The 137,048-nt window shown below is 46.0% G+C and overlaps 4 protein-coding genes and 1 pseudogene across 5 annotated transcripts; all 5 read right to left on the bottom strand.

Moving 5' to 3' along the window:
• Positions 1-16,482: 16,482 nt before the first annotated feature.
• MSH2 (mutS homolog 2) lies at positions 16,483-81,614 on the bottom strand. Its single transcript, XM_040993692.1, has 16 exons — positions 81,331-81,614; positions 74,243-74,397; positions 72,844-73,122; positions 71,776-71,922; positions 69,539-69,688; positions 66,666-66,799; positions 60,181-60,380; positions 48,879-48,988; positions 33,934-34,057; positions 31,103-31,253; positions 28,181-28,278; positions 23,463-23,708; positions 21,976-22,180; positions 21,397-21,644; positions 19,432-19,607; positions 16,483-16,927 (listed from the first exon to the last, which is right to left on the bottom strand). The coding sequence occupies exons 1-16, from the start codon at positions 81,539-81,541 to the stop codon at positions 16,757-16,759; spliced, it is 2,805 nt and encodes a 934-aa protein (XP_040849626.1). The 5' UTR covers positions 81,542-81,614; the 3' UTR covers positions 16,483-16,756.
• Positions 81,615-90,603: 8,989 nt separating this feature from the next.
• On the bottom strand, positions 90,604-92,162 carry LOC121165396 (putative N-acetyltransferase 8B). The gene has a single exon (XM_040994123.1). The coding sequence runs from the start codon at positions 91,646-91,648 to the stop codon at positions 90,965-90,967; it is 684 nt and encodes a 227-aa protein (XP_040850057.1). The 5' UTR covers positions 91,649-92,162; the 3' UTR covers positions 90,604-90,964.
• A 5,282-nt stretch (positions 92,163-97,444) lies between these two features.
• LOC121165395 lies at positions 97,445-98,430 on the bottom strand (annotated as a pseudogene).
• A 7,282-nt stretch (positions 98,431-105,712) lies between these two features.
• On the bottom strand, positions 105,713-106,918 carry LOC121165394 (putative N-acetyltransferase 8B). Its single transcript, XM_040994122.1, has one exon. It carries the CDS (start codon positions 106,401-106,403, stop codon positions 105,720-105,722), a length of 684 nt encoding a protein of 227 aa, XP_040850056.1. The 5' UTR covers positions 106,404-106,918; the 3' UTR covers positions 105,713-105,719.
• Positions 106,919-128,101: 21,183 nt separating this feature from the next.
• Positions 128,102-135,417, bottom strand: TPRKB (TP53RK binding protein). Of its 2 annotated transcripts, XM_040994120.1 has the most exons (5): positions 135,364-135,417; positions 130,691-130,863; positions 129,493-129,615; positions 129,136-129,312; positions 128,102-128,339 (listed from the first exon to the last, which is right to left on the bottom strand). In XM_040994120.1, the coding sequence occupies exons 2-5, from the start codon at positions 130,829-130,831 to the stop codon at positions 128,253-128,255; spliced, it is 528 nt and encodes a 175-aa protein (XP_040850054.1). In that variant the 5' UTR covers positions 130,832-130,863; positions 135,364-135,417; the 3' UTR covers positions 128,102-128,252. The 2 variants fall into 2 exon arrangements, with proteins under 2 accessions (XP_040850054.1, XP_040850055.1); XM_040994121.1 differs by lacking the exon at positions 135,364-135,417 and having other exon boundaries at positions 130,790-130,857.
• Positions 135,418-137,048: the final 1,631 nt, after the last annotated feature.

Below are 137,048 nucleotides of genomic sequence, written 5' to 3'. Positions count from 1 at the left end.
GAAAAATCTCACCAGATGGATAAGGCATCTTAAAAAAAAAAAGATCATGCTCAGCATGATAACCTAGTAGCTAATGTCCTCACCTTGCATATGCTCAGATCCTATATGGGCGCTGGTTCATATCTCAGCAGCCCTGCTTCCCATCTAGCTCCCTGCTTGTGGCCTGGGAAAGCAGCAGAGGACGGCCCAAAGCCTTGGCATCCTGCACTCAGGTGGGAGACCCAGAGGAAGCTCCAAGCTCCTGGCTTCAGATCGGTTCAGCTCCAGCCATCATGGCCACTTGGAGAATCAGCAGATGGAAGATCTTCCTCTCTCTCTGCTCCTCTCTGTATATCTGAATTTCTAATAAAAAACAAAAAGGATCAATTTATTTTTATTGGAAAGGCAAGTTTTACAGAGAGGAGACAGAAAAATCTTTCACCCACTGGTTCAGTCCCCAAATGGCTACAATAGCCATAGCTGAGCCAATCCAGAGCCAGGAACTTTCTCCAGGACTCCTACATGGGTGCAGAGTCCCAAGGTGGTAGGCTATCCTGCACTGCTTTCTCAGGCCACAGGCATGCTCCAACAGGATGTGGGGGGGGCCGGCGTGGTGGACTAATGGTTAAAGTCCTTGCCTTGCATGAGCCAGGATCCCATATGGGTGCCGGTTCATGTCCCAGTGGCTCTACTTCCCATGCAGCTCCCTGCTTGTGGCCTGGGAAAGCAGTTGAGGATGGCCCAAAACCTTGGGACCCTGAAACCACATGGGAAACCTGGAAGAAGTTCCTGGTTCCTGGCTTCAGATCAGAAGAGCACTTGCCATTGTGGTCACTTGGGGAGAGAACCAGCAGATGGAAGATCTTCTCCGTCTCGTCTTCTCTCTTTTATCTGAAGAAAGAAAGAAAGAGAGAAAGAAAGGAAGAAAGGAAGGAAAGAAAGAAAGAGAGAGGAAGAAAGAAAAAAGCAAAGAAAGAAAGGGAGAAAGAGAGAGAGAAAGAAAGAAAGAAAGGAGGGAGGGAGGAAGGAAGGAAGGAAAGAAAGAAAGAAAAGGAGGAAAAAAGAAAAAGAGAGAGAGAGAAGGAAAGGAAGAAAGGAAGGAAAGAAAGAGAGAGTGAAAGAAAGGAAGAAAGGAAGAAAAGAAGGAGAGAAAGAAAGAAAGAGAAAGAAGGGAAAGAGGGAAGAAGGAAGGAAAGAAAGAAAGAAAAAGAAAGAGAGAAAGAGGGAGAAAGAAAGGAGGGAGGGAGGGAGGAAGGAAAGAAGGAAGGAGAGAAAGAAAGAAAGAAAGAAAGAAAGAAAGAAAGAAAGAAAGAAAGAAAGAAAGAAAGAAAGAAAGAAAGAAAGAGGGAGGGAGGGAAGGAAGGAGGAGGGAAGGAAGGAAGGAAGGAAGGAAGGAAGGAAGGAAAGAAGACAGACAGACAGTCACAAAAAAATAGGATGTGGAGTGGGCCAAGCTGCAACTGGAACTGGAAAGGGGCGAACCAGGCAGGGGCAAGCAAACCATAACTCACAAGGAAGACCAGAAGATCAGGATGAGTACAGGGCATGCTGAGCTAGGCTCTTACACTGACTGGTCTGCATGAGCCAGGGATACAATGCCACAGCATCTAAGGCAAAGGCTGAGACAGGTGAGGGGCTAAGCCAACTGGGTCAGAGGAACCACTAGCAGGCATGTAATTTAGGGCTGGGAATAGACCTGGTTGGGGAGCTGTGAAAGTACACCCTTACTAGGTTTGGGTTCACCCTGGTTAGTGTGGGAGCTTGAGTGGGGGCTGCGTTCTTGTCTGGAAATGGCTGCAATCTCCCTTGGCACAAGTGCGAACTGGGGCTGGGTGCACCTAACCGGGCTAGACTCCAGCACCATCTGGTGCTCTGGAGAACCTGGATAGATGTAGGACGGGCTAGGCTAGGTCTCTGCCCCTACTGAGCCATGTGTGAACAGTGTATGGGTATGGATGAACCTTGGCTAGGCTGAAACATCTAACAGTAAGAACCGAAATGGACTGAAGGCCAGCAAGGAAAGACTGCTGTTCCTGCCAGGTCAGGAGGTGGACTAAGTAGGGCTGGCCCATGGACCTATCAGTATGTGCAAGATCTTGCATAGGGACAGGTTCTGATGGAGGAGCTTGGGAAACTCCTGTTGGGACACAGTACCTGCAGGTGAGCGCAAGAACCATGATAGGGAGCAACCCAGACCAGGCAAGGGAAAGATACCCACCAGCATACATTTGGCATAGGTCAGGGGCAGACCAGACTGAACCAGTTCACATCACCCACTGAAGAATCCAAGCACCAGAATAGAATGTGAGTCAGGCCAGGTTTGGTCGCAACACATACCAGTGCACATTACGGAATGCCAAGGTGAGGTGAGCTGTACCAGATGTGGGCGCAGCGCCCAAATAGCACACATGAGAACCAGGAAGGGAGGGGGCAAAGCCAGCAGAGGAAATGTGGGCTCACCCACTGAACAACCACTGGCACTGGAGAGCATGAGTTGGGATGGGGCAGACCAGACCAGGCAGGGCTACAACACCTGTGGGCCTCATGTGAGCTAGATCAGGGGAAAGCCAGGCTGGGCTGATTGTTCCTACTGGTGCAAGAGTCGGTGAGAGTTGGTTGGGCTTTGCCACAACATCAGCTGGCAGAGGCTGGCACTAGGAGCTAAATCTGTCAAGTCAAACTCCAGAACCACCTGCAGAGTGCATAATCAGGGAGTGGGAGTGGCCTAGGAGGGAAATAGTGGGCACCTCCCTCTTGGGTTACCACTCCCACTGGAGAGCATGAAAACCAGGACAGAGGCAGGGGTGGCTAGACAGAAAGGCACCTGCCAGTTGTGTGTGGACTGGATAGTAGGGCTGGTTGGGTTGAACTAGGCTTCAATCAGGTCTGGGATCACCTCAGATGAAGTTTCTTTGGAGATTCCTCCAACTGAACTGCTGATCTCAGAGCTCTAACCATGAAGAGACTATGTCAGTCAGTGGATTCTGAATAGATTTCATTGTACTTGGAACGGCGAGATTGGCAGCAATTCAGAACTACTGAGCTATCAAAACTGCTTGAGCAGGACCCTCAAAGCATGCCCCACATCAGGGACTTGGGATCAGGGGGAGACTAGATGGGGCTTCTCCCTTTGTTTCTCCCCTTACCCCAGATACAAAATAATAATAATAATAAAATAAAAAATAAAAGATATTAATGTGGAGACAATAATCTTACCCACTTTCCTGTAACCCCTGACCCTTTGTGCCCTAATAAACATTGTAAGATTATCAAAATAAAAATATATTTAAAAAAAGAAAGAAAGAAAATGGCTGTACCACTCAATGCACAACAGTTAGGCTAACCTGTGTGCTATCACCCCTTTAGTATCCTTCACAAAATGGATCTGCCTACTACTTGCATTAAGTGTTAACAGAATTCCAGGAAACACAACAATCACAGCAGTGTGACCAGTGGTGACGGGTTGAGGCCAAACACCAAGGAAACACAGCAGTTACTCGAGGACAAGCAAACTGTACATTGGCAGAAATGTTTTTTTCTTTCCAAATTTAATGATTTAAGGGAGTTTCTAATCTCTTTACCTCCCTGATGAACCAAAGGCAGTAACAGTGTGGTCTCCTACTCACCAAGTATAGAAATAAGATGAAGGGAGTCCAGTCAAGGCCGCCCACCATCCCACCATCCCCATATGGTCCCACGCTGCTGCCGAGTTTTCCACATGGCTGCATGTAAAATATGTGTGGGCACATCCGCCTGGACAAACCACACAAGAGAGGAAATACGCCACCTTGAGCTCAGTTTGACCAGGTTTCTAATGTCTTCCCACACCAGGACATACTGCTCTTCCTACTTCCTTCCACTGAGCACACAGGAGGCACTGCCTACTGCCAGCAATTATGACCAAGGTGACTGAGGGGAGATGAGTGGGAGATGGTCTTTTTGCAAGACAGAATCAAGATATGACATGGCGCAGTGGTCAGCAAGGTTTAATGGAGCAGGACATCTGTGGCAGAATGTGAAGGTGCCCAGTCACTGAGACTGGGGAAAGCAAGGCAGAGACGACACCTGGCATCCAGATGGGCAGTTAGGAGAGAGCTGAGAGCCAAGCACACCTCTGTACTCCCACTGCGGCTCATGAGGGAATGGGGTCCAGTCCTTCCCTTCTGCCTCTTTGCCAGGAGAAAGGGTTTGCTGACTGCAAATTAGGTTACTCCCTCACAATATTTCAGCACTCAGAGAATGACTCCTTAGCCCCCTTCTTTCCCCACTGCACTCCCCACCACCCCAGGGTAGAGGAACTGTCCCATGGGGTGTCTGCCTGGGGGAAGGTTCTGGGTGCCTGAAGTTATCAGGCTGGGTAGTAAGATTGGTGCTTTGTCTAGGGGATTCTCCTGGCAAGACGGGGGAAGGCTGGACCACCTGCTATCTGGACAGGCCTCCTTCTACAAGGTCTGTGGTCATCCTTGGGTCCCTCTCACAGGCTCTAACTTCCTACCCAACATCACAACATCCGGGAGTAACTCCCTCTGAGAGCTGAGCAAGGCAGCAGTCAGAAAGCAGAACCTCCACCTACAGGGAACGAGTCAGGGTGAGGGGACCACATCAGGCAGAAAGCTGATATTTTCATTTCAGCCCTAGTTTTAGTCTAAAAATAGATGTGTCATTCCGGGCATTTTTGTCAGGTTCCCCAGCCAGACCCTAATCTCCAAACACACCTTCTGAGGAAGCAGGAACAGAGAGGGTTCCTCTGCACACCAACTATCTCTACTCATTTGTCCTTCCCCCTAAGCCAATTAGCATTGTTTAATTGATTTCAGATGAGACTGCTTTTTCCTGACTAAATCTGCACAGCATTTTAATCAACAGAATGTAAGTAACAAGCTTCAAGAGCTATTCAATACTGAGTCAGCAGCTCGTACCATATGCTGAGGGTAAAAACATACTTCCCAAAAAAGCTAAATGCAGAAAGACCAAGGATAGAAGATGTATTTAATACTCAAGAAGTCTAACGGGATGTGATTAGTATATGGAACACCAAGGTTTTTAAGAAGTAAAGTTATTCTTTAAATATATCTTTCCTAGCCACCTGGCTAGCTCAGTCAGTGGAGACTCTGAAATGTCTCTCTATCCTAAAACATGTACATTTCGCTTCATTACAACTTTAACAACAGCATTTTAAGGTGGTAGTGGGGAGAATACAGTTCATTACAAAAGTAAAAATTCTTTTAAAAAAATGCAAATCCACATTCTTAGAAATATGGTTGTATGGTCAACATACTTTTATGGTAACAAGATGGTTAAGTTCTAAGTTGAATAATATTTATGCAGTCAGCTTTATTCTGATGGTCTGCAAGCTCCTATCTGAGCAGGGTCAGGGATTAAAAAGAAAAAAAGCAAGCCATATAATAATTCATGCTATCTGTCTTTGACAAATCACCTGCCATTCCAAAAAGCAGCCGCTAATTGAAGGCCTTGTGGATTCATTAGCATATTCATTTGGTAAGTCCAACCCAAGTCTGAAGCATCCTAAGGAGATCTGTTACGTGTTTTGTTCATTTTCAAAAACATCTAAGAATGAAACACAGTCTCTTTTAGGGAAATGAAAGCAGCCTGATTTATCAGAGCTTGATCAACTCAGAGTCAACACTGGCTCCTCCCATTTCTCGTAGCCTTAACAACTCAAACCATGAGCTGATTTCCATTTTAAATATGCTTCTGTGCAGCAATCTAAAAACACTCTTTCACAGCCAACCAAGGAATGAAGCATTTCACTAGAATTTAAAAGTTGTTTTTTGAGTTATGTAATTTTTTTTCCACTTATGAGCGATTAAATGACTCTGTAAACCAAGAGATTTCCACATTTAAACATGTCTTTTTAAGTGTGCCTCCTTCTTGAGTTTTTGATATCCAGAAAAGAAAAACTGATGCAAGTCACTCTACCCGCAATGATACTGAAACAGAACAGGAAAAATTCAGTATTTTAAAAGATTCCTGTTCTTAAGCTTCAATCTGTTCTCACACAAAATTTCAGGGCACCAAAGGGAGCTGCAGAACTTAACAACAATGACAAAGCAAGCACTTGCAAAACCACTTCTGGTCTGAGGCCAGAAGGTCCAATCCCCGCCCAAGCCCACATAGGCCCCTCCCTGTAAGTTCTGCAAGCCCCCCAAAAGCGACTCTCCTGACTTACACCATCAGCCCACGTTACCTTGCATAGCTGAGGTTCACGTTCCTCGCCGCTGAGGCTATCCCATGTCACGTAGCCATCACAGGAGCATGCATGTGTGCAGAGAACTGCTGGGTCGCTATGGCATCTTCAAGCTAGCCACCAGCAGTGACAGCCCACACCCCAAGGCCTCACCTGAAACGAATGTACACCTGGTGGGAAGGAGGGGTGGGAGAGGAGCAGCCTGGGGTAGTTTGGTTCATTGGTTTCCTCTGTGGTGATTTCAAACCTCTTCACGTTCGTGGCTCACTCAATTTCCTCTTGGACAAAGCTAGAATTTTTAAAAAGTTTTCCTGAGATATAATTTAAGATTTTTTTTTTTTCAATTGGAAAGTCAGATCCACAGAGAGAAGCAAATACAGAGAAGGAAACCCAGATGAATATTCCGGCCCCTGCAATTCCCCTGCCCCATCCCTTGCCACTGGGACCCCTGGGGGGATGCACCAGTGGATGCAAGCTCACACTCTCTCCTCTTTCTCTAAGTCGGCCTCTCAAGCAGATCAATCTTTCTAAAAAGTCCTTAGGGTCTTCCTGAACCCACGTGGGAGATCCAGATGAAGCTCCTGCCTCCTGCCTTTGCCCTGATTCAGCTCCAGTTGTTATGGCCATTTGGGGAGTGAACCAGTGGATGAAGACCTTCTCTCTCTTGTCTCTCAGTAACTTCACCTTACAAACAAAAATATTTTAAAATGTAGAGCTCTCCCAAATACCCACAGAAGTAAAGACTGAGTCACGCCAGCAACAAGACTCAGGAACTCAGTCTCTATATCTTCCCAACTCTGCAAGCCATCTTCAGCAGCCTCCAGGGAGGCTGGAATCAAGAGCAAAGCTACAACCCAAACTCTTGACCTTCAGTTTGTTTTTTTGCTCTGTAGATTTATTCTAAAGCTCCCTGGAGTTAAATTTTTACATATAATATGGCACTGAGGTTCAACTGCATTGTTCACTATGTGAATATTACACCATCCTGTGGGCACTTACTATTCTTTTTCCATCACATTCTGCAAAACTAGCCATTTTCTCATTTTTTTTCAATCTTCTTGAAAGCTAGAGAATCTTCCATTCACTGGTTCTCACCCCACATGCCTGCACAGCCAAGCTGGCCCAGGCCAAAGCCAGGAAGCACAAACTCCACCTGAGTCTCAGGCCCAAGCAGTGAGCTATTATTTGCTGCATTCACAAAAAGCTGTATTAGAAGCAGAGGAACTGGAATTCAGACCAGCATTCCAGATGTGGGCATCCTAAGCAGAGGCTTAAATTACTGCAGTACACCTGGTCCAGGCAGCCAACTCCTCCATCACTTTCTTGTGAAACGAGAGAAGCAGACTAAATCAGGATCTCCAGTGAAAGGTTAAAACCCACAAGGCAGGAGGCAGAGCAAGCTGGCGGACAAGCTACGATGTGCCAGCAAACACCTCCCCACAGAGCTACCAAGATTTACAGGTAGTCACACGCTAAGCCACCTACACAAAAGCTAAGGAAAATCGTCAGAACAACAGAGCCGGGTTTTAATGTTACAACAGAGACACACTGAAGTCAGAAGAAACTGTCATGTCACCTCCCCCAGCTCCAAGCAGCTTTCTCTACCCTCTCGCTGGTAACAGGCCTGCCACTGGAAAACACAGGGGCTCTGCCCAAAGGCTGGAGCCTGCAGGCAAAGGCTCATCTATACCGAGAGGCATGTAGGGGAGGGTCCACAGATGGGCAATGGTCTAAGGCGACAGGACAGTCACCCGCTGACTTCTGTACTTGGGCCACGCTCTTGACATCTAGCACTGGCTGGTTAACATCAGCGGCCGTGGCTATTACCCTTTGTGTCACATCAACTCCTTTAATTTGACTCCCCAAGCATTTCAATAAAAGATTGAGGCAGCAAGCCTTCTAGGTCAACCTCCTTCCTGAAATGGGCTTCCCTCTGGCTGTCCACTTTGGTATTCTTTATCTTGTGTCTGTCTCGATTGAGGCAGCAAGCCTTCTACGTCAACCTCCCTCCTGAAAGAAATGGGCTTCCCACTTTGGTATTCTTTATCTTGTGTCTGTCTCATTTCTTAGCTTGTCAATTGCACACTAGCTCCCTCTCCAAGCCTATTCATGCTGCTGCGGGCAGTAGTAACCATCAGTTCCTGCAGACAACAGAGCAAGACTCCATCCACTGGGGAGCAGGATAGGCGACAGTGCAGGCCTCTGCCTTGGAGCACAGCACAGTGCAACAGCATTGAAAAAAAGCACAAAGACTTCCAGCTGCAGGTCAGGGCTCACAGCCAGAGACGTGGCAGTCCATCCTGGTGCTGAAGCTGAGACTTGAAGCTGATCACAACTTGGGGCGCCCCCTAGTGTTACAAAGCAGAAAACCTGGAACATTTTCAAATCCTTCAAGGCACAAATGCCAACAAGCATCAAAAATTTATTTTGATTTATTTATTTTTTATTGGAAAGTCAAATTTTACAGAGGAGAGAGAGAATGAGTTTCGGTCTACTAGCTCACTCCCCAAGTGGCCACAATGAACAGAGCTGAGCTGACCCAAAGCCAGGACTTTGTCCAGCTTTGTCCAGGTCTCCCACACGGGTGGCAGGGTCCCAAGACTTTGGGCAATCCTCGATTGCTTTTCCAGGCCACAGAGAGCTGGAAGAGAAGTGGAGCAGCCAGGATACAAACCTGGCGCATGCAAGGCAAGGACTTCAGCCACTAGAACTTTAAGGGAATTACAACCTCAACTAAGGAACAGAACAACTCAATTGATCAGAGAGTAACTGATAAATACATTTTAAACGCAGAATTTAAACTGGCAGCGTTAAGAAAATCCAACAAGATCCCATAACATTATTCCAACAGAACAATTAACATAGAATTTTAAAAATATATCTTGAGCTAAAAAATATATTAATAAGAGAAAGCATCATTAGCAGAATAAATTTAACAAAATAATCTTTGGAGCTGGCACTGTGGCACAGCATGTAAAGCCACTGCCTGCAATCCCAGCACCCCAAATGGGCGAAGGTTTGAGTTCTTGATGTCCCTGCTAAAGGTCCTGAGAGAAGCAACAGAAGATGATCCAAATGTTTGGGTCTCTGCCACCAAGACAGGAGACTTTGATGAGGCTTCAGACTCCAGCCTGGCCCAGTCCTGGCCATTACAGCTATCTCAGGAGTGGACAAGTGAATGGCAGAACTCTCTTTCAAATAAATAAATCTTTAGAAGATACAACTAACAGGGCCCAGTGTGATAGCCTGGCAGATACAGTCCTTGCCTTGCATGCACCGGGATCCCATATTGGCTCAGTTCTAATCCCAGCTGCTCCACTTCCCAACCAGCTCCCTGCCTGTGGCCTGGGAAAGCAGTGGAGCATACCTTGGAACCTTGGAACCCTGACCCTGAGTGAAAGACCTGTAAGAAGCTCCTGGCTCCTGGTTTTGGATCAGCTCAGCTCCAGCAGTTGCAGGAACTTGGAGAGTGAATCAGCGGATCAGAGATTTTTCTCTCTGTATCTCCTTCTCTCTGTAATTTGCCTTTCCGATAAAAAATAAATCTTTATTAAAAAAAAAAGAAAAATATAATAAATGAGTTCAAAGACAGACTATTTGAAAATAAACAGGAAGAGGAAAGAAGTAAAAATGGAGAGAAGATGGCTTTTGGGAACTTTGGGACAAAATTAAATGAGCAAATACTTGAGTTATTAGGACTCAAGAGGGATTTGAGAAGGTTAAATGGGTAGATAGCATATTTAAAGACATAACAGAAAACTTCCCAAACTTAAAGACACAACCATCAAGATAGAGTAAGGTCACAGATCACCAGTTGAATCCCAGCCAAGTCTACGTGAAGATTTGTTATGAAGCGGGCCCAGCATGGTGGCCTAGCAGCTAAAGTCCTTGCCTTGAACGCGCCCAGGATCCCATATGGGCGCCAGTTCTAATCCCAGCAGCCCCGCTTTACTTCCAGCTCCCTGCTTGTGGCCTGGAAAGCAGTCGAGGACGGCCCAAAGCCTTGGGACCCTGCACCCACGTGGGATACCCGGAAGAAGTTCCTGGTTCCCAACTTCGGATCGGCATAGCACCGGCCGTTGCGCTCACTTGGGGAATGAATCACCGGACGGAAGACCCTCCTCTCTGTCTCTCCTCCTCTCTGTATATCTGACTTTCCAATAAAAAATAAATAAATCTTAAAAAAAAATTTTATTACGAAGCACTTTGCCTTTAAAGATAAAGACAGTATTCTCAAAGCATCAAGAAAAAAGAACAACAGTTTACAGGACTGCATGCTTCTCAACAGAGAGCTAACCACCCAGGACACAGTGTGATGGGACTTTATTGCTTAAGGAAAAAATGCTGACCAAGAATACCCTGCAATGCAATATGAGGAATATAGACACTATCAGTCCTGTGTTAAAAGACATGCTATAGGAAGCACTTCAAACAGAGAATGCAGGGTGGGTCTCAGGACGGGGCGTCTCAAGCCTGGGTCCTGGACAGCCGCCATGTGCACATGGTGAGCTGTTCCCCGGGCCTGCTGGGTTCTGGGGGCTGCTTCCTTCAGGGTGAGTAAACCGAGGGGGAAGGCCTCCGGGACTGGGCAGGTCTGGGACCCACCCGCCGCCTTCATGGGGCGGTGAATGGGATTTGGGAGGGGCGAGACCTTGGGCCTGGGTTATTTAAACCTCCAGCAGCCTCCCAGCAGCTGGTGGGTCTCAGGACAGGGCGTCTCATGCCTGGATCCCGGACAGCCGCGATGTGCACGTGGTGAGCTGTTCCCCGGGCCTGCTGGGTTCTGGGGGCTGCTTCCTTCAGGGTGAGTAAACCGAGGGGGAAGGCCTCCGGGACTGGGCAGGTCTGGGACCCACCCGCCGCCTTCATGGGGCGGTGAATGGGATTTGGGAGGGGCGAGACCTTGGGCCTGGGTTATTTAAACCTCCAGCAGCCTCCCAGCAGCTGGTGGGTCTCAGGACAGGGCGTCTCATGCCTGGATCCCGGACAGCCGCCATGTGCACGTGGTGAGCTGTTCCCCGGGTGGCCAGTGCGCCATTTGGTGCCAGGCTCTGCCTGCTGGCCACCCGGCTGGGGAGCTCTAGGGATTTGGTTCTTTGAGTCGCTGCTTAATTGGCTCCAGGTTGAACCCATTGTGCTACTTGGACCTGAAACAGGCAGTAACTCCTCCTTTGTAAAACTTGTAATCACTAATAATGCTGAGCACCAAATACCAGTCCATGCAGAAGCTGTGGCTTGGGGCTTGTCCTGCAAAAGTAGCTCCAACAGCTGGCTAATGTGTCAACTGGTGATGCAACAGAGTAGATCAGGCACGACTGAGCAAACCTTAGACCACAAGTAAAACTAGAAATCAGGAGGGAGCAGAGGTCATGCCGAGCTAGGCTCTTGTACCTACTGGTCTGCGGGAGCCAGGGACACTAAGCCACAGTGTCTAAGGCAGAGTTCGGGACGGGGAGGAGCTGTGCCAAGCTGAGTCAGAGCATCCACTGGCAGGCAAGTGATCTATGGCTGGGAATAGACCCAGTTGGGGAGCAAAGGAGACAATCTTAGCTGGGCTGAGGTTCCCACAAAGAGGCGCGTGGCCTGGAAGGGGGGCTGTGTTCTGATCTGGAAACAGTTGTAGTCTCCCTTGGCACAAGTGTGGACTGGGATTGAATGCACCGAACCGGGCCGGACCCCAACACCCCCTGGTGTCCTGGAGGACCAGGGCAGATGTGGGATGGACTAGGCAAGGTCTCAAACCCCTACTGAGCCATGTGTGAGCCATACGTGGGTTTGGACAAACCATGGCTGGGCTGGAACATCCAACAGCAAGAACCAGATTGGGTGGAAGGCCAGTCAGGAAAAGCCACAGTTCCTGCTATGACAGGAGGTGGACTGAGTAGGCTTGGCTCATGGACCCACTGGTAAGCATGAAACCTGGCATTGGGAGAGGTTCTGATGGAGGAGCCTGGGCAACTCCTCTGGCAGGACACAGACCCGGCAGGCAAGCGCAAGAAACATGATAGGAAACAGCCCAGAAAAGGCCATGGAAAGCTACCCACTGGCATACAATTGGCTGACGTGGGGGCAAGACCAGGCTGAATCTGTCCACGTCATCCACTGGCAAATCCAGGCACCAGTGTGGGTCAAAACAGGTTCAGTTGCAACAAAGACTAGTGCACGATATGGAATGCCGAGGTGAGGTTGCCTGTACTGGAAGGGACCGCAGCGCCCAACCAGCCTGAGAACAAGAAAGAAAGTGGGCAGAGACGGCAGGGGAATAAGGGAGGGTTCCTTTGCTAGACAGCTACTTCTGCAGGAGAGCATAGGCTGGGATGGGGGCAGACCAGACTAGGCAGAGCTACCACACCTGTGCGCCTCATGTGGACTAGATCAGGGAAAAGCCGAGCTGGGCGGATTATTCCTACTGGTACAAACAAAATTAAAGTGGGCGAGGGTTATCTGGGCTTAGACGCAGCATCAACTGGAATCTGGGAGTGGGAGAGGCCTGGGAGGGAAATAGTGGGCTCATCCCTCTTGGGCTACCACTTCCACAGGAGGACATAAAACTAAGACAGCGGCTGGGGTGGAATGGGGTGTGGGACAGACTGGATTACTGCTACACTTGCTGGCAAACCAGGGTAGGGGGCGGGCCTGGTTGGGGTTATTGTGGGTTGCTCCAACTAGGCTGCAGCTCCCACTGGTTTATGTAAGGGCCAAGTATGTGATGGGCAGAACCAGGCTGAACTGCAACACCCATTGGTTCCAGGGGAAGTCGGGGCTGGAAACAGAACCAACCCAGCAATTGCAACCACCAGCTGATTGGAGCGATGGATGGTGCCAGGCCCTTTACTTGTTAGCACATACAAGAAGTTTCTTTGGAGATCTTCCTAATCTAAATGCTGGACTCAGAACCCTAACGAAGAAAAGAGAGAAGACAGAACAGGTCAACCAACCATCTCAGCTATGATGGACTATGTCAATCAGTGGATTTTTCAAAGACCTCATAGTGCTTGGAGTGGCAAGATTGACAGCGATTCATAACTGTTGCAATATCAAAACCACTTGAGCAAGAACCTCAGAGCATGCCCTACATCCGGGACCTGGGGAGGGTGGGAAATTGGGTGGGCCTTCTCCCTTAATACCCCCCCTTTAAACATGAAGGTAACAATATGGGAAACATACTAGTATTATCCACTTTCCTGTAGCCCTTGAACCTTCTTACCCTAATTAACTATGTAAAGAATGTCAAAATAAATTTTATATAAAAAAAAAAAACAAACCAGAGAATGCAGAAAATGAAGAGCCCAGACAGGCACCCGTGTATCTCCCCTACAGGTACCCACAGCTAACTCATGTTTCACAAACTGCTAAGAATATGCACTGCAGAAAGAACAGTCCTTTCAATAAATGGTGTTCAGAAAACTGAAGAGCCACAAGCAGAAGGGTGAAAGGAGACCCTCATTTGTCAATCTCACACAAAACTAACTCATGACCTAAGCTGAAGTCTGAAACCAGGAAACTACGAAAAAACTAAGCCTCTGCCCGCAGTGCTGGCATCCCATATGGGCAATGGTTCAATTCCCAGCTGCTCTACTTCCTATCCAGCCCCCTGCTTATGGCCTGGGAAAGTAGAGGAGGATGGCCCAAGTCCTTGGAACCCTGCACCCATGTGGGAGATGTGGCTCCTGCATCCAGACTGGCTCACCTCTGGTTGTTGTGGCCCTTTGGGGAGTCAACTACACATGGAAGATTTCTGTTTCTCCCTCAATGAGTCTTTTTTTTTTCTTTTTTTATTGGAAAGGTGGATATACAGAGAGGAGGAGAGACAGAGAGGAAGATCTTCCATCCGATGATTCACTCCCCAAGTGAGCACAACGGCCAATCCGAAGCCACTTCCAGGTCTCCCATGCGGGTGCAGGGTGCCAAAGCTGTGGGCCATCCTCAACTGCCCTCCCGGGCCACAAGCAGGGAGCTGAATGGGAAGTGGGGCCGCCGGAATTAGAACCAGCGCCCACATGGGATCCTGGGCGTGCAAGGCGAGGACTTTAACCACTGCGCCATTGTGCCGGGCCCTATGAGTCTTTCATGTAAAATAAGTAAATCTTGGGCCCTGTGCAATAGCTTAGTGGCTAGGTCCTCACCTTGCAAGCATCTGAGATCCCCTATAGGTACCAGTTCTCATCCCAGTTGCTATATTTCCCATCCAGCTCCATGCTTGTGGTCTGAGAAAGCAGTAGAGGACGACCCAAAGATGTAGGACCCATGTGGAAGATTTGGAGGAGGCTCCTGGCTTCAGATTGGCTCAGCTCTGGTTGCTGTGGCCACTTGGGAAGTGAACCAATGGATGGAAGATCTTTTTCTCTGTATCTCCTTCTCCATATACTACCTTGTCAATAAAAAAATTAAATATCTTTAAATAAATCTTTTTTAAAAAAATAGGAAAACAAAGGGGAAATACTTTGGAATAGGGTAAGACAGGTATTGTGAGAACCCCCCCCCCCCGGCACAATTAACAAAAACTGATATATTTCATCAAACTAAATGCTTATACCCACACACACACACATACCCCAAAAGACTGAAAAGACTGCACAATGGGAGGAAATATTTGCTTACTACATACCTGGTAAAGTGCTAATAAAAGCCAGACAGTGTAACTCAATAGCATAGGAACAAGTGTAAATCTAAAATGGTCAACTTGTTTCAGTAGACATTTTCCAAAAACCATGCAAACAGCCAGCAGCATACATGTAAATACACTCAATAGCACTGTCAGATAAAAGCAAGCAAAATCCTTAAGGAGGTGCCACGTTACTCCAGCCTGAGGACTACCATCATGGTCAGAGTAAGAGGACACAATGGAGGCAGGCAAGAGCCACCACAAAGGCCAAGATGCGGAATGAGTATCCACTCAGCTGCCCCAGGATGCAAAGCAGAACAACTTGGTCAAGGGAAAGCACCGAGATGCTTTCTGCTGCAGCTGGCCAGAGGAGGGACTCAGAATGAGGCAACAGAAGCAGAGAAGGGGGAACCAAAGCAGCTTTGTGGCTTCCTGTCGAACCTCAGGCTCCCTGCCTGTGGGTCTGGGGCGAGTCCCACCACAAGCACACCCCGCTGCAGTGCTGACAAGCCCTGTGCCTCGCGTCAGCAACAGGGCCCTCAGCTCGCCTCCCCGCTCCCAGGCCACTCTCGGTGGGAAGGTGGTGACTTCTTCCTGGCTTTTTTTTCTTTTAGTGTATGTCTCAACATATTAAAAGTAGCTTCCCAACAACAAAAAATGGCTATTGTCAAAAATACAAAACATAGGAACAGCTATCCAGGGCAGCAAGAAGAGACATTTGTATGCCGTCAGTGGGAATCTAAATTAGTAGAGCCACTGGAAAACCAGTATGGAGTTTTAAAATTGGGTCTGGCACAATAGCTGAATTGATGGGTGCCTGTTCACATCCCAGCTGCTCCACTTTCCCACCAGCTCCATTTGTGCCCCGAGAAGGCAGTGGAGGATGGCTTTGGGATCCTGGACCCACAAAGGAGACCTGGAAAAATGCTCCTGGCGTTGGATTGGCTCAGCTCAAGCCATTGTGGCAATTTGGGAGTGAACCAGCAGATGGAAGATCTTTCTGTCCCTCTGCTCTGTAAATCCAATAAAAATAAAGAAATCTTTTTTTTTACAAGATTTTATTTATCTTTATTAGAAAGACAGATAATAGAGAGGAGAGAAAAATCTTTCGTTCACTGGTTCACACCCCAAGTAGCCATAATGGTAAGAGCTGAGCTGATCCAAAGCCAGGAGCCAGGAGCTTCTCCCAGGTCTCCAATGCAAGGACAGGGTCCCAAGGCTTCTGGGCCATCCTCAATTGCTTTCCTAGTACACAGGCAGGGAGCTGGATGGGAAATGGAGCAGCCAGGACATGAACTGGTGCCCATATGAGATCCTGGCATATTTAAGACAATGACTTTAGCCACTAGGCTACCACACCAGGCCCAAATAAATAGATTTAAAAAAAAAAAAAAGGCAAGGAGAGGGGTGAAGGAGGAACACGTAAAGAAAAACCATCTCAATCTCTAAGTCTCATTGTAGCCTAGAGTTAACAGAATGGAAGACAGGGTAGAGGAGCATATGAGCTACCTCCATGCCGCCAGCCCAGCTCCTGCCCACAGGTGGGCACTTGGCAATCACTGGGAAAAACCTCCATGGCGTCCTCAAGTCCCTCAGGCCGCAGGAGTACTTACCTCTGCAGGTCTCTGGATACTCGTTTCATCCATATCATGTGGGAATAAGTTATGAAAGAACTACAACATACCTCAAATTCCACAAACTACATGATTTTATTTATAAAATTCAGCACTTTTTTTTTTTACCACTGCTCATGTCCTTCTAAATAGTCCTCAGTTATAACTTTCATTTTTGAAAATAAACCTCTTTAAAAACAAACTCAGCCAAATGTTACTGAGTATTTTAAATTGAAATCTCATGAGAATCAGTAGTGAACACTATGGAAAGGGGGGTTAATATAAAACAATGCAAAAGTGTTACAGACAATAGCTTATCAATATTATCTTCACTCCACTGGTGGGAATTTCTCATGCGGTAACCTTTATTCGTGAAATGATTTCATTTACAAAACTATTGTTCTTTGCAATCACTTCAGCTTTTAGCTGTCTTAACTTTATTGTAATGTTTTCTTCTGACATTTCAGTAAAGGGCACTTGCTTCACCTTCAGTAGAAACTCCTGAATAATTTTTTCACCTTGCTGAAAAACAAGTAAACATTCCATTAGTCATTAAAATGTCTTTAAAAAGTCACATTAGACAGCAATGAATTGCTCCAATAAATCTCCAGCTCAACACATCCCGCAATACTTACAGATCAATTTCATTAGTGCAAGTGTACAGTGACTACAACATGGAGCAAAGCCCCTAGAACTTTCCTTTCAGAGAATAACAAAGGAACTGAAAATTTAGCAGTTCCCAAACCTTTTAATACCACAACCAACATATACAGCTAATCTGGGAGGAGAAGGGATGATTTGTGAGGATGAACTCACAGTTTATAAATATTTAAAGTTAAACAGCCTTTACAAGTTCATACACATACAAAAGGGTATGCTTCTGTTTTGTTCATTTCACTGCCCCGTCATGTGCTTCCAAAGCACACGGCTATCACTTACTATGCAATCTCTGGAGCATTCCCTTAAGCTCCATTCCTAATCCATAAAAAGGGAATATTACCAACCTCAAAGGCAGTTGTGAGACCTAAATAATTACTAGGTATAAACTGTTTAGCAGAGCCTGGCAAACAGTAAGCACCAAATATACATTCATCATTGCTCATGGGGAATAACTGAGAAGCCTGCTTTTCACACAGGGAACTAACTGGTTCAAAGTACCTTAAAGGGGAAAAGTAGATGTCCAATTGAGGAAACAACAAAATATGTTTCTATGACAGAGTCAAATACGCTTTTTTCCCTAAAGATAAACTTAGACTAATACCAATGTTACATTCTTACCTTTAAAACTTATCAGAATCGCATAATTATCAAGTCAGATTTTAGGAATTATGTCTGTTTCTAACTGGACACCAGGAATTACGTTTTAAAACAAACAAAAACAAGCAAAACAAAAACAAAGCAAAACAAACAACCTCTTTGGCTTAGGACCAGGTAGCCCTAAGTGGTAGCCTAGAAGCTAAAGTTCTCACCTTGCATGCACTGGGATCCCATATGGGGGCTGGTTCGTATCCCAGCTGCTCTACTTCCCAGCTACCGGCTTGTGGCCTGGGAAAGCAGCCTTGGGACTCTGCACCCATGTGGGAGACCTGGAAGAAGTTCCTGCCTTCAGATTGGCTCAGCTCTGGCCCTTGTGGCTACTTGAGGAGTGAACCAGCAGACAAAAATTTTCTCTCTCCTTCACTCTATAAATATGACTTTCCAATGAAAATAAATAAATCTTTAAAACAAAACAAACAAGAAAAACCCTGCTTAATCCACCATCAGAACTATGTTTTTCTTCCATTAAAAATGTTAACACAAAGACAGCTCTGTATTTAGGATGGTGACTTTCCATAGCCAGCCAAGTATTAATAAACAATGATATACTTCTTGTACAGGTGCAACAGATTAAGATCTGTGTACTTTTTTTTTAAAACTATTGTATCAGGTATCTATCCTTCAAGTAAGAACACAAGTTCATCATGTAAAAGTTTTATGTGACAAGTGAAAAGCTGGCACAATATATGCTACAACAAGAGTGATCAGACCAGGAAGTGAATTAGGTAATTTCATTTTCATTGTTAAATGAAACTGGTAAGATTTTAAAACAAAGCAAACTTGGCATGTATCTTATGTGACTATCCAAATTTGACGCATCAGAGAGGTCCATTTAAGAATCAAGTCTCCCGCAAGAACCAGGACATCCTGCCCGTTGGCTTCTTTTTCTTTTTTCTTTTTCTTTTTTTTTTTTTTTTAATTGGAAAGGCAGATTTATAGAAAGGAGGAGAGACAGAAAGGGAGATCTTCCATCTATGGGTCACTTCCCAAGTGGCTGCAACAGGTGGAGCTGCGCTGATCCAAAGGCAGGAACCAGGAGTTCTTCCGGGTCTCCCATGTGGGTACAGGGTCCCAAGGTTTTGGGCCATCCTCCACTGCTTTCCCAGGCCACAAGCAGGGAGCTGGGTGGGAAGCGGGACTATTGGGATTAGAGCTGGAGCCCAAATGGGATCCCGGGGCATACAAAGCGAGGGCTTTAGCCGCTAGGCCATCGCGCCAGGTCGCTGCCAGCTTCTTGAGTAAACGTCGACTGTAGATCACTATGGCTCCCACTATGGCTCCATAGTGATCACTATGGATCACTATGACACACTGATTTATTAAATTTATCTCAGTCTGATCATAAAAGGGTAAGGATTGTGAATTGGGCTTTTGAATTTATTTATTTGTCTTTACCCCATATAAACCAAACAATTTAACTGGACTTGATATAATCACCTATGAGGTCATCAAAGATGTTCTTTGGACATCTACAGCTCCCTTGAATGACCAATTTTACCCCTACATTAAATTCCCAGCTTTTACATTTATACTGATACTTAAAATTCTTCTTGATCAGTTACATGTAATAGACACAGATTCTTTGCCATGCCAAAAACTGTAAATGAAACCAATAAGCAACATCCAGAGGTAAATGCTACAGTCATCTAGGAGAAACAGAACATGACACCTGCTGTGAGCTCCTTTACAGAACCCAGGAATGAACAAACCTCTCTTTCCAGGCAGCACTTTTTGGCTGCCGGCTCCATTTCATCACACACTTGTGAGTCTCCAACATTCTGAAACTCCTCCAGTTCCTGGGCTTTTTGCTTCGCACACTCAATCACATGCCTAGGGAAATTGGCAAGCTCTGCAACGTGAATCCCAAAGCTTTGATCACAAACACCTGTCAGAAATTCAGGGGGATGAGGAGGGAACAGTGCAAAGAGTCAGCAATTTCTATAAATGGGATTTACCATGCTCACTCTATCATTAGGAAACTTAATTTGGAACTATTTCAAACACATGAGCTAAATGTTCCTGAATAATTTAGATAAGAAATTTTAATTGAACCTACAGTGAAAAGTGACTGGCGTGGCACACTGTACTCTACCAGATTTCTTTAATAGGAAGGTAAAAGTGCAGAGGAAAAGTTAGATAAACAACTTCAAAGGCCTAGAAAACAGCATCTTAATTTGAAGAAAAAGTAATGAACTGAACATCTCTGGTTTTCTCATTGCATGACACACTAAAATAATAACAACAACAAAAAGTATAAGTGTCACTACATACAGTAGTATTTAATTCAAAATACACTGATCTATTACTCGTGACTGGTCTGTCCTCTGGATCTGCCCACATCACTCTCTAGAGATGACACTTGGGAAAAGTTGCTGGATAAATACATTGAAGGATCTGAAACGCTTTTCATGGAAAAGCTCCTTAATCATGCTTGTGAAACCTCATTCTGAAATGACAACAGACTTTTGACACAAATCACTAGTAAATTATAGACAAGGCAGCTTTTCTTCATCCTACTTTCTGGAAATAAACTGGGTCAAGACGTTTTTCCCAGGAATTTAGTACATATGATGTGTGCCAAGTTTACTATACAAACTTTGGTTTCTGCTTCAATAATATCGTGGAGCAGCCATAAGGAGATGTGCACAGGAGTTCGACCTGGAGCCGAGAGTTACGCTGGCTGAATATCGTTATCAGGATGCCTGGGTTTGACTCCTAGTTTCACTGGCTTTCTGCTAATGCACAGCTGGTAGCCAGCAGGTGACGGCTACACTAGTTGGGTCCTTGGTACCCACGTGGAATACTAATGCGTTCCTAGCTCCTGGTTTTTGCCTAGCTGAGTCCCAAGTACTGAGGGCAGTTGCAGGGCTAACCAGAAGATGGAAGATCTATGTTTCCCTTGACCTCCCAAATATATAAATCCTTAAAAAAAAAACAAACATATATTCTGAAGCCATTTCAAGGGCACATATAACAAAACATGACTAAAAAGCAGAACAACTTTTGGCTAAATGCCAAGTCCACCTATCTTCTACAGCAATAATAATGCAAACTCAGAAACTCAGAAGGCTTTCCACTTAAACGATAAAGGATAAAAGATCCCAGGCTCTGGATCTGCATCGCAGTGTAGCGGATTAGCTGTTGCCTGGGAGGCTAGCATCTCACTAGGGCCAGTTCAGGTCCTGGCTGCTTTATTTCCAATTCAGATTGCTGCTAAGGTTCCTAGAAAAGAAAAAAATGGCCCAACTGACTGTGCCCTGCCGCATACACAGCAGAAGTGGATGGAGTCCAGGCTCCTCCCTGTAACCTGGCCCAGGCCATAACACAGTGGCCATTTGCAGAGTGACTCAGCAGATCAAGATCTCTGTTTCTGTCCCCCTCTATCACTCTGCCAAACAAAGAGAGGGAGAAAAAGAAAGAGGAAGAGGAGGAAAGGAAGGAAAACTTGATCTGGGATGAAGAGTGCAGATTACCACTGCCAGTCCTGCAAGACAGAGAAACACAGATAATGCAGCAGTCTTTCTGATCCCAGACTGCTAATAGGTAAATGTGCTCTCCAAAAGCATCAGTGATCATAGTGACGGACACACAGCAGAAACCAGACAATGACTCCAGGTACAGGACATTGTATTGTCATGTTGTATTCACAGTGTATCATTGTTGTACATACTCACCTTTCTTCACTTGATAAAGCATGGTTAAGGTGTCTTCAGAGGTCAGTGCTGTGACATGTAGATTGTTAACTGTTGGTATATGATTGGCCAAGGCGGTGAGTTCGTGAAAATGGGTTGCAAACATGCAAAAAGAGCCAATCTTGGTTGCAATGTAATCTGATATAGCCCATGCTAGCCCAAATCCATCATAGGTAGAAGTTCCTCTTCCCAATTCATCTATGATTATTAAAGAATCTTTAGTTGCAGATCTGAAAAACATAAATCACATGTAAGCTTTCGATGACATAAAATGTAATAATGCAAAAAACAAAATTAAATGATATGGTGGGAAAGAAATGTCACTGACATATCAAAAGTTATTATCTTAAGATACAAAACTCAAAAACACTTCTTCAATAACATCATTAATTACTCATTTTCCGTTTTGAGATTAATTACCCTTTTAAAGGTTTCAACAAAACAACTCTTAAACTGAGATAAACATATACACAGACGTCATAAATACACACATCTGCCAATGCACCTCTCACCAGATAGTGATACAGCTTGTGACCTCCGGACACTAGAACAAGCTCTTACCTGAGGATCGAAGCGGTTTCCAACATTTCAGCCATAAACGTGGACACTCCTTTCAGCTGACTGTCACCAGCCCCCACCCGAGCCAAGATGCAGTCCACAATGGACACCTCTGCTGACTCACATGGCACAAAACACCCAATTTGGGCCATAAGTACTATCACACCGGTTTGGCGAATATACGTTGATTTACCTCCCATATTGGGCCCTACAATACAAAGCCAAAAAGCAAAATTACTAATTTTGTTCTACTACTTACCACTACTCCTATATTGGGCATTATTGATTAACCACCTAGATCACACACTGATCTGACATGCAAGAAACCAAATACGTGGACAAATTGGCACCTATACTATCCTTAATACAATGTCAATACCAAGGTTCTTCATCAAAGGGAGCACAAAACCACAGTGACCTGTCAGCTGACCCTCATCTAGAACTATACATGTACCAATCACTGACAGAATAGCTATCAGGCTAACTAAATGACGTCCAGAAAAGCAGTAAGGGTCTGATGATTTACACTGTTAGTAAATGCATCATTATGGTCACATTACCTGTATTCCACAATACAGCCCTAAGATCTGGATGTTCTTCAGGAAAATGTGCCCTTTACTGGTTGAGTTTACAATGAATCAATCATTTAAAAACTCATTGGGGAAACAGAATGCAATTAGTGACCCTTTCCCAAAATACTACATTTCTAGTATCTGATTTCTAGAAGTTTCTAGAATCTAAGATCTCTCAAAGACACCTGAGTCACACTGCACTAGTCTATACATAGATGTTTTCTTCATTTCACACAGTTCTAATCTTAAAAAGAACTGTGGGGAGCCCAGTGCAGTGGCCCAGCGGCTAAGGTCCTCGCCCTGAATGCGCCGGATTCTGGTCCCAGTGACCCCACTTCCCATCCTGCTTCCTGCTTGTGGTCTGGGAGGGCAGTCAAGGATGGCCCAAAGCCTTGGGACCTGGCACTGCGGGCGAGCCCCGAAGAGCTCCTGGCTCCCAGCTTCGGATCGGTGCAGCACCAACTGTTACAGTCACTTAAGGGAGTGAATCATCGGACAGAAGATCTTCCTCTGTCTCTCCTCCTCTCTGTTTATCTGACTTCACAATAAAAATAAATAAATATTTAAAAAAAAAAACTGTGGGAAATATTGCTTAATGTAAGTTTTGAGAGGCAATACTCGCTTTTAAACACCCTGAATCCCTGGAAACAGTTTTACACGAGAGCCCCAAATAAAGCTTTTAGCACCCCTTCAGATTTCTCCCTCTAAAACAAATTAAATAAGTGTGAATATGCATAATTAACCAGAATGAATATGCATAACTAACCAGAACATTCCTCTTTTTAATGCCAAGGACAGAAATGTTTCTTATCAATTTTATATACTTTTACTCCAACACTAAAAAAAAAAAAAAAAATTAAGGGATACTATCCGTTACTTCTGTCACTGAAGCCCATACACTCTGTGTGTGTGTTTTACCAGTAATGATGTGGAACATCTGTTTATCTTTTTCAAAGTGTACATCATTAGGAATAAATGCAACTTCATCTTGAACTTCAACACACGCATGTCTGGATCCTTTCAATATAATTCTTCCTTGTCCTTTCTCCAGGATGACTGGTCGTACGTACGGAACAGGTGCTCCATTAGACACGTGAGCAAAGCTGACAACAGCATCAAGCTGAGCCAACACATCATTGAGGGTCTGCATGGGTTCTACGTAGCCTATAGAAGAGTAAAAAACAGCATGAACAGCAGTAACGGGTAAGAAAAAAAAACAGATAAGACTTGTAAAAATAAAGATTAAATTTAACTTCCTACTTTAAGAACATGTAACTCATTTCCTAGTTAAGAAAGTTTATAAAGGGGGACTGATGTCAAGGCACAGCATTTTAAGCCTCTAGCTGCAGCACTGGGAACACCAGTTTCAAGTCCTGGGTGCTCTACTCCTCATCCAGCTCCTTGCTTGTGGCCTGGGAAGAGCAGGGGATGATCCAAACCCCCAGGACCCTGCACCCACATGGGAGATCAAAAACCTCCTGGCTGCTGGATCTGGATCAGCTCAGCTCAGCTCCGGCCATTGCGGACATCTGAAGAGTGAACCAGCAGATGGAAGATTTCTCTGTCTCTGTTTCACTCTCTCTATAAATCTACCTTTCACATAAAAAAGTAAATTCAAAAAAGAAAGTATGATGCCTTCCCTATCCAAACCCAGTAAAACAAAAAAGGAAAACTATTTGTGAAGAAATTAGTCAAGATTTAAAATATTAACAAGAAAAAACTTTCAAAAAAATACTGATAAGCAAAAATTCTTTTACTGTTCTCAATAAGAGAAAAAAAATTAAGACAAGCAGGAGGAAGTACTGTCTGAAACACACTCCCAACTTTAAGAATGTAAAACCAGGGCCCGGTGCAATGGCGCAAGTGGTTAAAGGTCCTCGCCTTGCATGCCCAGGATCCCATATGGACGCCGGTTCTAATCCTGGCAGCCCCGCTTCCCTTCCAGCTCCCTGCCTGTGGCCTGGGAAAGCAGTCGAGGACGGCCCAAAGCTTTGGGAACCTGCACCCGCGTGGGAGACCCGGAAGAGGCTCCTGGCTTTGGATCGGCATAGTATCGACCCGTTGCGCTCACTTGGGGAGTGAATCATCGGACAGAAGATCTTCCTCTCTGTCTCTCCTCTCTGTACATCCGCCTTTCCAATAAAAAAATAATAAAAATAAATCTTTAAAAAAAAAAAAAAAAGAATGTAAAACCAGTGTGGCACCTCCCAATCAGCATTAAAACAAAATATAGCACCCCCATGTAGCAGGCAGTCATGTAACTGTCACGGACTTTGTATGTACAGAACGACAGTAGGACTATTACCAAGGCTTAATTGTTTTCATCATTACCATGTGCACAGATTTTCAGTATGAACTTAGACCCCCAGTTATCACCTAAAAACATTTTCGGGACTGGCGCCGTGGCCTAGCAGCTAAAGTCCTCGCCTTGAACAAGCCAGGATCCCACAAGGGTGCTAGTTCTAATCCCGGCAGCTTTCCCATCCAGCTCCCTGCTTGTGGCCTGGGAAAGCAGTCGAGGACGTCCCAATGCTTTGGGATCCTGCACCCGTGTGGGATACCCGGAAGAAGTTCCTGGATCCTGGCTTCGGATCGTTACAGCACCGGCCGTTGTGCTCACTTGGGGAGTGAATCATCGGATGGAAGATCTTCCTCTCTGTCACTCCTCCTCTCTTTATATCTGCCTTTCCAATTTAAAAAAAATCAATAAATCTTAAAAAAAAAAAAAACCATTTTCAAGATTCTGCAAGCATTTTGCTAGAGTATTAATACTAAAAGCTGTCACATCCATGAAAAATACCGCAAACACATGCCAGACAGAGCAAACTACAACGCCACAACTTCAGAGTAAATTCTGATTGCTCAGGGAAAGAGGAGCTGGTGAAGACGCCTGGCGTCACACACGCTACCACACGGTCATAGCTCACCCCCGTCCTCACCAGACATGCAGGAGGAAAGTGCTCACAATTTCAGGAAAACACAAGATCATGAGTTCAATCAAGTGGCAGAAAATTTGACTCATTTCTTATTCCTTCATTTCCACTAAAAGTGACAAATATTTTGACAGTAAAAATTAACTCATGAATGAAAAAATTAATTTAATTCTTTTAATAAAGGTTTTTTTTTTTTAAGGAGAGCTCACTACTGCCTTGTAGCAATAGGAACTTGTAAGAACTAAACATCAGTAGAAAACTTAACATAATTATATACTGAAAATCAAGATTTTTAAATTAATGAATTAATTAATATGAAAAAGCAGCATGGCACAGAGAGAAAAAGACAGAGAGGTATTCCACTCCACTGGTTTCATTCCTCAAATGGCCACAACAGCCAGAGCTGGAATAGGCTGAAACCAGGGAAGTCCATCCAGGTCTCTCTCTTGAGGTGGCTGGGAACTGGATCTAAAGTGGAGTAACCAAACAAATGGGATGCTGGCCTCACATGTTGTGGCTTAACTTGCAGTGCCACAATGCTAAGATCAAACTTCTTTTTTTTTTTAAAAAAAAAAAGATTTATTTTATTATTATTGGAAAGTCAGATATACAGAGAGGAGAGACAGAGAGGAAGATCTTCCATCCGATGATTTGCTCCCCAGGTGAGCGTAACGGCCGATGCTATGCCAAGGGAAGCGGGGCTGCTGGGATAGAACCAGCGCCCATATGGGATCCCGAGCATGCAAGGCGAGGACCTTAACCACTGCGCCATGGCACCGGGCCCTAAGATCAAACTTCTATGATTATTATTGAGAGAGCGTTGGTCCATCCACTACTTTACTCGACAGCCCGGCTGGTATAAGACAAAACCAGGAAACAGCTCCACGCAAGAGCTTTCCCATGTTGAAGGCAAGGGTCCAGACACATGGCCCACACTTCCCATTGCTTTTCCAAGGCTGAAGAGAAATAGTACAGCCATAATGCCAGCAGTGCAAGTGGCAGCTTTACCAGCTACACAAGACGGACCCCACACTTTCTAACATACAGACAAAAATATATTCAATTAAAAATAATATTGGGGTTAGTGCAATGATAACAGCACGTTAATCCTATGCCCTGTGGTGCCACCATCTCATTTGGGTTAACATCCTGGCTGCTCCATTTCCCACCCAGCTCCCTGTTTATGGGAAAGCAGTGAAGGATGGCCCAACATCTTGGAAACCTACACCTGTATGGGAGACCAGAGGAGGTTCCTGGCTCCTGGTTTTGGCTAGACTCAGCTCTGGCCATTGTGGTCATTTTGGGAGTGACTAGCAGACAGAAAATCTTTCTATCTTGTCTTCTGGGTGTAAATCTGCAGGAAGGAATGGAAAAAGAAGGAAGGAAGAGGGGGAAGGAAGGGGGAGGAGGAGGAGTAGAAGAGAAATAAAGACAATAAGAAAGAACTTGACAGAAGCGTTACTGTGTCCTTCCTTCTGTATCACATTAGAAAGCTCAGAAATGCCACTTGTTGAACAACTGGTGATGCTAACTTTGACAACCCGGCTAACGTGGCAGCACAGAGATTACAGCCAACATCCAGACGATAGTGAGCAGAACCTTCTGGTGTAACACATCTCCACCCGACCCAGTGCTGAACGTATGTCTGCTCCATTGAAGAGCCATGCCTAAGGACCAAGCTGTACTATCGTTCATTTGCAGAAAATTAACTCTGGAAGTAGACTTTTTTTTTTAATTACATTGCATTATGTGACACAGTTTCATAGGCTCTGGGATTCCCCCATTCCCTCTCTGTGCCCTCCCACCATGATAGATTCCTCCACCGTGTTGCAGTATTACAGTACAAATTCAGTCAAGATTCTTTCTTTGCAAACATATAGAAGCATAGACTTCAGCATCTTATTGTCCAGATAAATTCAACATGGCAGTAGCTTTTTAACAGACTCCAAAAATCTGCAAAATGGAACTTAGGACCCACAGAGGCTTGTCTCATGTTTATTTTCAGTTGTATTTATTCTCATAACCTAGAGCTTGAGCTTACAGACAACTCAACATACTGCTGGCCTGTAGTGGTGGTTTCTCTTCTCCTTGTTATAACTACATGCTTTATGTTTTCCCATGAACAAAAATCAAAATTAAAAATAGGGCCCAGCGCAGTGTCCTAGCAGCTGAAGTCCTCACCTTGCATGCACCAAGATCCCATAAGGGCGCTGGTTCATGTCCCAGTCGCCACGCTTCCCATCCAGCTCCCTGCTTAAGGCCTGGGAAGCAGTCTAGGACAGCCCAAAGCCTTGGGACCCTGCACCCGCGTGGGAGACCTGGAGGAAGTTTCTGGCTCCTGGCCTTGGATCGGCGCAGCACCAGCCTTAGCGCTCACTTGGGGAGTGAATCATCGGACAGAAGATCTTCCTCTCTGTCTCTCCTCCTCTCTGTATATCTGACTTTGCACTAAAAATAAATAAATGTTTAAAAAATTAAACATTAAAAAAGTTAAGGATATTGTCATTCCTCAGCTGGTGCTCAAAGTTTAGTTAATTTCCAGTTATCTTTCCCACTCTAAAATGTTTTGCTCTGCAAGTAGTAATTAGTTACAGTATGCCACAGCTTACCAAAACATACCAGAAAAGAAACACTCTTCCAACATCATGATACTAATTAATGACCAAAACTAAGATTATATTTAGAAATATCACTAAATTTTACCTGAAGAAATATTGACAATTTCTTTAACAATGGCGTCCTGGGCCTCCTCATACTCAGATTTATTTTTGGTATATTCTTCATTTAAAGAACTTAATTTACTGCAAGTCAAGGTAATATATTATTAAAAACATATAAAATGTAATAAAGCATATTTTCATTCTGAATCATCAAGGCAGCAACAAAATTAGGACACAGTCACAAACTGGGCAACTCATTAGGGGCGGAAGCAGCTATAGTTGAGTTTATTAATGTGTTTTTATGTTGTCAGGAATAGTATACCAACACAGTCAGTACTATAACAAGCAAATAAATCCCTTGATTTATTCTGATGTGAAATATTCTGATATAAATTCTGAAATTTAAAAATTCTGATATAAACTAATTAAAATACAATCCTTACTAAGGAAGGAGGCCTTCCTGCCTCTTAAATGTGTACACACACATTTTTCTCTTTATTGTGCACCTTTTGACATTCAAAGTTTTCAAAAATAAAATGTTTTGCAAATAAATTTAATAATTTGAAATTGGTATTGCTTAAAGCCAAAATCCTGAAAAAATATGAGAATAAAATGAGGAAAACAATATTCACTGGCATTAAAAGGAAATAAAATGAAGAACAAAAACGAAGGGCTGACATTGTGGTAGAATGGGTTAAGCGGCCACTTGGGATGCCAACACCTCACATTTGGAGCCTCAGCTGGGTCTTGGCTGCTCTGTTTATGGTCCAGCATCCTGCTAATATGCCTGGAAAAGCAGTGGAAGATAGCCCAAATACCCAAGCCCTGCTACCACGTGGAAGACACAGATGCAGTTCCAGGACCATGGCTTTTTATTGGCCCAGCCCCGGCCACCTTGGATGAAAAACCATCTCTGAAACAAGACTAGCTAAAGGACAGTACAAGGCGATTAAGAGAACAAAACGACTACTCTAAAACAAGCAAATAAAAAGAATTAAAGGTTAGAAAAGCAAAGGGTAAAAATATTATAAAAGCGAAAACCTAGCGTGAAGAGATAAGCTGCAAAATCTCAAAAGTGAAGACAATAATCGGTCAAACTAAGCACTTGAGCTTTCATTTCGGATAAGGACTACAGGCTTTTATTTATTTTTTTTAAGAATAGAGATTTTAAATATTTACTTATTTTTATTGGAAAGGCAGGTATACAGAGAGGAGGAGAGACAAGGAAGAAGATCTTTCAGCCACAACGGATGGAGCTGAGCCAATCCCAAGCCAGGATCCAGGAACTTCTTCCGGGTCTCCCACATGGGAGCAGGGTCCCAAGGCTTTGGGCTGTCCTCGACTGCTTTCCCAGGCCACAAGCAGGGAGCTGGATGGGAAGTGGAGCTGCCGGGATTAGAACCAGCGCCCATATAGGATCCTGGCGCGTTCAAGGCGAGGACTTTAGCTGCTAGGCCACACCGCTGGGCCTGACTAAAGCCTTTTAAGAAGAAAAATTAAATAGCACAGTCACAACCCTGTAAGCATCCAATTTATTGATAAAAATTAATGAAACCTTAAAAGTTCCACCTTGTCTAAGCAAAAATATAAACCTTTATTGAAGTAGAAAATACATAACATCCTGGTAAAACAGATTAGATTGGGCAACAAAAGATCTTTGAACTCAGTATAATTGTAGCCTTAACTTCTTTATCTACAACTATAAATGCATAAATAAATGATCTGTAAATTACAGAGAATATTTAGGAGATGGAGGTATATGGCTATAGATTCCAGAACACAGAAATAAAATGACAAATACCCTCCCCTCCTTAAATCATCGAAGTGTTTCTAAGCTGTTCTGCTTCCAATCCAGCTTCCTGCTAATGCACCTGGGAAAGCAGCAGAAGATGGCCCAGGTACTCAGGGCCCTGCCAACCATATGGAAAACCCAGATGGATTTATGGACGCCTGGCCGTGGCCTGCCCAAGACCAGTCATGGAGGAAGGCACTTAACCACCAAATGGAAGATATCTCCCTGCGTGTCATTCTGCCTTTCAAATCACTATTAATCTTTAAAATAACATTCCTTTTTCACTAATGAGTAATTTGCCTCAGAAACTTTCCTAGATCAGCAAGAGGTAAAAAATAAAACTAAGATTTTTCTCAACATACAGTCATAGCCCAAAAGTTCAGTAAATGGACTTGTTAAAGCCATTCATCCAGGCCCATCGCCATGGCCTAGCAGCTAAAGTCCACACCTTGAACGAACCGGGATCCCATATGGGCACCAGTTCTAATCCCGGCAGCTCCACTTCCCATCTAGCTCCCTGCTTGTGGCCTGGGAAAGTAGTTAAGATGGCCCAAAGCCTTGGGACCCTGCACCCGTGTGGAAGACCCGGAAGAGGTTCCTGGATCCTGGCTTCGGATCAGCATAGCATCGGCCGTTGTGCTCACTTGGGGAGTGAATCATCGGACGAAAGATCTTCCTGTCTGTCTCTGCTCCTCTCTGTATATCTGACTTTCCAATAAATAAATAAATCTTAAAAAAAAAACCATTCATCCAACTGAAACATCAGAACTTAATGTGACAAATACCATTTTCCTAGGAAAAATTAAGTGAAAAATACTAAAACAGAAACATGATGTTTATGTATATAATATAAAACAGAAAAATGAATAACTAGCTCTAACAGAAAAGGAAACATTATGAAATAATACAATCTACTCTGCATTTGCAAAAGAACAAGTAGAACGGAAGTGAAAGAGTAGTATTAAAAATAGATTGAAAATATCATTTCAGTTGGTGAGGAAGTGCTGGATTGTTTGTCAAATGGTACTGGGACACTTGACTAGTCTCTTGGAAGAAAATAAAACTCGACTTACCAATAAACAAGGTAAAGCTTTCTTATAATACAGCATTCACACTCACCAGAAAATCCATGGAATTATTGAAAACTTAAAATTAGTGTCTTGATTTACAAACCTGTTAGTAAATTTCACACCATTCTTCTGGATATCTACTGTACTGAAGTTTTTATTGTTACGAAGGACTTTCTCTTCCTTGCAGGTTACTCGAAAGTAATATCCAAACTGTGCACTAGAATCTAGTTTTATCTGTTTGCCAGGGTCCAAGCCTTCAGCATGGGAAGAAGGGAGAAGTTTGTCATAAATCTCTACAGCGACCATTCAAGTAAATGTTTACAATCACTAAACCTCAACAGTGCAATACATACTTCCATTCCATGATGTGTACTGGAAACAACTGGAAAAAAAATCCAATTCAATCAAACTTCACTCAGAAACTACATAATTTAAATCTATTAAATTCTTACACTCTTTGTAATATGAAAGCTGCTTTTTGAGTTAAAAGCAGCATATTTAATTCCAAAATGGAATTCAATTAATTTTAACTGTAGAAACAGATGTTAGTCATTAATTTGCTCTTGAGCATTCGACAAAACAGACCAAGAGCAGGCAGTAATTAATGTACACTGGGAAACATTTTAAATAGAATTCCTTCTCCATAATACCAAACCATGAATCAGGAATCCGTAAGTATTTGAATTTCCCAGTAAGTTTAAACAAATCACTAAAGGAGAATGTCACTGAGTCCTTAGAATTCTACCTAATCTGGCCGTGCAAGGAAGCTTAGTGGCTAATGTCCTTACCTTGCACATGCTGGGATCTCACTGGGCACCAGTTCATATCCCAGTGGCCCTACTTCCTACCCAGCTTCCTCCTTGTGGCCTGGGAAAGCAGGTGAGGATGACCCAAAGCCTTGGGACCCTGCACCATGGTGGAGACCCAGAAAAAACTCCTGGCTCCTGGATTTGAAAAGACTCAGCTCTAACCACTGCAACCACTTTGGAGAGAATCAATGAACAGAGCTTCCTCTCTGCTTTCTCTCCTCTCTATATATCTGACTTTCCAATAAAAATAAATAAATCTTAAAAAAAAATCCTTAAGAAGGGGCCAGAACCATACTATAATAAAGTTGAGCTTCTGCTGTGGAGTTGGCATCCCATATGAGTGCCAGCTCAACCAGATGGTTCAAGGCACAGGTACTCTACTTTCCACCTAGTTCCCTCCTAATGCGCCTGGGAAAATGGTGGCAGATGGCCCAAGTACTTGGTTGGGCCCCTGCACCTATGTGGCAGACTTGGAAGAAGCTCCAATCTCCTGGCTTAGGATTGGCCCAACTCCAGCCACTGTGTTAACTGAAGTGAACCAGCGGTCAGAAGACCTATTTTTCCTTCTCCCTCTATAAATCTGCCTGTCAAATAAAAATAAATATTTTCAAAAAATCGCTAAGAAAACACAACAATGATTCTAACTGAAGATACTTAAACTCTTGAGTGTCAAGATCCTCAGCTATGAAATGAGGAGAGCTGGTTTTTGTGATCATTTGTAGTGTAGTCTTTATCAGCACACTCCAAGAAAACTGCCAGGCTGCTGCTGTGAGCTCTGCTTGTGATGGCATATCCCATACTGGAGTGCCAGAGAGAGTGCTGGTGTAAGCTGGGGCTGCTCTGCTTCCAATCCAGCTTTCTGCCACACACACAAAGCAGACCAAGATGGAATTTCTGACTCTTGGCTTCAGTCTGGCACATATCTCGCTGTTGTAGTTTTTTTTGTTTTGTTTTGCTAATTTTTGTTGTTTTTAAAAAATTATTTATTTTCACTGGGAAGACAGATTTAAAGAGAGAAGGAGAGACACAGAGAGGTCTTCCATCCAATGGTACATTTCTGAAGCCGCAACAGTCGAAGCTGAGCCAATCTGACGTCAGGAGCTAGGAGCTTCTTCCAAGTCTTCCCCTTGAGTGCAGGTGCCAAGGTTTTGGGTCATCCTCCACTGCTTTCCCAGATTTAAGCTAGGAGCTAGATTATAAGTGAAGCAGCCAGGACATGGACTGGTGCCTATACTGAATGTCAGCACTGCAGGCAAAATACTAGCCCAATGAGTCATTGCTCCGGCTCCATGTTGCAGACCTTTTAGAAGTGAACTAGTAGATTCAGAATCTTTCTGTTTCATTTTCTGTCACGCTTTCAAATATGTGTCAAAAAATGAATAAATAAAATGATCTCCCACATTTTTGTTAATGTAGATGTGGGTATATATTCCTATGAAAAGAATATATAAAAATCATCAGATTCTCTGAAAGTTTAAACCTAACTGCCCCCAAAGGGTTTTTCTCATTCAAATATTTTAGGATTCATTGACTCATTCAAACAAGCCTAACTTGTATAACACATGAAGACATTTAATAACTGGAATCACCCTAATGAATTAATAATCTCACAGGGAAGACAGACATTACTTGTGTGACACAGCACAATGAAATGACTATGGTCCATAATAACCTATCACAACCTTTCTAAGAAAATAGAATAGAAGCTCCAAAGCTCAAACCATAAATGACAGAGGGAAGACGCTATTCATCCTGATTTGATCAATACACACTAAAATATCACGTTATATACTCCACAGATATGTAAAATTATTTTAAATTCAAACATGTCTCAATTAACATCTCAAAATGTAAGTAAATTTTAATCACAGAAAAAAAAGTTGATATTAATGACACCTTTGGAAAACCTAAAGGTAACTCAATGAAATATTCCTGGGAGAATCAGGAAATAGAGCTTATTTTAATCATGTCATGCAAAGACACACAGGCACACTTCTGTTGAGCAGAAATGTGTGATCATCTTGAAAGTGGGAAATTAGCAAAACAATCTCAAAACAGTGTGGATACTGCATAGATGCCCACCCCCCAAAAAAATCCACCCACCACCAAAAAGATCCATTTTTACCAAGATCTCTGGCTGCACTTATCAATGTTGATTGCATCTTCTTTTCCAAGTCATCCATTACTTCTCTTAACTCACTCAGATTCGGATCAAATGAAGGCTTCACAAGGAACTCATGGTTTTCCACCTGAAAGTAGAACAAAGATTGGCTGCACTGTGAAAACAATGAAGATGATAATCATGAGGCAAGTACTTTTTCCTGCTTTAAATTTGAGTAATATTTTAAGTTAAAATATTCTCTATCTTTTAGTCAAAAACTATTGAGAAGTTTCAATTCATTAAGAAACAGAGCTGTTGGGCCCGGCGCAGTGGCGCAAGTGGTTAAGGTCCTCGCCTTGCACGCCCAGGATCCCATATGGGCGCCGGTTCTATCCCAGCAGCCCCGCTTCCCTTCCAGCTTCCTGCCTGTGGCCCAGGAAAGCAGTCAAGGACGGCCCAAAGCTTTGGGAACCTGCACCCGCATGGGAGACCCGGAAGAGTCTCCTGGCTTCGGATTGGCATAGCATCGGCCGTTGCACTCGCTTGGGGAGTGAATCATCGGAGGGAAGACCCTCCTCTCTGTCTCTCCTCTCTTTGTATATCCTCCTTTCCAATAAAAAAAATAATAATAATAAAAATAAATCTTAAAAAAAAAAAAGAAACAGAGCTGTTAAACTGCCACATAGGTTACATGCATCCCATACTGCAGTGTCTGGGCTCAAACCCCAGCTGATTCTCCAACTCATGTTCCTGTTAATTAGCACCCTGGTGAGCAACACTGATAGGTCCCTGTCACCACGAGGGAATCCAAGATTTGTAATAAGAATTTAAAACTGTTTGTTTTTTCCATGGTGCTGTAATTTGTTGTTGTTGTTGTTGTTGTTGTTGTGGCTGTTCTAACTCAGACCAGTTATTGACCTTGTTTCATGGCTTCTCACTTATGGTAATGCATAGTGATAGAGATCTGGAATCTATCATATACAGACATGGGGGGTATAATGGAACATGCATCCCTGCATCCAAATGAAAGATGGATTCCAAATGAAAACTGTTGGACATGTGCAGACAATAGGATGCTGGACTGTCCCACACTGTCTGTACCAACAATGCCTGGGGTATACTTAAATAAAAGACTGATCGAATTATGATTCCTTATGAAGGACTACACTAATGTAACAAAATGGGAAAAATCTGACGAAGGGTGGGAGTTTGGGGGCAACCCCAGCCTATACAAAATTGTACCACATAATTCAAAATTCAAAATAAAAATATATTAAATATTTGTTAAAAACAGAATTTAAAACTGGGCCAGTGCAGTAACCTAGCAGCTAAAGTTCTCATGTTGCACACCCTGGGGTTCCTATATGTGTAAGTTTGTGTCCTGGCAGCCCCACTTCCCTGCTTGTGGCCTGGGAAAGCAGTTGAGGACAGCCCAAAGCCTTGGGACCCTGCATTAGTGTGAAGGACCCAGAAAAAGCTCCTAGTTTCAGATTGGCTCATTTATAGAGAGGAGAGACAGAGAGAGAGCTAAGTCTTCCATCCATTGGTACATTCCCCAAAATGGCTGCAAGAGACAAAGCTGAGCCAATCTGAAGTTAAGAGCCGTTGCAGCTGCTTGGGGAGTGAATCATCTGATGCAAGGTCTTCCTCTCTGTACATCTGATTTTCCATTAAAAAAAAACTACTTTAAAAACAAAAATTTAAAACTGAGGGCCACTATTATGGTATAGCAGGTAAAGTCTCCATCTGCGGTACAGGCTTCCCATGTACTGACTGGTTCAAGTCCCAGCTGCTTCACTTCTGATTTAGCTCCCTGCTAATAACTGGGAAGGAAGCAAAAGATGGTCCACGTACGTGGGTTCATGCACTCTCATGTGGGACTCAGAAAAAACTCTCGATTCCTAGCTTTAGGCTGGGCTAGTTCAGGCCATTTTTTCCCATTTGGAGAGTAAATTAGCAAATGGAACAAATAAATAAACCAACAGTTATTTCTTGAAACAAAACAAAACAAAACAAAACAACCCTCATTATTTAAATACACTATTCTTGGTAGGACTTTTGTATTTTTACTTAAAAGGTAGAGCTAGAGAGAGGGAAAGACAAACAGAGATTCTTCCATTTGTTTCACCAAATCATAATATAAGAGATCTCATTTTTACAATAGAAAAAAATGTATAAAATACTTAAACATAAAACCTTGGTAATAAATAACTCTTACAAAGCTAATTAATGCTGGAAGATTTAAAAGAACTAAAGACAGAAACTATACTTAATCTTAGCCAAAAGGACAAAAAGTCGTGAAAAGATAAAACAAAATCAGAGCTTAACAGCTGTTCATTCTTACTCACTATTCAATAAGAATCCTTTATTGAAACAAAACAAAATGACTAAACTTTGAAAAGAACATTTAAAAAAAGAAACGAAGCTTATCCTTATGAGGCATTAAAAAGGCAAATTATACATAAAAGCTTAATGTAAGAGTCAATTTTCTAATACAACATGACAAAAAACTCAACAAATGAGATTGAGATAAATTGCTTCTAATAACCTTTCATTTAATCATAGGACAACTTCACACACTAAAAGTGAACAATCAAGGAATAATTAAAAACAAATTATAGAAAAGTAGCAAAAAGAGAAGAAAATATTTATAGAAATAACTTTTCTCAATTTAAATCAAGAATCAACGATAAGATATTAAACTTCAAAAATCTTAAGTTTAATCTCCTGAAAGATAAGGCTTATAGAAACTCTTTTATAAAATATAAAAATACAAAGGTGAGCATTTTCCTTTGTGAAGGTTTCTGCTTTCATGGATAAGAAAACACCAGTCTTTAAAGGGACAAGCAAAAAACTTAACTCACAATGAGAAAATAAGTAGTCAAGCAACACACAGAAAAATGCTGTAATAATAAAAGGAATATTTAAGCAACCTTGAGATATTTTTCTAGAATACAAGCAGTGATCATACTACAGTTCTTCCTTTGTCACAAAAGAAACAGAAATAGGCCTGAGGGAATGGCTCAGTTGATTCCACATAGGCACCGATTCATGTCCTGGCTGCTCCATTTCCCATCCAGCTCCCTGCTTGTGGCCTGGAAAAGTAGTGGAGGATGGCCCAAAGCCTTGGGACCCTGCACCCAAAAGTTCTGATTCCTGGCTTCAGATCGGTTCAGCTCTGGCCATTGTGGCCCTTTGGGGAGAGAAACAACAGGTGTAAAGTCATTCTCTTGGACTCTCCTCTCTAAAATCTGACTTTCCAATAAAAATAAATAAATAAAAATTTTAAAAAAGGAAAGAAAGAGAGAAAAGAAAAAAAAAGAACAAGACAAAATAGACACAGAAGAAGGAAGGGAAGGAAGGCAGGAAAGAAAAACAAACAGAAATTACTACCAAACACTAGCAAGGGTTTAATGGCCTTAGCACACACACTGACTTCTGGTGAGAGTCTAAGTTGCCATAACTCTTATTAAAAGTAAGGACATTAGGCATCAAGATTCAGATATTTCATATATACTCTGTCATAGCATGTCTACTCCTAGAAATTCAATCTAAGTAAATAATGTGACAGAAAATAACAGTTGCACATTTGCAAATTTATCTGTTACAGTAAAACTTGAAAAACATATTTGCACAATGGTGTATCAGCAGAATAGAATATTTTAGAGTTTTTAAACAGACAACAAAGATTATCTCCAAACAAAGACCAAGGCTCATAATAAAGGCAGGAAAACAATAGTGTCACAATGGAATTGTTTTAACGCAGCTGAACAAGGTGGTGCCAGGTTTCTCTCCTCCCATCTTCCAGAAACCATCTGGTAAGTCAACAAGACCCTAAGAATTCTTACTTGTTATCCCAGCTCCTAAGAAGTAGAGGGAATCCTAACATTTCCCCTCCTTAGGTAGGAAAGACCTCTGACAGGGCTGTTGGGTAGATGCATGTAAAATCAGGGAGACATGAACAACTTGATTCTAACTGAAGAAAGTCTCTAAGAGTTGGGCATCCTTTAGCCACTCTATCACCATTCCCCAGACAACGTGGAACAACAATTACATCACCAGCAAGGTACTCCTATCTCGCTCTGAGGTACTCAAACAGGCACAACAAATGACTGTTCTCATTTTTCACCTACCTTGGCACTATAAACAGTCTTACACTAAGTTACTCAAATAGGGACAGAACAAAACCTGAAACTAATGAATGATGAAACCAAAAATGAGATGAAAAGAATGGGGAAGGGATATATAGCAAAAAAAAAACACATTGCTGAATTAAATTATATATATTTATACAGTAGCGAACCAATATAATGACAGTGGGCATAAAAGATACAGCAATGGGAAAAACCACAGGGTTTTCCTCCATTAGAAAATGGGGCTTTCTTTTGCTCCCTGGCTTGTGTCACTGTCCTCCCATTTAGTCTCTTAGGGCATACCACCTCCCTCTCCAATCCTGGGTTGGTTGTTGTACCCTACATCTCTTCCTTTGTGTCTCCTATGAAGTGGAAAGTCGTCCTAAGTTTTAAAGGGGACAAGAATGAGAAGATGTAATATCTTTCTCTTGCTCTCTGTCACTGCCTTTACAAAATAAAAAGTAATCTGAGGGCCTGGCGGCGTGGCCTAGCGGCTAAAGTCCTCGCCTTGAACACCCCCCGGGATCCCATATGGGTGCTGGTTCTAATCCCAGCAGCTCCACTTCCCATTCAGCTCCGTGCTTGTGGCCTGGGAAAGCAGTCGAGGACAGCCCAAAGCCTTGGGACCCTACACCCATGTGGGAGAACTGGAAGAAGTTCCTGGATCCTGGCTTCGGATCAGCATAGCATCGGCCGTTGCGGTCACCTGGGGAGTGAATCATCAGACAGAAGATCTTCCTCTCTGTCTCTCCTCCTCTCTGTATATCTGACTTTCCAATAAATAAGTAAATCTTTAAAAAAAAAAAAAGAAAGAAAAAAGATACTACTTTAAAATAGCAGATACTGGGTAGAGTTAAAAAGAAACCAGTAACTTTTTAAGGAGACTGATTTATTTACTTGGGAAAGTCAGAATTACAGAAACAAACATGAAAAAAAAGTTTTTTTAACTTTTAAAATCTTTACCTGTGTAATTTTTAAATTTCAAGCATTTATTAGAGAAAGAGAACAAGGAAGTGCACACTCTGTATAGATGCACTCCCCAGAGCCCCACAACGGCCAAGGCTGGGACTTGTTTTGTAGAACTGACTGGACATGTTAGCCTTTTACTACCATGGATCTCAGGGCTGTGCTCTTTGTGATTACGTCAGATGCTTCAATTCACGGAGTATCTTTTCAGCACTAACACATTGATTAATCATTTCATAAGTTTTCTTTTCATACAAATTATATATACATTTATATTTTGTAAATTATTTGGGAAATGATGCTGTGGCACAGCAAGAGGGTTAAGCGCACACCTGCAGCACCAGCATCCCATACGGCACTGGGTCAAGTATCAGCTGATCCACTTTCAATCTAGCTCCGTGTTAATGCACCTAGAAAATTGCTGGCAGATGGCCTGGGCACCTTTAAACTGAGCACCAAGGACAGAGAGCTTCCATGCACTGGTTCACTCCCCAAATCTCCGCAAGAGTATGAACCGGATCACATATGTCAAACCTGAATGATACAAAAATTTTATCAGGGCCTGGTGTAAATGGCTCAACTGGCTAATTCTCCCCTCACAAGCACTGAGATCCTATACAGTGGCCAGTTCATATCCCAGTTACTCCAATTTTTGCTTACAAGCTGGGGAAAGCAGTGGAGGATGGCCCTAGTCCTTGGGACTCTGAACTCATGTGGAAGACCTGGAAGAAACTCCTCATTCCTGGTTCCTGACTTCAGATCAACTCAGTTCTGGCAATTATGGCCAACTTGAGTGAACCAGCAGATAGATGTATTTTTTTTTTTTTAAAGATTTATTTTTATTATTTTTTATTGGAAAGGCGGATATACAGAGAGGAGAGACAGAGAGGAAGATCTTCCGTCCGATGATTCACTCCCCAAGTGAGCCGCAACGGGCCGATACTATGCCGATCCGAAGCCAGGAGCCTCCTCCGGGTCTCCCACGCGGGTGCAGGGTCCCAAAGCTTTGGGCCGTCCTCGACCGCTCTCCCAGGCCACAGGCAGGGAGCTGGAAGGGAAGCGGGGCTGCCGGGACTAGAACCGGCGCCCATATGGGATCCCGGGCGTGCAAGGCGAGGACCTAACCACTTGCGCCACCGCGCCGGGCCCCTAGATGTATTTTTTTTATTACTGATTGAAAAGGCAGATATACAAAGAGGAGAAAATACATAGAGAAAGATCCGACTGCTGATTCACCCAACAAATGGCTACAATAGTTGTAGCTAAGTCTTTCAGAAGCCAAGAGCTTCTTCAAGGTCTCCCACGTGGGTGCAGGGTCCCAAGACTTTGGGGCATCCTCAACTAGTTTCCCAGGCCACAAGCAGGGAGCTGGACAGGAAACAGAGCAGCCAAGATACAAATTGGCACCCATATGGGATCCCAGTACATGCAAGGTGAGGCCTTAGCCACTAACCTATGGTGCTGAGTTCAAGATGGAAGATCTTCTTGGTCTCTCCTTTTCTCTATGAATCTGCCTTTCCAGTCAAAATAAATGTTAAAATATATATATATATATATATATATATATATATATATATATATATATCTCTTTACAAACCATTCAAAACCAGGAGATATAAACCGTGTTGGAACACTAGGCCTCAATCCCCGCAGGCCTGATGGAACTGAGTGCAGATTACTAACTCAAAAACCAATGGCATGCTCAATGCTCTGGAAACCCCTGCACCTGGGGACAATGCGAACTGCCAACACAATGCACTGTAAACACCCTCAAACAGCCGTTCTGTACTTCCCTTAAAGACCTTATCAAGATCCCTGTGGCACTTCTCCAAACAAACTGGGTCCAAAGGGACTGACTCTGCCTGCTGCTCCAATGGAATCAAGCCTAACTTCAAACTCTCCTGTCCTCTTTCCAGGCAGCCTCCCCACCACTCTCTTTACTCCCTCCCCATTCTTTCTCCCTAAATAAAGGCTTCTTTAATTAGCTGCCTCCTCTCTTTGAACCCTAAAATCCTAACGTCTAACGTAATAACCTAGCAAAGAAGAGCAAGAACCCAAAAAAGAATGGTTAGATGTTACATTTTCACAGCAGAAAAATACTGTCATAAATTAGCATGCCATCCAAAGAAATTTCCATCTCTTCCCATTTCTTCTAACTTAGTTACTTAAAAAATAAAGTTATTATTTCTATTTTTATTTGGAAGGCACAGCAACAGAGATTGTCCATCTGCAAAGATCTAAAACAGTCAGAGCTAAGCCAGGAGCCAGAAACCCAATCCAGGTCTACCAAGTAGGTGGCGAGGACCCATCCACAGACACCACCCAACCCTGCCATCTCCCACAGTCCACTGGAAGAGAAATGGAACCCCATCGGACAGGCACAAAGGCTCAATGGATAATCCGATAGACAGACAGACAGACAGACAGACGCACCATATATGGGCACTGCTTTGTATCCCAGCTGCTCCACTTCCCATCCAGCTCTCTGCTTGTGGCCTGGGAAAGCACTGGAGGATGGTCCAAAGGCTTGGGACCCTGCACCAACGTGGGAGACCTGTGGGAAGTTACTGGTTCTTGGTTTCGACTGGCTTAGCCCCAGTCATTATGCTCATTTGAGGAGTGAATCAATGGATGGAATACCTTCTCTCTCTGTAAATCTGGTTCCAATAAAATTAGCAAATAATCATAATAAGTAGTAGTAGTAGTCGTGGTGGTGGTGGTAGGACTAGCACTTGATTATAGGCAATACTTTTTTTAAAGACTTTTTTTTTTTTAAGATTTATTTTTATTATTTTTTCATTGGAAAGGCAGATATACAGCAAGGAGGAGAGACAGAGAGGAAGATCTTCCGTCTGATGATTCACTCCCCAAGTGAACGCGACGGTCGATGCTATGCCGATCTGAAGCCAGGAGCCTCTTCAGGGTCTCCCACGCGGGTGCAGGGTCCCAAAGCTTTGGGCCGTCCTTGACTGCTTTCCCAGGCCACAAGCAGGGAGCTGGAAGGGAAGCGGGGTTGCCGGGATTAGAACCGGTGCCCAAATGGGATCCCGGGCGTGCAAGGCGAGGACCTTAACCACTTGCGCCACCGCGCCGGGCCCAAGACTTATTTTTTTTATTACACACTCAGATATACAGAGAGGAAGATCTTCCATCTGCTGATTCACTCCCGAAGTGACCACAATGGCCAGTGCTGTGCCGATCCGAAGCCAGGGACCAGGAACTTTCCTCCGGGTCTCCCATGCAGGTGCAGAATCCCAAGGCTTTGGGCTGTCCTCGACTACTTTCCCAGGCCACAAGCAGGGAGCTGGATGGGAAGTGGAGCTGCCAGGATTAGAACCAGCACCCATATGGGATCCCGGCGCGTTCAATGTGAGGACTTTAGCTGCTAGGCCACGGCGCCAGGCCCTATAGGCACTACTATTTAAGACAAGGGTGTCAGGCCTGGTGGGAAGTCCTCACCTTGAACACGCCCCGGGATCCCATATGGGCCCGGTTCTAATCCTGGCAGCTCCACTTCCCATCCAGCTCCCTGCTTGTGGCCTGGGAAAACAGTCTAGGACAGCCCAAAGCTTTGGGACCCTGCACCTGTGTGGGAGACCTGGAAGAAGTTCCTGGTTCCTGGCTTCGGATTGGCACAGCACTGGCCGTTGCGGTCACTTGGGGAGTGAATCATCAGACGAAAGATCTTCCTCTCTGTCTCCTACTCTGTATATCTGACTTTACAATAAAAATAAAAAAATAAAATAAAATGAAAACTAACTGCCAGTCTTGCAGCTAATCAAACTTCTACTTAACTAAATAAATAATGCTTACGAACTATAGGAACTGACTGCTGAGAGACAAGCTAAAATTACAAAAACCACAGGTACACCAAGAATAAGACCACTGAATGCCAAACAAAGCATACCATGGCCACTTGCAGGCTGACCACCAAAGCTGAGCAGGTGTAATGTGTTGCAGTCCTAGCTGCCTCATCACCCTCTAAAGTCCTCCCTAGTACCCCTTTCTCTTCTGAAAAGCCCTCTTGCTGCACCTAAAGATTTAAACTGGCAACACACACGTGATAGCTAGGCAGACATTAGCCTAAGTGGACAAGAGTGACCAAAGAAATGAGAGTACTTAAATAAAGAAAATTGGAGTTTTTGTGTAATAGAACGAGCAAATAAGCCCAGACAGCAGACCAGTCATTGTTCCTGTTCAGTAAGCTTATGGGGGAGGGGGTCCCCCAGCCTAAGGAAATCTTCCTTGCCCTGTCCCAAGGGGTCTCCTAGGTCTAGTACTGCTGTGCTGAGGTCCCAAGAGGAATTTCAGGAAGGGAGGAGGAATAGTGGTACTCATATTAATATCCATGAACACACCAGCCTGAATATGACTCTGGGTTCTCAGTTTTTTAATAAGATGCCTGTCTGGTCTGCCGTGTATACTCACTCCATTATAACTGAGTGCACACTGGGTTCTTATTCTTTTTCTGAACTTGAGGTGTTAGGCAGTTTGGACAGGGTCCCTGCAAGAGTGGAGAACAAAATGTCTTACTCCTGGGAGCTGCTGGGCAGCATGTGGCTTCATCTTGAAGGATGAGTGAGGAATTGAGTATCTATTACAGATAAGCTCAATAATGTGTCCCCGACCGGATACGCTTCCTGATTGCACTAATTTACCCTATCTTCGTAGGCTAACTGAAAGTGTAAACTTTCATGACCCCTTTCCACCCTGCCAAGTGCACACTATCAATTCTTGGAATCAGCCAATCAAAGAACAAGACCCTCTTTTTGGCATCAGTCTGTATGATAAAAGCGTTTCATGTGCAAATTCCTTGAGCACTTCTCTTAGTGCCTCCCTCTGGATCGCTGCATCAGGAGGCTCCCTACATTCTATAAAGCTTCATTGTCTGTTGTTCTTTGGTTTTGAAGAGTTAAAGGGTCTAAAAGGCAGTTGTTGAATCAGGGCCCTATTAGAATGAGACAGGGGGAATCACCTTAGAAGTGGAGAAGATATTAGCTTCCTCCCAGATACTGCCTCTTAGCCAGGCAACAGGGCTATACCCCAGTCCTCAGAGTTTCTGGTCTTATCATAAGAAAAGCAAGGAAATGGTGATGGCAGCCTTCTGAGTTTCTAGCTTAATCATAAGAACCTTTGGATGCCTAGAGAGGATAGCAATCGCAACACTCAGACAGGTTTTGTTTCTACCCTCTGACTAAGGGTTAGTTGTTACTCTATTGTTCTGTGGTGTGCTCAAAAAAGCCACTTTGGGCCCATCGTAGTAACCTAAAAGTTCTCACACTGCAGGCACCAGAATCCCACTGGAACCTGGTTCGAATCCTGGCTGCTCTGCTTCCCATCCAGCTCCCTGTTTGTGGCCTGGGAAAGCAGTCGAAGCCGGCCCAAAACCTTAGGACCCTGCACCCACATGGGAGACCTGGAAGAAGTTCCTGGCTCCTGGTTTCAGATCAGCTTAGCTCAGGCCGTTGTAGCCACATTGGGAGTGAACCAATGGATGGACGATGTTTCTCTCTTCTCTCCTTCTCTGTGAAAATCTGACTCTCCAATAAAAAAAAAAAAAATAAATCTAAAAAAAAAAAAAAAAAAGTGGCTTCCACTTCCCATCCAGCTACCTGCTTGTGGTTCGGGAAAGCAGTACAAGATGGCCCAAAGCCCTGGGATCCTGCACCCACATGGAAGTGAAACAAGCTCCTGGGTCCAGAACAGTTCAGATCCAGTCATTGTGCCCACTTGGGGAGTGACTGAGCAGATGTGGAATCTCTCTGTCTTTCCTTCTCTCTGTAAATCTCTTTCCAATTAACATAAATAAATGAATCTTTAAAAAAAAAAAAAAGCCCAGTATTTTGCACTACAAAGTTTTGACCATGATCCAGTGACTTTGCAGGCAGTCACAGGAACAATGCCCAGGAGAATCCTTTGCACCCAGTGTGAATGGGTTACTCTGGTAACCTAGAATAATGAGACCTTCTCAGCCTTCCTCCAAGGAGAAACCCTGGGGGAAATCTCTTCTGCCTGGTGTCAGAAAGGCTATGCAGTCTGATAATACTAAGTGGTAACATTTTGTGAGGAATTTGATCTGCTTCACACCAAGTAAGCTCTCTGTCTAGAAGATGAAGACAGAAAGAAAAAAAGGGCAAGAAACACTGGATCCACTCCCTTTGGATTCCCTTGAAGTCTCAGTCATTACTAAGATGCCCACCTAGCCTGTCAGGCATACTCTCTTCATTAAACTTTGCTGCTTTACTTAATGCTACTCTCCGTCTCATGTCTGCACTCCTTCTTGGGCAAAAGGCAATAACCCCTGCACAGTTATTCCATTCCAGTGGTCTCCCCATGGGGGAGGACCTTTGGCACAATGGTCAAGATGTTGTCTGGGAGACGCTCATCCTAGATTAGACTGTCTAGGTTCAAGCCATGGCTCTACTCCCAAATTTAGCGCAGCTGCACTATCCTGCCCTTTATACACCTCCAATCCTGGGACTAGCTGCACAATTGCAACTGAGGGAAAAATACGTCTTAATCTTGTTTTCAGCTTCTAATAAATGAACAAAACCTACACTAACGAGAGATGACCAAACAAGAGAGCTTCAGTAGTAAGAGAGGAATCTGTGACTGGCTACCACTAAAGAAGTCTCAGCAATGTCAGGCGACCATTCCATCCCCTGCCACTAATGCAGTCTGGTAACAAGTAGCCCCCCTACCCTGGCTGCACATGCATCTCTCACTGCTCCTTCCTTCCCTCACCTTCTGCATCCCTACCAGAGGCCCACATGGACCTGCAACCTTTCCCACATCTCTATAATGATCTTTAAGAAATTAATGGCTAAAAGTAAATAAATCTTAAAAAAATTTTTTTTTAAAGTGTCAAACCTCCCAAAAGCCCTTCCCAGCCTCCCGAACTCCACCTATTCCCATGAAGACATCTTGTAGTGAACGTCTTCCAGGAAGGGACTTCCTGCATCAACTTTAGCTCTGAGGCACGGACTGCCCAGTGTCGAGCGATCACACGAGCATGCACTGGGAGACAGCAGCAAGGCTTTAAGTTCTTGGATCCCTGGATCCGGCAGCTGCACACACCACACTGAAGATTTGGCTTGAGTTTTAGGCTCTTGGATGCAGCTCAGTCCAGCTCTGTTTCACACATATGAATAATAATTTTTAAAATGAACGATTTTGGCCAGACACTAGCTCAGGGATCTGCACACCTGTGCCCAGAACCCTGGCAGGGCTCAGCTTTGGCCACTGCAGTCACTTGGGAATTGTAACGGGATGGAAGATCTTTCTCTGTCTCTCCGTCTATGTGTAAATCTGACCTTTCCCCTTACCCCCCCCCAAAAAAAAGTAAATCTATAATGGCAAATTACAGGATTAGAGCTTTGAATGTTACCTGACAGTACTAAAACGGGAACCAGTCTTGAACAAGGACACAGGCTGGGTGGGACCAGGGCCACTAGTAGGCAGGGATGGGGGCAGCAGGATGGATCAGATCAGGCTAGGCCATAGCATTTACCTGTGAGTAGGGTATAGGGTGGGGTCACAGCATCTAATGCCATGTGCCATGCGCAATACCTGGGGCTGCTAATGCGCATGACATGGGATCTTGGGGAACGTCCCAGCTAGGCTGCAGGACCAGCTGGTACATGCAAGAGCCAGTCTTTGGGGCAGGCTGGGCTAGCCCACAGCACCTGCAGGTCCCTCTGTGAGTTCGGGAGCAGGATTGGCCAGGCAGCTGCACACAGCTCTATGTATGCTGGCTGAGCCTACCCTCTACACCAACTTGCACTCATTACTGCAAGTTCTGAGGACTTCCCAGGAAGGTTTCTTAGGAGGCTCCCAACTAGATCGATGCACTCGATCACCAGCCAAAGGGAAAATGGCATAGATACATGACACTGACAAAGGAGGGAACACTGAAACATTTATCTCACCCACCATCCCCCGGCCCCCAACCCTCTCGATTCTAATCAGAGACAAACATTGACCTGCAAGCCCCTGATCTTTTGAATAAATATTAAAATACAAAGGTAGAGGGATCAGCTTTGATTGGTTGGAAATCAAAAAAGGTCGATAAAATCATAAGATCCCCTGGACAGAATCACTGAATGTAGGATCAAGCAACTGGAAATGGAGCGCAGCCATTCTCCCAAGCTCCAGGCTTAGACCTGTCCAGGCGGAGCCACCGCAGCCATTTGGGGAGTGAACAAGCAGACAAAAGATTCCTCCCTCCTCCCTGCTCCCCACGCTGGCAATGCTGCCTTGCAAATAAATCCAGAGCACAGAACAAATGGAATTTAATTTCTGTAAGTCTTAATGATCCAATAAAAATGAAACATCACCTGAACTTAAACAAATCCACAGGTATTAAGGATGCAAACAAAACAACAAACAGCAAATAAACTGTTACCTTCATAAGAAAAATGAGCACATGTAAATTTCATTTAGAAAATTGTCTGGGTTCACCTCAGACAAAGGTTCTTTAGGGATCTCCCCAGTCAAACTGCTGGACTCAGAACCCTAACCATGAAGACAGGACAGAACAAATCAATCAACTACCTCAGCCATTTGTTGGCAGTGAAAAACTGGGAAAACGGAGACTCTTAACATGGACTATGTTAATCAGAGGAATCTTCAGCGACCTCATTGTGCCTGGAATGATGAGACTGGCAGCAATTCATAATTGTTGAACTATCAAAACCACTTGAGCAAGACCCTCGGAGTACGGCCCACATCGGGGACCTGGGATGGGTGGGAGACTGGGTGGGGCTTCTCCCTTTATCTCCCCCTTTACCCCAGATACATGAAAAAAATAATGTGGAAATAATAGTCTTATCCACTTTCCTGTACCCCTTGAGCCTTTATGCCCTAATGAACTAAGTAAAGATTGTCAAAAATGAGGGAAAAAAATAGAAGAAAAAAAAAAAAAAACAAAAAAAACTTCCAAATACAATTCTTTAGTTTATGTGATTTTTAAACTATATTCAGTATTCCCAGCACATTATACTTACATAAAAAAATTTCTTACACAATACAAAAAAAATCTCCTCAATTTTACTTTCAAATTCTTTATACAAGGATAGTTTCAAAATATTTACATAAAAGGACAGTATTCTCTTATTTGAAGATTTATTTATTTTCACTAGAAAGGCAGACCAGATGTACAGAGAGTATGAGAAGCAGAGACCAATGCCCCCATTCAGTGGTTCACTCCCCAAAGGGGCATAACAGCCTGAGGTGAGGAATTTTAATCCAGGAGCCAGGAACCCCCAGTGTTCTCCCAGTCACCCAGGTGGGTACAGAGTCCCAAGGCTTTGGGTTTTCCTCTACTGCTTTCCCAGGCCACAAAAACAGAACTGGATGGAAAGTAGAACACCAAGGATGCAAACCAGTGCTCTTAAGGGATTCCGGCACTTGCAAAGTGAGAATTTAGCTGATTAATCCACAGCGTAGGGGCCCAAGGATGCTTTAAAATATTTCAGAAACTACTCCATTTTATACACAAACTGTTGCTCAAAATTAGTACAACTTGGGCCTGGCAGCATGGCCTAGCAGCTAAAGTTCTCACCCTGAACGTGCCATGGATCCCATATGGGCACCGGTTCTAATTCTGACTGCTCCACTTCCCATTCAGCTTCCTGCTTGTGGCCTGGGAAAGCAGTCGAGGATGGCCCAAAGCCTTGGGACCCTGCACCCGTGTGGGAGACTGGGAGGAGGCTCCTGGCTCCTGGCTTCAGATCAGCACAGCACCAGCTGTTGTGGTCACTTGGGGAATGAATCATCGGACAGAAGATCTTCCTATCTGTATAGCTGAGTTACCAATAAAAATAAATAAATCTTTAAAAATATATATTTATATGTATATATACTGCTTACCTGATCCATATCTAATGTTGTTTCTATCATTTCCTGAAACTTGGAGAAATCAGAACGAAGATCAGTAAGGGGAGTGACAAAAATTGCCAACAACAAGGCCTGGTGTTTTCCTAAAACAAAGTAAGAAGAAAAGTAGAAGAAAATGTGTCATTTCTAAAAATACAAGGTTTCTGACAATGAGAGTTTGAAATAAAATCAGCAGGTTTGATAAAAAAAAAAATCATAATTATGAGGATATGTCACAAAATTCATGGAACTAAAACAAGTTATTTGGGGCATAAACTTTTATATTCACGTAGCTTTTCCACAATAAACAACGTTTTATGCACTTTCTGGTTACACCTCATATTCAAGACTTCAAAACTTGTTTGGATCAAAATAAACATTCTCTTATATTTTCATTGGTCAGTAGGTTTCCAAAATCACTATTTACTCAGCTGTCTAAATACAAATGCATTCCACACTCAATTCATTTCACAGAAATCAATGGTCCAGCACTCAGCCTCCCACTAATAGAAATACTACCCTCACTGCTTATCTGTACCTGCCTTCAAAAGAACCAAAGCTTTAAAAACAGTACCTTAATTACAGCTAAATAAATTTCATCTCTTCTAGATTTTTTTTAAGATTTATATATATATATATATATATTTTTAAAGGTTTATTTATTTATTGGAAAGTCAGATATACAGAGAGAAGAAGAGAGAGGAAAATCTCCCATCTGATGATTCACTCCTCAAGTGAGCGCAACAGCCAATGCTATGCCAATCCGAAGCCAGGATCCAGGAACTTCTTCTGGGTCTCCCACGTGGGTGCAGGGTCCCAAGGCTTTGGGCCATTCTTGACTGCTTTTCCAGGCCAGAAGCAGGGAGCTGGATGGGAAGCAGGGCCACCAAGTTTAGAACCGGCACCCATATGGGATCCCGGCGCGTGCAAGGTGAGGACTTTAGCCACTACACTATCTCGCCAGGCCCCTCTTCTAGACTTAATAACCCAAAGTCGAAAGCATCAAAATAAGACCTCTAATAACTTTTATCATTAATTTCCACAAATAACACAGTGTTCCAATTAACACTGGCAAAAAAAGCTTACACAAGAGGGCCAGGCACGATATCATACCGGCTAAAGTCCTTGCCTTGAATGCACTGGGATCCCATACGGGTGTCAGTTCTAATCCTTGCAGCCCCGCTTCCCACCCAACTCCCTGATTCTGGCCTGAGAAAGCAGCTGAGGACAGCCCAAAGCTTTGGGACCCTGCACCCACATGGGAGACCTAGAGGAAGTTCCTCCCTCCCGGCTTTAGATTAGCACAGCACCAGCTGTTACAGTCACTTCGGGAGTGTAATCATTAGACGAAGATCTTCCTCACTATCTCTCCTCTTATCTATATATCTGACTTCACAATAAAAATAAATAAATCTTGAAAACAAGATAGAGAAGATTGGCAGCCCTTTGTGCACGGATAAGACAAATCCATCAAGTGTTTCACATTTAAAAGAAAAAAACATAACTTAGTTAAGAGTACCCATACATGATGTAAGGAGTAAGCGAAGCAACACAGTGTGTAATGAGAAAAGCAGAGAAGAGCCGGCATGGTGCAGTGGGATCAGCCACTGCCTGTGATGTCAGCATTCCACATGGATTCTGTCTCCAGTACTGGGGACCTGACTTCACATCCTGCTCCCTGCAGAGGCTGCTAAAATTACTTGGTGTGAGCCATTCAGGTGGGAGAGCCTGATGGTGCTCCAGCCTGCTGCCTTGAGTCTGACTCAGCCCTGGCCACTGCAGCCACTGGGGAATGAACCAATGGATGGAAGATCCCTCTCCCTTCATTCCACCTTTCAAACAAATAGATCTTTTAAAAATAAATAAATAAATTGGGTAGAAACCCAGTGCCAATTTTAATACTGCTGCCTAATGGCTTAGCTAACACATATTATCCTGAATAGCTTTTCCAAATCTGTTCCATGGAGTCTCAGCAACAGAAATCCAGATGAATAAATGAAATACCTATAAAACACTTAAGAGCTGGTATGGTGGCTCAACAAATTAATCCTCTACCTATGAGTACCAGGGCAGGCTTGTATCCTGGCTGCTACACTTCCCAACCAGCTTGCTGCTTATGGCCTGGTGAAGCCGCAGAGGCTGGCTCAAGTCCTTGAGACTCTGCACCCACATGGAAAACTGAAAGAAACTCCTGGCTACAGTTTAGCTCAGCAATGGCCACTAGGCCATTTGGGGAGTGAACCAGCAAACGAAAAGCCAGTCTCCTCTCTGTGACTCTGCCTTTTCAATAAAATTAAATAAACCTTAACACACACACACACACACACACACACACACACACTGAGTAAACAATTGAAACACTTCATCAACAATCACTAGGGACATGCGCGGTAGCCTAGTGGTTAAAGTCCTTGCCTTGAAAGCACCAGGATCCCATATGGGTGCTGGTTCTAATTCTGGCAGCCCCATTTCCCATCCAGCTCCCTGCTTGCGGCCTGGGAAAGCAGTCGAAGATGACCCAAAGCCTTGGGACCCTGCACCCACATGGGATACCTGGAAAAAATTCCTGGCTTCTGGCTTCAGATCAGCTCAGCTCTAGCCATTGGGGTTGCTGGGGAGTGAACCAACGGACAGAAGACCTTCCTCTCTGTCTCTCCTCCTAAATATATATTAATTTGACTTTGCAATGAAACTAAATAAATCTTTTTAAAAAAAATGAATCACGGGCCCGGCGCGGTGGCGCAGTGGTTAAGGTCCTCGCCTTGCACGCCCGGGATCCCATATGGGCGCCGGTTCTATCCCGGCAGCCCCGCTTCCCTTCCAGCTCCCTGCCTGTGGCCCGGGAAAGCAGTCAAGGACGGCCCAAAGCTTTGGGACCCTGCACCTGCGTGGGAGACCCAGAAGAGGCTCCTGGCTTCAGATCGGCATAGCATCAGCCGTTGCACTCACTTGGGGAGTGACTCATCAGACAGAAGATTCTCCTCTCTGTATATCCTCCTTTCCAATGAAAAAATAATAAAAATAAATCTTTAAAAAAAATGAATCACTATGCATTATTAATGCTGTAACACATGATTTCATTTCGATTACCAATACTTTTCCTTAGAATTCTGAAAGTGGGGCCCAGTGCAGTACTCTAGTGACTAAACTCCTCGCTTGAACATGCCGGGATCCCATATGAGCACCAGTTTGTGCCCCAGTCACCCCACTTCCCATCCAGCTCCCTGCCTGTGGCCTGGGAAAGCAGTTCGCGGACAGCCCAAAGCCTTGGGACCTTGTACTCGCATTGGAGACCCAAAAGACGTTCCAGGCTCCTGGCTTTGGATCAGCTCAGCTTCAGCCATTGCAGCAATCTGGGGAATGAATCAGTAGACAGATCTTTCTCTCAGTCTCTGCTCTTCTCTATATATCTGACATTCCAGTACAAAAAATTTTGCAAGTGTTCCATAGTACACTGCATTTCACTGCAAAGAAAATTTTCCTATATTTCTCCTGAAATTTTAGCAGCTTCTACTTAAAAGATGAACAGCTACTGTCAAGTCAGCAAAACTGTTTTAAGAATGTATGCTTTGTTATTAATCACAACAACATTAACACATATTTAGGAAATAGTACCTATGTGTGAAACGCTATTTAGACAGACCATAAACAACACTTAGCCCACATAATGTCTGTTGTGCTACAACGCCTGGTGACTTCCCATGGCTCACTGGTGAATAGGGAAGCACAGCAGCGAATCACAGAGGCTGTGATCAGTTCATCTGATGGCACACCAAGGTATACATGCTTTTGAGACAATCAGACCAAGCTATCATGTAATTAGAGTAAGCCTTAGCTGTGTAGCTGCTTTAAAGGCCCCTGTATTTCCACTATGCTTTATGCGGGAAAGCCGAGTATAAATGATGGGTATACAAATGTTTGCCATGTGAAGAGGTCAAAGATATTGTTTCTTCTGATCACTATTAGGAACAAATGCCCTGAGGGCCCCCTCACAAGTCAGTCCTCTAGCCATTGCAGTCATTTGGCGAAAGAATCAATGGATGGAAGGCCCTTCTTTCTCTTTCCCTCTCCATAAATCTACCATTCAAAATAAGTAAATGAATCTTTTCAAAAAATGTGCCAACAAAGATTACCATAGGGTTCAATAAAAGAAGGAAGAAATATGAAGTATAGGGACTTGGGGAGGAACTTAAACAAATTCTGACAACCAAAGGGATGAAGGGAGAAGGTAGTATTATGCACCTCATCATTATAATAAGTTACAATAAAAACAGTAAAAAATAAATACTTGAAGTTGATTCAATTACTGTGAGAAATATACTCAAATATGTACAACACTGCTAATTCAGATTTCACAACAGCTTTTTTTTTTTAAAGATTTTATTTTTATCGGAAAGTCAGATATATAAAGGAGAGACAAACAGGAAGATCTTCTGTCCAATAATTCACTACTCAAGCAAACAGCATGGTCTGTGCTGCGCCAATCCAAAGCCAGGAGCCAGGAACTTCTTCTGGGTTTCTCACGTGGGTGTAGGGTCCAAAGGCTTTGCACAGTCCTCAATGGCTTTCCCAGCCACAAGCAGGGAACTGACAGGAAGCAGGGTCACCAGGACACGAACTGGCACCCATACGGGATCCTGGCACGTATAAGGTGAGTTTAGCCAGTAAGCTACCACGCTGGGCCCATAACAGCTTTTTCAACTTTAAGATATATGAAGAATGGGTGAGGCACAGTAGCTCAGTGTCTAAAAAATCTCACCTTGCATGCACCCAGAATCTCATATGGACATCGGGTCTAACCCCTGCTGCCCCACTTCCCATCTAGCTCTCTGCTTGTTGCCTGGGAAAGCAACTGGGAAAGCAAGACCCAAAGCCTTGGGACCCTGCACCCACGTGGGAGACCCAGAAGAGGCTCCAAGATCATGGCTTCACATTGCCTCAGCTCTAGCCACTGCAACCATTTTGGGGAGTGAATCATTGGATGAAAGATATTCCTCTCCGTTTCATCTCCTGTCTGTATATCTGCCTTTTAAGTAAAAAGAAAGAAATCTCTCAAAGGAAAAAAGGTATATGAGGAATAAGAGGTGAAGTGTACCTTTTCAGAAAGCTGATTGTTCTAAGGCTTAAAGAAAAATTTTAACCACTCAACATACTTTTATGCTATTGCTGCCCCCTGCTGTTTATTTACTCAGAGTACTTTCAGCTTTTCCTAGAATAACTTAGAAGTCTATTTAAAAACCAAAATTATATGCCTGACAAGGTAGCCTAGTGGCTAAAGTCCTTGCGTTGTACACACTAGGAAACCATATGGGCGCCAGTTATTATCCCGACATCTGCACTTGCCATCCAGCTCCCCAGTTGTGGCCTGGGAAAGCAGTCGAGGACGATCCAAAGCCTTGGGACCCAGTCGAGTATGGCCCAAAGTCATGGAACAAGCTCCTGGCTCCTGGCTTTGGATCAGCTCAGCTCTGGCGGTTGCAGCCACCTGGGATTGAATCAAGGAACAGAAGATCTTTGTCCTCCTCTCTGTATTTCCACTTTCCAATAAAAATAAATAAATCTTTAAAAAAATAAAAATACAATCAAATAAATCCAGGGGCCAAGTGTGACAATCTAGTGGCTAAACTCTTCACCCTGCACGCACCAGCATCCCATATGGGCACCAGTTCGTATCCCAGTTGCTCCACTTCCCTTCCATGTGCCTGCTATGGGCTAGGAAAACACTCAGAGACAGTCTAAACCCTGAGACCCTACAGTCGTGTGAAAGACATGGAAAAAGCTCCTGGCTTCAGACTGACTCAACTACGGTCGGCCGTTGTGACCACTTGAGGAGTGAGCAAGGGAATGGAAGATCTTTCTGTCTCTCCTCTATTAATCTATTTTCTAAGAAAAATCAATCAATACATAAAAAGTACAAGACGTCAGAATATATTTTCTAATATAACATACTATTTTAAAAGATTCTTTATGTATGATTTTGTATTAGATACTCCCATAGTTATTTCAGGGTGTGAGATTCCCGCCCCCAGGAATGTGCAGAGCACATTCTTTTTTCTGTTGAGGGGTAGGGGTGGGGGGAGCTGTTAACATGTTTCTTGAATACAGCAATTTTCCTTCTAATTCTCCCAAATCAGTGGTCTGAATATATAAAACATAAATTACAGATACAAGCAATTCATTTTAAACTGTTCATAAACTTGAGTAGTAGAGAGAAATTTCAGGCTGCCTCCTGCCTTTTTGTTTGGAACGTGAATTGCCCCTCTGCCTATACTCTGTATCTACCCATAGTGACATCAGCTACCAGTTCTGCTTCTGTAATACCTCAGTGTTTTTGTTCAAGTAATTCTTACTTTACATAATAATGACCCGAAAGTGCAAGAAAAGTGAAGTTAGCTTTCAGGTATGCCAAAGAAAAGTAATACAGGGCTTCCTTTAAGTAAGTACTTGATTAACAAGAAAAAACACGCTGAAAATCACGCTGTTAAGATTTAGATAAGAACGAATCTTCCGTCTGTGAAAATTGAACAGAAATAAAGCAAAACCTTCACCTCCACTGAGGATGTAACAGAGTGTGGCCCAGCACGATAGCGCAGTGATTAAAGTCCTCACCTAGCACACACTGGGATCCTGTATGGGTGCTGGTTCTAATACTGGTGGCCCCACTTCCCATCCAGCTCCCTACCTGTGACTTGGGAAAGCAGCTGAGGACAGCCCAAAGCCTTGGGACCCTGCACCCATGTAGGAGACCTGGAGGAGGTTCCTAGCTCCTGGCTTCGGATCGGCACAGCACCAGCCGTTGCAGTCACTTGGGGAGTGAATCATTACACAAAGATCTTCCTCTCTCTCCTCCTCTCTGTATATCTGACTTTGTAATAAAAATGAATAAATCTTTAAAAAATAAATAAATAGGGCCCAACGCGATGGCGCAGTGGTTAAGTCCTCGCCTTGCACACCCGGGATCCCATATGGGCGCCGGTTCTAATCTCAGCAGCCCCGCTTCCCATCCAACTCCCTGCTTGTAGCCTGGGAAAGCAGTCAAGGACGGCCCAAAGCTTTGGGACCCTGCACCCACGTGGGAGACCCAGAAGAGGCTCCTGGCTTCAGATCGGCATAGCATCAGCCGTTGCGCTCACTTGGGGAGTGAATCATCGGACGGAAGATCTTCCTTTCTGTTTCTCCTCTCTGTATATCCGCCTTTCCAATGAAAAAATTAATTTAAAAAAATACCTTCCAGTATTATTAAGTGATTAACATTTAAATCAGATAATAATAAAAAGTTGTTGCAAAGATGGAAACTCTTTTTAAAAAACAAATAAATAAATCTTTAAAAAAAAGAGCTACAAAGTGAATCAGAAACCAGAAACTCCAAGTGGTTGGTGGAACACCATGTGAAACTGCTAATGATTCTAAGAATTCTCCAAGGGCAGTGGAGAAGGCAGAAAAGTCATTCAGGCAGCAAGCCAAGTTGGTGAAGGATCTGTTGACCTGCTTGGCGAAGCAGAACACATCAAGCTTCATCGAGTCGTGTTGACAAATGATGACCTCCTAGAACTTTTTGGGACAGCTACAGAAAATGATGAAGTGGGCAGAACCAGCAATGTCACATCCAGTGAAGCATTTCAACTTACACAATATGATCCTCAGATGAAATGCAGCATTAAACATCACCAAGGGTTGTAACTTTCCTGGCCAGAAAACCATCAATGAGTTCAAAGGCACAGCAACTTCTGACTGCAATGTTCTTGCAAATTTTGGCAAAAATAAAAAACAAAAACATCTTCAACTACTAGGGATCCTCAACCATCAACATTGGGAGGGTTCTATAATCCAAACAAGCAAAGTGGATGTGTCATCTCAACAATGGTTTAATAATACATCACAGCACACTCATCTCACATGTAAGTACCGCCATCTACTTCACGAGAAGAATGACGATGGTCCAAAAACACAACCTGAAAACCCACATTTAAAACATTTTTATTAGATTACTGTATTCTACCTTAACATTATCAGTTACTGTTAACCTCTTATTGTGCCTAATTTACAAGTTAATCCTTGTCAGATGTATGTATTCATGGCAAAATATATATATATATATATATATATATATATATATATATAAAAACCAGAGTACTTCAAAATGTACCTGGAAGGGCCAGAACTGGGTCACACTGGGTAAAGCCCACTGCCTGTGAAGCCAACATCCAATATGGGTTCCTGTTCATGTTCAAGATGCTCCATTTCCAATTTAACTCCCTATTAATTGATTAGGAAAACCTGGGGAAGACAGTCCAAGTATTTGGAACTCTACCACCAACATGGGAGACCAAGATAAAGCTCCTGGCTTCCCGGCATCAACCTATACCAGCAATGGCTGTTGCAACCATCTAAGGAGTGAATCAGCAGATGCAAAATCTATACTTGACATCAAATTTCTTAATAATAAAAAAAAGTATTTTTATTTAAAAAGCAGCAAGATTTAAGGAGAGGAGACAGAGAGAAGGATCCCTAATCATTGGTTTATTCCCCAAATGTCTACAACAGCCAGAGCTGAACTTTTCTGAACGCAGAAGCTTTAAGCATCCTTCAGGTCTCCCACAAGGGTATGCGACCCCAAGGCTTTGGCCATTGATTACTGCTTTTCCAGGCCACAAACAAGAAGTGAGCAGCCAGGAGAGGAAACACCCACCATATGGGATACCAACACACGCAAAGACAGGATTTAGCCATTGAGCCATTACGTTGGGTCCCACATTGAGTTTCAAAATTGCACTTGGGCTTGGTGCAATACCCTAGTGGGAGAGAAGGAGACAGAAGAGATCGTGATGCATGCACCAGGATCCCATACAAGCGCCGGTTCATGTCTTGGCTGCCCAACTTCCCATCCAGCTTTCTGCTGGTAGTTTGGGAAAGCAGTCGAGGACGGCCCAAAGCCTTGGGACCCTGCACCCACGTGGGAGACTCGGAAGAGGTTCCTGGTTCCCGGCTTTGGATCAGCACAGCGCCAGCCGTTGTGGTCACTTGGGGAGTGAATCATCGGATAGAAGATCTTCCTCTCTGTCTCTCCTCCTCTTTGTGTTTCTGACTTTGTAATAAAAATAAATAGATCTTATAAAAAAAGAAAAAAAGAGAGCGCGAGAACCTATCTTCATGACTAGACTAATTCTACCCTCCATACTTGTCAATCATGTTTCCAGCTGATTCTGTTGAAACCTAACCAAGGATACAAAATCACAAAAAGCTAACAAAAATTTCATGAGCAAAACAAGGAACATGGGTAAGTGACTGCCCATGTCACAACTAAAGAAAATGGAAACAAAGTTTAAAGATCTATTTTTAGGAGGCAGGTATTGTGTTGTACAAGTAAATCCTGCTTAAGATGCCCATAGCACATATCAGAGTACTGATATGAGACATGGCAAGTAAACTTCTAATCCAGCTTCCTGCCAATGTGCTTAGGAAGACAACAGATCGGCCCAAGAATGAGTCCCTCCCACCCAAATGGGAAACCCAGATGGAGTTCCTGGCTTTGGCCGTTCCCAGATGCAACATCTCCAGAGTTAACCAGCAGACACAGAATTGATCTTTCTTTTACTGCCTCTGTTTTTGTCTGCCTTTCTAGGAAGGAATAAATAAAGATCCATTTGTTTTCCACTGTGGTAGAAGTAAACACAAGGGCTCTTAAATTTAACAAGACTAAAGAAGAGGCACAGAAGTGGTCCAGCGGCGTGGCCTAGCAGCTAAAGTTCTCACCCTGAACTCGCCAGGATCCCATATGGGTGCCAGTTCTAATCCTGGCAGCCCCACTTCCCATCCAGCTCCCTGCCTGTGGCATGGGAAAGCAGTCGAGGACGGCACAAAGCCTTGGGACCCTGCACCTGTGTGGGAGACCTGAAGGAGGTTCCTAGCTCCTGGATTCGGATTGGCTCAGCATCGGTTGTTGCGGTCACTTGGGGAATGAACCATCAGACGGAAGATCTTCCTCCCTGTCTCTCCTCTTCTCTTGATACCTCACGTTCCAATAAAAATAAATAAATCTTAAAAAAAAAAGAGAGAGACACAAAAAAGTTTAAAAAAAAAAAAAACTATTTAACTTGAATTTCAGAGTTACACAGAGATAGATGAAGAGATCTTCCATTCACTGGTTCACTCCCCAAACAGCTGCCAACAGCCAGAACTGAGCTGTTCTGAAGCCAAGAGCCAGGAGCTTCTTCCGGATCTCCCATGTGCGTGTAGGGTCCCAAGACTTTGGGCCATCCTCCACTGCTTTTCCATGCCATATGCAGGAAGCTGGATTAAAAGTGGAGTGACCAAGGACCTGAACCAGTGTGCATTTAGCTGGTAGCACTTGACGTGGAGAATTAGCCTGCACAAGTCCCTGAAAAAAACTTTTTGTAACACAAGCTACCTTTTATAGGTGACATGTAACGAAAAAGTTATCATACAATTCAAGTTGAATTCATATTTATTTTATATCCTGTCATCATATACTGAAGTTTTTTAAGTCTACCTCTGAAAATAGAGAGCTTTCTTATACAGAATTTTTAAGTATTTTCCAATGTTACTGCTTAACTGAAAATTAAAATGTTTTATATGTTAGCTACAGTTACTAATATTGTTACAGAAACATTTAAAATTTAAAACTAAGTTTGTCCAGGGCAAATGCCATGCATAATAAGTTAAACCAGTTCCATGGCCTAGGGGCTAAAGTCCTATGTGACTTCTCATTTTATTCTAGTAACTTAAGTAACAGCACGCTCCTCGCACCAGCATAACCAAGTCTCCATTTGGTGCTCCCTGCTGCCAAGGTATTCCATACGCCCATACTGATCTGACACAGAACACGTACCTCCCTCCTAACCCCGCCCTGTTTCACAAAAGGAAGGATGACTGAATTTGCACCTGAAATCCTTGGAAACTGGCTAAGACGGTCATTGGCTGTGATGACAGCCTTTCCTAATGTTTCTGCTATATTACCCACCCTTCTGTAACACAGGCATTGTACGTGCTGTTCTAGGTGTTTAGCAAGTTAACCCTATTTAACTAGCACTGTTGATATGATCTGCCAAGTTATTACAACTCATTTCTAAAAACATTCATTTCAATTCATTAAAATTCATTTCTAAAAATCAAAATTCTAATTTGCCTCATGGTTCCTAGGTTTTGCAATAAACCCTACCATAGTAAGCAAACTACTAGAAAACAAGTAGTTTCCAAGTGGGAGTCAGCAGCACTAAGATATTTTCCAAGTATACTGTATGAATCAACAGAGAAGAAAATCAAAATCACATTTTACCTTCGTACTTTTCCAGAGCCTGTATAACATTAGGGAGCTGATTGATACCCTGATAAAGCCGATAACAATCTTGCAAATTTGCAGCTTGTCTTTGGAATTTCTTGGCAAGTCGGTTAAGATCTGGGAGCCGACGAAGTAAGTCTTCTTGTAAACTCTGCCTCAATTCTGCATCCTCTACAAAAGCTTCCACTAAATTTAGTCTAAAAGCAATCACATTAGGATTAATTTCAAGTATTTTAGGACAAAGTTAAAACCTGCCAAACAAGCACATGATGGGACTTCAAAAGTTCAAGGAAAAAAATGGAATTAAAAGGTAAGTTTATGTTGCTGCAATAACTTTTGGAATACATGCACAATTTTTCCATAATATGCATTTTTCACACAATTCTTAAAGTACCTCTAAGGGTACGGTAGATACTTCTGTCAATCTGTATTGATAAGCTCTAATATTCTGCACAAGAAGTCTGAATCTACTCTAGGATGTTAACTTTTTCTTGGAGTATGCAGCCCATAGTCTTATAAGGTCCACAAAACTACTGAATCTGGTCCAACCAAGGCAACCACTGGTGGGACTCGAAATCCAATAAATGCCAAGCAGGTTAATCATTCAAAAATTTCTTCATTCTGGGCCTGGTGGTGTGGCCTAGTAGCTGAAGTCCTCACCTTGAACATGCTGGAATCCCATAGGAGCATTGGTTCTAATCCAGGCAGCTCCATTTCCCATCAGATGGAAGATCTTCCTCTCTGTCTCCTACTCCTCTCTGTATATCTGACTTCGTAATAAAAAATAAATAAATCTTAAAAAAAATTTTCTTTAGGGCCCGGCACGGTGGCGCAGTGGTTAAGGTCCTCCCCTTACACACCCGGGATCCCATATGGGCGCCAGTTCTAATCCCAGCAGCCACACTTCCCATCCAGCTCCCTGCCTGTGGCCTGGGAAAGCAGTCAAGGATGGCCCAAAGCTTTGGGACCCTGTACCCGTGTGGGAGACCTGGAAGAGGCTCCTGGCTTCGGATTGGCATAGCATCAGCTGTTGCACTCACTTGGGGAGTGAATCAGATGGAAGATCTTCCTCTCTGTCTCTCCTCCTCTCTGTATATCTGACTTTCCAATAAATAAATAAATCTTTTAAAAAAAAAATTTTCTTTATTCTTATTTGAAAAGCAGGGATTTACAGAGGATAGAGATCTGGTACTGGCTGCTTGAAACCCAAACGGTCAAGACACCCAAAGCTGGGTGGGTCTAAAGCTGGGAGCTCATTCCAGCCCTCCCACAGGGACCACCCTTGGTTGCTTTCCCAGGCCACAGAGAGGGAACTGAATAGAACCCATGTCCACATGGGATGCCATGGTGCTGGCCCCACAGATTGTTAACCTGATTGTTCTGTGAGCCACAGTGTAAATAGGCATCTGGCCCTTAGCAGAAAAAAGGTTCTCCACTCCTGCTTCATTCTGTGAGACTCTGAGGCAAGCATTTCTGGACTAACATTCAAATCAACATGCAGTTAGGCAGTGGTAAACAACACTAAACAACACTAAAATACACACAATTCAGGTTGACAATTCAGAAGAAAAAAAATTCACTGCTGGGATATTTATGTTTCTGATATAATATTAAATAAGTAAACAATAATGCTTACAAAAACAGAAGGGTAATTAAAGAATGATGCCAGATTCAACTGTTCATTGTATCAGAGGATGTTCTACATGTTCAGAATTCTTTCTAAAATCACTTTTTGACAATACAAATTCCGAAATTTTTAATTAAACCATTGAAATATTTTTACTGCTTCCCAAAGTCAGCAAATCAATTTCAGCTTATTTCAACAACTATCAAACTTCCAGCCCATACCTCTAGTATAATTTATCAGAACCCCATGCCCTTCCATTATTTTCACTGTAATCCACAGAAAAGACCCAGCACATGTGTGGAAATTTAAATGGATTTCAGAAAACAATGCCTATTTTTTTACATTATACATTACAGTTTTCTGTGTCAAGAAAAATATTACTTATTATTCACAATACTAATTTCATAATCCATCACTGCCTCAGAACTTGCAGCTTGGATGGTATTGTGACGCAGCAAGTGAAACTGCTATCTACTGTGCCAAGATTCCACAAGAGCGCCAGTTGGACTCCTGGTTGCCCCATGTCAGATCAAGGTCCCTGTTTAATGGCCTGTGAAAGCAGCCAAGAATGGTCCACACAGTTGGGACTCTGCACCTCTGTATGTGTGCCTGAGTTCAAGTCCAGCTGCACTCTGCATCATTCTAGCTTGTTGGAAATGTGCATTCTTGGTGCAAGCAAGTAATGATTTAAGTAGCTGGGTTCTTGCCACCCACATAGGTAACAGCCAGAGTTCCCAGCTGCTTGGCTTTGACCCGACCCAGCCTAACTGCGATGGTTGATTAAGGAATGAAACCAGAGGATGGCAGATGTCTCCATCTCTGTAACTTTCAAATAAACAAAATAAGTAAGAATTAAAGAAAAAATAAAAGCTTCTAAAAAAACACAGGTCAGCCTCCTTCCTTAGACTTTGGTCCAGACATTGTTTTATTTTCTTAAAGATTTATTTATTTATTTACTTTTAAAGATTTTTAAAGTCAAATACACAGAGAGGAGGAGAGGAGATACAGAAGGAAAATCCTCCGTTCCTTGATTCATGCCCCAAGTGACCACAATGGCTGGCACTGAGACGATCCAAAGCCAGTTCTCCCCCTTTGTGCAGGGTCCCAAGGCCTTGGGCCATCCTCAACTGCTTTCCCAGGCCACATAGTAAGCTGAATGGGAAGCGGGGCCACCAGGATTAGAACTGGCATCCATATGCAATCCCAACGTATGCAAGGTGAGGACTTTAGTCAGCAGGCTACCATGATGAGCTCAGAATTGTTTTTATTGCAATGTCAGATATACAAAGAGGAGAAAAGACCGAAAGATCTTTCATCTGCCAATCCACTCCCTGAGTGACCACAACGGCCTGAGCTAAGCCGGTCCAAAGACAGGAACTAGGAACTTCTCCTGGGTCTCCCATGCGTGTGCAGGGTCCCAAGGCTTTGGGCCATCCTTGACTGCTTTCCCAGGCCACAAGCAGGGAGGTCGGTGGGAAGTGGGTCTGCCGGGATTAGAACTAGCACACATATGGGATCCCGCGGTGTGTTCAAGGAAAGGACTTTAGCCACTAAGCTATCGAGCCGGGTCCCAGACATTGCTTTAAAGGCTAATAAATCATAAATCGATAGTTTCAAGTATATTCAGTATATCATTTCAGTAATAATTACAGTATCAGTTTGTTTTAAAAAGATCCTTTTGCTGTTTCCTTGACAATTTCCCATTTAAATCACAATTTCAGAACTATCCGTATTACTGTTGCTGTAACACAGTAGAGCTGCCAATCCTGCTCAACATAATTACTCAGTCATGCACTGCTTCACGCAGTATTAATTTGCAAATTGACTAGACTTCAAAGTAAATTTTTAGGGTCAATTAATTTAAAAAATTTAACAGTTACAACATTTTTAGTTATTTTTAAATCACAACTGTCCTTTCTCTGACTAGCATGTCTGGTAACTGAAAAAAAAAATAGACTAGAGTTCCCTGACAAACCATACACAAGACTGGGGAGAAGGCATGCAACCTAAAGAAATGAATATTGTACCTCTTCCTCACTAGGGTTAACACAGCGGAATCAATCATTTGATACGTTAAGTAGCCGATACATTATACTTAGCATGAGGAAGACTAAAAAACCAAGCGGGCCCAGCGAGATGGCGCAGTGGTTAAGGTCCTCGCCTTGCATACCCAGGATCCCACATGGGCACCGGTTCTGATCCCAGCAGCCCCACTTCCCATCCAGCTCCCTGCTTGTGACCCGGGAAGGCATAGCATCGGCCGTTGCGCTCACTTGCGGAGTGAATCATTGGACAGAAGATCTTCCTCTCTGTCTCTCCTCCTGTCTGTATATCCGCCTTTCCAATAAAAAAAATAATAATAAAAATAAATCTTTAAAAAAAAATAAACCAAGCAAGCAAGATGATGGGATGATATGAAACAGGAAGACTCTTTCAAATAATCCAGTAGAATAAAGGAACTCATTTGCATCGCCATCAGTGCTGAGAATCAACTGACATACGCAACAGAATAAAATATTACTTGGATAACAAGCGAGGAAAATTTCAACTTGACATACTTAACTGCCTATACTCTAAATAGCTGGGATTTAGAGAAACAGGATTTGTGTGGGGGAGGGCGGCATTGTGGCAGGGCGAGTTAAGCTACTGCCTGCAACACCAACATACTATGGGCGCCACTTCAAGTCCTAGCTTCTCTGCTTCTGATTCAGCTCCCCTGCTAGTGAACTTGGAAAAGCAGTGAAGATGACCTAAGTGCTTAGAACTCTGCTCCCATGAGGGAGACATCAAAGTTCCAGAATCTTGGTACAGTCCCGGTCTTACAGCCAACTGGGGAGTGAACCACCAGGAAAAAGATCTGTCGCATGTGCTACCACTTCTAAACTTACAGCAGCCATGTTCATGTGCACAAACATTTTGTTTCTAGACTTATTTTAACTGGAAAGTCAGATATACAAAGAGGAGATATAGAGAAAGAAGATCGTCCATTCACTCACTCGTTCATTCCCCGAGTGGCAGGAATTGGCCAGAGCTAAGCCAATCCAAAGCCAGGAGTTTCTTTCAGGTCTCCCACAAAGGTACAGGGTCGCAAGGCTTTGGGGCATCTTCTATTGCTTTTTCACAGGCCACAAGCAAGAAGCTGGATGCGAAATGGGGCCACCAGGACATGAACCAGCGCCCATATGCAATCCCAGCATGTGCAAGGCAAGGACTTTGGCCACTAGACTACCACTCAGGGCCGTAAATAAATGTTTTTCTTTTTTTTTTTTTAAGATTTATTTATTTATTTATTTATTTATTGGAAAGTCAGATATACAGAGAGGAAGAGACAGAGAGGAAGATCTTCCATCTGATGATTCACTCCCCAAGTGAGCACAAAGGCCAATGCTGTGCCGATCGGAAGCCAGGATCCAGGAACTTCTTCCGGGTCTCCCACACAGGTGTAGGGTCCCAAGGCTTTGGGCTGTCCTCGACTGCTTTCCCAGGCCACAAGCAGGGAGCTGGATGGGAAATGCAGCTGCTGGGATTAGAACCGGCGCCCATATGGGATCCCAGCGCATTCAAGGCAAGGACTTAGGTGCTAGGCCACGCCCACGGGCCCCATAAACAAATCTTTAAAAAAAGAAATAGCAGCTGGGATGTGAATCAGTACCCATGAGAGGCTGGTGTTGCAGGCAGAAGCTTAACCCACTATACAACACTGGCACAATAATGTGTTCATTTTTTAATCTGAGTTCGCCTAACTTCTATTTGCAAGCCCAATGTATGATGAGGATTCTGGAGAATCTATCTTACTGGGATACCAGATCCAGAACTCCAAACTAAAATAAAACTTTTTTTCCTAAGAGGATCTTCATGGAGCCACCACTGTAGTAAAGTGCACTAAGCCCCTATTTGGGATAACTGAATGTGATATTTCAGCCTGGCTCCTCTGCTTCAAGTGGATGAAGGCGCTGGTACTTAGGTCCTTGTCACCCATGTGGGAGACAGTGATGGAATCCTTGGCCTTGCATGCGCCAGGAGCCTATATGGTCACCGGTTCTAATCCCGGTGGTCCCACTTCCCATCCAGCTCCCTGATTGAGACCTGGGAATGCAGCTGAGGACAACCCAAGGCCTTGAGACTCTGCACCCTCGTTTGAGACCCAGAAGAGCTCCTGGCTTTGGATTGGCTCAGCTCCAGCCATTGCAGTCACACAGGGAGTGAACCATCGGATGGAAGATCTTCCTCTCGGTCTCTTCTCCTCTGTATATCTGCCTTTCCAATAAAAATAAATAAATCTTAAAAAAAAAAAAATGAAGACATTATGACACTGCATCTGTGTAACTTGCCCCCAACACAACACAAAAGTCTGAAGTAAGGCATATGGGCTCTCAAGCTCATGGTGCTTTGTAATTACTTAATAAAATTTTACTGTTCTACAGGAAAAAAATGTAAATACTTAAAAAGTAGTATCTTGCATGCACTGGCATCCCGTATGGACTACAGTTCAAGTCCTGGTTGCTCCCCTTCCCATCCAGCTCCCTGCTTATGGCCTGGAAAGCAGCAGAGGATGGCTTAAGCTCTTGGGACCCCACACCCACATGGACAACCTGGAAGATGCTCCTGGCTTTGGATTGGCTCACCACCAGGCATTGCAGCCACTTGGGAAGCGATTCAGCAAATGGAAGATTTTTTTCTGAGTCTCCTTCTCTTTGCAACTCTGCCTTTCCAGTAAAAACAAAAACAAATTAAGCAGAAATCAATCTGCATAGTAAAATGCTAAACATAGGTGAAAATGACTCATGAGAATACACTGTATAATCAAGGAATAACTGCAAAGGGTTTAAAGTTGAAAAAATATCCGTTAGTATACCTCTCTTCTATTCTGTTCTTATCCATCAGAGGCTGCTTAATCCACTGGTTGACCAGTCGCTGTCCTTGAGGGGTTTTGCACTTGTTCAGCAATGCAGCCAGGGACTGGGAGCCACTGGTATCTTCAACAGAGCCCTGAGAAGTGAACAATAACAGCAGTGGCACACTCACTGGAGAAACATTTTCACAGCATACAAAGGATTCAGTCATTGTGCAAACAGTATCACATTATATTCTTCCAATATTGAGTGGAAATTTTCCACAGCAGTTTCTCTTGCTAACATCAATTTTCAACCAATCTCTATTTTTAACTGTGCATCACTGCTGAAGCAAAATCAATTCAAATGCACTGCTTAGTCATATACTATCTCCAAATATTCATCTTTTAAACTTGGTTTGGCAAAATTTGAGACAGAGAGAAAGAGTGTGACAGAGGCAAGAACAGCAATCTCCCATCTCCTGGTTCACTCTAAATCCCTGCAGTGGCTGGCTCTGGCTGGGCCCTAGCAGGGGCATGGGAGCTGAGACTGGAATCTAATCCAGGTGGGAGACAGAAACCCAGCCACTCAAGCTAGCATCTGCGGCTTCCCAGTTTCTGCCCTAGCAGGAAGATGCAACTGGGAATCACAGCCAGGAATCAAACTCACTCTCAGAGGGTGCGTGGTTGTTTTAAACTAGCACTTTAACTCCTAAGCCAAAAGAGACCCTTCCAAATGCAATTTTAAAGAATTATTCATGTATGAAATTTAGCATACCTGTATGGCCTTGCAGTTAAGTCAATGCAAGATAACCATATCCTACCATTTCAGAAATGTCTGAATTCAAGTCCTACCTTCACCAGAGTCTAGCTTCTTGGTAATGTGCACCCTGGGACAGCACTTGTGTTCCTGCCACACATATGGGAGATGTAGACTAAATTACTGGCTCAACCCCAACCATTACAGACATTTCTGGGGAAATCAATAATGAGAATTTTCTGTTTATGTCTTTCTGTATCTCTGATGCCCAAAGAAGAAAAAATATTTTTTTTAAAGATTTGTTTTTATTTATTGGAAAGTCAGATATACAGAGAGGAAGAGACAGAGAGGAAGATCTTCCATCCGGAGATTCACTCCCCAAGTGAGTGCAAAGGCCAATGCTATGCCGATCCAAAGCCAGGAGCCAGGAACTTCTTCTGGGTCTCCCACACGGGTGCAGAGTCCCAAGGCTTTGGGCTGTCCTCAACTGCTTTCCCGGGCCACAAGCAGGGAGCTGGATGAGAAGTGGAGCTGCTTGGATCAGAACCAGCGCCCAAATGGGATCCCGGCGCGTTCAAGGCAAGGACTTTATCCGCTAGGCCACACCGCCGGGCCCAAAAAATTTTTTAAATAATATAGAGGTCAAGTCCATGCTGGCAAGCAGACACAGTAGGCTAATCCTTTACCTGTAGCGCCAGCAACCCATATATCTCCCAGTTTACATTTTGGCTACTCCACTTCATAACCAGCTCCCTGCTTATGGCCTGGGTGGGTAGCATCCAGGGTCTTAGGATGCTGCATGCCCAAGGGGGACCAGGAAACAGCTGAGGGGGTTGCAGCCATTTGCAGAATAAACCAGCAAACGGAAGATCACTCTGAAATCTGCCTTTCAAACAAAAAGATAAATCCTTTATAGAGCTACATCTATCTATCTATATATGTATCTATCTATTTATGTATGTATATATCTACATATCCATAGATAGATAGATACAGCTATAGATATATAAGCCAGTACCAGGGCATAGCAAGTTACCCCTCTGCCTGCAGCACCAGCATCTGATATGAGCACCTACTTTCCACTGAGCTCTCTACTAATGGCCTGGGAATGGAGTGTTGACCATGTGCTTGGGTCCACGCACCCACATGGAAGACCCCCAGCCTACAGTTTCCTGCTAATGCACTTGGAAAGACAGCAAAGGGTCCAGCGGTGTGGCCTAGCAGCTAAAGTCCTCGCCTTGAACACACCGTGGGATCCCATATGGGCACCAGTTCTAATCCTGGCAGCTCCACTTCCCATCCAGCTCCCTGCTTGAGGCCTGGGAAAGCAGTCGAAGACGGCCCAAAGCCTTGGGACCCTGTACCCGTGTGGGAGACCCAGAAATAAGTTCCTGGATCCTGGCTTTGGATCGGCACAGCACTGGCCGCTGCGCTCACTAGGGGAGTGAATCATCTGATGGAAGATCTTCCTCTCTATCTCTCCTCCTCTCTGTATATCTGACTTTGACTAATAAAAAAAAGACAGAAAGAAAGAAAGACAGTAGAAATGCCAAAAGGGCTTGGGCCCCTGCCATAACAGTTTCTGGTTTTCACTTTTCGAGAGGTCCAGACAAGCCTGCTGCAGCCATCTGAGGAATGAGCAAGCAGATCAAATTATCAATTTCTCTATTGTCTCTGCCTTTCAAGTAAATAAATCTTCGAAGGTGGGAAAATTATATATATATACTGGGTTCAACACCGTGATATAGCACGTTAAGCTAACAAGTGAAATGCTGGCACCCTATATGGGTGGCACTTCCACTCCTGGCAGCTATACTTCTGTGTCATCTTGCTACAAATGTGCCTGGGAAAGTGGCATAAGATGGCTCAAATGCTTGGGCCCCTGCCACATATGAGGAAACCAGAATATTTCTGGCCAGTAGCTTCAGCCTGGCCAAGCAGTTGTCGCCACTTGAGGAATGAATCAGTGGATGGAAGATTTATCCCCCACCCCTCTGTAACTGTTTCAAATAAAATAAATCATTAAAAGAAACCACTGCTTTATATTCTAAATATAACAATTTCAAAATGTTTAAGTTGCTTTAGTGACAGACTTCAACATATTCAAGAAAACATTTTTCAAAATCCACTTTTTTACCTGAAAAAGGTTAAGGGCTCTGACTGCCGCAATATCCAACTTCATGTACTGGCTGAAATCAAAAGTAGTCAGCTCAAACTGTCCGAAATTAGAATCGTCAGATAAGAGTTCTAAGAACTTAATAACTGCAGACAACGAGGAAACTGCAACCTAAAATTAAGAAGAAAAAAATATATAAGATTTCTACCATCACTAAGATAAACTGTAGTTTTTAAAACACACTTGTAGGCAGTTCCTCATCCCTGGGTACTAGGACTTGTGGCAAGTCATGAGTGGTTTTCCCCTTTGTCTCTCCCACTTCCCCTAGAAACAACAAGAAAGAGCAAATTTGGAAGCAACGTGTACAACCAATTTTCCCTAAACCTTGACCATTTCCATCCTGATCCAACATGCAATCATTTTAAAAAAATAAAATAAAAATAAAATTTACATAGAAAAATAACATAAAAGTAATCTTAAAAAAAAAAAAAAAAAAAAAGAAAAGAAACCAGGCCTGGAAGGGTAGCCCAATGGCTCAAGTCCTCACCTAGAACGCACCAGGATCCCATCTGGGCAAATGTTTTAATCCTGGAAGCCCCGCTTCCCATCCAGCTCCCTGCTTGTGGCCTGGGAAAGCAGTCAAGGACAGCCCAAAGCCTTGGAACCCTGCACCTGAGTGGGAGACCCAGAAGAGGCTCCTGGCTCCTGGCTTCAGATTTGTTCAGCTCCAGCCACTGCAGCCGCTTGGGGAGTGAATCAGCAGATAGAAGACCTTCCTCTCTGTCTCTCCTCCTCTCTGTATATCTGACTTGCCAATTAAAAAAAAAAAATTCCTTAAAAAAATGTAGATAAGTCATAATTTTAACAAAATAAATGAAATGGGTAAATTCTGCCACATCTATACTGTAGAGTACTTGGCAAAAATAAATCTGACCAGTGAATCCAAACTATACTCCACAATCAGATAAATCTTACAAACGTAATACTGAATGAAAAGTCAGCAAAGAAAATTATCTATTCCACTCACAGAAAATACAAAAACAGTGAAACTGATCTACATTGAGGTCAGACCCAAGCCTGGTGGAGTAGTGATTGTAAGGAAGTCTGAGGGGCCTCCAGGTCTTCAAGATTCTTCTAGACTTCAAGAGGCTAGTTATGGCATTATGTTCAGTTTTAAAAATTAAGTTATAGGGCCTGGCGCGGTGGCGCAAGTGGTTAAGGTCCTCGCCTTGCACGCCCGGGATCCCATATGGGCGCCGGTTCTATCCCAGCAGCCCCGCTTCCCGTCCAGCTCCCTGCCTGTGGCCTGGGAAAGCAGTCAAGGACGGCCCAAGGCTTTGGGACCCTGCACCTGCATGGGAGACCCGGAAGAGGCTCCTGGCTTCGGATCGGCATAGCATGGGCCCGTTGTGCTCACTCTTCCTCTCTGTCTCTTCCTCTCTGTATATCTGCCTTTCCAATAAAAAAATAATAAAAATAAATCTTTAAAAAAAAAATTAAGTTATAGGACCAGTGCTGTGGCAAAGCACACAAAGTCCCTGTTTGTAATTCTGGCGTCCCATATGGGCTCCAGTTCAAATCCTAGCTGCTCCACTTTAGTTCCAGCTCTCTGCTGATATGGCTCAGAAAGTAACAGAAAATGGTTAAAGTCCTTGGCCCCTGCGCTCCTGGCTTCTAGTTTTGAACTGGCCCAGACTTGGCCTTTGCAGCCATCAAGGGAATGAACCAGCAGACAGAGCACTTTTTTCTTTCTTTTTCTTCCTCTCTCTCCTTTTCTCCCTCCTTCCCTCTTTCCATTTCTCTCTCTGTAACTCTATCTTTCAAATGAATTCATCTTAATCAAAAAAAAAAAAAAAAAGTCGCTATTGGGGCCGGCCAAGAGGTATCATTGGTTACTCTTCCAACGTGCAGTGCCAATATCTCATACAGGTGCCAGTAAAGTCCCAGCTACACCACTTCTGATGTAGAGTCCTGCTTATGGCCTGGGAAAGCAGTGGAGGATAGCCCAAATGCTGGACCTGCATCCATGCAGGAGGCTGGGAATAAACTCCTGGCTCTCAGTTTGGACTGGCTCAACTCTGGCTGTTTGGGAGTGAACATTTGGGGAGCGAACCAGTGGATGGAAGAGCTTTCTCACTTATCTCTCCTCTTCCTGTAAATTCTGTCTTTCAAATAAAAGAAAAAAATAAATAAATCTTTAAAAAATCTAAATTCACTATTGTAAAGTATAAATCAATGCACGTTTGTAATCCACACACCTGATTCTCCATTTCTGGCAAAACAGCACTATTTGTTTGCTCTCCCTTCTTGCCTTTCAACAACCTGTTGAGGTCCTGATAAATGTCTTTAGAAGAAAAGTCCGTTTTCTTCCTTTCTGTAATCAGAATTCCTCCTCTCTGAATAACCTGTAAGAAATATTTTCAATCACTATAAGAAAAGGAAAACTGCAACACCAACAAAGTGACAACAAGTGAACCTACACTAAAATCTTTCACAATACACGATTTTTAACAGATTTTTAAACTTAAAAATTGGGCCCAGCATGGCAGTCTAGTGGCCAAAGTCCTTGCCTTGCACACACCAGGATCAAATATGGGTGCCGGTTTGTATCCCACATGCTACACTTCCCTTTCTGCTCCCTGCCTGTGGCCTGGGAAAGCAGTAGAGGATGGCCCAAAGCCTTGGGATTCTGCACCTGCATGGGAGACCCAGATGAAGCTCCTTGCTCCTGGCTTCAGATTGGTTCAGCTCTAGCCATTCTGGCCACTTGGGGAGTGAGCCAGTGAATGTAAGATCTTTCTGTATCTCCTTCTCTCTATAAATCTATAAATAAATTCTCTAAAAAAAATTAAAAGAAAAAACCTTAAATTCTGTCACTGAAATTTGAAGCTGCATGCACAAAGATTCAAAACCAGTCTCAACAGTAAAAACTCCTCAGAGAAACAGAAAACTGCTTTAGACACTACCTAGTGAGAAACGGCCATCATGCTTTGCTATCAAAAAATAGTCCTAAGACATTGTATCTCCTTTGATAGACACACACTGATTCCAATAACATCTAATGTAACAAGTATTCCTTTAACAAAGAAGGGGGAGGAAGGGAGAGAACAAGGGCAGGGAAACCAATGCAGAATAAGTCTCACACAAGTAATCCTTCTAATGTTCTTCCACAGATACAAAGTTTATGCAAAATACATTGCCCCAAATAAAACATTCCAACCAAATTTTTAAAAAGACTTTTAAATTATTTTGCCCTGAGTCTAAGTCCAGGACAGAGCCCTTCCCAAGCCTACATGTTCCTCTATCCCTGGACTTGATTCTCTTACCTGCCTCAGTTTCCCCATGTCTCCAGCAGTCTCTCCTCCTGGTAAAACACATTCCTTGGGTCCAATCTGAACCAGGAGCGCCTCGAGGTTGGAGAACTGGTCATTATCAGGGAACTCACACAGTCCTAGCTTCCTCTGGAGGGAATCCACATACCCAACTCCAACCTGCCTTTGACCATCAACTACAGACATCTTGACCCCCACCACACCAATGGAAGCTGACATATCATTGTTACCAAACAGAATATCTTCAAACTGGGCAAGATTGCCAGGAGAAGCCTAAGAGAAAAATAAAGAAAAGTTCTAATTAACTGCTGAACATACTTTCAAATTTTACTAGCAGACAAGAATCATGCCAACGAGGATGAATTTTGCTAATAATAAAATGCTTTCTTATTAAAAGTAGGGTTGTGGGAGGGGTGGGGGGAATCCCAGTACCTATAAAACTGTATCACATAATACAATGTTATTAACAATAAAAAAAAAAGTAAGTGCTTGTAATTATATGCCTTGTTGGTTATTATTATATTTTCTATAAAAGTATCCTCCCTTCTTTTCCAATTACTTTTAGAATACTTGGGGATTATTTTATTTTTCTTTTTTTTTTTCCAAAAGTTCATGAAAAACGAAATTAAAGTTTATTTTGATGCCAAATATTTTTGTACCCATGCACTGTGTTTTCATATCATATTTCCCATAAACTCTGGACACCTTTGTATGTCAAACCTTTGCTCACATATCGACTAACATTCCTAGTCATATGGCCAAGGCAAACAGTGGGACAGGAAATGCATATATTCTGTTAGGAAAGGGAGAGAAGAGAGTACTTGGGGAGTAAATCCAGTTGCCACAGGACATCTTTTGTGTAAGAGATCCTAACTGGTACAGTAAGACAAATGAAAGAAAAGTTAAATTCCCAGATAATGACAAATGCCTACGTGAACAGTTCAAAAGCATAGCATCACTGTATGTTACAGAGTTTGTTTCATCAATACCATCTCACTTTGCAGTTGTATTTTCCCAAACCTTCAAGTGTGCCATGAACAGATAAACAGTGCTACTGCAGAGGCCAGAGGTATGCCAACAGGAAGGCCAGCATGCACTCAAGTGGTGAGGACAAAACAGTAGGTCCAGAGATACTCTTACCCCTAACCAATAGGGAGCCATGAGTTCAGGGGGACTATGCCATCTGGAACTGACTCAAATCCTGAGATTACAGGCCACGAGCACTGTCCCCCTCACCACAAACTCAACCCGACCAGAAGACATCGCAGCTCTGTAACAGCTCCACCAGTAATATATTAATCAGCATTTAGTGACAATTAATACACGGCTGAATTATTCACACTTCCAGTTTTTTCCACCCCTAATTAAGACCATTAAGAAGGAAGACAATTACCTTAAAAGCCAAATACCAATCATTCTCCTTGGTCGCCTTATTTCCAGCTCTATTTTTATAAACTTCAACTCTATATTGACGAACTAGAAGAAGATCTTTCACAAAAGACTCAAAATTCATTTTACTAAGCACAACACTTTGCAGAGTCTTTGCTCCTAAAAAATAAAAACAAAACTCGTTATTTATTTGAGAATTTGTTGTGCATCAACAACAGGCTTCTCCAAGCTGAACATCCTCCCAATCACGTATTCACGCAACAAACTGGCTCTTCAACTCTAGGGATTCTGAAGGGCACAAAACAGTGAACATAATTCTCTGCTCCAGCGGATGTACAGAGTGCAATGAAAAATTCTGGAATACACACACACACACACACATATAAAGATAAAACAGAGTAATTGGTCATGGTGTAAGGTTTCTCCTAAAGTGACATAATCCACAATTTACAATTGTGGTGGCTGCTCAATTCTGAATATACTCAATACCACTGCAAGCAGATGTGACGTAAATGAACTCTTTATATGGATTATTTCAATCCATGTGGTATAATATTTTAAATATAGTATAGGTCGGCAGTCAGAAAACAGAGTTCTATAGTCAGAGAACAGAGCTACGGCTAGAGCTTTGCAGGGCAAAATGGCAAGGCTGGGGTTGCATGGAGGGTGGGGAAGCCGTCAAGGCACTGCACTCCTGAGGGACCCTCGCACGTGCAGGAACCACACCTCAGTAGCCACTAGCAGAGGGGCCTTACGCACAGCCTGGCAATGCCAATGCTCCAGTTCTTCCACGCGGAGCTGCAAGGCTCTGAAGACCAGCTCTCAGGTATGGAGGCCAAATGCACAGGAAAATGGTTATGCAATAGGGAAGGAGAGCTGAGGCTAGCTGGCAGCAAAGCTGAGGAACAATGGAACAATTGTCTGAGTCCCAGCAGCAGCCTAAACAAAGGACATGAGGAAGACGCTGGGGCAGAGGAGCTGAAGCGAAGCTGGCAGAAGAAATATGGGATGTTAGTGCCCTGGTAGGACACAGGCAGAAAAATTCCAGTGATTACTGACATTACCTAGGGAACTCAACTCTGGTCTTTATAAATCATGCATATTTAATGCACATGGCATGTTTTGATAGCCATAGTGAAATGATCACTACGGTCACGTAGGGGTGTGTCAGAGCACCTAAAATCTACTCAAATTTCCAGTACATAATGTTAACTGCACATGAGAACCTTACACTTACTCATCCTACACAACTGCACACCCTTAGATGCCTGGCTCTGCTCATGGCTCTCCCTGACCCTGACAACCTCTGGTCTGCTCCTCTTTATTTGACTTTTTTTTTTTTTTTTTAAGATTTATTTATTTTTACTACAAAGCCAGATATACAGCGAGGAGGAGAGACAGAGAGGAAGATCTTCTGTCCAATGATTCACTCCCCAAGTGAGCACAATGACCGGTGCTATGCCGATCCGGAGCCAGGATCCAGGAACTTCTTCTGGGTCTCCCAAGCAGGAGCAGGAGCCCAAAGCTTTGGGCTGTCCTCAACTGCTTTCCCAGGCCACAAGCAGGTAGCTGGACGGGAAGTGGAGCTGCCGGGATTAGAACAGGTTCCCATATGGGATCCTGGCGCATTCAAGGCAAGGACTTTAGCTGCTATGCCACAGCACCCGGGCCCTGTATTTGACTTGTTAAGAATGCACATTTAGGGCCCGGCGCGGTGGCGCAGTGGTTAAGGTCCTCGCCTTGCACGCCCGGGATCCCATATGGGCACCAGTTCTATCCCGGCAGCCCCGCTGCTTCCCTTCCAGCTCCCCGCCTGTGGCCCGGGAAAGCAATCGAGGACGGCCCAAAGCTTTGAGACCCTGCACCCGCGTGGGAGACCCAGAAGAGGCTCCTGGCTTCGGATTGGCATAGCATCGGCCTGTTGTGCTCATTTGGGTGTGGAGAGCGGAGCCGCACCTCAAAGATGGCGCTTGTTGACCACTGCTTCAGGGCACAAAGGAGGTAAACAGGTTTTGGGAAGTTACTAAGGATTGGGCCGAGCACGCAGGGAAGCTACGTGACCTAAGTCATGATTGGTGTGCTTATCACATGATGTGAGGAACTGTGTATGGATTGGTTTGTGTAATGTAAAAAAGTCTGGGTGGAAAATAGTTAATGAGGAGATTCTCCCAGGCGCACTTCAAGGCTAGAGCTAGAGCTATCGCTATCACTTCAAGGCTATTGCTAGCTAGCACTAGGCTGCTTTTGCTTTACTGTAATAAATCTTACATGTGCTGTAACTGCTTTCACTTTGACACAACGCTTGAAGTCTTGACCAATAAACTTTTTTAAGAATCTTTACCGTATCGGGGTCTTACTCGCAGGACGAGGGACCCCGATACTTGGGGAATGAATCATTGGACGGATGATCTTCCTCTCTGTCTCTCCTCTTTGTATATCTGCCTTTCCAATAAAAAATAATAAAAATAAATCTTTAAAAAAAAAAAAGAATGCACATTTAGGGCCCGGCGTGACAGTGTAGTGGTTGAGGTCCTCACCTTGCATGTGCCAGGATCCCATATGGGCGCTGGTTCTAATCCCAGCAGCCCCACTTCCCATCCAGCTCCCTGCTTGTGGCCTGGGAAAGCAGTTGAGGATGGCCCAAAGCCTTGGGACCCTGCACCTGTGTGAGAGACCCGGAAGAACTCCTGGTCCCTGGCTCCTTGCTTCTGATCAGCGCACCTCAGGAGAGCACTGGCCGTTACAGTCACTTGGGGAGTGAATCATGGGAAAGAAGATCTTCTTCTCTGTCTCTCCTCCTCTCTGTATATCTGCCTTTCCAATAATAAATAAATAAATAAATCTTTTTTTTTAAAAAAAGTATGCGCATTTGAATCGAGACCATGCAATGTTTTCACTTAGTACAATGCCATCTGGGTGGTCACAAACTTTAGAATTTCTTTTTAGGGCTCAGCAATGTTCCACTGTTCATCTATGCTACATTGCTTTATCCATATGTTCAGCAATAAGTACTTAGGCCATTTCAGATCAAGGCCATTGTGAAAAATATCACAATGAATATAAACAGATGATCCTAGATTCTTCTCAGATTTAGACTGTAATTTTACTAAAAATAACAAGATGCTCTCATTTTTGATTTTGAGTTTGTTCAGGAATCTGATTATTCCCTTAGCATAAATACCAAACAGTGAAACTCCTAATTAAGGGGCACCATTTTCTGGTAGTTTATTTACAAGGCAGAGTAACAGATTTTCCACCGCTGGTTCACTCCCTAAACTCCCTATACAGCTGCAATGGCCGTAGCAGGGTCAGGCAGCAGTCAGAAGCCTGGAATTCCACCTGAGTCTCCCACACAGATGGCAGGGGCCCCACAGCTGGGATACCAACTGATGTCTCCAGCAAGCATGAATGAGAATCTGGACTGGAAGCAGAGTACCCAGCACTCTGGTACTGACCAGAAATGTCCACATCCCAAACGGCAGCCTGATGTACTGTACTACAGCACCTGCCCCCACTTCTCTTCCTGGGCCCTTCCCAGCTCGTCTTTCATTGCTTTCCCCAAGAAGGGCAATTACGCTACAACTCCTCGTAATGTAAGTAACTACTTCTGCTATTCTTGTTTTTATAGGCCAGTATCAAACAACAGCTCTCTTTTTAATCCTGGCTTTTTATTCTACAGTGTGAATAAACAGTTTACTTATCTGTTTTACCGCTGATGGGCGTTTAGGTGGTTTCCAGATTGGGGCTACCGACACTGTTACACTTTTCTTTTAGTAAATACACACATATGCATTTCTGCTGGGTCTGTATTCCACTGCTAACAAGAACTACCGGGCCAGGGGCTATGTACGTGCACAATCAGCTTTAGCAAGCACTTACTAACAGTTTGCCAAGGTAACCACAACCAATCTGTACTCCCACCAGTTGTGCCTGAGTGACCCAGGAGCCACACCCTTGCCAATTCTCAGCATCTGCCAGCATTTTTGCAATTTAATCATTCTTATGATACATTATAAATAATTTTTTATACTTCGGTTTTAACTTGAGCACATTTTCACACATTCATCAGGCATTTAAACATCTCCTATAGAGTTTATGGTTGGTATTTCCTTTCTACAGAATTATACTGATTCTTTGTTAATCTATGAAGATCTTTAAGGATTATTACACCACTAATCTTCAATCCAGAAAGCTTGAACCCCTCCTGGTAGTATGTAAGAGTACTACCTCTCCTTATTCTTACCAATACCATAACTTTATCACCTTTGCCCATTTCAAGCTCAAATTCAGAATAACCATGATTTCCATGCATTTCACAAACCTGCGAAATCTCAAAAACAAAGCAAAAAAACAGTACCAACTCAAACCCATATTTTTGCTTTCCAGCCTCCTTTTGACATAAATCATTTCACAAAAAAACAGTAAGTGCATACAATGCCTCCAAGTTCACCAGTGTTCAAGCTCAGAGAACCACCATACACGCCCGTGGCATCCATCCACTTGCAGCAAGCACTGCTTAGCTGGAAGCATGACACATTCCTCCCAGCATACAGCAACAGGCTGCACAACCACCCATCTGTCCTTCCCCCGTGACAGCTCAAATGCAAGGAGACATCACGCTGGTGTACCCATGGCTTTCAGGAGCCCCAGAAGAACGTGACAGTCATCAGGCACCTCATCAGAGCCTGCATGCTCTCCAGGGACGACAGCAAGCCTTCTCAGCCTAAACAGCTGTGGGGAAACCCGGCAGCAAAACTTTCTTAACTCTTTACCAACATGGCATAAAGTTAACATGAAAGAGTCCTCCCAAGAAAGTGTCAGCAGCGTTACATCAACATGCATCATAAACAATCTTCAGTGGCATTTCGTCATTTCCAGTTTTGGAGAACCATGGTACATGGCTCAATATTTTCATTTATTTATTTGGAGGACAGAGGATCAGCAAGGCAGTCCATGAAGAGATGCCCACCCAGCTGTTTCACTCCCCCACGTGCCCACCACAGCCAAGGTTGGGCCAGGAAGTCAGAACTCGGGGTGGACCTACCATGTAAGTAGCAGGGATTCAGCTCCATAGGACAACACCTATGTTCTCAGGCTCTACATTACCGAGAGGGAAAGTAGTCATGGACGGCCCAAAGTCTTGTGGGATCCTGGCACCCCTGTGGAAGACCCCAAAGAGGATTCTGGCTCCTGGCTTCTGATCGGCTTAGCACCGGCAGATTGGGGAATGAATCATGGATGGAAGATCTTCCTCTCTGCCTCTCCTCCTCTCTGTATATCTGCTTTTCCAATTAAAAAAAAAAAGCTTTAAACAAAACAAGTTCTAAAAAGACAGAAAAATCATACAAATACATACAAGTATTTTCAGAGGTTCGCCTTGCTAAAAACTATTCTAAACTGAACACTGAGACAGGACAGCAATGGGAACCAGGATTATAAAATTTCTTTTTTTTTTTTTTAGATTTATTTTTTTTTATTACAAAGTCAGATATACAGAGGAGGAGAGACAGAGAGGAAGATCCTCCATCCCATGATTTACTCCCCAGGTGAGCGCAAAGGCCGATACTGCGCCAATCCAAAGCCGGGAACTAGGAACCTCTTCCGGGTCTCCCACATGGGTGCAGGGTCCCAAAGCTTTGGGCCATCCTTGACTGCTTTCCCAGGCCACAAGCAGGGAGCTGGATGGGAAGCAGGGCCGTCGGGATTAGAACAGGTTCCCACATGTGATCCTGGCGCATTCAAGGCGAGGACTTTAGCCGCTAGGCCAAGACGCTGGGCCCCAGTATTGTATAATTTCTAAAATTGCAAATCAGGCATGTGGGCCCAGGGACAGGTGGCTATTGGCTACGCCCACACCCCACATCACAGTGTTGCCTGTCCGGCTCCGGCTTGGTTAATGCATCCTGGGGGACAGCAGACACTGCTCAAGTGTTTGGACCCTTGCACTCATGCGGAGACCTGGATGGAGCCCAAGCTGCCGCTGCCTGGCCCAGCCTTGGTTGCTGCAACTTTGGGGGGTGAAGCAGAAAATGGAAGATCTCTCTGTTTCTATTTCTCTCTGCCTTTCAAGTGGATGAAAACAACTTAAAAATGTTAATGTTTGGGAAAGCAACCTAGACACTCACCAACTATGAAGCTGATCTCAAACCTCTACTCTGAGCCCCCTTCTAAACCGCCTGCCACGCTACAGTCCATTCTAAGTGATCCAACACCTTGAGGTTAATGAGCAGTCTTGAGCCGCTCGCTGTCTGCAGCACAAAAGCTCCCAACATTAGGACACCTGCGCTGACATCCCCATCCGCCATTTTTCTGCACCAGAATAACAATCTACTTTATTTCAGTCTAAATTCCAGGAGGCACGTGAGATCTTCAGCCACCCTCTCTCTACACAGCTCTAAAGCCCTCCAACCCTAAACTCGGCGTCCTTCGGCGCCCAAAAAGTGACAGGAAGCTCCAATTCAGAAGCAACTTTTGTCAAGAACATTCCATCTGCATGTCTGGCCCAGAACCCCCTCTTCCCAACTTCTGGAATCCCCTGGAGCGCCCTTTATTTTATATACAACTGAAAGCCAAAGCCACCGCGCGCCGGCCAGGAAAGGGTTGAACAGCCGCTATCTGGCACAGGTACAGCCCACACAGGAGGATTCCGGTGTGGTGGGCGTGCCCCAGAAGGCCGCCTGCCTGCGGGCAACAGGCTCCAGATGCTCGGATGCTCGGCTTCCCAGGCCTGCCCAAGGTCACTCCGTCAACAACGGGAAATTCGAATCCAGAGCACACGGGCCCGACTCCGAGGCCACAACACCCCTCCTCAAGCGAGAACCTGGAGGGAGGGTCTCGTGGACAGTCATACGGGTGACAGAAAAGGACAAACTGCCACATCTCCCCCCTACTCAGCCTCCCATGATCTGTGGGAAACCGGCGGTCAGAGCTGAAAAGCAAAGTGGTAACACCTTAGCACAGGCAAACACTGGGCGAGCGCGCGGAGTCCCGTTCCCGAGCGGCTGAAGGGGCGGGCCCCGGGTCCGCTGAGCTGGGGGGACGGGACAAAGGAAGCCGGGTCCCCACTCCAGGCGGCGTCCTCCCGCGCCTCACCTGACGGCCCCATGTACTTAATGACCCCCTGGGTCTTGAACACTTCCCGGGCGGCCAGAAGCGCGTCCTCGCCATGCGCCGTGTAGAAGTCGCCCCTGTCGAAGAGCCGCACCGTGGTGGCCGGCTTCTCCGGCATGCCCTGGAAGAAGCGCACGAAGCCGACCTCGGCCGCACTCTCCAGCTGCAGCGTCTCCTTCGGCTGCACCGCCATGGCGAAACGTTCCCAGATCCAGGCTCAGGTGCCCGCGCCAGCCTGCGCCCACCGAGCTGTTTCCCGCCTCCCCTCACACACCCAGAGCGCGGCGGCCCGACCTCGCCTCACACAGCCAATCAGCAACCAGCGCTGCGTCTCGGTGGGTGGGCATCCGCCGCGGCAACCAATCGTTGGCGGACTCGGCCCAGCTTCCCGCGCACGCCTGGGGCTTCGCCGAGTGCGCAGGCGCGCCGGAGTCGCGAGTGCCCGGGGAGTGGTTTGGGGTTTCGCGGCTGCGCAGTCGGGGATCCCGGTGTTTGGCCGGGCCCGCATAGACCCAAGGGGACTCTCCCTGCCGGTGGAGTATGTTAAAGTGGCCGGAAATAGGGGAATGATGCAGAAACTTGAAAACAAAGAAAAGTAACCTCGGTCCTCATCCCTCCTACCCTTTTGTTTTGAAAGCCGACTAGCGACACCAGAAGTGCACGTGTAGTTTCCGCAACTGAATTCCTTCATCCATTCGTTGTTCATTCTAAAACCTGTTTCAGTGGCCTGCCAAGTGCCGTGCTGTTGTGGGCTCTGACACCAATAAGTCATTAAGTCCTGCTTCCGTTCTAATCAACGGGTCCCGGTAATGTATGTAGCAGGGAGCCAGATGGTGCCTTAGAATTAAGTCCTTAGGTCAACACTGTTTTCCTAAGATTGATGGATTATTTATTTATTCAGAAGGCAGAATTATAGAGAGAGGTCTTCTATTTGTTGGTTCGCTCCTCAAATGGCCACAGAGGCAGGGTCTGGGCCATATTGAAGCCAGGAACTTCTTCAGGTCTTCCACATGGGTGCAGGAAGCACTTGGCCCATCTTTACCTGCTTCCTCAAGCACCTTGGCAGGGAGCTGGGTCAAAAGTAGAGTAACACGGACTCGAACTGGGATGCTGCTGCCACAGAAAGCAGTTGAGCAAATTGCTAAGTGATATCAGAGTCGCCTTAGGGGTTTTTCATGGGTGTTATTGGGCCTCATTCTCCTAAAATACACTGCAATTCCTAGAGGAGGGAGCACCAACCATTTGGGGGAGGAGAGTAGTTTTATTTATTTGAAAGTGGCAGAGAAAGAAGAAAATGTTCTCTTCACTGACTCACTACTCAAAGGGCCACAGTAGATGGACCAGGCAGAAGCCAGGCTGTAAGTGTAGTGCATGGGGCTGCTGTATGGTGTGCATCCCTCACCCCCACCCCGGCATCCCATATGGGCTCTAGTTGGTGTCCTGGCTGCTCCATTTCAGATCCACCTCCCTGCTAACATGCCTGGGAAAGCAGTGGAGGACAGCCCAACTGCTTGTGAGAGAGGAGTTAGAGTGGGTAGTAGGCAGTTAGGGTATTCTGGGTCCCCAAGTAAAAGAGAATTTCCCCACCATGTCTTGGATTCACCAGGGCACGCCTCTTCCAAGGGACTGGGGTGCTATTAGCATATCAATTACCCACCTGAAGTATTGGCCACTATCTCTGGCCATTGTGGGAGGGCCTCAGGCTGATCTCTTTATCATTGAAAGGGGAGCAGGAAGAAGAATTACACATCTGCCTAAGGCCTAGAATGTCCTATGTCTGGCACCTCTGTGGCCTTTTGTCCCAAGGCCAGGTACCATGGAAACCAGTAATTTTTTTTATTCATGGAGAAACATCTTTGAGGGAAACCTTTAAAAGGTGCATTCCCCACCATCAATACGGGTTCTCATTTTCCTCCTGCCACTATGACAGAGCACTAAGGTCTTTTTACTCTTCCTCCTGCCACTGTGGCAGGGGGTAAGGGTCTTTTCTATCTCAAAACCCCCTCCCGTCGCTAGGACCGGAGTCTTCTCTTCTCAGCCTTTCTAATAAATCTTGCTTTAAAACTAAACTGTGTCCGCATGAAAATTCTTCTTTCCTGCAAGACAAGAATTGAGGTTGCTGCCGCATTCAGGGTCAAAACTCCTGCAACACTTGGACCTCTAAACCCACACGGGAGACCCAGAGAGGGGTTCTGGTCCTGGTTCCTGGCTTTAGTCTGGCCCAGCTGCAGTCATTTCCACCACTTGGAAAATCAACCAACAACACTCCGAAATGACCCCACCCAGCCCTTTGTGTTGCAAACTCCAGGTCCTCAGCTCAAAGGTTTCCCCACCTAGGGGAAAGCTTGTCTGGTTCTATAATTATTTTTGCCTTCTTCTGAGGTTCCTATTGGTATCTTTATTATAAAACTTAGTGTTTATGGGCCCAACGCGATGGCGCAGTGGTTAAGGTCCTTGCCTTGCATGCCCGGAATCCCATATGGGTGCCTGTTCTAATCCCAGCAGCCCCGCTTCACTTCCAGCTCCCTACTTGTGGCCCAGGAAAGCAGTGGAGGACGGCCCAAAGCTTTGGGACCCTGCACCCGTGTGGGAGACCCGGAAGAGACTCCTGGCTTCAGATTGGCTCAGCTCCAGCCGTTGCAGCCACCTGGGGAGTGAATCATTGGACAGAAGCTCTTCCTCTCTGTATATCTGCCTTTCCAATAAAAATGAATCTTTAAAAAAAAAAAGTGTTTAGGAACACATCTGATCAAATGCCTTTGTCACTAATCCCCTGAATGAATACTTACATAATTATTTGTAGTTCACAACACTGTGAACATTTCATTTTTGCTTCTGTTTCCTGTGCTAATCCATGCAACCTTAGATGTTTAAATTCCCTACATGAATGTCCCTAGACTTAAAGGTTGGATATAGTCAGGACACAGTCTCTCACCTCTCCCCGAAGCCGCTAGGTTCATGACACATCCTTTTTGATTAACCCTCTGCCTCTTTCCGCTTTTTCCTCCTCTTACCCTTCATCCTCTTCCTTGTCCTCTCCTGAACTAACCAGAATATTTCAAGTGTTCTGTCTTCAAGTTCAGATGTTCTTCTGTTCATTCAGTCTGCTACTGAGGCTTTCAGCTGCATTTTTTATTTATCTTTGTGAAAGAGTTTGAGAGGGAGAGACGGAGAGATCTTCCATTAGATAGTTCACTCTCCAAGTGGCAGCAATGGCCAGGGCAGAGCCAAGGTGAAACCAATAGCCAAAAATGTCTTCTGGGTTTCCTACGTGTTTGGCATGGGCCCAAGTACTTGAGTCATGTTCCAATTTTTTTTCCAGTGAGTTGGATTGGAAGTGGAATATACGGAACACAAACTGGCACCCTATGAGATGCTAGCATCAAAGGCAGCAGCTTTACCCACTATACCACAATGGTGGGTATAACACTATACCCACTATACCATTATATTTGGTATTTGACATTGAGTTCTTCATCTCTAAGATTATTGCGTGCTCTTTTTTATTTTTGTTGTCACTTTTTTTTGTAAAGATTGCTTTATTTTTGTTGGAAAGTCAGATATACACAGAGGAGGAGAGACAGAGAGATTTACTCCCCAAGCGGCTGCATCAGCCAGAGCTGAGTCGATCCTAAGCCAGGAGCCAAGAGCCTCTTCTGAGTCTTCCCTCATGGGTGCAGAGTCCCAAGGCTTTGGGCTGTCCTCGACTGCTTTCCCAGACCACAAACAGGAAACTGGATGGGAAGCAATGCTACCAGGACTAGAGCCGGCAGCAATATGGGATTCTGGTACTTATAAGATGAGGACTTCAACCACTAGGCTATTGTGCCAGGCCCTCTTTATCACTTTTTCTTTAAAGATTTCTTTTCTTTTTTATTGGAAAGGTGGATATACAGAGCCAGTAGCCTCTTCTGGGTTTCCCACGTGCGTGCAGAGTCCCAAGGCTTTGGGTCCTTTTGTAGTTTTGATAATGTTTACATACTTGATCAGGATGGGAAAAATCAAAGATTAGAGAAAAGTGGGTGTGGCCATCACTGTCAAATTTGCTATTTCTTCTTCCTGAATCTGGGGGAAGGGTTGGAGACAAGGGAGGAAGCCACACCCAGCTTCCCAACTACTCTAGTACTTGGGTATGGGGAACAGCCAATTGATATCAACCCACAGTCCCTGATATGATGCATGCTGTGAGGTGTCTCCCAAGAGATTCTGATAGTCAATCTTGCCGATCCAAGGATGAAGAATCCCTTCCAATGTTCTTTGGCTGGCATAGTCAACCTTAGAGTCTCTGTTCTCTCAAATATTTGCTGCCAACACTTGGCTGGGGTAGTTGTCCAATTTGTTGCGCCCTCCTCCCTCTGTTATGGTATCAGATGTCCTCTGCAGGCTCCAGTGGGCTGCCATGTCCTCCTTGTGCATCTGGGTATGCTTTCCACTGCTCCATCTATGCCACTGAGGAGGCCTAGTCCTGACACATGCACTCATACCACAGCCAGATCACCAATCTTGGACGTGAGACCTCACTCCCACGCATGCCTCCACCTGTGCCATAGCCAGACCCCTGCAAGCCCATACAGCAACTCCTCCCCTCCCCCACCAGTGTAGCACTTGGTGGCCAGGGAGCTTCCCTTGGCACCACTGGTGCCTTGGGAAGCCCAACCCAGGCTCCAACTGACACCTGTGAGCAGGAACTCCCTGACCCAAAACCCACAGTGCAGGTGGGCCCAACGACCCGGGCCAAGTGACACAGGCCTGTCCAAATCCCACTCCAGGGCCCAAGGAACCAATACTAAATGCGGTGCTGGGCCTAAGGACATGGGTCAAGAGACCCAGGCACTCTCAACTTTGTAGACAATATTAAACATCAAATTAAAAATAATGAAGTGGAGCAGTTGGGATGGGAACCCAGCATCAGGGTGCAGCTGTGGTTTAACCTGATATGCCACTGCACCATGCCTCTAGGGTTAATTTTTTTTCTACTGTTTTTTGAAAAAGATTTATTTATTTTTATTCAAAAGTCATATATATATAGAAGGAGGAGGGACAGAGAGAAGTATCTTCTGTCCAATGAATCACTCCCCAAGTGACTGCAACGATTGGTGTTGCGCCAATCCGAAGTCAGGAGAGAGGAGTTCTTTTGGGTCTCCCACATGGGTGCAGAGTCCCAAGGCTTTGGGCCTTCTCAACTACTTTCTCAGGGCATAAGCAGAGAGCAGAATAGGAAGTGGGGCTGCTGGGATTAGAACCAGTGCCCATATGGGATCCTGGAGCATTGAAGCTGAGGACTTTTAGCTGCCAGGCCATGATACTGGGCCATGCCTCCAGGATTAATTTCTTAGTAGCAACAATTCCTCAGCTGCCTCAGTCTAACTCCCTCAGTTTAATTTTCTCACACACCAGTCCACGAATTGGAACACTAATCCCTGCCCCAACTCACAAACAAGGCATTGGACACCTCTGTGGTTCCATAAGGGGCATCTTCGGAAGGTCCTGGCTCCACTCCCTGCACCTGCTTTGGACTTGGCCCAGACAGGAGTAATGTGCTCCCCGCGCCAAGGGCAAAGGGCGAGGTGACCTCCACTGCCGGCAGTGCTGGAATCTGCCACACAGTGATGGCTCAGTGCTGCTGGAGACTTTCGGTTCTGTGGCATCACTGTGCCCACGGACTTTCCACGCGTTATGGCAGTGCATGTTGCAGCGGCAGGCAAGGGGTCTACACTTTGAGACCAAGGCCTGAGTATCATATCAGTGGGTGCCAGGGCACAGCAGCAAAAAGGCTCCCCAACTCAGAAGTGTCCTCTTCCATCCAGGCAATTCCAATCTCACAGCAACCCAGATGCAGCAGCACACCTCAGGGCTGGCCTGGGGAAGAGCAGGGAGAAGTTGTTGGCTGGCCTGGGACACCACGGTGCTGTGCAAAGTCACAGCAGCCAGCTGGGGCTGACAGGAGCAGGGGAGGGAGAGCAGAGGCTGTGTCCCTCCAGGGCTGCCAGCAAATGGCTGTGAGCTAGCCTGGCTGCACCCAGCTCCTCACCTTGCCCCTTGCTCTGCCCTGCAACTCCAGCAGGACTTGGATTGCGTCTCTGGGGCCTGACTCCTTGCAAAGCACTGCGTGGCCACAGATGCCTCTCACGTCAGCACCAGCCCAGTCCCACAGGAAACTCCACCAGACAGGCACCTGACTCACTGGCAAGATGAGCCAGGCAGGTTACAAAGCCCTGGCCTCCTTCTGCCCTGTCCCCAGGCAGCTGTCCCGAGGTTCCAGCCGTTAACTCAAAACCTGCATCCACACCACAGAAAGCAGCAGAGGTCTGATGAAATCCCTGGGGTGCAGGGGCTGAGCAGGTGATACAGATGTTTGTGGTCTGTAGAAGCAGGAGGAAAGCAGTGAGCACTGGGGTGAGGAACTAGGCTGTGGGCAAGAAGCCAGTGTGCAGGGCAGAGCAGAGCTGGTGTTTCAAACCCCAGCTCTCAATTTGGCAAGCCCCAGGTTCTTGGCAGGTGGTGGCCAGTGAGAGTGAAGGAGCCTGGGATGAGGAGGCCAGCTGGCATGACGCAGCCTAGTGTGGTCTGGCTGACCTCATGTGAGGTTAGTGGTGTGCAGTGGGAACTCCCAGCCCGCAGACCCAGAGTTGGTCCCTGAACTCAACAGATACCTGCAAAGGGGATATCTCTACTTGCTGGGTCAGCAGGGGCTCTGCATCTGGCATGGAGGATTAGGTGAGAGGTGACAGAGCTCATGCGTACATTCAAGTCTACAGAAGTGCTGCTGGTTGAACAGACAGGTTCGGCCAACACCAGCCTTATTCCTGGGCTCCTTTCCCAGGGCAGGTAAGGAATGGGGTCAAGAGGTCTAGTGGCTCAGGGCTACTTGAGACTCTAAGTCCTGACTCTCTGAGCAACTGGGGCAGAGGCTGGCTCCCCAGAGTGCAGGCCTGGGGCTCCCCACAGCGCCACCTCCTCTGGGCCCATCAGAGCACTCTAACGTGGCCTCTCTTTACTGATGCTGGCATCACAGAACTATGTCCCATCTTATGCTGCCATGAAGTGCACCACGACAATGTGGTAGCCATAGCAGCATGCCACATGCTCTCTGAGCTGGCCTTCTGCTCTGCAGGGTGAGCAGCCTCTGCAGGAGACCCAGGCATGGCGGGCTGCTTCTGCCCACATATCGGCACCCTGTGACTTGACCGAGATCCCTGCAGCTCGTGCCTGCACAGGCATGTCCCTTCTCTCTGGGGTCTAGGAGGTGACATGTGTCACAGACGCTGAGATTTGAGCGAGCTTCTGCCTGTGTCTGCTTTTGCTTTGCTGTCTGCAGGGAACTTAAGCCACACTGGAGCCAGAACACTGTACGTGATGATGACCCTGTCTGTCACCAACCCACACAGACCTGAGCAGTCTGAGCTTATGGAGCTGTGTGAGAAGCCATGGAATTGGGTTGGATGGCATGGGTGTGTGATGAGCACTGATCTTGAATTAAGCAAGGCTAGGAGCATTTTCTGCCTGTATGGCCAGGCTGGAGAGAATGTCGCTAATTATTTCATTGCTGCCTCACCCCATTCTGTGGGCACTCCATCATCTCTCTGTTGATTCATAGAACTCTCCTCAGGTTGTTGTTCTTGTTTTTCTACAAATGTGGAATGATTCCTGTAAATGATATAATACCTCAAATTGATCAATCATATTATGGTAAAAGGATGTCTAGCAACTTAAGGCAATGACACACAGCTAAAAGCATACAATCGAGCCCATGTTGTTCCCAAACATCCCTTTAGGTGCTCACCTTTGTTCTGGAATTTGACCCAATATAAGTAATGTTCTCCTTGAGAAATGGCTTGGTAATATCTTGGATATTGATGGCAATTATGGAGGTACAAATAGTTTATGTATAATATACAAATAGTTTATAAAGCCTTAAACTTTTTTTTTAAAGATTTTTTTTATTACAAAGTCAGATATACAGAGAGGAGGAAAGACAGAGAGGAAGATTTTTTGTCCAATGATTCACTCCCCAAGTGAGCACAATGGCTGATGCTATGCCGGTCCATATGTGATCCTGGCGAGGTCAAGGTGAGGACTTCAGCCGCTAGGCCACGCCCCCGGGCCGAAATACTCTTGCATTGCTTGAAATTACGCACTTTGGCTTCCCATCATGTAGAGCAGAAAGTATATGGGGCATCTTCTTTTTTTTTTTTAAGATTTATTTTTATTATTTTTTCATTGGAAAGGCAGATATACAGAGGAGAGACAGAGAGGAAGATCTTCCGTCCGATGATTCACTCCCCAAGTGAGCGCAACTGGCCGATAATATGCCGGGCCGATAATATGCCGATCCGAAGCCAGGAGCACTTCCGGGTCTCCCACGCGGGTGCAGGGTCCCAAAGCGTTGGGCCGTCCTCGACTGCCTTCCCAGGCCACAGGCAGGGAGCTGGAAGGGAAGCAGGGCTGCTGGGATTAGAACCGGCGCCCATATGGGATCCCCGGGCGTGCAAGGCGAGGACCTTTAACCACTTGCGCCACCGCGCCGGGCCCTATGGGGCATCTTCTAAGGAAACAAAACATTGTGAGCCCTCACAAGAAAATGGTTTGAAACTTCTACCATTTGCACTTATATTTTGGAAAGAAACAGTTTATAAAAACTTCTACCTTTACTGGCACTCATATTTAGCGAAAGAAAAGTTTGTAAAGATACAAAAAAATTTCTTGCAAAGGCCCTCTCTTTGTAGAAAGGCGGAGTTATCCTGATCCCTTCCATTGTCTTTAAACAAAAGACAAAAAACAATTGAATCAGTACTAGGTGAAAGTGATGATAAGTAATGCATGATTGATTATAAGATTTAATATAGACTCTAAGATATATGCCTTTATAAATTTCTTTCATTTATGAGCTTTCTTTTTAAATCTGTACTCATGATAATTTAAGTAATATTAGTTTAGATTTAGTGAAAATTGATTTTGGATATAAGTAAACCAATTGTCACTATATAACCGCATGTGCTGCCAACTGTGGAGTTCCTGGCTTCAGCCAGATAACTGCAGGTTTGAATGAGTAATAGCTTACTGAAAATATTTTCTTTGAAGTAAACTAATAATAATATTTTTAGGATTGTTTTTGTATTCATTCTTTTATAATTAAGTAAAAATGAAACAATTGGATGTTGTGCAAAAGCTTGTGATGATTTGTGTATAAATAAAGAAGGCAACTTTTCTGAGTTTTCCATTACGAGTATCATGGCGTAGTGGTCCATGCCTCCTCTTCTTGTCTTCTCGCCAATCCATGCATCCTTAAAAGCTCTCAAGACAGCAGGAGCTGGTCTCTGGCAGGGCTGCCCAGCCTGCTCTGCTCCAACTGTTCTCTGCAGACTCACAGACTGAAGCCGGCACAGGAATAGCTCAATAGCTGGTTTCTCATGGAGCGTGGCTGTATGCAGGGGAAGTGAAAACAGAGGCACTCAAGCAGGTGGAGCAAAGCAAACCCTTAGAACTGTGATGCACCAGACAGGTGGAATCAGATATGCAACAGCAGAAGAGTTTTTATAGTTCTCCACTCTGCAGAGCTGGAGTTAGTGGCCTTCAGGTTAGTGGATCCTCTCCTGATTCATGCACAGGACATAGATCAGAAGTTCCTTCCCTCAGCAGAAGCCAGAGGGAAGACCAAACGAAAAGTATAAACACCAACTAGCATACTACTTATATTGTAGTTGAACTTGCGTTTAACCTGGAAGCCCATGGCCTGGTAGAGGCTCAGGGCAGCTGACTGCACTACACTGGTCTCCAGGACTACCTCACTGTAGCCCTGGTCCCGGGCAAACTGGATGACTGTCCTGACCAGGGACTTTGCTATGCCCTGACCCCGGTGTTCCATGCCCACAGACAGGTGAAAGAGCTGCAGCTGCTTCTCCCGCAAGGTGGATTCCTTCACAGGCAGAGCTCCCACTGTGCCCACCACCTGCCCCTCAGACTCAGCCACCCAGAAGCAGGAGCCTCTGCCACTCAGGTAGGTTTTCACAATGTCAGCCATGTCTGTCTGCAAACTCATGGCAATGTACTGCTTCCAGGGAACTGTGGCAACGAACTTCAACCCTGCAAGGAGGATGAAGCTTGCCAACAGGGCCAGGAGCCAGGAGCCAAAGACCAGGAAGAGCATGAGGGGCACTCCAGCCAAGATCAGGAGGGCTCGGGGTAGCTTCAACAGGTGGTAGAATGTTGCAGGGATGTGCTCCTCCATGCCCTGGGCAAACAGGGCCAGCACCTGCTTGTGGTCTCCAACGTGGTATTTGCGGATGTGGTAAGGAGCCATGGAGGGTGACAGTGAATCTCAAAGTCCACAGAGATAGCTGAGAGTCCCTGCACGCTGCTGCTGCGCTGGAGAAGACAGAAAGCCTCACATGAGAACCCGTGCAGCAAGCCTAACTTACCCAGAGTCCCTGTTCAAGGCTGCAACCTTGTCTCAGCCAGAGAGGTTGCAGATATGTCTTCCACCAGGGCTGAAACAGACTTCTGTCCTACCAATACTGCTGCAAGCATCACCCAACCTTTGTTGGTGAGTGGGTCTTCCTTAGCAGTGCAGGGGATTGTAATATCTGCTGCCCACAGTTACTGTGACAATCTCAAACACACACCTGCCGCCAGCTTGAGCACAAAGCCCTGGGCCTTCCTCAGCTCTTACTTCTTTCTCTTCATCACAGTGACACCACGGTGTCCCCTGCCCTTTGGTCCCCCACCATGGCCCAGGCGTTGCAGACCCTTGTCCCAAGCACCACACATAGGACCCTAGGGCCTCACCCTAAGCCCCATCCTGTCCCCAGTCACCTCACCTGTTCCCTCAGAGCTGAGCCTCTGCAGCCTGGCCTCAGAGTCCTGGCCTGTGACTGACACCCAGGAGAGACTGTGCTGGACCTGCCCCACCTCTGCTGGGCAGCCCCCTCATTGGCTGGCTTCTAACTGTTAATCATCAATCCCAGGGTCAAGAAGCTGAGCTAACTCAGAGCAGGGAGCCCACATCCATCTGCCTTATCTGTCTTTTTCATCACCAGGAAGTTAGCTAGGAGAATCCCAGGGGTCCCCTCCCTTAGGGAATGCTGGCACCTTTGTTCCTGCACATGCCTGCCAGGAGCCTGGGGACTGAAACACTCACCCTGTGTTCTGGGATCTCTGATCAGAGTCCACCTCTTGTCTAGGCAATCCAGCCCTGGCATTCCCACACTCAGGTCCCTGTTCCCCCCTCCACTCCCTGACTGCCTCATCAGCCTCACTAGGCTGCAGTCAGAGCTGTCAGTCAAGGTGACCCCATGGACAGGCACTGCTCTGTCAGTGGCCTACGCGTTCTGGCGGGGCCAGGGCCTGCATCATCATGGTGCACAGGGCTGGGCACTGAGGATGGGCCTTCCTGCAGTGTGCAGACAGATGAGCTGCTCCCTTCTCCACACCCATGCTGAGCCACAGAAAGGGACTCCCCTTGCTACCATGAGCACATGCCTGTGCCGCCCACCTGTGCCCAGACATGTAGTGTCCTAGTCCATGGCTGTCTGAAGCCATGAGGACAGCAAAAGATTCAAGGAAGTGCTCTTGTGGCGCATGCCATGTGAGCTCTTGTGACACAGCTTAAAGGCCAGAACTTTGGAGTCTTTCACTGAAGGAACTTTCCAGAAGCCTCAGAGTCTGGTGGAGGAAGGTCCTTCAGGTGGGACAAGGGCTGGGATCAGAAACACTGGGTCTTCCTCCAAGGTGTGATGAGGCTATCGGTGGGGTGAGGGGAGAGGGTGGCCCTTTACTGCAGGACAGCATGAACCTGAGCAGGCAGAGTGAGGTAGCCTCTGACTGAGTGCCCTGGGGCAGGGTAAGGATAAGCCTTGTAGGGTGTGATGAAAGGTGAAGCCCTGGCTGTGATGGACAGGACCAGGACCTGCCCCTCAGGCCTGTGTCCATCTTAGGGAGGGTGGATGTGTGTCCAGAGCAACGGGAATCCCTACATACTCTTAGTGGGGAATGAGATGAGCAGGACATGGTATGCATATAGCTGCGTGTGTGTGTGTGTGTGTGTGTGTGTGTGTGTGTGTGTGTTTGCAGGCAAGTGCAGCAAGGTGAGATAAGGGCCCCCAGGTACTGGTATGTATTTTTCTCACTGCACTAGTGAGGCTGCTCAGAGGGAAGTGGCAACAGAATCTGAACTTGATTAAGTGATATGATGAGCTCTAGCGTGGAGCCGAGTGTGCTCAACTGCAGTGGCACTTGATTTCAATTTTCCAGAGCGATTGCTGGCTCTATAGCCTGTGAAAGTGAGCTGCTCTGCTTTAAACAGTGACTTGTCCTGTGTGTTTTTGCAGGGAAAGTGTTTACAGGGGAAACTCCTGGGTCAACAGGCTGGTCCTCCAAAATAGTGAAGAAGATGGGTGAGTTTTGGGGCAAATGGTAGGCATTTCAATGAAACAATAGGAGTTAGGATGGAAGGAATCAGGTGACAGCCAGGCTCAGGCAAGAGCATGTGGGAGGCCACTGGAGTGAGGCCCATTCTGCAGCTATGGGGACTGCCCTGGAGCATCCCCACAGGTCACCAATCAGAGACAGAAAAAAAAAAATAGAATTGAGACCTCCAACTCCATAACACACCATGTGGAAGAAAGAATTTCTGATCTTGAGCACACATATTTGAAATAGCACAGTGAGACCAATATAAGAGGAATAAAAAAGAATAAAGTCAACAAGACATTAGGAGACCATCAAATGAACCAATACTCGTTTCACAGAGCTACCTTAGAGACTAGAGAATGTAAAAAGCATTGAAAACCTAGAAATAAAATAATCAAACTCCATCTAAGTCTAGAAAGAGATTACACATCGTTATACAAGAAGTTCACTCCAACCAGACTTAACCAGCCTCCTCAAGTTGTACTGGAATCAAATGTTCAAGGCAAAAAAAAAAAAAAAGGATAGGGAGCCAGCCTTGTAGTGCAGCATATTTGTAAGGACTTATTCCAATATCTCACCCTGGACCCTGCGCCATTTCTTCTTCCTCACAGCTCACGAAATTCGCGCCAGTCCAGCCATCCACCAATCAGATGTAACCTGGCATTCCACCTGAGAATCCCACCCCCAATCTCCCAGCCCCTTCCCCAACCCCGCCCACTCACCAATCGTCCCCAGGCATTCACCTGCAGGCACCAATCTCCTGGGGCCTTGACCTCAATCCCTCCCAATCCCCGCCCCCCGCACGTGGCAGACAAAAAAGGCCCCCAGGTGAGGTTCTCTCTCTCTCTCTCTCTCTATGTCTCTCTGTCTCTCTGTCTCCCTCTCTCCCTCTCTCCCTCTCTCTGTCTCTCTCCTCTCTCTCTCTTGCTCCCTCTTCTTGGCTCCTCTCCCTTGCCCTTCCCCTCTCTCTCCTCCTTCTTGCCTCCCTTCCCCCACCTCCCTTTCCCCTTCCCCTTTTTCCTCCTGACCTCCACTACCTTCATCTTGTTCCTGCCCCGCTGGAATAAACCTCCTAAGATATGTCGTTGCGTCTGGTGTTTTCAGCTCACCAGGTTGCGGGAATTAGCTGCACGTAAAGTATCATCATATCCTATGATCTAGAACTACAACTCTATTTCTTTTAAATAACTAACAATATTAAACCATGGTCTTCAACGTCAGCATTCCATTTGAGCCTCCAAGTTTCAGTCTTATTTCACTTAAAAAAAAATGGTGACTAAAAAAATGAGGGGATAGCAGACCAATGTGAGACACTGGTAGGGGTGGGGTGGGATGAGGGGCAGGGAGAGAGAACTGTGTCCACGAAGGGGGTTGGAGGGATGAGGTGTGGTGCTCCTTGTCAGACTACATTGGTGCCTGAGAGATGGAGATGTTCTGACATGTGGCTACTTCACTCTTTTTATTTTTTTTTTTAAGATTTTAAAAAAGATTTTATTTTTATTACAAAGTCAGATATACAGAGAGGGAGAGAGACAGAGAGGAAGATCTTCCATCCTCTGCCTCCTTCCCCTAGTGGCCAAAAAAACCACAGCTGATCCAATTCAAAGCCAGGAGCCTCTTCCAGGTCTCTCACAGGGGTGCAGAGTCCCAAGGCTTTGGGCCTTCTCAACTACTTTCTCAGGGCATAAGCAGAGAGCAGAATAGGAAGTGGGGCTGCTGGGATTAGAACCAGTGCCCATATGGGATCCTGGAGCATTGAAGCTGAGGACTTTTAGCTGCCAGGCCATGATACTGGGCCATGCCTCCAGGATTAATTTCTTAGTAGCAACAATTCCTCAGCTGCCTCAGTCTAACTCCCTCAGTTTAATTTTCTCACACACCAGTCCACGAATTGGAACACTAATCCCTGCCCCAACTCACAAACAAGGCATTGGACACCTCTGTGGTTCCATAAGGGGCATCTTCGGAAGGTCCTGGCTCCACTCCCTGCACCTGCTTTGGACTTGGCCCAGACAGGAGTAATGTGCTCCCCGCGCCAAGGGCAAAGGGCGAGGTGACCTCCACTGCCGGCAGTGCTGGAATCTGCCACACAGTGATGGCTCAGTGCTGCTGGAGACTTTCGGTTCTGTGGCATCACTGTGCCCACGGACTTTCCACGCGTTATGGCAGTGCATGTTGCAGCGGCAGGCAAGGGGTCTACACTTTGAGACCAAGGCCTGAGTATCATATCAGTGGGTGCCAGGGCACAGCAGCAAAAAGGCTCCCCAACTCAGAAGTGTCCTCTTCCATCCAGGCAATTCCAATCTCACAGCAACCCAGATGCAGCAGCACACCTCAGGGCTGGCCTGGGGAAGAGCAGGGAGAAGTTGTTGGCTGGCCTGGGACACCACGGTGCTGTGCAAAGTCACAGCAGCCAGCTGGGGCTGACAGGAGCAGGGGAGGGAGAGCAGAGGCTGTGTCCCTCCAGGGCTGCCAGCAAGTGGCTGTGAGCTGGCCTGGCTGCACCCAGCTCCTCACCTTGCCCCTTGCTCTGCCCTGCAACTCCAGCAGGACTTGGATTGCGTCTCTGGGGCCTGACTCCTTGCAAAGCACTGCGTGGCCACAGATGCCTCTCACGTCAGCACCAGCCCAGTCCCACAGGAAACTCCACCAGATAGGCACCTGACTCACTGGCAAGATGAGCCAGGCAGGTTACAAAGCCCTGGCCTCCTTCTGCCCTGTCCCCAGGCAGCTGTCCCGAGGTTCCAGCCGTTAACTCAAAACCTGCATCCACACCACAGAAAGCAGCAGAGGTCTGATGAAATCCCTGGGGTGCAGGGGCTGAGCAGGTGATGCAGATGTTTGTGGTCTGTAGAAGCAGGAGGAAAGCAGTGAGCACTGGGGTGAGGAACTAGGCTGTGGGCAAGAAGCCAGTGTGCAGGGCAGAGCAGAGCTGGTGTTTCAAACCCCAGCTCTCAATTTGGCAAGCCCCAGGTTCTTGGCAGGTGGTGGCCAGTGAGAGTGAAGGAGCCTGGGGTGAGGAGGCCAGCTGGCATGACGCAGCCTAGTGTGGTCTGGCTGACCTCATGTGAGGTTAGTGGTGTGCAGTGGGAACTCCCAGCCCGCAGACCCAGGGCTGGTCCCTGAACTCACAGATATCTGCAAAGGGACACCTGTATTGCAGGTATTTGCCATGGAGGACCCAGTGACAAATGAAAGAGCCCTGGACATACGGAGGGCTATAGAGGTACTCCTGGGAGAGCAGCCAAGGGTTGCCAACAACAGCCCAGGCCCTTGCATCCTATTCCCTGCCCAGGTGTGGAAAGGACAGCCTGGGACTCTAAGGTGAGATGGTAGGGGTTTTTGCTGCCATGAAGTGCACCACAACAATGTGGTAGCCATAGCAGCATGCCACATGCTCTCTGAGCTGGCCTTCTGCTCTGCAGGGTGAGCAGCCTCTGCAGGAGACCCAGGCATGGCGGGCTGCTTCTGCCCACATGTAGGCACCCTGTGACTTGACCGAGATCCCTGCAGCTCGTGCCTGCACAGGCATGTCCCTTCTCTCTGGGGTCTAGGAGGTGACATGTGTCACAGCCACTGAGATTTGAGCGAGCTTCTGCCTGTGTCTGCTCTTGCTTTGCTGTCTGCACGTGAGATTGTATACCATTCTTACTTCCACATAGGTGCAGGCTAGTAGTGCTTACTGTCATTAACTTTGCTTTGCTATCCGCACCGGAATAGTTCAATAGCTGGTTTCTCATGAACTGTGACTGTGTGCAGGGGAAGTGAAAACAGAAAACTGAAGCAGACGGAGCAAAGCATAGACCCTAGAACTCTGACACACCAGCCAGGTGGACTCAGACGTGCAACAGCAGAAGAGCTTATATTTTTGACAGCTCTGCAGAACTGGAGTTAGCGGCCGTCAGGTTTGAGGATCCTCTCCTGATTCATGCACAGAACATAGGTCAGAGTACTCTTGCTTGAACTAAGACAATGAAAAGACTAAGTGAATGATAGTAAGCTCTATTAGCCTTGCACTTATGTGGAAGTAAGAATGGCGTACAACCTGGAAGCCCATGGCCTGGTAGAGGCTCAGGGCAGCTGACTGCACTACACTGGTCTCCAGGACTACCTCACTGTAGCCCTGGTCCCGGGCAAACTGGATGACTGTCCTGACCAGGGACTTCGCTATGCCCTGACCCCGGTGTTCCATGCCCACAGACAGGTGAAAGAGCTGCAGCTGCTTCTCCCGCAAGGTGGGCTCCTCCACGGGCAGAGCTCCCACTGTGCCCACCACCTGCCCCTCAGACTCAGCCACCCAGAAGCAGGAGCCTCTGCCACTCAGGTAGGTTTTCACAATGTCGGCCATGTCTGTCTGCAAACTCATGGCAATATATAATTTAATAATTTAAAGGGATATGCAGTAGCAAACCTAAGGACCATGAGGAAGGTGAGGCTTGCCATCAGGGCCAGGAGCCAAAGACCAGGAGGAGCATGAGGGGCACTCCAGCCAAGAGCAGGAGGGCTCGGGGTAGCTTCAACAGGCGGTAGAATGTTGCAGGGATGTGCTCCTCCATGCCCTGGGCAAACAGGGCCAGCACCTGCTTGTGGTCTCCGACATGGTATTTGCGGATGGGGTAAGGAGCCATGGAGGGTGACAGTGAATCTCAAAGTCCACAGAAATAGCTGAGAGTCCCTGCATGCTGCTTCTGCCCTGGAGAAGACAGGAAATCTCACATGAGAACTCCTGCAGCAAGCCTAACTTACCCGGAGTCCCTGTTCAAGGTTACAACTCTATCTTAGCCAGAGGTAACAGAAATGTCTTCTCTGTATCCAACCCAGGCTCTCTGCCTGTGTGAATGTTGTTGTCACCCAGTCACTTTGAGACTATGGGTCTTTTTCAACACTGCAGAATCCCCAAATCACCTTTGCATGCCTGGTGGCTTCTAGGGGCTTGCGGATGCTGCTGTGGGTTCCACAATCCTTAGGTTGCTTGCACTCACCCCTGGTCTAAGAAGAGCCCATACTGCTTTCTTTTATTTCTGGCTTGCACTTGACAGCCCACTATGCCCTATTCACATGGTTCTGACCCTGTAAGAGCTGGAGGACTCCACCTCATCTGGTAGTGGTAGCCCTGCAGCTCTCAGCCTTGAACTTCTTCTCAGAGTTACTCACCAGTGTCTGATCTACAAGACACAGGGAAGCTGTTCGCTGCATCAGCCTGCTCCAGACCCACCCCTGCCTCTGCACAATCCCCTGCAAAAGCCATGTTTACCTGGTTGGTTGGGCCAAGTTTCCCTTCATGTCCCCTGTTGGGTGGGACTAGGACTTGTGGTACTGCAAGCTACAGCAACAATCCCACCCAACATGCAGGGTCTGGAGAAGCTCCCACCCACCCTACACAGATTTGGGGCCTAGGCTACAGGTGTCTTAAGCCCCAGTATCATTCGGGCTTCCTGGTAGGACAAGGGGACAGTGCCCTGCATGCCACACAGTATCAGGAGTATGGCTACAGGCATTGGAACCTTGGTGTATCTGAACCCAGCTCTTGGGGATTGAGGATGCGCAGTGCCTCAAATGCACACTGCATGAGCACTGCAGACAGACACTGCAGCACTGTGCTCATTGATGGCACGAACAATGGCTAACAAATTCACCTAGAGCTGACACCTCTGGGTTTACCTAGAACGAAGTCAAACAACAACCCAAGTGGTACCTTGCATGTTATCCGCACAACAAGAAGGGGATTTTCCACTGACACTTCACAGAGAAGAAAGTACTACAGCACATAAGCAGACATTAATGATGGAACATAGGAAAGGTGAAGAAGCAAGGAGGAAGTATGGAACCTCCAAAAGAACACAATAGGGGCTGGCATTGTGGTACAGTGGGTTAAGCTATCACTTCTGGTGCTGGCATCCCACATGAATAACAGTTCAAATCTCTGGTATTCTAAGTCTCCTTCTTTTTAAAAAAATTTTAAAGGATGTATTTCTTTTTATTGGAAAGGCAGATATTCAGAGAGACATCTTTCATCTGCTGGTTCACTCCCCAAGTGGCCACAATGGCCCAAGCTGAACTGATCCCAAGCCAGGAGCTTCTCACAATTTTCCCAAGGGGTTGCAGAGTCCAAGAATTTTGGGCCATCCTCCTCTGCTTTCCCAGGACACAAGCAGAGAACTGGGTGGGAAGTGGAGCAGCTAGGACACAAAGCAATGCCCATATGGGATCCCAGCGTATTCAGAGGAGGATTTAGTCATTAGACCATCACAATGGGTTCTGGTGCTCTAGTTCTGATCCAGTTTCCCCTTAATACACCTGTGAGGTCACCTTCTGGGTGGTCTGGATGCAGTCCAAGGCTCCTGTCTCCAGCCTGGCCCAGACCTGGCTATAACAGCTTTTAGGGAGTGAACCAGCAGACGCAAGATCAATCTCTTTCACACACCTCCTGTCTTTATTTTTTTTTTTTAAGATTTATTTTATTTTTATTGGAAAGTCAGATATACAGAGGAGAGAGACAGAAATGTCTTCGTCTGTTGATTTACTCCCCAAAAGACAGCAATGGCTAGAGCTGAACCAATCTGAAGCCAGGAACCAGGAACTTCATCTGGGTCTCCCATGTAGGTGCAGGGTCCCAAGGTTTGAGGCTGTCCTCGACTGCTTTCCCAGGGCCACAGTTTGTTTATCCTTCATCTATTGAAGGACATATGGGTTGTACCCATGTCCTTGAAGTTGTGAATTGTAGTGATATAAATACAGAGTTGCAAGCACTCTAATTCTTTGTTTTGGTTTAGGCTTGCCCAAAGTGGCTCTATTTGCATTCTGAAGCCTGCTGTGCTGGGCCCATGAGGTCCAGGGTGGACTGGAAGGAACAGACAATGACTGTCACAGAAGGCCACACTCACATAGCCAGCAGTCAAGAGAGTGTGCTTAGCCATGCATGAGGAGTCCTTCCCATGCAGAAATCTGCTCTGTGCCCTGTGAACAGTATTGGGGCAGAGGGCATACAAAAGGCCTGTGGCAAGGCCTGAGGGAGACCTTCTGGTACAGCAGTGGTGCTTCAGCAGACCCTCTTGAATTTGAACTGCATGGTTACCAATACAAGGAAGCTGAGGCCAAATCATTCCAGCACAATGTCACTGCTGGATTGAAGTTGCTGCTTTGGCTGAGGGCAGCTGTAAATTCTTACACCATAGACATTGACAAATAGCTTTGACCTGAGCAGGTTGTGAACTCTCAGTCTAGACTATTAATTTTCTCTTTTTTTTCAAAGATTGATTTATTTATTTAGAAGGTAGAGTTACAGAGGGAGAGAGGAAATTCTTCCATTTGCTGATTCAACCCTAAATGTTTATAACTGGAGCTCAACAATTCAAAGCCAGAAGCCAGGACCCTCTACCTGGTACCCTCATGGTACGTTTTATGCTGCTTTTCCAGGTGCATTATTGGGGAACCTGATGAGAAATGGCCAGCTGGGCATTCTGGTCTGGACATGGTTGCAGTCTTCCTTGGCACAAGTGTGGACTGGCCCAGAGTACACTGGATTGGGCTAGACTCTAGCACCATCTAGTGCTCTGGAGGACCAGAGTAGGTGTAGGATGGACTAGGCAAGGTCTCTGACCCTACTGAGCCATGTGTGAGCTGTGTCTGGGTGTGCACTAGGCTTGGCTGAGCTCTAACACCCAACAGTAAGTACCAGGATGGATTGAAGGCCCATCAGGAAAGGCCACTGTTCCTGCCAGGACAGAAGGTGGATTAAGTAAGGCTGGCTCATGGAACCAGGTTTGTGTGAAATCTGGCATTGGGAGAGGTTCTGATGGAGGAACCTGAGCAACTCCTCTGTTGGGACATAGTCACTGCAGGTGAATGCAAGAACCACGACGACAGGGAGCAGCTCAGACCAGGCCAGGTCACAGTACTCACCAGCATACATTTGGTACAGCTTGGGGGAGGACCAGGCTAAACCAGGTCACATTACCTGCTGGCGAATCCAAGCACCAAAATAGAGTGTGAGTCAGACCGGGATCAGTTGCAACACATACCAGTACACATAGGGTCTGGGACTGGGGTCCTGCTGGGCTGAGCTAGGCTGTAACCCCCACAAGGGTCAGCTGGAATTGGGGGTGGGCCAGGCTACAGCACCTACTGACAAAGGCCGAGGCGAGGTGGGCCATGTGAGACTGGGCCGCAGCACCCAACATGCATGCGTGAGTTCCAGTGTGGGAGGGGACAAAGCTGGTACAGGGAAAGTGGAGAGCTCCCCTGCTGGATCACCACTCCCACTGGAGAGCGTGAGCTGGGATGGGGGCAGACCAGACCAGGCAGGGCTGTAATACCTGTTGTCCTCATGTGAGCTGGGTCAGGGAAAAGCCTGGCTGGGCTGATTGTTCCTACTGGTGCAAGCATAAATCAGAGTGAATGAGGGTTGGTTGGGTTTTGCTGTAGCATCAGCCGGCAGATGCTGGCACTGTGGGCTAATTCTGTCAAGTCAAACTGCAGAACTACCTGGAGAGTGCAAGATGCAGGAGTGGGAGTGGCCTAGGAAGGAAATCATGGGCACCTCTCTCTTGGGTTACCACTCCCACTGGAGAGCATGAAAACCAGGACAGGGGCAGGGGTGGCCGGACAGGACAGCACCCACCAGCATGTGTGTGGGCTGGTAGTGGGGCTGGTTGGGTTGAACCAGGCTTCGATGCTCGTTGGCATGTATGACAGCTGAATGGGATGTAGGACAGACTGGACCAGTCTACTGTATATACTGGCAAGCAGGGGAACAGGGCAGGGTATGGAGCTGGTTGGGTTATGATGGGTCACTCCAACTAGGCTGCAGCTCCCACTGGTATGCGTGAGGGTCGAGTATGAAGTGGGCAGATTCAGGCTGGACAGCAACACCCATTGGTTCGTGTGGCAGGCAGGGCTGGAGATAGAACTGACCCAGCAATTGCAACCACCAGCATATGCATAGAGTGACTGGGGCGATGGTCTGTGCCAGAACCTGTGCTGGCAAGCACGCACAAGAATCAGGTCTGGGATCACCTCAGATGAAGTTTTTCTTTGGGATCCCTCCAACTGAATTATTGGATTCAGAACTCCAAACATGAAGAGACTATGTCAGCCAGTGGATTCTGAAGAGATATCATCATGCTTGGAATAGTGAGATTGGCAGCAATTCAGAACTGTTGAACTATCAAAACCACTTGTTTAGGACCCTCAGAGCATGACCCATGTAGGGGACCTCGGATGGGTAGGAGGTCTGGTAGGGTTTTTGTTTTTATCTCTTCCCTTACCCTGGATACAGAAAAAAATAATATTAATGTGGAAACAATGATCTTATCCACTTCCCAATACTTCTTGACCTTTTGTGCCCTAATCAAGTATATAAAGATTACCACAATAAATGAATTAAAAAAAAAAAAAGAAATGGCCAGCTGAACATGGAAAATCACAGGATTGGGCCTGGCGGCATGGCCTAGCGGCTAAAGTCCTTGCCTTGAACGCACCGGGATTACATATGGGAACCGGTTCTAATCCCAGCAGCTCCACTTCACATCCTGCTCCCTGCTTGTGGCCTGGGAAAGCAGTGGAGGACGGCCCAAGCTTTGGGACCCTGCACCCATGTGGGATACCTGGAAGAAGTTCCTGGATCCTGGCTTTGGATCGGCATAGCATCGGCCGTTGTGCTTATTTGGGGAGTGAATCATTAGATGGAAGATCTTCCTCTCTCTCTTTCCTCCTCTCTGTATATCTCACTTTCCAATAAATAAATCTTTAAAAAAAAATCACAGGATGTCTGGTCCAATCATGGAGTGAAGGTATCAGGACTGTGCCTCCTCAGTTGTTGATGCCTGTGCGGTGGACAATATGTTCAAATGTAAATAGTTGACATGATGACTGGTTCATCTAGGACAGCAGGTGATGTTGAGCGTCTCATCAGAGGAAGGAAGTAAAGCAGAACAGGTGGACCACTCTCCAGGCCAAACTTTACAACATGTTCCTGGATGTGTAGATACACACTGAGGTGAACTTGGTCAGCCCATAGACCTCTGAAAGATTTTCTCAATCCTGGTGCAATGAAGCCTATGACTCAGAACTGTGAAAACCACTCAACTATTCAAACACTCCTCCCCTGCTACAATGGAGTCTCTAAGGCACCCCCAGATGACTGTCCCCTATCCCCAGGTGCTGATGCATTTCAACAACAAGGAGTGGCTCTTTCCCTTCTCCCATTTGGACACAAAGGGAAAAAAGGGAAATATTTGTCCTACTCACCCACCTTCTTCCATACCTAACCCTCTCCATCCTAATCAGAGTCCCACCCGGGTGTGCATTTCTCTCAACTGATCCTCTTCACCCTAATCAGAGTCCCACATGGGTGTTCATCCCTCTCAATCTTGCATTCAATATTTTTAAAAAGTAAAACACAAAAAGTGGCCAGATGGGGCTGGTACCAGTGCCCACATGGGATGGCAGCACTGCAGGCACACACTACAGCACAGCCAACAAGCAAGTCTATTTCGAGAACATCTTTCAGGTTAGAAAATCCCTGGTAGAGTACACTATCAATCACTAAATGACCTAATGAGGCCTGCATTTGCCCGGAAGCTGACCTGGGATCTGTTGGCATCAGTCACGGATCACCCATGATGCATGTCTCATTCTGCTACTATGTCTATCGGGACTCTCTTCTTCCTCTAGACCGGTCTTCCCGGGTAGGTGAAGACTCACAGTTAGCTCCGGTTCCTTCAAAGCTGACCCACTGGAAACCCTTCCTCTCCCTCCCATGCATGCACACCCTGCTGGAACCCAGCAACTGAGAAGAGGAATTCCCAGGATTTGAGCTCTGCCTTTCCTAGAACAGACCTGGTAGAATTCCTGCCCCCAGCCCAAAAGCAACCCAGGTCACCCCAGAACATATGGCTGGGCTAAGAGCCAGAGCTTCCAGGAAGAGATGCTTGGGATCCAAAGCCAGGGCCAAAAGAGCTGGGACAGCAGCACTGGAGATGATGTGGTCTCATAGACAACTTGGTGATTCCACAGATCACCTGCCAGGTGCCAACCTGGCAACCTGCCAGGTAACCTGGGCGTGCTCAGGAAGTTGGAGCCCTACCCTGGGAACTCAAGCTTGTTGACATTACCCCCACCTGGTGCAGCTGCGAGGACTGGATTCCAGAGATTGAGCCAGACCCTTCCTTGCACATCTAGGCACTTAAGCCAGTAGAGGGCGGCGCAGAGCAAGACTAGGACACCTGCCAGGCAGAATGCTACAACCAGGGTCAGTGCTAAGCTTAGGGCAGCCCAGTGTTGGCCATGTGAAGCTGAGACAGCACTGCAACAGCTTTTAGCCTTCCTGGGTTTCAAAGGTCAAGGGAAGTGGACCTATGCCCAGCCTGTTCCGCTCCAACTGCTCTCTACACATTCACAGATTGAAGCCTGCACAGGGATAGCTGGGCAGCTGGTTTCTCATGGATTGTGGCTGCAAGTGGGGAAGTGAAAACAGAGGCGTCCAATCAGACAGAGCAAAGCACAGCCCCTAGAGCTCCCAACATCAGACAGGTGGGTTTCGGACACGCAGCAAGAAAATAGTTCTTTTTCTTTTAAAGATTTATTTATATTTATTTGAAAGGCAGATATATAGAGATAGGAGATACAGACAAAACATCTTCTGTCTGCAGGTTTATTCCCAATCCAAAGTAAGAGCCAGTAGTATCCTCTGGTTCTAGCACAGAGGTCTGCAACTTCCAAGGTTTTGGGCCATCCTCCACTGCTCTCCCACGCCACAAGTAGAAAGCTGGAAGGCAAGTCAAGCAGCCAGGATACGAACTATGACCTAAACAGGATGCCGGCGCAAGCAAGGCAAGGACTTTACCCAGGAGGCTATGATACTGGGTCCCACAAGAGCTTTTATTGTTGACAGCTCTATAGTGCTAGGGTTAGTGGTGGCCAGGCCGAGTGGATCCTCTCCAGACACACACACAGGACATAGGTCAGAGCCCCATTCCTTGAGCTGAAGACAGTGTCAAGACTAAGTGAATGATAGTAAGCTCTATTAGCTTTGCACTTATGTGGAAGTAAGAATGGCGTACAACCTGGAAGCCCATGGCCTGGTAGAGGCTCAGGGCAGCTGACTGCACTACACTGGTCTCCAGGACTACCTCACTGTAGCCCTGGTCCCGGGCAAACTGGATGACTGTCCTGACCAGGGACTTTGCTATGCCCTGACCCCGGTGTTCCATGCCCACAGACAGGTGAAAGAGCTGCAGCTGCTTCTCCCGCAAGGTGGGCTCCTCCACGGGCAGAGCTCCCACTGTGCCCACCACCTGCCCCTCAGACTCAGCCACCCAGAAGCAGGAGCCTCTGCCACTCAGGTAGGTTTTCACAATGTCAGCCATGTCTGTCTGCAAACTCATGGCAATATATAATTTAAAGGGATATGCCGTAGCAAACCTAAGGACCACAAGGAAGGTGAGGCTTGCTAACAGGGCCAGGAGCCAGGAGCCAAAGACCAGGAGGAGCATGAGGGGCACTCCAGCCAAGAGCAGGAGGGCTCGGGGTAGCTTCAACAGGCGGTAGAATGTTGCAGGGATGTGCTCCTCCATGCCCTGGGCAAACAGGGCCAGCACCTGCTTGTGGTCTCCGACGTGGTATTTGCGGATGTGGTAAGGAGCCATGGAGGGTGACAGTGAATCTCAAAGTCCACAGAGATAGCTGAAGAGTCCCTGCACGCTGCTGCTGCGCTGGAGAAGACAGAAAGCCTCACATGAGAACCCGTGCAGCAAGCCTAACTTACCCAGAGTCCCTGTTCAAGGCTGCAACCTTGTCTCAGCCAGAGAGGTTGCAGATATGTCTTCTACCAGGGCTGAAACAGACTTCCGTCCTACCAATACTGCTGCAAGCATCACCCAACCTTTGTTGGTGAGTGGGTCTTCCTTAGCAGTGCAGGGGATTGTAATATCTGCTGCCCACAGTTACTGTGACAATCTCAAACACACACCTGCCGCCAGCTTGAGCACAAAGCCCTGGGCCTTCCTCAGCTCTTACTTCTTTCTCTTCATCACAGTGACACCACGGTGTCCCCTGCCCTTTGGTCCCCCACCATGGCCCAGGCGTTGCAGACCCTTGTCCCAAGCACCACACATAGGACCCTAGGGCCTCACCCTAAGCCCCATCCTGTCCCCAGTCACCTCACCTGTTCCCTCAGAGCTGAGCCTCTGCAGCCTGGCCTCAGAGTCCTGGCCTGTGACTGACACCCAGGAGAGACTGTGCTGGACCTGCCCCACCTCTGCTGGGCAGCCCCCTCATTGGCTGGCTTCTAACTGTTAATCATCAATCCCAGGGTCAAGAAGCTGAGCTAACTCAGAGCAGGGAGCCCACATCCATCTGCCTTATCTGTCTTTTTCATCACCAGGAAGTTAGCTAGGAGAATCCCAGGGGTCCCCTCCCTTAGGGAATGCTGGCACCTTTGTTCCTGCACATGCCTGCCAGGAGCCTGGGGACTGAAACACTCACCCTGTGTTCTGGGATCTCTGATCAGAGTCCACCTCTTGTCTAGGCAATCCAGCCCTGGCATTCCCACACTCAGGTCCCTGTTCCCCCCTCCACTCCCTGACTGCCTCATCAGCCTCACTAGGCTGCAGTCAGTGCTGTCAGTCAAGGTGACCCCATGGACAGGCACTGCTCTGTCAGTGGCCTACGCATTCTGGCGGGGCCAGGGCCTGCATCATCATGGTGCACAGGGCTGGGCACTGAGGATGGGCCTTCCTGCAGTGTGCAGACAGATGAGCTGCTCCCTTCTCCACACCCATGCTGAGCCACAGAAAGGGACTCCCCTTGCTACCATGAGCACATGCCTGTGCCACCCACCTGTGCCTGTGGTACCATCATCCAACAGGGGAACCTGTTTGAATCCTGGCTGCTACACTTCTGATCCAGCTCCAAACAGATTTGAAAAAAAAAAAAAGCCATAACAAGTGCTTGGGACTGTGCACCCATGTGAGATATCCAGGATAAGTTATTGGCTCTCAGATTCAAGCCAGTTCTAGACATTGCAGCCATTTGGGAAGTGAACTAGTGGATCTCTCTCTGTGTCTCCATAACTGACTTTCAAATAAACATTAAAAAAATCCTAAAAAAAAAAAAAACAAAGGATTTTGTATCGTGGTTTTTCATTTTGTATAACAACTATGTAATGATGACTACCATATCCAGATGTGAGGATAGAATGCAGTATGCATCTCTATTTACAGACAAAGATGGACTCCCAAAGAAACTGTTTACTACACTTGACAATAGGATGGTGGACTCTGCCATTGTCCATGCCCGAAATGATGCACATATGACTGTGTATGAAGAACTATACATTAGTAATGATATAGAGGAACTCAGTGAGGGGGGATGGAATTGGAGAAGGGACAAAGGAAATCCCAGGGCCTGTGGAACTGTATCATAAAATGATAATAACAAAAAAAGTGAAAAAAATACAAAGGATTCTAAGAACCTCTTAAGAACAACTATATGCTAACAAATTATAAAACTTTGAATATGTATAAAATGTTGTACAGTACTGATATTAGATCAAGAAGGTACTAAAAATATAAGCTGGAAGCTGGTATGCTGGTGTAGTAATCAATATTATTTTTTTTGGGCCTGGCACGGTGGCCTACTGGCTAAAGCGCTTGCCTTGAATGTGCCAGGATCCCATATGGGTGCCAGTTCTAATCCCAGCAGCTCACTTCCTATCCAGGTACTTGCTTCTGGCCTGGGAAAGCAGTTGAGCACAGCCCAAAGCCTTGGGACCCTGTAGTCTTCTGGGATACCTGGGAGAAGTTCCTGGCTCCTGGCTTTGGATCAGCGCAGCACCAGCAGTTGCGGTCACTCTCTCTTCCTGTCTGTATATCTTACTTTGCAATAAAAACAAATAAATCCTTAAGAAATTTTTTTTAACATATTTTAAAATTTTGATGATCTTTACCTTGTTGATTAGGTCACCAAGGATTAAGGGTTACAGGAAAGTGGGTAAGACCATAGTTTTCACATTATCATTTTTTTCTGTATTTAGCGTAAGGGAGGAGTTAAATAGAGAAGCCCCACCAAGCCTCCCACCTATCCAAGGTCCCCGATATGGGGTATGCTCCGAGGGTCCTGCTCAAGTGGCTTTGATAATTCAACTGTTCTGAATTGCTCCCAATTTTGCCATTTCAAGCACAATGAAATCTCTTCAGAACCCACTGGGGACATAGTCCACTTTAGTGTCCCCACTTGCCCAGATTTTTACTGCCAACACATAACTGGAGTAGTTGATCAATTTGTTCTGTCCTTTGTTGTGATACCAGATGTCCTCTGCATGTTCCAATATATTATCATATCGTCCATATGCACCTGGACATGCTGTGGACTGCTCTTTCTGAGCCACTGAGGAGGTTGAGCTTTGACACATGCACTCCACGGTTGGACTATGGAACCTGTAGTTCTCTTCATAGTTAGGGTTTTGAGACCAGTAGTTCAGTTGGAGGGATCCCAAAAAAAACTTCATCTGAGGTGATCCCAGACCTGATTCTGACCTGATAGTTTGCTACGACCTAGATCATTGCCCCAGTCACTCTATGCATATGCTGGTGGTTGCAATTACTGGGTCAGTTCTATCTCCAGCCCTGCCTGCCACACGAACCAATGGGTGTTGCTGTCCAGCCTGAATCTGCCCACTTCATACTCGACCCTCACGCATACCAGTGGGAGCTGCAGCCTAGTTGGAGTGACCCACCATAACCCAACCAGTTCCATATCCTGCCCTGTTCCCCTGCTTGCCAGTATATACAGTAGACTGGTCCAGTCTGTCCTACATCCCATTCAGCTGTCATACATGCCAACGAGCATCGAAGCCTGGTTCAACCCAACCAGCCCCACTACCAGCCCACACACATGCTGGTGGGTGCTGACCTGTCTGGCCACCCCTGCCCCTGTCCTGGTTTTCATGCTCTCCAGTGGGAGTGGTAACCCAAGAGGGAGGTGCCCATGATTTCCTTCCTAGGCCACTCCCACTCCTGGATCTTGCACTCTCCAGGTGGTTCTGCAGTTTGACTTGACAGAATTAGCCCACAGTGCCAGCATCTGCCGGCTGATGCTACAGCAAAACCCAACCAACCCTCATTCACTCTGATTTATGCTTGCACCAGTAGGAACAATCAGCCCAGCCAGGCTTTTCCCTGACCCAGCTCACATGAGGACAACAGGTATTACAGCCCTGCCTGGTCTGGTCTGCCCCCATCCCAGCTCACGCTCTCCAGTGGGAGTGGTGATCCAGCAGGGGAGCTCTCCACTTTCCCTGTACCAGCTTTGTCCCCTCCCACACTGGAACTCACGCATGCATGTTGGGTGCTGCGGCCCAGTCTCACATGGCCCACCTCGCCTCGGCCTTTGTCAGTAGGTGCTGTAGCCTGGCCCACCCCCAATTCCAGCTGACCCTTGTGGGGGTTACAGCCTAGCTCAGCCCAGCAGGACCCCAGTCCCAGACCCTATGTGTACCGGTATGTGTTGCAACTGATCCCGGTCTGACTCACACTCTATTTTGGTGCTTGGATTCGCCAGCAGGTAATGTGACCTGGTTTAGCCTGGTCCTCCCCCAAGCTGTACCAAATGTATGCTGGTGAGTACTGTGACCTGGCCTGGTCTGAGCTGCTCCCTGTCGTCGTGGTTCTTGCATTCACCTGCAGTGACTATGTCCCAACAGAGGAGTTGCTCAGGTTCCTCCATCAGAACCTCTCCCAATGCCAGATTTCACACAAACCTGGTTCCATGAGCCAGCCTTACTTAGTCCACCTTCTGTCCTGGCAGGAACAGTGGCCTTTCCTGATGGGCCTTCAATCCATCCTGGTACTTACTGTTGGGTGTTAGAGCTCAGCCAAGCCTAGTGCACACCCAGACACAGCTCACACATGGCTCAGTAGGGTCAGAGACCTTGCCTAGTCCATCCTACACCTACCCTGGTCCTCCAGAGCACTAGATGGTGCTAGAGTCTAGCCCAATCCAGTGCACCCTGGGCCAGTCCACACTTGTGCCAAGGAAGACTGCAACCATGTCCAGACCAGAATGCCCAGCTGGCCCACCCTGGTCCCTGCACTCACCCTTGGGAACCCCAACCCAGCCAGGGTATTCCTTTGGTTGCTGAACAAAGCCTGTTGCCAGCCATAGATTTTGCATGTATCAGTGGTTACTCTTACCTAGCTTGGCATAGCCCATCACCTGTGTTCGCCTTTGCCTTAGATACTGTAGCGTGGCCCTTCCAGGCTAACCTACATCCTGATTCTCAATGGTGGGTGATGGAACCTGTCCCTGCTCAATCTACTCCCATCCCAGGTTCATACAAACCAACAGATGTAAGAGCCTAGCTTGGCATGACTTGTGCTCCAGCCTGATTTATGTTTTTGCTGGTGAGCTAAGGTTTGCTCAGCCCTGCCAGGTCTGCCCCATCAATAACCAACCCACACATTAGGGGTTATAGTTTCCACTGGTGAGCACGTGTTCCAGGCCTGGATGTTGGGCAGCCTGAGCAGGGTAACTCCAATTGTTGGCTAATGTGTGGGTTGGTTATTGATGGGGCAGACCTGGCAGGGCTGAGGAAACCTTAGCTGAGCAAACGCCATCTTGGCCTTTGTATGAGCTGGAAGATGTTGCAGCCCAGCCTTTCTCACACCCTGTCTGAGGATGCACATGTGGGTCCTGGTCCCTGTAACTGTGAGTTTTGACAGATTCCATGGTCACACCTATTCAGCCTGTCACCGCCCCAACTTATAAGCTAACCAGCAGGATTTGTATTTCCACAGGGTTGAGTCCACTTATACTGCTGAGAATCTACCCCTGGGCCTGGTTCTCTCACATGCTGATTAGTATTATGACCCTGCCTAATGTGATCCATCCCCTGTTCCAACACTCAGTCAGGTACAATGATCTAACCCTGCCAGTCAGGCCCCTAGCCATGGCTTTCATGTGGGCTGACATGTGGCAGTCAGCAATGTTGTATGCTAACAGCCCATCTCAGGACTCCCATGTGGGCTGGTGAATCAGTCTGACCCAAACAGATCTTATGCACTCTTCCTTCCAAACCACCAGGTCTTGGTCACCACACTTACCTGCAAGTTCAGTGACCCTGTCACTGGGAGTCACACAGGATTCATTCCTCACCTACATGCACACTGGGCCTTATCCATGGATGTGCCTAGGCAGCAATTACATACTCTAAAAAATCCCTAGAGCTCGCTGATGGCATACAGTGGGCAGAGCCTGGTGCCACTTGGCATACTGGCTGCCCAAAGCGCAAGACTCACTCACTGCATGGCAGCAGTGGCCATGGCCAGGGCCCCAAACATTGAGTTTGATCTGGCTCAGGTACCCCAGCAGCAGCCACACTGCTGGAAGCTCCCTCTACCCAAGCCCCATGGTCGAACTCCCCCTAGGCACCTCCCCACTGAAGCAGCCCCAGCATCCCATATGGGCACCAGTCCATATTCCATCTTTCCCCTTGGGATCCAGCTCCCTTCCTGTGGCCTGTGAAAACAGTACATAAAAAGATAAAACATGGGCTCTGCTCGATAGTGTAGCGGCTAAAGTCATCACCTTGAATGCCAGCATGGGTGCCAGTTCTAATCCGGGAGCCCTGCTTCCCATCTAGCTCCCTGACTGTGGCCTGGGAAAGCAGCAGAGGACGGTCCAAGGCCTTGGGACCCTGCACCTACATGGGAGACCTGGAAGAAGTTCCTGGCTCCTGGCTTCAGATCAGCTCAGCTCCAGCCATTGCAGGCACTTAGGGAGTGAACCACGGACAAAAGATCTTCCTCTCTGTCTCTCCTCCTTGTATATCCGACTGTCCAATAAAAATAAATCTTTAAAAAATACATTCACACTGGGCCCGGCGCTGTGGCGCAGTGGTTGGGGTCCTTGCCTTGCACGCTCGGGATCCCATATGGGTGCCGGTTCTAATCCCGGCAGCCCCGCTTCCCATCCAGCTCCCTGCCTGTGGCCTGGGAAAGCAGTCGAGGACGGCCCAAAGCTTTGGGACCCTGCACCCGTGTGGGAGACCCGGAAGAGGCTCCTGGCTTCAGATCGGCATGATATCGGCCGTTGCGCTCACTTGGGGAGTGAATCATCGGATGGAGGATCTTCCTCTCTGTCTCTCCTCTCTGTATATCCGCCTTTCAAAAAAAAAAATAGTAAAAATAAATCTTTAAAGAAAAAAAAATACATTCACACATATATAAAATGGAAAGATATTAGCTCCTTAATGGGTAGAAGAATTACTATAGCTACAATGTTCATACTACCTATAATTATCTACAGATTCAGTACTATTATCAAAATAATAACAAAACCTTTGAATAATTAAAAAAATACCAAAATTCAGACATCAACACAAAAGATCCAGAATAGTTTAAGAAATCCTAAGCAAAGAAATCAACTAATGGCATCTCAACACCGGATTTCAAAGCCTACTCTCAAGGTATTATAATTAAGACAGCTTGGTACTGTCACAAAATTCAGAGACCAGAAATTAATCCACACAAATGCAGTGCACTTATTTTGGCCAGGGTGCCAAGAACATGCATTGCCAAATGATAAGCTTAAGTAAATGCTGCTAACAATGTTGGACTTATACATACAGAATAAAATTAGATCGCTATCTCTCACCACTTACACAAATCGACTCAAGACCTCAATATAGTACCAAAAACTATGAAATGGCTAGAAGAAAAATAAGGAAAACACTTCAAGACACTGTTGCATGTGATGATTTGTTTGGGGGGAGTAATGTTTATGTAAAAGGTGAGGAAATCACAGGCATACACTCAGAGATACAGGGATCTGAGACAGGAAAGTGGTGAGAGAGGTGTTTCTGCTTTGACCTCTGTCCACTTGGACTTGCAACACCTCAGGTGTGACCTGCTGCTGACCTGTGGATTCAGGCCCCTGGTTTGACGTACACTGATGAGTATTTACTCTATGGCCTATTGATTGTCCATGATTACATTAGACAGTATCTACAGACTTGGGTGTTTGCTGTAGAAGTTGACCTGCAGTGTAGGTCAAATGGCCTAAAGCTGTGGTTGAAAGACTAGCTACACATGACACACTGAGATTCAGTAGCAGCTTCCAGAGACAAACAGGAGACCAGTAAAACATGGCTGCCTCAAAGTGCCATGTTAAAATGCCACGCCTTAACAGTGAGATAGCAAAGGCTATACTTTACCTTGCATATTTTTAAAGATTTATCTTTTTTTAAGATTTATTTTATTGCTTTTGGTGTCCTTCTTAGAAAGTCGGGACCTACTCCTAGGTCGCAATAGCAGTTGAGAACAGAATAAACAAATGGGACCTCATCAAACTAAGAAGCTTCTGTACAGCAAGGGAAACAATCAGCAAAATAAAAAAGCAACCCACAGAGTGGGAGAAGATCTTTGCACACTACATAGGCGATAGGGGGCTAATTTCCAGGATATACAAAGAACTTCAAAACAACCAAAAACCAAAACAAACAAGCCACTCAAGAAATGGGCACGGGAAATGGGCAAACATTTCACAAAGGAACAAGTCCAAATGGCAAACAAACATATGAAAAAATGCTCCAGTCCCCTGGCAATAAGGGAAATCCAAATTAAGACATCGATGAGGTACCACCTAACACCAGTAAGATTGGCCCACATAAAAAAGAACACCAACGACACTTGTTAGCGAGGATGCGGGGAAAAGGGAACCCTACTCCACTGCTGGTGGAGCTGCAAATTGGTACAGCCTTTATGAAAATCAGTCTGGAGAACACTCAAACAACTCAAAATCTGCATACCATATGACCCAGCAATAGCACTCCTAGGAATATATCCAAAACACCTGTTTCACGACAGACAAACATGCATCCCTATGTTCATAGCAGCACAATCAGTAATTGCAAAAACATGGAAGCAACCGAAATGCCCATCAGCAGAAGATTGGATAAGAAAGCTTTGGTTCATCTACTCCATGGAATACTACTCAGCTATTAAAAAAAACAAAATGCAGTTCTTTGTGGCTAAATGGGCCCAACTGGAAACTATAATCCTAAGGGAAATGAGTGAATCCCAAAAGATTAGATACCACATGTTTGCCTTGATTTAACCAGTAATTTTTGTTTGGTTGTTTGTTATTTTTTGAACGTGTCATTGATACTGTCTCAACCCAGATGTTTTGAAGAATTGAACTTATATTATTTTTAACATATTGTTTACTCAATACTATGTCAATTAATTCCATAATGTTGTATATTGATGCTGAGGTTTTGTTGGGGCTTTTAACTGACCAGAACTTTACTCTGTTAGCTCTACCTTAAGACCAGAGAAGGTCTCCCCAAGAGGCCACTGAACTTATCTGGACAATAAGACGCTGGACTTTATGCTAGGTATATGCTTGCAATGAAGGAATCTCAACTGAACTTGAACTGTGGTTATGCAGCAAGGTGGAGGAATCCACTATGGGGGGAGGGGTATGGGAGGGTGGGGGGAATCCCCAGTGCCTATAAAACTGTATCACATAATACAATGTTAATAACAATTAAAAAAAAGATTTATTTTATTGCAAAGTCAGATATATAGAGAAGGAAGATCTTCCATGCACTGATTCAGTCCCCAAGTGACCATAATAGAGCTGAGTCAATCCAAAGCCAGGAACCAGGAGCTTCTTTTGGGTCTCCCATGTGGATGCAGAGTCCCAAGGCTCTGGGTCATCCTTGGCTACTTTCCCAGGCTACAAGCAGGGAGCTGGAAGGGAAGGAAAACTGGCAGGGAAGTAGAGAAGCTGGATACCAACCAGTACCCATATGGGATCCTGGCACAAGCAAGGTGAGGACTTTAGCCACTTGGTAACCATACCAGGTCCCTTATCCTATCTTTTGAAGAGCTGTTTTGGGTCTTTGGCTAGTTCTCTGGCATAGACAGGCTTACCTTTCGTGCATACCTAGTTTCCGCACCATCTCCAGCCTCAGGCTCCAGAGCCCCTCCCCACCAGGCAGGGCAAACCACTTTAGCCCGTGGCTGTAGCCCCAGGCCTACTCTAGGGACCCTAAGCTTACACACCACCACTAAGACTGGAAGCCCTCTCCCAGCAGGGCCAGGTTGAATACTTAGGCCCATGTGGTCCCAGGTCCTCTCTTAGGAAGGAATTCCATAAAATCAGAAAAATATTATATCAAACTCAGGAGTTTCTACACAACAAAAGAAATCAGAAAATCACCAACAAACTGATTCAGTTACAAAATGGGCAAAGGAGGTTTAGTGTGGTAGCTTAGCGGCTCAAGTTCTAGCCTTGCATGCACCAGGATCCCATATGGGTGCTGGTTCTAATCCTGGTAGCTCCGCTTCCCATCCAGCTCCCTGCTTCTGGCCTTGAAAAGCAGTGGAGGACAGCCCAAGCCTTGGGACCCTGCACCTGCATGGGAGACCCAGAAAGAAGTTCCTGGCTCCTGGCTTCAGATCGGCTCAGCTCCACCCACTGCAATCATTTGGGGAGTGAATCAGCACAGAAGATCATCCTGTATGTGTCTTCTCTATATATATATATCTTACTTTCAAATAAAATTTTTTTACAATCTTTAAAAAAATGGGCAAATTGGGTAGGCTACAATACAGTGGCTCAACTGGATGATCCTTTGCCCACAGTGCTGGCATCCCATGTGGGTACCAGTTCCTGTCCTGGCTATTGCACTTTAGAGACAGCTCTCTGCTTGTGACCTGGAAAAGAAGCAGAGAATGGTGCAAGGCCTTGGGATCCTGCACTTGTGTGGGAGACTGGAGGAGTCTCCTGGCTCCTAGCTTTGGATCTGCTCTGCTCCAGCCATTGTAGCTATTTGGAGAGCGAACGAGTGGATAGAAGACCCTTCTATTTCTGTCTCTTCTTTTCTTTGTAAATCTTTCAAATAAAAATAAACATTTTTTAAAAGATTAATTTTTGGGCCCGGCGGTGTGGCCTAGCAGCTAATGTCTTCGCCTTGAACGTACCGGGATCCCATATGGGCACCGATTCTAGTCCCAGCAGTTCCACTTCTCATCCAGCTCCCTGCCTGTGGCCCGGGAAAGCAGTCAAGGATGGCCCAAAGCTTTGGGACCCTGCACCCGTGTGGGATATGCGGAAGAAGTTCCTGGATCCTGGCTTCGGATCAGCATAGCATTGGCCGTTGCGCTCACTTGGGGAGTGAATCATCGGACGGAAGATCTTCCTCCCTGTATATCTGACTCTCCAATAAATAAGTAAATCTTTAAAAAATAGATTAATTTTTTTTTTAACCTGGAAAGGCAGATCACATCCACAGAGAGAAGACACAAAGAGAAAAAAGTATTCTGTCTGCTGGTTCACCGCCCAAGAGCTGAGCAGATCTGAAGCCAGGAGCCAGGAGCTTTTTAAGGTTTCCCACGCAGGTACAAGGTCCCAAGGCTTTGGGCCATCCTCTGCTGCTTTCCCAGGGCATAAGCAGAGAGCTGGATGGGAAGTAGAGCATCCAGGACACAAACTAGCAACCATATGTGATCCCAGTTTATGCAAAGTAAGGATTCAGCCACTTAGTCATGGTGCTGGGCTCAAAAATAAACAATCCTTAAAAAAAAAAAATGGGTAAGGGACCTGAGTAGTAATTCTTGAAAGAAACTCCAATGGATAAAAGAGACATAAAAAATGTTCATGATCATTAGCTATCGGGAAATCCAAATTAAAACCTCAAGATTTTACCCCACTCCTATTGAAATGACTATTATTAATAAGACAAGTGCTGACAAAGATGTGGAGAAAGGGAATCTTCCCTATTCCGTCAGTGGGAAGGTATATTAGGTCAGCAACTATGGAAAACAGAATGAAGATTCTTTAAAAACTAGAAATAGAACTGCCATATGACCTTGCAATGCTACTACCGGGTAAAATTTACACAAAAGACATGAGCTGATTGTATCAGAGATGCTGGTTCCACCATGTCTGTTGTAGCACTGATCCTTTTTATTATTAACTTTTTACGATGTTTATATAGTTGAGAAAGATGTATGCCATGCGGACCACTGGGTGAGGAGGATTGAGGAATGGGAGAAAGCGGATGAGACACCATTTGCAATTACTTTTCTCTTTCTGTATGGCGGGGGGGGGGGGGGGGGGGGGGGGGGGAAAAGAGGAGAGGGCTGCTGCCAGCAGTCTAACCGCACCAGAACCTGGGGTTGGGAGGCGGGGGACAAACACCTGATGTCATCCCAGGGACCTCAATGTGGAGCAAATTCTGAGGGTACTGCTCAAATATTTCAATAGTTCTGATATGCTGTGGATTTCCTGGTGCCAAGGTTGAGGAAATCCTTCCAAAGTCCACTGGCTGACATAGTACACACCATAGTCTCCCCCTGCCCAAATATTAACTGTCAATGCTTGCTTAGGAGAGCTGTCCACTTTGCTCTGCCCTGTATTTTCTGCCATGATACTAGACATCCTCTACAGGCCTCAATGAGCTGTCACGTCCCCCCATGCATATCTGGGCATGCTGTCTGTCCACTGCACAGGAATCTGTGACTGAAAAAGCCCAGTTCTGATGCATGCATTCCAAGGTCAGACCACAGATCCGGTGATTCTCCCTATGGTTGGAATTTTGAATCCAGCAGTCCAGTGGCCGGATTGGGCCGGATGGGGGAGGGAGAAGTGATCTGCAAAGAAACCTCACCAGAGGTGACCCCAGATCTGACTTCCGTGTGTGCCAGACAGTGTGGGGTCTGGTTCAATCCATTACCCACATCAGCCTACACAACTTTAGTGGTTGCAGTCACCTGGTCAACTCTGTCCCCAGCCCCATCTCATATACAAATTACAGATGCTGCAGACCAGCCTAACCCTGCCCCCTACACACTTGGCCCTTATACTCAATAGCGGGTCTGCAGCAATCCCCAATAACCTCCATCAGGCCTGCCCCCAGCCTGTTATTGCGCAGGAGACTGGTCCAGTCTCTCCTATGCACATTCCATTTGCCTCTCCTACACACCAATGGATGCTGCATTCTAGCTTAGTTTAACTGCCCAGTATCCAGCTCACACTTATGCCAGCAGATGCTATCACCTGTTCAGCCACTCCTGCCCCGCCCTGGTTCTCATGTTCACTGGTAGGAGTTGCAGCTCATCAGAGGCCCACTCCCAGTCCCAGATCTTGCACTTTCCAGGTGGTACGGTGGTTCAATCTGACACGACTTGCCCCCAGTCCCAATATTGCCAGCTGATGCTGTAGCAAATCCCAACTAACCTGCACTTACCCTGACTCATGCATGCACCGGCAGATGTGGTCTCCTAGCCCGCCTGGCTCTCCCCCAAACCCAACTCAAGACACAGGCCAACAGGTGTTATGGCCATGCCCAGCCTAGTCCACTCTAGATTTCAGCTCCCATGTTCACTAGCTGGGGCAGTGGCCTGGCAGGGGAGCCCCCACAATCCCCCTACTAGATTCCTCCCACCCTATTTCGTGCATGGGCTGGTAGTGCTGCAGCCCAGTGTGGTATGTCCTACCCTTGCCTTGGTATTTGCAGGAAGGTGCTGCAGTCTATCTCTGCCCAGCCTGACCTCAGTTCCAGCTCATGCTGAAGACTGTTGCAGCCTAGGCCAGCCTGGACACCCAATTCTTGAGTGCTTTTGTGGGTGCTGCAGCTTGGGCCAACCCAGCCTACTCAGAACCCCAGTTTCCATGAGTGTTGTTGAGTTTGGTGGTCAGGCTTAGCTTAGCCTATTACTACCCCCAGCTCAGTGTAAACCAGTGCACAAATTCCCCATAGAATCTGCCCCCAGACCCCGTTTTCTTGCAAGATGGTTGGTATGATGGCCCAGCCTAACGCGGCACTGCTCGTATTAGCCAAGATCTGGAACCAGTCAAGGGGTTCAACATCAGATGAATGAATGAAGAAAAAGTGGGGTGTGTATACATGTGCAATGGAATACTAGTCAATCATACAAAGAATGAAATCCTGTCACTTGCAGCCAAATGGATGGAACTGGAGGATCTCATGTTAATAAAAATAAATATAAAATAAGATACAGAAAGACAAATACCACATTTCTCCCTTATCTGTGGCAATAAAAGAAATTCAATCTCAACACAGAATGCTGATCCCTTGAGGCCAAGAGAAACATGGGGATAGAGAAAATCTGAAATAGAACACGAGGGGAAGCTGGGTGTGATATTTAAACTCTGGCAAATATACTACTTTGAGAGGTTAACAGTAGGGGCATTCTGGGTATGGTTTATTGATTGCCACACATATTTGATAAAAATGAGGTTAGCAGTAGGGGAAGTTAGATCTGGGGTATATGGAATTCTTTGTTTTACTGCACAGATTTCATTTTGTAAACTAGAAACCATTCTGAAACAAAGCAAAAGAAAGTTGAGTTTGTGGCCATTATCTGTACCTCGTGGCACTGCGCCCTTGCTGACTTTCGTGGCCTTCTCCAGCACCCCACAATCTCAGTCATGCTCACCTTTTCACCCTGCTTGCTCTTGCACAATTTGCACATTTCTGGGCATTTGCCCCAGACACCTGAAACGCACACTCTGTACCTGCTGCCTGTGTGCGTGCCACACCTCTGTCCTTGTGTTCAGTATGGAGTATGCCAGATGTTGGCGGTGTGGTGACCTTCCCAGAACAGCAGCCTTGATGGGGCTCAGGGAGCACTGTGTGCTATGACACCTATGTCCACAAATACTTTGCGAAGAGGCTGCTCTTTAAGGGTGGAAAAGTCACCTATTATTGGCTTAAGAACAAAGGTAATCTAGTGGCTCATGAAACTGCTAGACCTGCAGGAATAGGGATGGGGTGAACTAAAGGTGGCACTGATATCCTACTTTTTCTACTATACCCTGCCTGGCATCAATTTGAACCCAAGCCTGGCTGACTTCAGAGGGTTTGGACTGTTCACTAGCATATATGCAAACTACCATCTTCCTGTTTGTTGGCAGCAGAAAGATGAAGGCTTAGGGATCTGTTTCCATGTGCCAGAAGTCAGTCCATTGTTCTTTCACATTTTCTGGTAACTAGATGTACATTTCACTGCAAGATCTAGCTAGGGGGATCCAGTCACAAGGAATCAAGTCATTGGCTTGGCAGTCCCCAGGAGGCCATGATTCCAGTACCACAACCAAAACAGAAGGAAGACTTCTGCAGCTTAAAGAAAGGGGCTCTGTGAGAGAGATACAGGGGCACTGTGAGCCACTGCATTCAAGGACAACAGCAGGGTCCCAACAGGAAAGACACCTGCAAGCCCAGGAGACAGCCCTCATATAAAGTCAGACCAATTATGGAGCAGCACGGGACTGGAGGCCCACTGACAGGGACAAGGATACAAGTGCCTGGAGAGAAGGCAGTCTACTGTGGGGCCAGCACCAAGAGCTGGAGTCACCAATGAGGGCCCAAAGTCAAAGGGCTGGGCAGTAGAGCAGGTCAGCAACCATGACGTCCTCTCACATGATGCCTAAATGGTTTGCAAAGGCAGCAAGGAGCCAAGGCAGGAGGATACCCATCTCTTTATACAAAATACACAACCCAAGGAGGTGGGTGGGATGATAGGAGATGAAGTCAGAAGTAGAAGGAGGCTGAGAAGACATTACAATTTTTGAGTCTCTGAAATTTGAATTTCTCAATTGGTAGAAAGAAAACCAAACCAAACCTGGGAGAGGTTGTGACACCCTGTTGATTTCAAGAAGAAATCATAAGTACAAACCACTTGAACTTGAGCTGCTGGGAGGCCACAGCTGCACCTACAGCACCCAGAGCCAGTTACCACTTTCACTTTTGGTCTTCCTTCCAGAACTCTTCTTCCCTACAGCCATGCATCCAGCCACTGAGCACCAATACCCCTTCTTGGGTACCTTTCTCTCTTACCATCTCACCACCCTGTCAAAGTTCAACATAGTGACCACATCAGATCGTGGCAGAAGCATTAACCTGTGAAGATCATGTTCTTGTGGGGCAACATGTCATTCCAAACACCATACAAAGAAGCACCTCTGTGGAGGTTTACTTGGGTGTCAGAGAATGTCATGGTGGATTCTGAGGAAGCCACGTATTCCAAGAACAGCCAGATAGGAGAGTTGTAAGGGTGGAATGAGGATTGTATCAGCTGTTTTGAAATGACAGTTGCTAGCTACCAGGGACAAAAGAGGAATGTTCAAGGTTCATTAATGAAGCTGGTGCTACACCAAGGTTGAATATGATTTTTGAATGGATGACTTTGCAGCAGGATTTGCTAAGAACATGGTGGACTCTGAGATGAGGCTTGGGGGGGGGGCCTAGCACCATGGCCTAGAGGCTAAAGTCCTCACCTTAAACATGCCAGGATCCCATATGGGTGCCAGTTCTAATCCTGGCAGCCCCACTTCCCATCCAGCTCCCTGCTTGTGGCCTGGGAAAGCAGTCGAGGATGGCCCAAATCCTTGGGGCCCTGCACCTGTGTGGGAGACCTGGAGGAAGTTCCTAGCTCCTGGCTTCGGATCGGCTCAGCTCCAGCCATTGCAGTCGCTTGGGGAGTGAATCATCAGATGGAAGATCTTCCCCTCTGTCTTTCCTGCTCTCTGTATATCTGACTTTACAAAAATAAAAATAAATTAAAAAAAAAAAGAGGCTTGGGAAGGTCACTGTGAAACATCTCTTGCTAGCCGGCAGGACATGGTCTCCCTCATAGCCTGTTGTTTTTAGTTTATTTCCCCACATTTATTTAACCATTTTTGGCCAGGACTTGAAAATATGACTCCATTTGGACACTGACCCCTTCGTGATAAACAAACATGGAACTTATGGCTCTCACCATTGGATACCATACAATTCCACAGCTTTAAACGCACTCCCAATGACAAGCACAAAGAGATCCCTTCCGCTGTTGGTCCTCCACTACATTCAGTCCAGATGTGGTAGACTCATCCCTTTTTGAGGGTTCATTTTTCACATCAGGCATTTAGAGATGGCTGAGAACTCCCCAACTGGCTGATTTCTCAAAATGGCCTTTGGTTGGAGGGGTCTGGGGCTCTGCTCATTCTGAATCACTAAATGATGCCATGGGTGCCAAGGCCCCATGAAGTAAGCTGCCCTGACGCTGGACACCTGTACAAGTGACCCTGAGTCGGTAACTGACACCTGGCCTCCCCGGGAGGCCTAGACTTAGCCTGTTCAGTCCTTGCAGTGGGGCAGAGATTACCCCTGAGGGTTACTGTAGGTCAGGTTCATTTCACTTCCTCCCAGTCAGTAAAAGAAACATACGCATTTAGAAGGAAGTATTAAGCAAGCTGGTTTTGGTTTAAGGAGTTGATCCAGAGCATTCTTCTGCACTGCTTGGGGCTCAGGCCTCAGGGCCCTGGAACCAGAGTTAAGAGTCAAGATAAGACAGAAACAGAGAAACAGGATATCCTCTGTTAGAAGAGCCGGCCTCCCTTTTGCTGGAACATCTTCCTTCCTAGCACTCCCTTGTCCTCTCCTCTGCTGCCCCTCCCGGCAGAGGTGGGCCTTGGTGGGGGCCCAGAGCTTCTTTTCTCAAGGTCTCCCTGTGAAGTCACATAAAGGGACACAGGACTCAGGAGGTGAAAGCCCCACTTCAGCTCCCAGGGTCATCTGGGAGAAGGCATGGCTTTCCTCTGCTGAAGCCATTTAGGAAGCCCAGGCAGGTACAGGTGTGGCAGAGGAGAGCGGGACCAGCTCTTTGAGACCCCTGTGCTGCGCCTGCCTCTGACCTGCCGATGAGAGAGGGGCCTGGGTTAAGGTCCTAGCCAGGTTCAGCATAACTGCATTTCTTGAGGCACTGCCTGTGGCGTGTATCCCTTCTTCCATGGTACAAAGTGCTGCTTTGCCTTTGTCTCTTCCTAGAGGCATTCTGGGCTAGGTGGACATTTTGTGCTCAATTCCATTTGTTCAGTGCCAGAGATGAGCCCTAGGGATCCCCACCTCCCTCAAGGTCTGTTGCCAGCTTCAGGAGCCTAGCACAGCCCTAGGGGTTCTTAAAGTCTTCCTGGAACTGCAGGATGTGTGTGTGTGTGTGGGGGGGGGGGTGCTGGCAGGGATTTGGGGAGGTTTTCTGCCACCCCTGGGGGAAGAGCATGAGTGCCTTGCAGGTCTGCAGTCAGCCTCACAGTGCTTTGCTCCGATCGATCGGTTCTGCTGTTGTCTACTCACCTCTGGCGAATTCGGGAGCAGGAGCTCTCTGTGCCTCTTCGCCTGCCACCGCCTGCAACAGTCACTGGGGTCAAGTGCCAGGGTGGCTGAGCTGACTTCGTGGCTGTCACAGCTTCCGCCGCCAGGGGGCAGGACCGCTAGGAGGGTGCGGTCCTTCACTCCGCAGGCATGCGCAGAAGCGCGGAGGACTCAGAAGGCCTGCGCAGGAGCGCGGAGGCGGGGGCACCCCTCACGCGACTCGGGGACAAGCGCTTTTCTGTGCCAAGTTGAGCAGAGCTGTGAATGCTGGCTTCAAGGGTGCAGTTGCAGGCTGCAGGAAAACAGTTCAGAGAACAGCACACAGTGACCTGCTGAGAGTCACCGCCTCTGGGTGTGCTTTCTGCAGTCGCCTGTGCTGCTGCAGTGGAGAGTGAGGCCTTCCTGGACCCCCATGATTTTTGGTGCTTTCTACATTGATGATATTCACATTGAAATCTTGATATTTTTATTATTGTATCCCCAAATATTTTGTTGTGATTAAAAAAAAACAAACCAATTAATTGTGCAATTAACTGGCATTAAATATATTCAGGGCTATGCACTCATCACCAATATTTAGTTCTAGAATTTCCTTGCCCCCAATAGAAACCTGCTTGTAATTAGCAGTCAATTTCCATTCACTCATTTTTGCAGTTGCTCACAACTGCTCACCTGTTTTCTGTCCCTAAGCATTTTCCTAGGGTCCGACGCAGTGCCTCAGCCGTTAAATCCTTGCCTTGCACGCACCGGAATCCCATATGGGCTCTGTGCGCTGGTTCGTGTTCCAGCTGCTCCACTTCCTTTCCAGCTGTTCGTGGCTTGGGAAAGCAGTGGAGGATGACTCAAAACCTGGGGACCCTGTATCCACGTGGGAGATCAGAAGAAGCTCCTAGCCCCTGGATGTGGATTGGCTCAGCTCTGGCTGTTACGGCCACTTGGGGAGTGGGCCAGCAGATGGAAGATCTTTCTGTCTTCCTTCTCTCTCTAAATCTGACTTACCAATAAAAAGAAATGAATCTTTAAAAAAAAAAAAAAGCATTTGCCTATCCTAGATATTTCACATACACTGCATCATGTTTTCAGACTTCAGCCTGGTGCGGCACCATTAGCATCCCTTTCCTTTTCATGGCTGAATATACAATGTTTCTTGAGCTGTCAGAGGGTGGACATTTAACTTATCTGCACCTTTTCACTACTGTGACCACAACTGTTATGAACATCCAGATACAAGTGCTGTTCGAAAAATAAATAAAAAGCAAGTACAGTTTGAACATTTACTTCAAATAAAACTGTTATCATTCAAAAGATTTTCTAATTTGCTTCTTTGACCCACTTTTTTAAAAAGATTTATTTATTTTTATTATAAAGTCAGATATACAAAGAGGAGGAGAGATAGAGAGGAAGATCTTCCATCCGATGATTCACTCCCCAGTGAGCACACCGGGCCGTGCTGTGCTGATCTGAAGCCAGGAACTTCCTCCAGGTCTCCCATGTGGGTGCAGGGTCCCAAAGCTTTGGGCCATCCTTGACTGCTTTCCTAGCCTCAAGCAGGGAGCCGAATGGGAAGTGGAGCTGCTGGGATTAGAACTGGCGCCCATATGGGATCCCGACGCATTGAAGGCAAGGATTTTAGGTGCCGGGCCCTCTTTGACCCATTTGTTTAGAAACTTGTTTAATTTCTACCTGTGTCTCTTATTTTCTCTTCTGTAACTGACTTATCACTGCACTGTACTTAGAGACTATAATTTATATCATTTCAATCTTATACATTTACTGAGACTTGTTCTGTGGCATAGCATTTGGTTTGTCCTAGAGAATGCTTCCTGTGTGTTTGCTAAAAAAAAAAAAAAAAAAAGTTCTGTTGTTGGAGTATACTGTGGAAGTCTGTCAGGTGCAGCTGGTTCACAGCTTTGTTCATCTTAAAGAGTTCCTTGTGGATCTTGTCCATTCTCTCCATCAGTCCAATATTTGAGTCTGAATTACTGTTGAATGGCCTATTTCCATTTTCAAGTTTCCGCTTTGAGTATTCTGGGGCCCTGCTAATCAATGCACACGTCATTTTGGTAATAGTTTCATCTTTCTGGGAGGCCCTTATTGTTATAAAATGTCTTTGATGTCTAGTAAAGGTTTCTGTTCTGAAGTCTATTTTGTCTGATATTAGCATAGTGCCCCTAGCTTTTTTCTTTCTATTTGCATATATTCTTTCCATTATTTACTTATTTATTTATTTATTTTTCAGATTATTTGGGGCTAGTGCCATGATTATAGGTTAAGCCTCTGCCTATACTGCCAATATACTATTTGGGTGACAATTCAAGCCCTGGCTGCTCTACTTCTGGTCCATATTGTTGTTAAAGGCCTGGAAAAGCAGCACAACATGGCCCAAAGATGGCACCCCCAGGAGACCCAGAAGAAGCTCCTGACTACACAGGCCCAGCTTCCCAGCCAGCAAATGGAAGATCTCTCCCTTCATCTCTCCTTCTCCCTGTATATCTACCTTTCAAATAAAAATAAGCAAATCTTCTAAGTTTATTTATTTACTTGAAAGTATGACAGACAAACAAGAGATGTTTTCTATCTGTCAGATCTGGGCTGGACTGAAGCCATGAGCTAGGGACCCTACCCAGGTCTCCTCCATGGATGGCAAGGGTTCAAATGCTGCTGCATCTTCTGCTGCCTTTCCACACATGAGCAATATGAAGCACAACTGAGGCACTCTGATACAGGACACCAGAGTCACAAGTATTGGCTTCACCTACTAATCATAGCAGCCCCCATTCCTTTATTTTTAAAAAGATTTATTTTAGTTTAGATGCAAAGAGTAAAAGAATAAGAGGACTTCTATTCACTGGTTTACTCCCTAAACGGGTACAATGGCCGGAGCTAGACCAATCCAAAGCCAGGAGCTTCTTCCAGGTCTCCCACACACACGGGTGCAGGGTCCCAAGGCTTTGGGTTGTCCTCAACTGCTTTCCGAGGCCTCAAGCAGGGAGCTGGATGGGAAGTGGAGCAGCTGGGACACAAATCAGTGCCCATTAGGGATCCCAGCACTACAAGTGGAAGATTAGTAAACACCACCACCTGATTGGTCCCCAATCTTGTGTTCTGCTATTTTTTTTTTCTGTATCTAAAATGTGTTTCCTGTAAACAACATATGTAACTGTCTTCAAACAGCACAGTTTAGTCTGTTTACACTGAATCTAATAACTGATAAGGTAGGATTTATTTCTGCCATTTTGTACTTTTCTATCTAGTGACCTTTGTTCTGCTAACTTCATCACTACATTTTTTAAATTATTAAATTGGTATTTTCTGGAGTGCCATTTTAAAAAAAGATTTATTTATTTTTATTGCAAAGTCAGACATACAAAGAGAAAACAGATACAGAGAGAAAGATCTTCCATCTGCTGATTCACTCCCCAAGTGGCCGAAACGGCCAGAGCTGAGCCGATCCGAAGCTGGGAGCCAGGAGCTTCTTCTGGGTCTCCCAGGCACGTGCAGGGTCCCAAAGCTTTGGGCTCTCCTCCACTGCTTTCCCAGGCCACAGGCAGGGGAGCTGGATGGGAAGTGGAGCAGCTGGCATATGAACCTATACGGGGTCCTGCGTGTGCAAAGCAAGGACTTCAGTCAGCTACCACACCGGGCCCTTTGTGGAGGGTCATTTTAAGTCCCTTGTTTCTTTACATACATTTTACGTTGTTTGCTTATTGGTTACGCAGGTAACTACAACCAGCATTTTAAAATATTCCACTTTGGTTTAATTATTAACATAATTTCCACAGTATACAAATCTTCGCTCCAATATGCCTCCATTCACTTCCTGTGTCTTCATGGTATTATTTATATATTATATGTACACCAACATAATTTTATCAATAATTCAGGTAGTTGTTTTTAAATAATCCTAATAATTAGAATTAAATAAATAAAAGTAGTTACCTCTTAGTGTTGCTGATGGGAGTAGATGAACCCCTACATGCAGACATGCAGAACCCTGAACCAGGATGCACAGGCTTCGGACAGTGTGCAGCATGAGGAAGCGTGTGAAATGATGGACAGAAAGTACACTGCACGGCTTCAACAAGTGACTGCAATTTTGTTTTCCAATTTTATAAAGATAATATGCACTTGAATAGAAACAGAAAACTAGATGGCAGCAGCGAGTAATTAACAGTGAATATCTTCCAAAACAATAAGGAGTGGCCTTTATTTTCATTCTGTACCATTCTCTGCTTTAAAAATGTACACAATGAATATATGTTAAGTTTATAATCCGGAAAGGAAAATCAGTACTGCCTTTACATTGAAAAATTCTGTTACTATCTCTGATACTTCATAAAACATCTTTTGTTGACATTCTACAAATGATACCATCCAATAATGTCCCAAGATTTTCTTCTTGTGAGGTTAGTTTATATATCTGTAAAGATGAAAGTCATATTATGACTTGCTGATATGTTCATACACTATGATTACACAGACATGTTAAGTGCAATTACTTACACTTATTCATTATGTAAATGTTGCAAATTACAAACGTGATTAAAATATCTAAACATGATAGCAACTGATGACTTAAATTTAATACTTCCTTTAAACTGAAATTATGAACATATAAAACTCTGGACATACAAACCAAATCTGCATCAATTTTAAAAACATCCATCTAGACATTAATGTTATTCTGTAGTTATTTATTTTACCTCATTAATGCATTATGCAAGCTTGATACTTACAGCTAACTCTTTAATTTTTTAAAATTGTATTATTTTATTTTAAAAAGTAGATAGGGTTGGGAGTGGAGGGGGTCTGCACAGGAAGTATCTTCTCTCTCCAAATGCCTGTAAGAGCTCAGGCTAGGCCAGGCTGGAGCCAGGAGCCCAGAGTCTCCCACATGGAATGCAGGGATCCGAGCAGCTGAGTTATCAACCTCTGCCTCCCCAGGTGCATCCTAGCAGGAAGCTGAACTTGGAGAGGAGCCGGAAGGAAAACCCAGGACCTCTGATACTGCATTCAGGCATCCCAAGCATGCTTTAACCACTGTGCCAAATATCTACTAAGTTTCTGATTTTATTTTACATAAACCTACATCTTCTAGTAGCATGAACATTTCTTAAAAGTTCCAAGAATACCCCAAATAGGAGCACTGGTGATTAACAAACAGCAATGGAAACATTCCTTATCTGTCACACTCTGTATAATAGAGTTCTACAAACCTTTTTGACTTCTGGAATATTCGTTATTTCAGGAAGATCTTCCAGAGAAATCTGCTGGCCATCTACTTGTGATATTAGGTGTTCTTGATTTATTTGTTTTTCTCCCTCCTCAATGTAAACAATGAGAATTGATGTATCATTTCCTGAGATGCCAAATTTTTTCAAAGCTTCTGAAATCTAGGAAAATCAAATAAAATCCCACCAGATCATGAATCAGTATTTTCTGTATCTGAAACATCTCGATGTCTTCCTCAGTTTACTCCTAACACTGGTTTGCAGGAACCCAGACGCCAACCCAACACGGGGATCCAGAGATGGATGGGACAAGGTCAAAGGAAACAGTAAATGCCACCTTACATTGTTATTTGGGGAAAGGTTGAAGATAACTTCTGTAGATAGCGTCCTTGTCTTCATTTTTCCCAGTTTGTAGAGGTGAACGGCTTTGTTCGCTGCCACAAGTATCTGGAATGGATCGACAATCTACCAGAGAGAACAGGGATTGTCATGCAGGGATTCTGACACTGGCCTCATCCCAGGGTCACACCAGTGCCAGGTTACTTTATTTCATCAGTATTGTGGACTATATTTTCAAAATTACTATATCTGGAAGGTTGGGTAGGGCTTCTCCCTTTATCCCACATTCTCCTGCCCCCGAAACAGAAAGGAGAACCAGAAAATTTGGAAGCAAATATCACACCCACTTTTCCCTAACCCTTGACCCACCCCATTCTAATCAATTATGTTAACATCATCTAAAAAATAAATAAATAAACCATATCATATCAAGAGTCTGGGCAATCATAAAAAAAAGTACAGAACAGCAAACAACAAGTAGTAAGAATGCTTAAAATTACATTTACTGAGAGCTAACATTATCAGAAAGGCACATTCTAAAACTTTTTAGCTGTATCATCTTTAATCCTCAAAACTCCCAAGGAAATTGATACTATTATCGCTTCTTGGCCTTTTGGCTAGGATCAAGTGAAATTGATACTATTCATATGCAGCAGTTGAGGAAACTGAGGTATGTAGTAAGGACATAGTTCTAATTACCACTCTGCTGCCCAGGGAATCTGGCCAAGTTTTATCTGTTAGAGGCAGAAAATATGAGCACTCATTTGATAGGGTTTTTGGAAAGAGTGAGTCAGAATAACCACCGCCCTACGACAACTCCAGAAATGAAGTCAGTGCTAGTCAGGCTGCCTGGGACATATTCAGAGCTGCGTAAGGGGCAGGGCTGGGATACAGTCACAGCCACGTGATCTGAATCACTGTTCTGGGATCCTGCAGGTGTCCTCCTCCTGGGAACCTGAATCTTACAGGTAACAAGCTGGAGCCCTTGGCTCCCGCCCCGGGGTCAGTGAGACCACCTTTCCCATTGCCTAGGGCAGGACCTGGTAAGCATCTGTTTCCATTCATGGTTGACTTCAGGACTGAATTTTAAGCCTGAGTTGGACACTGAAGTTTTAAGTTAACCTGCGCCATCAAGAAAAAGAAAAGCAGCACTGTCTGAAATGCCTAGTCTGGTGCATTCCTTCTCCCGCTCTGCACTTACCACTGCAGGGTTTATCAATGCGCCTTCTATGGAGCCTTCCATGGCTTTGTTCCTCAAGTCTCCAGCATTTTTTACTTCTTTAAATAACAGAAGGGTCACCCTACATTCAGGAAACAGGTCCAGCTGATGTGTTAACTGCATGTCCTAGATAAGCAGGACTCCACTCACAAAACCTAAAAGAGCAACAGATTTCTTTTACTAATGTTGTAATTTACTTCCTAACAACCCAATATCTTTGCCAACAAATAAATAACACAGCATTAATGACAGCATAGGATTATCAGGAAAAAAATCTACTCCCGAGGTATACTGGGAAACCTTCCAAGTTGCTGTCTGCCTAAGCCTGCTGAGCTATTCCTAGTTCCCCTCTCTCCCCTGGAAGGAAGCACCAGCCTCTGCCCAACCAGACGAGGCAGACTGGGGCAAGAGGGAGGGGCAGGAGGACACTTCAGGTACAAATGAAACCTTCCTCTTCCAGCCTTGGTGACTCTTTGGCTCACCACTCTATTTTAGCAAGACCTGGACACAAATGTTAACAAACACACAAATAAATAAATACAAAATCAGAGTATCACACATGACCCAAAAATTTTCACTTGGCAACCAGAGAGAAAGGGCAAAATTATTACAGAATCAATTATACATCGGCACTTCCTTAGATACAGGCATAAAAAGATAGTAACAGGATATAAATGAAGACATCTTATTCACCTTTTTAAAAAATATATTTGTTAAAATGTGTATTTATTTTTATTAGAAAGGCAGATGCACAGAAAGGAGAGACAGACAAAAAGAGCTGTCTGGTGGCTTACACCTCAAGTGCCCACAATAGCCAAAGCTGAGCTAATCCAAAGCCAGGAGCCAAGAGCTTCTTCTGGGTCTCCCCTTTAGTACAGTCCCAAGGCTTTGGGCCATCCTTGACCACTTTCCCAAGTCACAGGCAGAGAAGGATGGGACAGGGGCAGCCAGGACACAAACTGGCACATGCAAGGCAAGTATTCAGCCACTAGGCTATTGCACCAGGCCCTGTTCTGTTTAAGACTTATTTGAAAAGCACAGTTACAGAGAAAGGAATATTTCATGAATTAGTTCACTCTCCAAATGACACCAATGGCCAGGGCTGGATCATGTTGAAGCCAGTAGCCAGGATTTTCTTCTGCATTTCCCATATGGGTGGTGATGCTTACCACGGCTATAGCAAGTGGGTGGACACCACAGTGACCTCAGCCAGAGATCTGGCACGTCCTGAAGGCAGCCAAGGCCACTTACAGGCCAATGGAGGACAAGGCCGACATTCCTTGTCCTATCAGGACCCAAGCAGGGCTGATGCCAGCACCCATGTCAGAGGGGGTATAAAACCTTTGTCTCAGCTACCCGCTTGCGGTCCTCCCGTTCATTCCTTCACCACAGGGGAACGGACTTCTCTTTGCATAATAAAGGCCTGTTTGTACTTGGCTGGTATTTTCTTTCTCAGGTGGTTGGCAAAGCTAACAGATGGCAGGAAACCAAGCACTTGAACCATCACCTGCTGCTTCTCTCCCAGGTCCATAGCAGGGAGCTGGATCAGAAGTGGAACAGACAGGACAAAAACTGGTGCCCATCTGGAATTCCAGTGTTGTGTGCAGTGGCTTAACCCACTACACTGGAGTACTGACCCCAAAAAGACATTTTTGAAAGCATAAAAGAGTTTGACGGATCAGTGTTGTGGCACATTAGGATAGTCTGTCACCTGAGATGCTGACATCCCAGTTGGCTCTGGTTCAAGTACTGGCTGCTCGACCTCTAATATAGCTCCCTCCGAATGAGTTCAGGAAGGCAACAGAAGCAGTCAAGTATTTGGGCTCCTGCCAACCCAGGCGCGACTCAAACGGAGTTTGTGGCTCCTAGCTTCAGCTTGACCCAACATGGGCTGATGCAGCCCCTTGGGGTGTGAGTCAGCAGATGGAAGAGTTCTCTCTGTAAGCATACCTTGCAGATAAATAAATCTTGTTTAAAAAAAAATTGGGGGGCCTGGCACGCTAGCCTAGTGGCTAAAGTCCTGGCCCAGGATCCCATATGGGTTGCAGTTCTAACCCTAGCTCCTGTCCTTCCCATCCAGTTCCCTTCCTAGTGCCTGGGAAAGCAGTCAAGGATGGCCCAAAACCTTGAGACCCTGCACACAGGTGGGAGATCTGGAAAAAGCTAGCTCCTGGCTTTTGATCAGCTCACCTCCAGCTGTTATAGTTACCTGGGGAGTAAACCAGGAAGATCCTTCTCTCTGTGAACCTGCCTTTCCAATAAAAAAAAATTTTTAAAATTTTTGTTTAAAACATTGTTTACCTAGTTGAGAGGGATGCAATCCCATGTAGGTCTCCAATTAGGGTGGGAAGGGTTAAGGTATGGAGGAAGGTGGGCAGGACAAATGTTTGAATTTTTTTTTCTTGTGTCCACAGGCTTGGGGAGAAAGGAAGGTACCTTTCCCTGTTGTCAAACATCAGCACCCAAGGATGGGGGATGGTTGTGTGATGATCCCTTGGAGACTCCAATGTGGGGAGAGTGTTTTGAGATGTCATTGGCTTTGTTGCACCAGGTGGAGAAAATATTTCCTAGGTCTACTGACCAAGCCCATTTCAGTGAGCATCTACAGGTCCAGGAACATGTGGCATCCTGTGCTACTTTCTGTCCTCTAGTGAGGCACTTGACATCCTTCACTGGCCCAGGTATCCTGGCCATCACATTCCCTGTGTGCATCTGCACATGCTGACCACTGCACAGGCATCAGCTACTGAGGAGGACCAGCCCCAACACAGGCACTCCAGATCTCAGACCACATATATTCTCAGCATTGGAATCTAACGCTGAGAATCTAGTTGGACAGTTCAAGAAACTTTGCCTGGGGTGACCTTAGACTTGACTCTTGCAGGGTAAGGTTTGGTCTGTCAGCTGTACCAACTAACACACGCAGTGGTGATGCAGCTGCCTGGTTAGTTCTGCTCCCAGCCCCATCTCTCACAGGAAATGATGTGCGCTGTGGCTGGTGCCAGCCTAACCTGCCACAACCCAGGTCCTCACACACACAAGGAGTGCTGCCAACTAGTAGGGGGCGATCTCCAGTAACCCCCACCATGCCCGTCCCCTGTCCCAGTTTTTGTGTGTATTAGAATGTGCTGCATCCCATCTGGTTCTCATGCCCACCCACGGATGCTATAGCTTACTTATCCCAGTCCAAACTGCCCTGGCTCTTTTTTTTTTTTAAATGGAAACGCAAATTTACCAAGAAAAGGAGAGACAGAGAAGGATTTTCCGAACAGTGATTTAAGCCCCATGTGGCCAAAGCAGCCAAAGCGGAGCTGATCCAAGGCCAGGAGCCAGAAGCTTCTTCCGGGTCTCCTATGTGAGTGCAGGGTCCCAAGCCTTTGGGACATCCTCAACTGCTTTCCCAGGTCACAGGCAGGGAACTGGTTGGGAAGTGGAGCAGCCAGGACACAAACTGGCACCCTGTGGGATCCTGAAGCATGTAAGGATTTTAGCTGTTACGTTACCGTGACAGGTCCCTCAACCCTGTCTCGTATGCTCATCAGTGGGAACAGCAGCCTAGCAGCTTGAGTCAGTATAATGATGCTACGTTTTGGATTTGGTTCGTTTTTCTCCAAAGCACATGTTAAAGGCTTGGACCTCAAAGTCTAATGTTAAAGTGACAAAGACAGAAGCTTTATCCGACTATGGTTTGAGAAGCAGGGTCTTCCATTAGTGATGAGATTAGATGAGGTTGTTTGGTGGAGCACTCAGACTTTGTGTACTCATTTTGCAAACAAAAAGAATATGTAAAATTAGAAAGGAAAAAAATCTTAAGACCAGAAAAATACTTGGAAAACGTTCTTTAAGGCTGGCTGGGTCTCCGAACTCTGAGAGCAGAGAGAAACCACTTAAGGACGCAAACAGAATGTGGCACTATGCTACCAGCACTGGCAAGGGCAGGCCGACCTGTCCTCTCAAATCGCAGGCGTAATTCCTCAGGTTAACACTCTTGTGGCCCTTTCATGCACTCCTCTCCGGAACGCACTGCTGCCGCCTCCCAAAGGCCTCCTGGAATCCACCCCCACTGTCCTGTCCGATCTCGCTGTGCAGAAGGAAGCCCCAAGTCGGAGGGGCCTGGCCGCCCTGCTGCCCTCTCCGGGCAGGGACTGCTCGGCCAGCCTGCACGCCCCCTCCGCAGGGTAGGCACGGCTCGGCCTGCCTGCAAGCCCCCTCCACGGGGCAGGAACTGCTCGGCCCGCCTGCACGCCCCCTCCGCAGGGTAGGCACAGGGTAGGGACTGCTCGGCCCGCCTGCACGCCTTCTCCGCGGGGCAGGGACGGCTCGGCCCGCCTTCACGCCCTCTCCGCGGGGCAGGGACGGCTCGGCCAGCCTGCACGCCCCCTCCGCGGGGCAGGGACGGCTCGGCCCGCCTGCACGCCCTCCCCGGGGTAGGGACGGCTCGGCCCGCCTGCACGCCCTCTACGCTCTAGGTCTCTTCCTTGCCGCCCAGTGACGTGCGTTCGGCGCTGGGTCACAGTCTACCGTGGGAATCACGGCTCCCGGCCCCGCGACACTGAAGGGTCGCCCCGCCTCAGCACCCTTCCCCGCCTCAGCGCCTTCCCCCGCCCCGGCGCCCTGCCCGTTGCCTCGTTCTCCGGCTCCTAGGGTCAACTCACCCGCGCTCGCCCGCCCGGCCCCGAAGACCTCCCCCTGGGAAACAAATGCCGCCACTTCCGGAAATGCCGCCCAATCCCCGGCCTCCTCCAGCCCGCTTCCGGGAAGCCTCCCGGGGCTCGGATCCCGGCCACCATCTCTCATCCTTCCTCTTAAATCCCAGTTCTGGCAGCGGGACGGAAAGAGGACTAAGGGGCCCTACTGGATGTGGGCAAAGGAGTTGGAAAGGACTCAGTGACAGAAGCCGGAAGCCCGGTTCCAGTTTGTAGTCTTGGATCTAATGTGGGTGTTCGTGGTTAGGGTCCTTCCCGAGCGAGGCGAATGCTGTCCAGGTTGAGCTCGGCATACGCATGCTCTCACTGAGGGTTCGAGGTTCTCTTTCGGAGCAGGCGGGCCTGTTTTCAACGGGCTCTCAGCGGTTTTTTCGGGAAGGTTTCCTCCCTCCAGTAATTTAGGCAGAGGGACCCCGATAAAGTCAGCCTTTGCCCTCATCCAGAGTAGTCTCGGATTTTTGCTGTGTGCCCTCCCGCCCCCCCCCCAAGAGTCCCTCCTGGTTGCAGCTGCCTTTCTTGATCCAAGCAGTGCTTCTCTTTGCATAGGGAGCCAGGTAAATAACAAAACATCCGGGTGAGTGTGCTGTTGTGCAGAAAAATAGAAGGGAGCTGGTGTGCCAGGCTGTGGAGATTAGTGTTCTAGAGGGTTAAGATAGGTCATGAAAGCCTATTTCAGTTACTGAGGAAGGTTTGGAAAGAAGCTATCTGTAAACCTGAGAGGACCAGCATTCCAGGGAACAAATTCCAAAACTCAATCCAGAACTTCTACCTTCAGGGTGCACCTTAACGGGTAGCTAAATCCAAGGTGAAGTAGCTGGGACTCCAACCAGACACTGGTACAGGAGGCAGCCACTCTTTCATCTGCCCCCTTCCCCCATCTGGTTTTTATATTCCAGGGGCCCACTTTGATCCAGCTCCCTGCTAATGCGCCTGGGGGAGCCACTGGAGATGGAGCTTCTGCCACCCACAGGGGAATCCTCTTTGATGGAGTTCCATTCTCCTGGCTTCAGCCTGACAGCCCTGGCCTTTGCAGCCATATGGGGAGTGAATCAGTGCATGGAAGATCTCTAACTCTGCCTTTCAAATAAAAATAAATTTAAATTTTAAACGTAAAAATTAAATTACTGAATGACTCCGTTTCTATTAACACTTTAGGAATTCTAGTGAGCAAATCGTTGGTTGCTCAAGATGGGATGTAGGGGGGCCGGCGTGATAGCTTAGTGGTTAAGGTCCTTGCCTTGAATGCACTGGATCTTATATGGGCGCCAGTTCTTTTTTTTTATTATTATTATTTTGTGTTATTGGAAAGGCAGATATACAGAGAGGAGAGACAGAGAGGAAGATCTTCCGTCCAATGATTCACTCCCCAAGTGAGCACAACGGCCAATGCTATGCCGATCCAAAGCCAGGAACCTCCTCTGGGTCTCCCACGCGGGTACAGGGTCCCAAAGGTTTGGGCCGTCCTCTGCTGCTTTCCCGGGCCACAGGCAGGGAGCTGGAAGGGAAGCAGGGCTGCCAGGATAGAACCGGCGCCCATAGGGGATCCCGGGCGTGCAAGGTGAGGACCTTAACCACTTGCGCCACCGCGCCGGGCCCGGCGCCAGTTCTAATCCCAGTGGCTCTGCTTCCCATCC

The sequence above is a fragment of the Ochotona curzoniae genome, unplaced genomic scaffold, assembly GCF_017591425.1.
Source record: "Ochotona curzoniae isolate NIBS_2020 unplaced genomic scaffold, NIBS_Ocur_1.0 contig_883, whole genome shotgun sequence".
Lineage (NCBI taxonomy): Eukaryota > Metazoa > Chordata > Mammalia > Lagomorpha > Ochotonidae > Ochotona > Ochotona curzoniae.
The sequence above is the reverse complement of the archived record's forward strand: the minus strand, read 5'-3'. Positions and strand labels throughout refer to the sequence as shown.

Coding starts and splice junctions, on each gene's coding strand:
- MSH2 (XM_040993692.1), bottom strand. CDS start 81,541: ATGGCGGTGCAGCCGAAGGAGACGCTGCAGCTGGAGAGTGCGGCCGAG. Junction 48,989..60,180: donor GGCTCTGGAAAAGTACGAAG/GTAAAATGTGAT, acceptor ACTTTGTTTTAG/GAAAACACCAGGCCTTGTTG. Junction 16,928..19,431: donor AGTGCTGCCTGGAAAGAGAG/GTTTGTTCATTC, acceptor CTTGTTTTTCAG/CAAGGTGAAAAAATTATTCA.
- LOC121165396 (XM_040994123.1), bottom strand. CDS start 91,648: ATGGCTCCTTACCACATCCGCAAATACCACGTTGGAGACCACAAGCAG.
- LOC121165394 (XM_040994122.1), bottom strand. CDS start 106,403: ATGGCTCCTTACCACATCCGCAAATACCACGTCGGAGACCACAAGCAG.
- TPRKB (XM_040994120.1), bottom strand. CDS start 130,831: ATGCAGTTAACACATCAGCTGGACCTGTTTCCTGAATGTAGGGTGACC. Junction 129,313..129,492: donor ACCTTTCCCCAAATAACAAT/GTAAGGTGGCAT, acceptor TGATTTTCCTAG/ATTTCAGAAGCTTTGAAAAA. Junction 128,340..129,135: donor ATATTCCAGAAGTCAAAAAG/GTTTGTAGAACT, acceptor TCATCTTTACAG/ATATATAAACTAACCTCACA.